This window comes from Trachypithecus francoisi, unplaced genomic scaffold (assembly GCF_009764315.1).
Source record: "Trachypithecus francoisi isolate TF-2019V2 unplaced genomic scaffold, Tfra_2.0 Lachesis_group5, whole genome shotgun sequence".
Classification (NCBI taxonomy): Eukaryota; Metazoa; Chordata; class Mammalia; order Primates; family Cercopithecidae; genus Trachypithecus; species Trachypithecus francoisi.
Genome location: NW_022681470.1, coordinates 931,700 through 1,075,878, shown reverse-complemented (window position 1 = coordinate 1,075,878; position 144,179 = coordinate 931,700). Strand labels below are relative to the sequence as shown.

Genomic DNA, 144,179 nt, shown 5'->3' with positions numbered 1-144,179 from the left:
AAAACTGGGCTAGGCAGGTTGATGAGAGGATGGAGGCCAAAGTCAAGTCCTGGTTGAGGAGAAGATTCTGAGGAGTCCGACTGAAGTTTGGTAAAGGAGGGAATCTTTGTCACAGTTCACTACAACATTAAAGTCTGGACTTTTTTTTTTTCTTTTCTTTTTAATATTCTATCACACTTGGAAATGTCTTGCAATAATATTGTACTTTGAACAACATAGTTACAGGACTATGAAAAAGAATCTTACACATGCTACACTGCAGGGAGCATGGCCTGGACACAGACCTGTGTTTACAGCTGTATGGTAGAAAGAACCTGTGTGAAGGTGAGTTTAAGTATCTGAGTGTGAGAGGCCTTCTGAGGACACAAAGGTGTCCTCACCCACAAGGGTGTCTTGGTGAATGACTTTGAGACTGAGTGAGCATTCATCTAGTCTGAGACTTCTTATTTATTGCATTTTTTTTGGAGAAACAGAGGTCCTACTGTGTAGCCCGGGCTGGTCTTGAACTCTTGGCTTCAAGTTATTCTCCTGCCTCAGCCTCTCAAAGTTCTGGGATTACAGGCATGAGCCACCACGGCCTGGTCTGTCTACTGCATCTTAAAGGAGCAGATGCTTGCTTTTTTTTTTTGAGACAGGGTCTCACACTGTTACCCAGGCTGGAGTGCAGTGGCACAATCATGGCTCACTGTAACCTTAAACTCCTGGGCTCAAGCGATCCTCTCTGGTTGGTTTCTCACAGTGCTGGGATTACAGGTGTGAGCCACCACGTCCAGCCCCATCTTTTTTTTTTTTTTTAAATAAAATCCTTTAACTTTCAACCTACCTGTATCTTTGTATTTGAAATGACTTGCTTGTGGATGGCAGGGGACCCTGAGCATGATGGAAATGCACGGGGGAAGCATGCTCCACTGAAACCTTTTTGACAACATCTGTCCTCAGAGGTTGGGCATTAGGTGAACTGATCTATGGTTTGGGCTTGTTTTCTGTTGGTGTTTGGGTTTTCTGTTTTTGGTTTTTAGGGCATCCTTTCCTTGGTCCTTTGATTAGGGCAAGAAACTTTTTTTTTGTCTGTGTTGTGTTGGCCATTCTGGGTTGGGGGCTTCTGCAGTGCCCTGTCCAGGATACATGGGAGATGAGAAGGGGATCCAGGGACCTCGCCACCTTATAGTTCCTATAGCCATGATGCCCCTGGCATCCACTTTTCCTTTAAATCTGTCAGGGTCTTCCTATGCTTGTTTCATATGTTGCAAGCGAGGACCTGGAAGGATTTGGAATGGAGCTACCTGCTCTATCTAAGTAGACCCAAATATCCCCACCTCAGTTTTTTAAAAAACCTATTAAAGTATAAGTTATTTTATTGTTTTTAACAGGTGTGGAACATTCCATGCTATGGATATAAAAATTTTTTATTTTTATTTGTTTTTTTTGAGACAGGATTTCATTCTTGTTGCCCAGGCTGGAGTGCAATGGCACGATTTTGGCTCACTGCAACCTCCGCCTTCTGGGTTCAAGCAATTCTCTTACCTCAGCCTCCTGAGTAGTTGGGATAACAGGTGCCAGCTACCATGCCCAGCTAATTTTTTGTACTTTTAGTAGAGACAGGGTTTTGCCCTGTTGGCCAGGCTGGTCTCGAACTCCTGATCTGTGATCTGCTCGCCTTGGCCTCCCAAAGTGCTGGGATCACAGGAGTGAGCTACCACACCCAGCCAATAATTCTTTCTTTTAAGTGTTCCTATTTATTGTTTTTAATTATTAAAAATCTTATTTTTATTTGTACATGCACAGGGCCTAAAAATTAAAATGCTATAAATGGAACACAATGAAAAACAATTTTTTTAAAAAAATTCAAATCTCTAGTTTCCCAATTTCTCAGTTCCTCTCTCCAGAGGCAAACACTGTTACTCAAATTCTTATATATCTTTCCAGAAAGATGGTTATGTTACTAAATACCCCTTTCCTTGTATTTGCACAATAAAAGCATCTAAAAACTGAATTTTGGACACACAGACATGTGCTCAATTTTTTTTTTTTTTTTTTTTTTGAGACGGAGTCTCGCTCTGTCACCCAGGCTGGAGTGCCGTGGTGCGATCTTGGCTCACTGCAAGCTCTGCCTCCCGGGTTCACGCCATTCTCCTGCCTCAGCCTCCCGAGTAGCTGGGACTACAGGCGCCCGCCATCTCGCCCGGCTAGTTTTTTGCATTTTTTAGTAGAGACGGGGTTTCACCGTGTAGACCAGGATGGTCTTGATCTCCTGACCTCGTGATCCACCCGTCTTGGCCTCCCAAAGTGCTGGGATTACAGGCTTGAGCCACCGCGCCCGGCCTCAATTTTTTTTTATAAATGTAAAACTAAATAACTTTTTCTCATCCTTTTTCAAAACCAAGTATTTTTTGGTTCTATCAAAATTGATTTATACACTCTCCTGAAAACCCATGTGACTGAAAGTACTAGCACATAAGGAGGCTAATCAAGATGTAAATCAACATATTGCTGTGTACTTTGAGACAGTCTTGAGCCGGGCGCAGTGGCTCATGCCTGTAATCCCAGCACTTTGGGGGACCCAGGTGAGAGGATCGCTTGAGCCCAGGAGTTTGAGACCAGGACAACATAGTGAAACCCCATCTCTACAAAAAACACAAAAAAATTAGCTGGGTGTGGTGGCGTGTGCCTGTAGTCCCAGCTACTCAGGAGGCTGAGGTGGGAGAATTGCTTGAGCCCGGGTGGTCGAGGTTGCAGCCAGCTCTGATAGCACCACTGCAGTCCAGCCTGGGCGACAGAGTGAGACCCTGTCTCAAAAAAAAAACAAAAAAACAAAAAAAAAGACAGACTCTTGTAATGTGCTTGGTAATGTAGTTGACAGAGATGCTGGCACAAGTTCTCATCTTGTCACAAACAGGTTAAAAGGCAGTTCCCAGGCTGGCCCTTGCCTGGGAACCACACCAGATAGCAGATTGTCCCAGTTTTGAGATATCACAAACAGTATTTCAATGAACATCTTTGTATACATACATATTTTCTGTATTTATTACAAATATATCTGTAGGATAAATTCTTTTTTTTTTTTTGAGACAGAGTCTTGCTCTGTTGCCCAGGCTGGAGTGCAGTGGCCGGATCTCAGCTCACTGCAAGCTCCGCCTCCCGGGTTTACGCCATTCTCCTGCCTCAGCCTCCCGAGTAGCTGGGACTACAGGTGCCCGCCACCTCACCCGGCTAGTTTTTGTATTTTTTAGTAGAGACGGGGTTTCACCGTGTTAGCCAGGATGGTCTCAATCTCCTGACCTCGTGATCCGCCTGTCTGGGCCTCCCAAAGTGCTGGGATTACAGGCTTGAGCCACCGCGCCCGGCTGGATAAATTCTTAAGACATAGAACTAGTTCAGTGGATACATTTATTAACAATACTGATGGCTCTTGGTCAAATGGAGAAAATAGTCATGGCAGCATACATTACATTCTAAATGTGCAATGCTGCAAAATTTCCTCATTTTGCCAACATTGTGTTTTACCAAATCTCTCTTTTTTTTTTTTTTTTGAGATGGAGTCTCGCTCTGTCTCCTAGGCTGGAGTGCAGTGGTGCAATCTCGGGTCACTGCAAGCTCCGCCTCCCGGGTTCACGCCATTCTCCTGCCTCAGCCTCCCGAATAGCTGGTACTACAGGTGCCGCCGCCATGCCCGGCTAATTTTTTTGTTTTTGTATTTTTAGTAGAGACGGGGTTTCACCGTGTTAGCCAGGATGGTCTTGATCTCCTGACCTCATGATCTGCCCGCCTCGGCCTCCCAAGTGCTGGGATTACAGGCGTGAGACACCGGGCCTGGTCCCAAATCTCTCTTTTTTTTTTTTTTTTTTTTGTCTCGCTCTGTCACCCAGGCTGGAGTGCAATGGCCGGATCTCAGCTCACTGCAAGCTCCGCCTCCCGGGTTCCCGCCATTCTCCTGCCTCAGCCTCCCGAGTAGCTGGGACTACAGGCGCCGCCACCTCGCCCGGCTAGTTTTTTTTTGTATTTTTTAGTAGAGACGGGGTTTCACCATGTTAGCCAGGATGGTCTTGATCTCCTGACCTCGTGATCCGCCCGCCTCGGCCTCCCAACCAAATCTCTTAATCTTTATTTTATGAAATGGTAATAGATGATGATTATTTTTGAAGATGGGGCCTCGTTGTGTTGCCCGGGCTGGGCTTGAAATGCCGGGTTCAAGTGATCCTCCTGTTTTAACCTCATGAGTAGCTGAGATGACAGGCAGTCCCCACTATGCCTGGCTGATTTATTGTTTTAATTTCTATGTATTTAATTATCAGTATATTAAGCATATTTTAAAGACATTTTATAAGTCCTTTGTGTATTTTTCTTTTCTGTGAACTGCAGGTTTACACTTTTTTTTTTCTTTTTAGTGGAGAAAGGGGTCTCACTATATTGCCCAGGCAGGTCTCAAATTCCTGGGCTTAAGCTATTCCTCTGCCTCTGCCTCCCTAAGAGCTGGAATTCCAGGCATAAACCACCGCAGTCGACGAACTGCGTGTTTTAGTCATTTGCCCATCTTGCTTTCTAACAGAATATTAATCTTTATTGACCTGATGTGTAAAAAACCTTTTGAACATATATAACTGGCCTTTGAGTTGATCTGTAAAAACCGTTTAGATATATAAAACTGGCCATTGAGCTGATCTGTAAAAACCTTTTAGATATATAAAACTGGCCATTGAGCTGATCTGTAAAAACCTTTTAGATATATAAAACTGGCCTGTTGCTGCTAATACCATGCTTCCAATTGAACTTTTTTTTTTTTTTTTTTTTTTTTTTTTTTTTTTTTTTTTTTTTTTGAGACGGAGTCTCCCTCTGTCGCCCGGGCTGGAGTGCAGTGGCCGGATCTCAGCTCACTGCAAGCTCCGCCTCCCGGGTTCACGCCATTCTCCTGCCTCAGCCTCCTGAGTAGCTGGGACTACAGGCACCCGCCACCTCGCCCGGTTAGCTTTTTGTATTTTTTAGTGGAGACGGGGTTTCACCGTGTTAGCCAGGATGGTCCCGATCTCCTGACCTCATGATCCGCCCGTCTCGGCCTCCCAAAGTGCTGGGATTACAGGCTTGAGCCACCGCGCCCGGCCCCAATTGAACTTTTTATTGCCTTAAAAAATGCCTACTTTTACATAGGTACCAGTATCTTATGGATTCTGCATTTCATATCTTAATAGGCATTTACCAATCCGATATTATGAATATCATCCTCCATTGCTTACTTCCACTATCAGTATACAGTTTATTCTTAATAGTGTAGAGGTTAAGGGCATTGACACCCCCAAACACACACACAGAGGTGAAAATCTACATATAAATTCTGACTCCCCCAAAACTTTACTAATAGCCTACAGTTGACAGGAAGACTTACCAATAACACAAGCAGCTGATTAACACATATTTTGAATGTCATACATATTATATACTATATTCTTACAATAAAGTAAGCTAGAGACTAGAAAATGTTATTAAGAAAATCCTAAGGAAGATAAAATACATTTATTATTCATTAAATGGAAGTAGGTTGAATCATAAAAGTCTTTATTCTCATCATCTTCACATTGAGTAAGCTGAGGAAGAGGAGGAGAGGTTGGTCTTGCTGTCTTAGGAATGGTAGAAGCAGAAGAAAATCCACATATAAGTGCACCTGCACAGTTCAAATCCATGTTGTTCAAGGGTGCACTGTATGTACTAAAATGTTCACTCTCTATGATAACGAATTTTATGGAGCAGAAGAAATTACTCTACCCATAGTGTGTGCAGAAGGAGATGAGATTAAGATACTACCTGTAGTGTGTGCAGAGGGAGATGAGATTAAGATTCTGCCTATAGTGTGTGCAGAGAGAGATGAAATTAAGAAGCCAACGTAGGTACAAAAGGGATTAGAAGTCAACCTGCCTGGCTTTGCCTGGTGGCTCACACCTGTAAGCCCAGCACTTTGGGAGGCAAAAATGGGTGAATCTCTTGAGTTCAGGAGTTCAAGGCCATATTGGGCAACATGGCAAAACCCTGTCTCTACGAAACAAAGAAACAAACAACAACAAAAAAACAAAACACACAAAAAATTAGCCAGGTGTGGTGGTGCACGCTTGTAGTCCCAGCTACTCTGGAGGCTGAGGTGGGAGGATCACCTAATCTGGGAGGTCAAGGCCCCAGTGAGCTGTGATTACACCACTGCACTCCAACCTGGGTAATAGCGAGACTCAAAAATAAAAAAAAAAAAGTCCACCTGCCTGATCACAGGACATCAGCAGCCAGAGGCCAATTGCTAAAGAAGGTTAGTAGATTCCTCTCCAGAGAAACTGGCTATATCCAGAGAAAATATCTCCTTATCCTGACATTTGGAGCATCCCCAATAAAATGGGTCGTTTCATCCCCAGCTCTGCAAGAGAAGCTCCTCACTTCAGGTTGTAAGCTTCATCTATATTCTCAGAGCTTTGTTCTTTTAGTGCCTCACTGTTAAATTAATAGGTAAGGATCTAGAGATATTTAAGGAAAATGTGCAAGAGACAAGAAAATAAAGGTGAGAAAACATAATGCAATGGACAAATGAAACCAAAAGAAAAAAGCTAACAGTATACTTAAAGAGATAGATAAGCAACAGCAGGATTCTATCAAGTAAGAGTGGTCTGAAAGCTAGAACTCTTGGAAGTTGAAATTGTGAACCAAAATTAGTAAGAAAATAGTAGAGCTGGAAATTAAAGTAAATAGAATATATCAGAAGATAGATTCAAGTAATAGTGGATTTATCCAAAGATAGATCCAAATGATGAACAGACAAAACAGCCTTGGTGGATCAAGGCAGGGAGATTCATTTCATTGCATTTATTTCATTTCATTTCATTTATTTCATTTCATTTCATATTTCATTTCATTTATTTCCTTTCATATTTCCTTTCATATTTCATTTCATTTCATTTTTTCATTTATTTCATTTCATTTTTTGAGACACAGTCTCGCTCTGTCGCCCAGGCTGGAGTGCAGTGGTGCGATCTCGGCTCACTGCAACCTCCACCTCCCGGGTTCACGCCATTCTCCTGCCTCAGCCTCCTGAGGACTACAGGCGCCCGCCACCGCACCTGGCTAAGTTTTTGTATTTTTAGTAGAGACGGGGTGTTGACCAGGATGGTCTCAATCTCCTGCCCTCATGACTGCTTGCCTCGGTCTCCCAAAGTGCTGGGATTACAGGTGTGAGCCACCACGCCTGGCCAAGGCAGGGAGATTTTTAAAAGTCAATTATTAAGATTTAAAGAAAGAGAGGGAGGAGAAAACAGAGGAGAGGAAATTAACAAAGAAATCATGCAAAAGACTTTCTTAGAACTGGTGACATTTGATCTCAGGTTGAAATGCCTCCTTAAGTGTCAGTACACAAAAGATACACATGGCTCTGAAATTCTAGAACCAAGGAAGGAATGACCGTGTAAGCATCCAAAGAAGAGAAGAAAACTAACAAAAAAAAACACCAAAAAAAGCAACAAGAATCGAATGGCATTGTGTTTCTCAAAAGCGACATTAGATGCCAGAAGAGAAAGGAGCAACGCTTTCAAAATTTAAGAAAAAAAGTATTGTTGTCAGGCACGGTGGCTCACACCTGTAATCCCGGCACTTTGGGAGGCTGAGGCAGGAGGATCTCTTGAGCCCAGGCATTTGAGACCAGCCTGGGCAATATGGGGATACCTCATCTCTACAAAAAAAAAAAAAAAAAAAAAAAAAAGAAAAAGAAAAAAAAGTATTGTCAACCTAAAATTTTCAACCTAGATAAACTGTTACCAAGTGTGAGAAGGAAGCATCAACACTCTCCAGCCTGAAAGGCTCAGAACCTTTGCTGGTGATGCCTTTCTCAGGAAGCTCGTGGAAGATGTGCTTCAGCAGGACAAGAGAGCAAATGAAGAAAGAGAAAGGTACAGAGTCCAGGAAATCTTGGCTCCAACTAAGGTGAGGGGCAAAGAGAAGCTTCAGAAGAGTGACCTCTAGAGGAACCAGTGCAGAAGGTGTCGACAGATTGAGTGCCCCGAGGGTGGTCTGGAGGGAGTAAAAGGAGACCCTCCTAGAATTGATGGCTTAATAGACTGTCACGGTGTATCCAGACATAACAAGAAGATGCAGACAATTATGAAAAAAAAGGATTTATTAACTCATGAAGAAACAAGACAGTGGAAGAAAAAATGTTCAATACTTGGCTTTGCAGTGAAGAACATTAACAATGATACATTTGTAAACATTGAATGGTTTAATGTAAAATAGTAATTATGTTGGGGAAATGGGTGGAAGGGAGTTGAAGGGTAGGTGTAAAATAACTGCATCTGCAATGGTCTTATCAGTCAGTAAACAATGTCTAAAATGGAAAAATCAAGAAATAGCAGTATAAGCTAATTTAAATGTAAAGAGATAAGCAGCAACCCCTCCCACCGCTGCCAAAAGTGCTAAAAGCAGTGCTTCTGAACGTGGGATGGGATGGAGAGGGCAGGTGTTCATTTAGGATTTTCACTTGGCTGCATATGACAAGAAAGCACACATTACAGTGACTTACGCAAGGCTATTGTTGTGTGCTGTCTGTCAAGAGAAACAGCATCAGCTCATGAGGTCACCGTAGTTCCAGACTCTTACTGTTCTTGCGCAGTCATTGACAGTGTGTGGCTTTTGTCCTCACAGGTGCAATATGGCTTTTGTATCCCCAGGTTCTGCAGTAGATGAGGAAAGACAAAGTCTAAAGGGTACATTCCAAGGAAGTCTTCCTCTTTTTTAGGACCTTTTAAAATTAATAGTTTTATTGATATGAGTCACTCTTCATTTCCTCCCAAATCCCCAGCCCTAGGCAAGCATTAACATCCTTTCTGTCTCTATAGATTTGTCTTTCATGGACATTTAATATAAATGGGACCATACAATATGTGATCTTTTGCAAGTACCCTCTTTCTTGTCATATGTGTTTAAAGTTCATCCATGTAATTGAATATATCAGTAATTGTTTACTTTTTATTGCCAAGTAATATGCCACTGTATGGATAGCCACACAATGAATATGCCACATTTTATTTATCCCTTTGGATGTCTGGATTGTTTCCACTTTTCTGCTTTTATGAATAATGCTGATATTAGCATCCATGTGGAAGTTCCTGGCATGGAAGCTCCACCCAGGGGCTGGGGCAAAAGGCCCTTGGGGTTCAAATATTCTCAGCTTGCTGTGCTTAGGGCAAAGCCGGGAATTTACCCTCTGTAACTCAAGAGTTGGAGGGGATGAGGAATACTGGCAGCTTCTGATGAGACTGAGAGGTGAAGGTAGAGGGGCCTCAACTTCTTGGCCCCACTCACCCAGAGTGGAGCTTCTGTCATGCTGAGAAGAGTGGGCGGGGTCAGGTTCAAGGGTAAGACTCTCACAGTTCTTACAGAGGAATTTTGTAGATTTTATGGAATAATGATTTCTTCATTTGTTGCCTGCCTTTTCGACAATTTTCAGGTAAATTAAATGGTTGATATTTTTACAATTATCATGAGTTAGGAATTTTTTTTTTCTTGGAATGGGTACATTGAGCTCCTCACACTGCCATTCTGGAAGTGGAACTCTGTCAGAGGTTCCTTAAAAAAGTGACTCAATGGCTTCTGCCAGTATCTCTCTGGCCAGTTTTGTGACAGATGATCACTCCTGTCTGCAAAGAAGGTCACTCCTGTCTGCAAAGAAGGCTTGGATATGAGCAGTTTAATTAGATACATAAGCACCCCAAGTAGGGATAGTGGAAAATGGAGTTTAACTAGCACATTGCCCACAGAAAGGCTGACTGCTTAGCAGTTTTTTTTGAGACGGAGTCTCGCTCTGTGGCCCAGGCTGGATGGAGTGCAGTGGCAGGATCTCAGCTCACTACAAGCTCCGCCTCCCGGGTTTACGCCATTCTCCTGCCTCAGCCTCCTATGTAGCTGGGACTACAGGCGCCCGCCACCTCGCCCGGCTAGTTTTTTTGTATATTTTAGTAGAGACGGAGTTTCACTGTGTTAGCCAGGATGGTCTCGATCTCCTGACCTCGTGATCCGCCCGTCTCGGCCTCCCAAAGTGCTGGGATTACAGGCTTGAGCCACCGCGCCCGGCCCTTAGCAGTTTTTAAAAGTCATGTACATCCATTAGTTTGATAAAAGTTAATTGTAAAATGTGAAAAAAAAAAATCAGTGCCCACCAACATCATTTTTCAATATCTTCTCCTTTGATTACATAGTTGGCTTAAGGTTATACTCTAACAGGGTTTTTTTTTTTCTTTTCCAAAAAGTAGTCATGAGAATGGTATTTTAAAAGTTCTTATCTGTTTTAAAAACAGCTTTATCACGACCTTTGGCTTGAATGAATGTTGACTGCATATTTAAGTCAAACTTTGCTTTAAGATTTCAAGCAGGCCTGGTGCAGTGGCTCACACCTGTAATCCCAGCACTTTGGGAGACTAAGGCAGGTGGATCACTTGAGCCCAGGAGTTCAAAACTAGTCTGGCCACCATGGGGAAACCCCATCTCTACTAAAAATACAGAAAATAGCTAGGCATGGTGGTGCACACCTGTAGTCCCAGCTACTCGGGAGGCTGAGGCAGGAGAATTGCTTGAACTGGGGAGGTGGAGGTTGCAGTGAACCGAGATATGCCACTGTACTACAGCCTGGGCAACAGAGTGAGACTCTGTCTCAAAAAACAAACAAAAAAATATTTCAATCAAATGACGTTAAGTAGAAATTCATGGGTGGCTTCATTGTTCTCATTTATAGAAGCCTTGATTTGCTGATTTTGTCCACAGAATAATTTCTCAGTCTTTATTCCCAAGTGCTGCACATCCTGAATCACTTCTTGAAGCACATTGTGACTTTTAATTTATTTTTTATTTTATTTAAATTTTTAAAAATATGTATTTAGTGGGTACAAGTGCAGGTTTCTGAAAAGCATGTGTCGTGTAGTTGGGAAGTCAAGGCTCTTAGTGCACCTGTCACCCAATAGTGAACCTCGTACCCAACAGGTAATTCTTTAACCTCCACCTCCCCACCCTTCCACCTTTTGTCTCAATATCTATTCCTCCACTCTGTGTGTCCTTGTGTACACATGGTTTAGCCTCCACTTATACATGGGAACACACAGTATTTGACTTTTTGTTTCTAAATTATCTCAGTCAGGATAATGCCCATCAGTTCCATCCATGTTGCTGCAAAAGACATGATTTCATTCTTTTTTATGACATTGTGCCATTTTATTTGATAGATTGAAGCATACTTTAAGGAAGGTTTTTTGTCTTCTGCTTTGCTTGTTTTTTGAGACAGGGTCTCACTCTTGTTGCCCAGGGTGCAGTGGAGGTTGCTCACTGCAGCCTTGATCTGCTGGACTCAAAGGATCCTCCTGCCTCGAGCTCCCGAGTAGCTGGGACTATAGGTACGTGCCACCACACTTGGCTAAATGTTGTAATTTTTTGTAGAGATCTGGTCTCACTATGTTGCCCAGGCTAGTCTTGAACTCCTGGGCTCAAGTGATCCATCTGCCTTGGCTTCTCGAAATGTTGGGATTACAGGTGTGAGCCACTGTGTCTGGCTGGAGAGTTTTTTCAAGTCCTTGACATTTATTCTCTTACATTTATTCTTGTCTTTTTTGTTTGTTTATTTTTGAGACTGAGTCTTGTTCTGTCACCCAGGCTGGAGTGCAATGGCGTGATCTCGGCTCACTGCAACCTCCGCCTCCTGTGTTTAGGCGCTTCTCCTGCCTCAAGCCTCCTGAGTAGCTGGGAACCACAGGCACATTCCACCATGCCTGGCTAATTTTTATATTTTCAGTAGAGACGGGGTTTTGCCATGTTGGCCAGGCTGGTCTTGAACTCCTGGCCTGAAGTGATCTGCCCGCATTGGCCTCCTAAAGTGTTAGGATTATGGGCGTCAGCCACTGCGCCCGGCCTATTCTTGTCTTTGACTTAGACATCTTTCATTTGGCTTTAAAATGCTCTTAAACATTTTTTCCTTTGCTGTCTCATTTGCTCCGTTTCTCAATCATGTTCTCCACCACACTGAATGACAATGGAGTGGAGTCTGTTTTTCTTTTGTGCTGCTTTTATTGTGATCTTCATTTCTGGAGAATCTCTCCCTTTCTTTTTATCTGAGTTTGTTAGTCCATCATTTTATCTCCTTTGCATCATGTTGCCCTTGTTGTCCAACCCTTATGTTTCTTTTTCAGACCCTTACATGTGATGGACAAGACATTCTTAAATTCTTTCATCTCACAGAGAACTAGTTTTCCCCAATTGTATTAGTTTTCTATGTCTGCCGTAAGAAATTTCTACAAATGTATTGTCTGAAAAACCACAAAAATTATGATCTTATAGTTCTGCAGGTCTGAAGTAAAATATGGGCCTCACTGGGCCAAAATCATGGCACTGGCAGGGCTGCGTTCCTCTCTGGGTTTCAGAGGAGATTCTGTTCCCCTGCTTTTCCAGCTTCCAGAGGCTTCCCTTATTCCTTAGCTCGTGGCCCTTTTCATCTGAGTCCTTCATACGTCACACCTCTCTGACCCTCCTTTTACCTTCCTCTTTCCCTTGTAAAGACCCTTATATTCGGGTCCATAGATTAGGCTTACCTGGATGGTCCCGGATACTCTCGCTACCTTCAGGTCAACTGATTAACAAACTTAATTCCATCTGCTGCCTTAATTCTCCTTAGCTATGTGTCATCTGTTTTATGTGGCTATCACAGAATGGCACAGCCAGGGTTATTTATAATGAACAGAAATGTATTTGGCTCATCGTTCTGGAGGCCCGGGAGACTGAGTGCACAGTGAGCACAGTGCTGGCATCTGGTGAGTGGCTTCATGCTGTGTCATCCCATGACAGAAGGCAGAAGGGGCACAGAGGGCAAGAGTAAGAGCAAGAGAAGCTGAACTTGCTTGTTTTTGTTTTGCTTGTTGTTATTTTAAGAGACAGGGTCTCTCTCTGTCATCCAGGCTGGAGTGCTGTGGCACAATCACAGATCACTGTAGCCTGGAATTCCCAGGCTCAAGTGATCCTCCCACTTCAGTCTCCCACATAGCTGGGATGATAGGTGTGCACCAGGCTGGTCTCGAACTCCTGGCCTTAAGTGATCTGGCTAATTTTTAAATTTTTTGTAGAGAGGGAGTCTCGCTGCATTGCCCAGACTGGTCTTGAACTCCTGGCCTCAAGTGATCTTCCTGCCTCAGCCTTTCAAAGTGGTGGGATTAGAGGCATGAGCCACTGCTTTTATAACAAAACTATTCTTGTAATAACGAACCCATTCCCTGGATAATGACATTAACTCATTAAGAAGCACAGTGTCCTCGTGAACTAATCACCTCTTATGAGGCCCTTACCTTCCAATACCACTCCCTTGGTGACGAGGCTTCCAGCACATGACTTTGTGGGGGCGCATTCAAACCAGAGCGCCGCGTCACGTCATGAGAGCGCCGCGTCACGTCATGAGAGCGCCGCGTCACGTCATGAGAGCGCCGCGTCACGTCATGAGAGCGCCGCACCACGTAGAGCGCCGCCGTACGTCATGAGAGAGCCGCCACACTTCATGAGAGCGCTGCGTCATATCATGTACTTATGGTTTACGGGGTTTAGGCTATGGGCATCTCTGGGAGCCATTATTGTGCCTGCTTTGTGGTATACCATCATCGCTCAGTATTCTCCATTATCTTTTTGTCTGCCATATGCCTTTCCTCTTTTTGTTTTCTCCTCTGACATTTTCTTTTATAGTTTTCATGATGGTTCTTTTAAAAAAATTGGTCACTGTTCTTGAAATAATGGAATTTTTCCTGGAGTAGCGATTTTTTGGAGAGTAGTTGGGAGAAGGCTAGCAAATATCCCCAAGGAGTCTGTGGATATCTTTCAGGGGAGATCTGTGAGTTTGGATGGGAAGAATTTTCTCTTCTTTATTTTCTCTAATGAATGTGAGTGACACAGTCCATTATTATTGGTAGGTCCTATACATTTTTCACATTAGTAATTAGATACTTTCATATTGTTACAGATTTGCTGAAATGTCAGTTGCTGTCACCACAACTTTCAAATTATGCCAGTTATTAGGGCCACTGCTAGATATCATTAATTGCTGCATAAATATTACAAACGTTAAAAATGTTTTACCATTCCCTTTGTCATCTCTGTGTTTTATTTCACTCACTTGAAGTCCTTGTTCTGAGAAAGGATATATCCGCGTCATCGGTCATCAGACTGACAGTGAGTTTCGGGCAGTGCGAGGCCCAGGCCTGGGGACGTGCTGGCAGGGCAGGCAGCGTGAGTCCTGCCTTCCTGCGTTCATCCTGTGCTTTGTGCTCCTCTTTGTGGGGTGTGGTCCTCTCCAGACTAACGGGAAGTCTCCTTGACTCACACCAAAACCTACATGTCACAGATTTGGGGTGATTTAACTTGCACTTCTCAGCGACTGGTGTCAGCATGGCTGAGGCTGGTCTCGACCTGCAGTTTCTCCCACACTGGGAACATACAACCACTTGTTCTGGCAGATACTTGTCCGTGTTTCCTCCCCACTTCCTGCTGTCACTCACAGTGTCCAAAGAGGTTTCGAGGTTTGCCCATGGATTTGACCTTTGCCCATGGACTTGACCTTGTGGCTCCAAAGAGAGCGGGGCTCAGGGTTGACAATTCCACTAGTTTGTGCTTCAGCCCTAGAAAAACCTTGATTCTCTTTGCCTCCCCCAAGTTCTACAGAGGGTCTCCCTCATCCTGTCCCTCCTCTTCCAGGTCCCAGGTGCCAAGCACCTGGGGGTCAGTCCTCTGCTGAGTGGTGACTCCATAGAAGTGGAGATTCCTTTTTTGTTTCTCTTTCTTGTTGTTTTTAGTTGATTTTAGAAATGTCACGGGGGCTAGAGCTATCCCCCCCCCCCCCCCCCCCCCCCCGCTCTCTTTATCAGTAACTCTTTTTAGCTTTTTATGTAACTTTTTAACAAATTGCTGATGTTATTTGCAACAAATAGATGATGCAGAATTGTGTGGAGCAGAAACTTATCCCAACTCAGTCACCTCTTTTAGGGGTGACCTTGGAGGCAAAAATGGTATGTGTTTTCCATTCTTTTCTCTATGCTTATTATATTTCAAGATTTCAGTCCATGTATTATTTATATTGGTATATCTGGCAAAGCGAAATACAGTTTCTTTCTTTTAATACTCATATTGTTGCACAACCCATCTCCAGAATCCTTTCATCTTGCAAAAGTGAAACTCTGTACTCATGAAACACTAATTCCACTTTCCTTTCTCCCCCATCCCGTCCCCCACCCTCCGTTTTTTTTTTTTTGTCCCTGGTTCTATTTTTTGTTTCTGTGAATTTGGTTACTGTAGAAACCTCATATAAATAGAATCGTAGTGTTTGTCCTTTGGTGACTGTCCTGTTGCACTCAGCAAATGTCTTCAAGGTTTGTCCATGTTGCAGTGTGTGTCAGAATTTCCTTTCTCTTTAAACTAGAGTATTCCGTGGTGTATTTATAGTGCTTTTTGTTTTTCTGTTTGTCTGCTGAGGGAAGCTTGGGTTGTCTCTACCTTTTGGCTCTTGGGCATAGCCAGCTGTTATGGACAAGGGGCACTAAAATAACCATTTTTTTTTCCTGCAGATAACTGACTGCTCTCAAATGTCCCTTATCTCTGATGAAGGAACTTGAATTGTTTATTTTTTGATTATTTGTTTAAAGATAAGGCTGAAAGTCAGGAGCTGTGAATTCCAATTCCTAGAGTTTCCGGTGGGCAATATAAATGAGAGGTGTGGACGGAAAGTAGTAGGTAGTAGGGAGTGGTGGGGACTGTGGAAAACTTGAGTCTGTGCTCAGTGGGGCAGCCTGTAGAAGCTCCTGGTGCCACGTTTGTTGAAGGGATGGTGGTTGACTTAGTTCTAGAATTCTAAGTTTTAAACAGAAACCTAAAATCTGACTACTTTATGTAAAAGCCCTGATTTTACATCTTGGCAACAAACTTAGAAATGTAAGTATAGTGTGAGACTGAGATTTTGTGTCTACACCTCACAATAAAGATGAATCAACTAAAAATGTATTCAAAAGGAGACAGGCTTTTTTAAAAGCACCCAAAATTGTGAAAAAGAAAAAAAAATGTAGGTGGGATTGAATTTATTCCCTCATGTGTGAAACTGTTTATATTTCAGCAATAAAATGAAAGTGACTCAGTCACTGGTTTTTAGTCAAGCCATGTACGGCTCACAAAAATCATACTATTGGCTGGGCATGGTAGCTCACGCCTGTAATCCCAGCACTTTGTGAGGCAAAGGTGGGTGGATCACCTGAAGTCAGGAGTTTGAGACCAGCCTGACCAATATGGTGAAACCCCATCTCTACTAAAAATACAAAAATTAGCCGGATGTGGTGGTGGGCGCCTGTAGTCCCAGCTACTCGGGAGGCTGAGGCAAGAGAATTGCTTGAACCCAGGAGCAGAGATTACAGTGAGCCGAGATAACGCCACTGCACTCCAGCATGGGCAATAGAGTGGATTCTGTGTCAAGTAAACAAACAAACAAACAACAAAATCATACTATTACTTTTGTAATGAAGAATTCTTACCTATTTTTCTTCTCTTTGTGAGTTTGCAATAAAGTCTTCTCAATTTGCTTTAACTTGGAATGTGTCTTTCAGAAGTGTTGGAGAGCATTGGGGGGCATTCCTTAAAGGTAGATGAGGCAAAGAACCATGACAAGGGGCGCTGACTCTAACACTCTTGGTGAGTTCTAGAGATCAGATTATGAACACAGGAAAAGGAGAAGATAAATGGGATTAAGAAGCCAATTCCAAGCATATGACATAGCATGCTTGTATTAAGGACTTGGCTCTCATAAAGAACTGACAGCTTTTTTCTTGATGGCCATCCACTTTATAGTCTGTCTCAGAAGGTGTAGAGGTCCAGGAATTGGGGGCCTCTGGAACTCTTGGGTCATAGACACATTAGGAAAACCCATCTCAGCTGGGGAAGCTGACTCAGCACCAGCCCTCCAGGACCCAGAGGAGCAGTCATCCCTGGAAAGAGGGAAGAGCAGTAGTGGCAACAGAAGGTCGCTTCTCCGCACAAGAACTCACAAAGTCTCGGTAATATTATGACTGTACTTTCTGAAACCCAATTTGTCTTTGTTCATAACTTTTCCCTTCCTGCTAATCACATTTTTGCTGGTGAGAGAAAGTGAAATTGCCATTTTTAATATCAGCCAGTCACTTTCAGTTTGAAATGCAGTCTCTTTCTTGATAACCTCAGATCCTTTGGCACTCCCCACCTCCGATCTCTTCTATTCTCTCTGCTAGGGGAGGGTGTCTGGCTTCTGGGCTGATCTCTGCCTTTTCTGAGGCCCCCTGAGGTCACCCCACTTGGGCTTGTGTCTTAGTCTATTTGTACTACGAAACAGCTGAGACTGGGTGATTTCTTTTTTTTTTTTTTTTTTTTTTTGAGACGGAGTCTTGCTCTGTCGCCCAGGCTGGAGTGCAGTGGCCGGATCTCAGCTCACTGCAAGCTCCGCCTCCCAGGTTTACGCCATTCTCCTGCCTCAGCCTCCGGAGTAGCTGGGACTACAGGCGCCCGCCACCTCGCCCGGCTAGTTTTTTCTATTTTTAGGAGAGACGGGGTTTCACCGTGTTAGCCAGGATGGTCTCGATCTCCTGACCTCGTGATCCGCCCGTCTCGGCCTCCCAAAGTGCTGGGATTACAGGCTTGAGCCACCGTGCCCGGCCTAGACTGGGTGATTTCTAAAGAACAGAAATTTATTTCTTAGAGCTCTGGAGGCCATGAGGTCCAGGATCAAGGCACTGGCCTTGGTGCCCGGTGAGAAGTGCTCTCTGCTTCCAGGATGGTGCCTTATTGCCATGTCCTCACATGGCCCATGGCAGATAGGCAAGAGAGAGTACCACTTTGAACCTGGAGCCCTTTTACAAGGGTGTGAATCCCATTCATGAGGGCAAAGCCCTCATGACTCAATTACCCCACAAACACCATACCCCTTAATACTGTTGTTTTGGAGGATTAAGTTATTTTAAAATTTTTATTTATGTATGTATACTTATTTATTTGGAGACAGGATTTGACTCTATCACCCAGGCTAGTGTACAGTGACACAATCTTGGTTCACTGCAAATATTGACTTCCCGGGTTCAGAAGATCCTCCCACCCCAGCCTCTGAAGTAACTGGGGGCCATAGGTGCCCACCACCACACCTGGCTAATTGTATTTTTTGTAGAGACAGGGTTTCACCATATTGCCCAGGCTGGTCTTGAACTCCTGGGCTCAAGAGATCCCCCTGCCTCGGCCTCCCAAAGTCATGGGATTACAGGTGCCCAGCTGGGGATTAACTTCTAACATGAATTTTGGAGGGACACCATTATTCCAGCCATAGCATCTTGGGTACTAGCCTCCTTTCCCACTGCATCTGGCACCACATCCTCACCCTAGCGTCAGGCCTCCTCAGATTCCCAGTCATCCCCCAAACTTCTGTTTCTTCCTTGGGTCTGAGCCATGCAGCGTTTTGTGAATATGTCCTGCCTGCTCACCTGGCACCTGGGTGCCAATTCCTTGTTATTTTCGAAGCGAGGTTTCTTTCTCTGAGAGGCATACGCTTTCTCTGGGCCACATCGGGACCATGAGGTATGTTTTCTTCTGCTAGATCCTAGTAGGTTCTGTCCCTAATGGATGCTGGTGTGATCACCTATGGGGTCTGTTGTACTCCTGTTAAAATACTATGCTGCCTCACAGGGCAGAGCACATGCCTAGCTTTAGGCAATTTATGCCCTGACTTTAGGAAGAATTGGCACCTATTGGGGAAGGAGGACATTTTAAAAAGGGAGCACTGCTACCTGGAGAACTGGTGTGATGATAGGGGTTGAAGAGGCCAGAGAGACCCACAGTCAGTAGCACCAAAGCCACCAAAATCATACCAACTTGATATCTGTTCTAGGAAACACCCCTTTTCTCTTGGTTTATTTATTTATTTAATTTTATTTTTTTTGAGACGGAGTCTTGCTCTGTCACGCAGGCTGGAGTGCAGTGGCATGATCTCGGCTCACTGCAAGCTCCACCTCCCAGGTTCAAGCGATTCTCCTGCCTCAGCCTCCTGAGTAGCTGGGATTACAGGTGCCGGCCACCGAGCCCAGCTAATTTTTGTATTTTTAGTAGAGATGGGGTTTCACCATATTGGTCAGGCTGATCTCCAACTCCTGACTTCATGTGATCCACCCGCCTCCGCTTCCCAAAGTGCTGGGCTTACAGGCATGAACCACCGCGCCCGGCCTCCTTTTCTCTTTTTTTAATCAGAAAGTTATGTATGCTTGTTGGAAAAAAGTCAATCAATACAGAAACGAATAAGGTCTAGAAAATATAAATCCTCTGTGTTTTCCTATTTCCTGTGTCGAGTTTCAAATATAGATCTTCCTGATTTGTCTACACATGTATTAGGCAGTGCAAATGTGTGTTTTGTTTTATCTTTTCTCTTTTTATTATATTTATTTAAGGTGCACAACGTGATGTATTGGTATACATATACATAGTGAAATGATTACTATAGTCAGGCAAGTTAACATATTCATCGCCTCACAGGTTTTTGTTTTTTTTTTTTGTTTTTTTTTAGCATAGTAAGAACACCTAAAATCTCTCTTAGCAAATTTGTAATATACAATCCTATGAACTATGGTTCTCATGCTGCACATTGCATCTCTAGTCTTTTTTTTTTTTTTTTTTTTTTGAGACGGAGTCTTGCTTTGCCACCCAGGCTGGAGTGCAGTGGCCGGATCTCAGCTCACTGCAAGCTCCGCCTCCCGGGTTTATGCCATTCTCCTGCCTCAGCCTCCCGAGTAGCTGGGACTACAGGCGCCCGCCTCGTCGCCCGGCTAGTTTTTTGTATTTTTAAGTAGAGACAGGGTTTCACCGTATTAGCCAGGATGGTCTCAATCTCCTGACCTCGTGATCCGCCCGTCTCGGCCTCCCAAAGTGCTGGGATTACAGGCTTGAGCCACCGCGCCTGGCCGCATCTCTAGTCTTATTCATCCCTCCCATTTCCTCCTTCTGGTCACTACCATTCTACTCTGTTTCTATGTATTTGACCTTTTAAAGATTGCACATGTAAGACTGATCATGCAGTATTTGTTTTTCTATGCCTGGCTTATTTCACTTAGCGTAGTGTCCTGCAAGTTCATCATGTGATACATTTAAAAAATCTCTCGCTCTCTATATATAGCCTTAGCCCAACTTGCCTGATACCTGATAGAATACTATTGCGCCCTTGCAGGTGACAGAGCTGTCAGACCAGGGCTGACAAGCAGAATCCCCTTTGCAGTAGCAGCTCCTCATGTGTGCTTACTAAGCCCTTAAAATGCTACTGTGTGGGGCAGTGTGGGTTTGAGCAAATGAAAAGCAACGCCAGCCTCTGCAGCCTAAGATAATCTCTCCTTCAGGGAAGCAATATGTCTTCTCGTTACTCACTGAGAAGGATAACGACCTCCTCCCTAGGCTGCCAGTGGAGGGATCAGCACATTGCTGGACAGAGAGAGCAGCGGTGAGCAGTGGGAGCTGAGCTCAGGGTTATCTGTAGGGTCAGCGCTGCACTGCAGCGTCATTACTGTTCTGTTTTTTCTCACTATGTTGCCTGGCCTGGACACAAACAATCCTCCTGCCTCAGCTTACTGCTCTGTTTTGGACTTTCCCGTGGAATCTTGACTTTCAACTTTCAGTGTTTTAGGTCTCGTTCCCTCACCTATACTTTCTTCTTCTTTTTTTTTTTTTTTTTTTTGAGACAAGGTCTTGCTCTGTCACCAAGGCTGGAGTACAGTGGTGCACTCATAGCTCACTACAACCTTGAACTCCTGGCCTCAAACGATTCTCCTGTCTCAGCCTCCCAAGTAGCTGAGACTATAGACGCACAACACCACACCTGGCTAATTTTGCTTTTATTTTCTCCTTTGTAGAGATGGACGTCTCACTGTCTTTCCCAGGCTGGTCTTGAACTCCAGGGCTCAAGCAACTCTCCCACCTTGGCCTCCCAAAGTGATGGGATTACGTGCATGAGCCACTGTGCCCAGCCCCACACCTATAGTTCCATGTCTTGTGTCTGGATTTTGGGGTTTAGAAATCTCCTATGACATTTCCTCAGCCTACTTGTACCCATGAAAACGGGGCTTTTCCCAATCTCCATACCAGCCCTGTTTCTTTTCCCCTTACCCTCTGGATCCTACACCAGCTATTCATTGTTCATTCTGGATCCTACACCAGCTATTCATTGCTCAGTCTGGACCTTACACCAGCTATTCATTGTTCATTCTGGATCCCACACCAGCTATTCATTGCTCAGTCTGGACCTTACACCAGCTATTCATTGTTCATTCTGGATCCCACACCAGCTATTCATTGCTCAGTCTGGACCTTACACCAGCTATTCATTGTTCATTCTGGATCCCACACCAGCTATTCATTGCTCAGTCTGGACCTTACACCAGCTATTCATTGTTCATTCTGGATCCTACACCAGCTATTCATTGCTCAGTCTGGACCTTACACCAGCTATTCATTGTTCATTTTGGATCTTGCACCAGCTATTCATTGTTCATTCTGGATCTTGCACCAGTTATTCATTGCTCAGTCTAGATCTTACACCAGCTATTCATTGCTCAGTGTGTATTTACATTTTTGCTTGTTTGTTTCCTCTGCTGTATTCAACTTGAAATCATTCATGCAATTTTAGTTTGGAATTTAGTGCTGTGAATTCCAGTCCATTTAAGTGAGCTTTGGATATTTAATGGAAGTAGTTATTTTTCTTAAATGTACAAGAGTAAATTATTATTAGTTATGTTTTTTTTTTCATGAATGATGCATGGAAAATCACTACGTTTTACTTTTGTGAGTTGACTTATTTATTTGTGTTGATTTTGATATTCCCAGATCTGAAACAAAATTTTTTCAGAATGCATAATAACACACAGAGTATGGTGATCTTTCATTGACAAGTTTTTATATATGATTAGAGTATCTTTTCAAGATTCTTAATCTACCTTTTGTTTTATATAGGGTCTCACACTGTCACCCAGGCTGGAGTGCGGTGGCACAATCCTAGCTCACTGCAGTCTCAATTTCCTGGGCTCAAGTGATTCTCCCACCTCAGCATCCTGAGTAGCTGGTACTACAGGCATGCACTACCACATCTATCTATTTTTTAATTTTTTAAATTTTTTGTGGAGATGGGGTCTCACTATGTTGTCCAGGCTGCTCTTGGCCCCCTGGCTTCAAGTGATCCTCCTGCCTCAGCCTCCCGAAGCATTGGGATTAAAGGTTTGAGCCACTGAAACTGGCCTACAATTTGAATACTACTGTACACTTTGCATTTTGCTGTCAGGTATTATTTTATTTGTTTTTTCCTCTCTACAATAATGTATTGTAGATCAGGTATTGTTTTATTTGAACCTCACAGGGAAGCTGAGGTGAGGGTCGCAGGCAAGGAGTCGGGCCACTGGAGTGGTCACAGCATTCAGTGGAGAGTAAAGCAGCGAAGGCTGGAAACCTCATCCATTTCTCATGAGCTTCCCACTGCCCTGAGTGACTGATGTCCTTACATAATTGGAGCCAGTTCACCAGCTGCATGATTGACAGTGGCTTAATTGACAATTGCCAAAACCTGGAAACAGCCCAAATGTCCTTGGCCTAGGGAATGGAAAACCAAATTGTGGCCTATCCATCCCATGAAATACTTTACTGCAGTAAAAAGGAACGAGCTACTGATCTGAATCTCATATGCATCATATGAAGTGAGCGGACTCGCTCACCAAAGGCTGCACACTGTTTATGTGACACTGTGGAAAAGGCAATGCTTTAGCAGGTGGAGGAAGTGGGGCTGCGGGTGGGGACAGAGGCTGACTATGCGGCAGCACAGTGGATGGGGACAGAGGCTGCACAGGGAACGTGTGCAGCCGATGCAGGTGCTCTGTGTCTTGGTTGTGGTGGTGGGTAGGTAGCTATATGCTTATAAGTGCTCATAGGCCTGTGCATGAAAAAGGTGCGAATATTTATTTTGTTGTGCATATTTAAGGTGTATAACATGGCGGTTTGATATACATAGTGAAATGATTGCTGCAGGCAAGCAAACTAACATGAGTTAACATAGCCACCATCTCACATAATCTTTATTGTGTGTGGTGAAAACGTCTTAAATCTCTCTTAACAAATTTCAGGTTTATAATTTTTTTTTTTTTTTTTTTCAGACAGAGTCTTGCTCTGTCACCGGGGCTAGAGTGCAGTGGCCGGATCTCAGCTCACTGCAAGCTCCGCCTCCCGGGTTTACGCCATTCTCCTGCCTCAGCCTCCTGAGTAGCTGGGACTACAGGCGCCGCCACCACGCCCGGCTAGTTTTTTGTATTTTTTTAGTAGAGACGGGGTTTCACCGTGTTAGCCAGGACGGTCTCGATCTCCTGACCTCGTGATCTGCCTGTCTCCGCCTCCCAAAGTGCTGGGATTACAGGCTTGAGCCACCGAGCCTGGCCTCAGGTTTATAATATTTTTAACTGTCGTTCCCACACTGTTTGTTAGATCTCTCGGCTTATTTATCCTACATAACCGAAATTTTGTACCCTTTGACCAGCACTGTCATTTTATTTCCTTTATCCCTGGTAACTCTCTGTTTCTATATATTCAACTTTATTTTTTTTTGAGACAGGGTCTTGGTCTGTCGCTCAGGCTGGAGTGCAGTGCTGTGATCTCGGCTCACTGCAGCCTCAACCTCCCAGACTCAAGCAATCCTCCCACCTCTGCCTCCCAGCCTCCCAAGTACCTGGGGCGACAGGTGCACACCACTGCACCCAGCTTCTTTCCCTCCCTCCCTCCCTCCCTCCCTTCCTCTTTCTTTCTTTCTTTCTTTCTTTCTTTCTTTTCTTTCTTTCTTTCTTTCTTTCTTTCTCTCTTTCTCTCTTTCCCTTTCTTTCTTTCTTTCTTTTTTTCTTTCTTTCTTTCTTCTTTCTTTCTTTTTCTTTTTCTCTCTTTCTCTTTCTTTCTCTCTCTCTCCTTCCTTCCTTCCTTTCTTTTTCTTTCTTTCTTTCTTTTTCTTTCTCTTTCCTTCTTCCTTCCTTCCTTCCTTCCTTCCTTCCTTCCTTCCTTCCTTCCTCCCTTCCCTTCCCTTCCCTTCCCCTCCCTTCCCCCCCTTCCCCTCCCTTCCCGTCTCCTCCCTCCCCTCCCCTCCCCTCCCCTCCCCTCCCCTCCCCTCCCTTCCCTTCCCTCCTTTCAGAGGAAACCTCACTATGTTGCCCAGGCTGGTCTCTAGCTCTTGGGCTCAACTGATCCACCCAACTCAGTCTCCCAAATTGTTGGGATTACGGGTGTGAGGCACCACTCCTGGCCTAACTTTTTTTTTTTTTAAGATTCCACATATAAATGAGATCATATAGTGTTTGTCTTTCTGTGCCTGGCTTGTTATGCTTTGTGTAGTGTCCACCGGGTTCATTCATGTTGTGGCAAATGGCAGTCTCAATTTTTAATACTAACTAATATTGTATTGTGTATATATGCCCTAAACTCTTTATTTATTAATCTGTCGACAGACACCTGGGTTGTGTGCCTATCTGGACCATGGTGAATAATGCTGCTATGAACATGGATGCACAGATGTCTTTGTGAGGTGGTGATTTTATTTCCTTTGGATATACACTCAGAAGAAGGATTACTGGGTCATATGACAGTTCTATTTTTAATTTCTTTAGGAACCTCCTTATTGTTTTCTGCAATGGCTGCACCAGTCTGCATTCTCAGCAGCAGCGTGCAAGGGTTCCCTGTTCTTCATGCCCGAGTCAACGTTTGTCTCTTGTCGTTTTGATAATAGCTATCCTAACAGGTTTGAGGTGGTACCTCATTGTGGGTTTGGTTTGCATATCCCTGATGATTAGTGATGTTGAGCACTTTTTCGTATACATGTTGGCCATTTTTGTTTCTTTGGAGAAATGTCTATTCAGGTCATTTCTTCATTTTAAAAATCAGATTATTTATTTTATGCTATTGCGTTGTGTGAATTGCTTACATATTTTGGATATTAACTACTTATCTGATATATGGCTTAAAAATATTTTCTTCCAATTTGTTGGCTGCCTTTTCACTCTGTTGATTGTTCCTTTTGCTATACAGGAACTTTTTAGTTTGATGTATTCCCACTTATTTATCTTTACTTTTGTTCCTTTGCTTTTGGTGAGACATTAAAAATATCCATGCCAAGGCTAATATCAAGAAGTTTTTCTCCTCTGTTATCTATTTTTTATTTTTAGTTTTTAATTTGTTTAGAGATTGGCTCTCATTCTGTCACCCAGGCTGGAATGCAGTAGAGTCATTACAGCTCACTGTTACCTCAAATTCCAGGGCTCAAGTGATCTTCTTGCCTTGGCCTCCTGAGTAGCTGGGCTACAGGTGCACACCACCATGCCTGGATAATTTTGTTTTTATTTTGTAGAGACAAAGTCTCACTATGTTGCCCAGGCTGATCGTGAACTTCTGGCCTAAAGTGATCCTCCTGCTTCGGCCTCCAAGAGTGCTGGGATTACAGGCATGAGCCACCATGCCTGGCTTCTTCTGTGTTTTCTTCTAGGAGTTTTACAGTTTTAGATCTTATGTTTAGATCTTTAATCCATTTTGCGTTGGGGTTATAGGCATGAGCCACTGCGCCCAGCCTGAGCTCCTTTCTTTTGGAGCATATTTGGTCTGCTTTCTCTTTAGCTTCAGCACCTGAAGTTTTTGCTGCTGCTGCCCCGGGCCCGGCCCTGAATGACACCTTCGTCTGGTTCACGGAGACTCAGGTCTGCTCTCATGCCCCTGAGCAGGACTAGATGCGTCTCTCATCTTGTAGAGCATTCTCTCTGCAATTCTGTAGAAAGGTGGTGGTCATCAGAACCAACTGCTTATTTTAGCTTCTCTGTGCCAGGCTCTGTTTTAAAGGCCTCACGTTTAGCCATTCACTCAGTGTTTTCTGACAGCCTTCTAGGATTGGTGCCATTATTTGGGTTGATGTAGTGCTTGGTCAAATGCAGCATAATGAAGGGATCAAGGAGGGAAGAATTCCAAGCAAAGCCACTTGTTCACCCATCCTGAGTCTAGGAGATTTGGAAGATCTAAAGAAGTAGCAGGCGATTATTGTCACCATTTTACAGATATAGGCACAGAGAGACCCAGTCATTTGCTGACATCCCTCCACTGAACTGGGCGCTCGTCCTTGTCACTCACCCAGAGGCTGAGCAAGTGCCTCTCACCCACCAAGCTCTGTTGAACTTGTGCCTTTGCCAGGCTGTGACCCTGTGGCTGTCTCATGGAGCTGCAGAGTAGGTCTGTGTGTGGTCTCTCCTCAAGCTACTCAAGGTGAGGCTTTGTGTGCATGCCTGGCACATACCAGCCATTCCATCAGTGTTAGTGGAACAGGTGAGTCAATAAGTCAGGGAGTAAAATTTGTGCTTTAAAAGTAGAACATGACGGAGAGAACTTGTACTGCCTTCCAGCCACCTTGCTGTGAGAGGACAGGGCATGGGCTCTGGAGTTTGAAGGCTGCGTCAGGTCATGCTCTGGATTCTTTACTCGCTCACATGGCATGTCCTTAGTTTCACTTCCCTCGCTGTCATTGGAGCTGTTGCAGCGGGCAGTGTCAGAGGCAACATCCGTTTAGCACTGCCAATTCGACCCCTAGCCCCATGTTATACTGGCCTGCCACCCTGCTTCTGTGGGGTGCCTCAGAGGAGAGCAAGGTGAACCCAACTATGGAACCGAGACACGGCTTTGACAACACTGTTGATCCCGTTTGGAAAATCCAGCTATGTGAGTAACCATTAGTTTCTCTGCCTCTGCTATGATGTAAGTGGGGACCACATCCTTCCTGCCCCTTCTGGGGCTGTGACTGCTATAAATTCATTGCATTTCCTCTCTAGCTGTTCCTGAGGCTGGCATCTGGGTAAGTCCAACTCCGTGGGGCAGGGTAGGCGACAGGACTCGGAGAGCAGTGGGGGAGGTTGTGTTGAGAGGGCAGAACTTGTCTTGGTTAATGCACTAGCAATTTCTTCTGCTAGCTCCAAGTTTGTGCTTCAACAACATTTCTGGAATATTCTTTTATCATCATTTGGGCTTTACGTGTGCAAGTGCATGTGTGTGTATGTGGTGGGGGAAAGGGGAGAGGACGGGGCAGCAAGCATAGTTTACACCCATGACTTCAGCAGATTTGCCCAGTCTCCCTCCCAGGGGAGAAGATGGATGGGATACATAGAAGGAAACAAACCTCCTTGAAAACCAAAGGGCAGCAGATATTGTGCTGGTGTTAGGGTGGAAGGAGCACAGAAGAAAGGCAGAATCCTGATGCGGATTGAAGGACTGATGGGGCAGGAGCTGGGAGGGTATGCAGAGCTCATAGGGCTGTCTGGAGAGCAGTCACCTCAGGATGCACAGGGCTAGGTTTGCGGGGCTCAGGAGGCGAGGAGGAGATAGGCAGGAATGGAGATGGGACGGGAGAGATGAGTGAGTCTGGGGCGTCTTGACATTGAACTACAGTCACAGAAATTCCAGTTTGGAGAGCTCCACTGTTTTCCAGGTTCTCTCCCTCCCTTGAGTGTTATTTATGGCTTTGGGTTGAGGTGCTTTGCCAAATACAGTATAATCAAGGGATCAAGGAGGGAACAATTCCAAACAAAGCCAGCTTGTTTGTCCAGCCAGGCTCTAGGAGATATGGAAGATCTAAAGATACAGCAGGTGATTGCTAGTTTTTGTGGAGCTCAAAGTCTAGTTGGGAAGACTATGTTGGTGAATGCTGCAGTGAAATACCTGTGATAAGTGCTGGGAAAGTGTGTCTTTTAGTCACATCTATTTTGTTGTCTTTGTCTTTGTCTGGCTGAAACAAGTGATAGAAGACATGGTCTCACAGCTCTAGTCAAAGCCCTGGCTCTGCTCCTTCCCGGCTCCAAGCCCCTCGGCGGGCTTCTTAGTCCCCCTAAGACTCAGTTTATGCATCTATAAAATGGGGCTAGGATTAGATGCACCTCATAGAGCTCTGTGCAGGTTAGATGGGGAAAAACAGTGAGCGCCTAGCCTGTGGAAAGCTCTAAATTAATGTGAATTATAATGATAATTGCAGATTTTGCAAGGAGACATTAGATAGATGTATGTTTTTATTTATTTTATTTTATTTTTTGAGACAGAGTTTTGCTCTTAATGCCCAGGCTGGAGTGCAGTGGTGTGATCTTGGCTCATCGCAACCTCAGCCTCCCAGATTCAAGCAATTCTCCTGCCTCAGCCTCCTGAGTAGCTGGGATTATAGGTGCCTGGTACCACGCCCAGCTAATTTTTGTATTTTTAGTAGAGACAGGGTTTCTCTATGTTGGTCAGGCTGATGTCCAACTCCTGACCTCAGGTGATCCACCCACGTCGGCCTCCCAGTGCTGGGACTACAGGGATGCATGTTTTTATTATTCTCCGTTATGCACTCCCAGCTTCATCTTACTTCAATCCACTGGTTGATAGAAGTGCAGTCAAAGACCATCCCCTCCTCTGCAAGCTTTGATGTTCTCTCTCCTCTCTCCCTAGCCATGTCCTGCTCTGCTATGAACACAGTTACTCACCTCCTGGCCTTCTCCTTCTATTGTCTCGCATCCCTCTTCCCTCATGAAAACAGAAGCAAAGAGCTAGAGCCTTCGGTTTGGAGGAACTGAGAACATTCTCTTCTGCTTTCTTATTTTATAGATGAGGAAACTGAAGTGGAGGAATAGTGAAGAGCTTGTCCAACGTTGTAGCCCCGTAATCAACGGGACTAAAAGTTTTCTTGCTGATGTGTCAAGATGGCGTCATGAACTGGTTGTTCACCATAAACTGTAATACAATCCTGTTTATGGACGTGTTTACATATTTTTCCCTGCATAGGGAAGCCTTTCTTCCACAGCTCAGAACACACTCCTAGATCGAGCCAACAGGAGAACTTTCTGGTAAGCATTTGGCTGATTTTTTTTGTTTTTTGAGGTGGAGTCTCCCTGTGTCACACAGGCTGGAGTGCAGTGGTGCGATCTTGGCTTACTGAAACCTCCACTTCCCGGGTTCAATCAGTTGTCGTACCTCAACTTCCTGCGTAGCTGGGATTACAGGCACCCACCACCACACCCAGCTAATTTTTGTATTTTTAGTAGAGACGCAGTTTCGCCATGTTGGCCAGGCTGGTCTTGAACTCCTCAGCTCAGGTGATCTGCCTACCTCAGCCTCCCAAAGTGCTGGGATTACAGGTGTGAGCCACTGTGCCCGGCCTTGGCTAACTTTTCAAAATTAACGATTATGACTTGTTACAGTCATGTGAACTTTTTTTTCTGTCTGTTTGCTGAGTTTTTGATAATTTATCTCTCTCAAAGTAGAGACTTTAAAAAAGACTCATCCGTATGCCGTGTTCACTGCCTGGTATCTTAGTGAGGACCGAAGCCTAAGGACCCTGAGAACAGCTGCAGATGAAGATGGAAAGCACCCGCTGCAAGCTGGCCAGGTACCTGGAGGACCTGGAGGATGTGGACTTGAAGAAATTTAAGATGCACTTAGAGGACTATCCTCCTCAGAAGGGCTGCATCTCCCTCCCGAGGGGTCAGACAGAGAAGGCAGATCACGTGGATCTAGCCACGCTAATGATTGACTTCAATGGGGAGGAGAAGGCGTGGGCCATGGCCGTGTGGATCTTTGCTGCCATCAACAGGAGAGACCTTTATGAGAAAGCAAAAAGAGATGAGCCGAAGTGGGGTGAGTGGAAGGAAGACTTTAAAAAAAATTGTGGCGAAGTGCACATCATGTACAATTTTCCACCTTAATTTTTTTTTTTTTTTGAGACGGAGTTGCTCTTGTTGCCCAGGCTGGAGTGCAGTGGCGCGATCTTGGCTCAATGCAACCTCCACCTCCCGGGTTCAAGCGATTCTCCTGCCTCAGCCTCCCACGTAGCTGGGACTACAGGCGTTGCGCCTCCACGCCCGGTTAATTTTGTATTTTTAATAGAGATGGGGTTTCTCCATGTTGCTCAGGCTGGTCTCAAACTCCCGACCTCAGGTGATCCGCCTGCCTTGGCCTCGCAAAATGTTGGGATTATAGGTGTGAGCCACCGTGCCTGGCCTTAATCATATTTAAATGTACAGTTCAGTAGTGTTAGGTACACTCACATTGTGCAACCAATCTCCAGAACTGTTTTCGTCTTGCAAAACTGAAACTCCTCACCCGTTGGACAGTAACTCCCCCTTGCCTCATTCTCCCAGCCCTGGTAACCACCTTTCTATTTGCCATCTCTGTGAATCTTACTACTCTGGGTACCTCATGTAAGTGGAGAAACATACAGCATTTTTTTCCTTTATGAGTAGTTTATTTCACTCAGCATAATGTCCTCAGGGTTCAACTATGTTGTATCACGTGTCAGAATTCCCTTCCTTTAAAAAAGACTGTATAAATACTCCATGGTACGCATATACCAAATTTTGTTTAGTTATCTGTTGATGGACACCTGGATTACTTCTACCTTTTTGTTATTGTTAATGCTGTTATGAGTGTTGGTGCACAAATATCTCTTCAAGACCCTGCTTTGAATTATTTGGGGTGTATACTCAGAAGTGAAATTTCTGAATCATATGGTAATTCTGTTTGATATTTTGAGGAACTGCTCTACTGTTTTAGATACTATCTGTGCCATTTCCCACCAGTAGCACACAAGGGTTCCAATTTCTTCATATCCTAAGAACACATGTTATTTTTATTTATTTTTCCTTTTTTATAGTAGCCATTCTAATGAGTGTGAGGTGGTATGTCACTGTAGTTTTGATTTCCATTCCCCTAATGATAAGTGGTGCTGAGCACCTTTTCATGTGCTTGTTGGCCATTTATAGAGCTTCTTCAGAGAAAGTTCTGTTCAAGTTCTTTTCTCATTTTCAGATCAGATTTGGTTGTTGTTGTTGCCTTGTAGGAGTTCTTTATATATTCTAGATATTAATCCCATGTCAGATATATGATTTACAAATATTTTCTCCCATTCTGTGGGTTGTCTTTTCATTCTGTTAACTGTGTCCTTTGATGCACAGAAGTTAGTATTTTTTTTTTTTTAATAATTTCCTGGCCGGGCATGGTGGCTCATGCCTGTAATTCCAGCACTTTGTGAGGCTAAAGTGGGTGGATCACCTGAGGTCAGGAGTTCAACACCAGCCTGGCCAACATGGCAAAACCCCATCTCTACTAAAAATACAAAAATGATTAGCCGGGCGTGGTGGTGGGAGCCTGTAATCCCAGCTACTCAGGAGGCTGGCCTGAGGTAGGAGAATCGCTTGAACCCGAGGAGTGGGGGTTGCAGTGAGCTGAGATTGCGCCACTGCACTCCAGCCTGGGCTAAAGAGCAAGACTCCGTTTCAAAAAATAAAAATCTCTTGTATTGTCTTGGTTTCTTCCTCTTTTCCCCTCTCATGGTAGTGCTATGAGAAGGTGGAGGCAAACTGTTTGTTTTCTCTAACTCCTTTAAAAAGCCAATGCAGAGTGTACCTGCCCCCTGGGCACCTGCCATGATTAGTTCCTCTTTATCCGAATCTCAGCAGTGCCTGGACCCGCCTCCAGTCCTCCATCCAGCTCCTCAGATCACATGTTTTGTCCAGTGTCTGCTGTGTGGTCAACAGGTTTGGGCCTCTGCTTCCTATGGAGGGCAGCCTCTCTCCTCGAAGAACCGTGGAGTTTGTGGCAGAAGCCTTTCCTTTCACCATCACTTTGGAAACTGGAATGTGAAAGAAATTCTCTTAATCCCCATGTACACATTGAGGATAAGATTCTTTCTTTTGTCTTGTGTTCTAGGCAAAGGCAGGGCTCAGAGAAGGGCAGGGTATTGCAGGATGATGATGTGGAGCCGGTAGTGATGGGAAGGAGGAATAAAAATGAGTCAGTGGATAGGGAGACACATGTTAAGGCAGGGCAGCAGTGTGGGTGTAATGACACTGGGGAAACAGACAGGTGTGTGCAGCCGGGGGAGATCAGAAACCGACTTCCGCAATGACTCTCACCTGTAGTCCCAGCTACTCAGGAGGCTAAGGCGGGAGGATCGCTTGAGCCCAGGAGTTCAAACCCGGCCTGAGCAACATAGTGAGACCTCATCTCTGAATAAATAAATAAAGCAATTATCATTGCGTCAGTACTTATATACTCACATACCCAAAGGAAAGTGTCATAATCACAACTGTAGAAGTACTTTGCTAAGCAGTTTTTTTTTTTTTTTTTTTTTTTTTTTTTTTTGAGACGGAGTCTCGCTCTGTCGCCCAGGCTGGAGTGCAGTGGCCGGATCTCAGCTCACTGCAAGCTGCGCCTCCCGGGTTCACGCCATTCTCCTGCCTCAGCCTCCAAGTAGCTGGGACTACAGGCGCCTGCCACCTCGCCCGGCTAGTTTTTTTTTTGTATATTTTAGTAGACGGGGTTTCACCGTGTTAGCCAGGATGGTCTCGATCTCCTGACCTCGTGATCCGCCCGTCTCGGCCTCCCAAAGTGCTGGGATTACAGGCTTGAGCCACCGCGCCCGGCCAGCTAAGCAGTTTTTATGAATTTTGTGGCACATTCAAGAACCCCATGAAATAGCTTCTGGTTTTATCCCTCCTGCAAGTGAATGAAGTGAACCTGGAAGAGATTCTGACTGGCCCAGGCCTTCTTTCTAGCCATACCCAGAGCTGGGGTAAAAAGCAGAGCGTGTCTTTGATCAAAGCCCAGCTCTTAACCACTATACCGTCTTAGCTTCCATGTCTGGATTTTGAGGCAGAGAAGTTATAACTAGGGTCAGAAGTTTGTTTGTTTGTTTCCTGGGGTGGGGTTAGGTTTCAGGTAATAGACTTTGGCTAATCTACTGTGATGGCTCCTACCCAAGTCCTAGTTACTCAGGTGCTGAAGTAGGTGGATCACTTGAGCTCAGGAGTTCCAGGCTGGAGTGAGCTGTGACTGTGCCACTGCCTTCCAGCCTAGGGGACAAAGCAAGACTCTGTCTCTTAAAAAAAAATCAATAAAAAGAATAAGGTTTTGGTTTTGGCTTAGATTGTTTGGATTTTGTTTTGTGACATGGTTACCAATACCTTTCTTTACTTTCAGAATAAGTAGGCAGCTGTCAGAGGTCTTTATGGGCTGGGCACAGTAGCTCATGCCTGTAATCCCAGCACTTCAGGAGGCCAAGGTGGGAGGATTGCTTGAGCCCAAGAGTTTGAGACCAGCCTGGGCAACATAGTGAGAACCTGTATCTACAAAAAATGCAAAAATTAATTGGGCGTGGTGGCATGTGTCAATAGTCTCAGCTGTTCCGGAGGCTGAGGTGGGAGGATCACTTGAGCCCAGGAGGTTGAGGCTGCAGTGAGCCGTGATTGTGTCATTGCACTCCAGCCTGGGCAATAGAGTGAGGCCCTGTCTCAAAAAAAAAAAGAAAAAAAAATCATTTATGTTCCTCATAGATTCCTGCCCACCTGAAGTTATCTGTCTTATATATTTCCCCTGGTGACTAACTCTTGTTTTACCTAACCTGAATTTCTCCTATAGAATGCCTTCTTAGGATGTGCTATCTAGTGACTGTGTGGATTTGTGATTCTCAACACAGATGCATGTTGGAATCACCTGGGAGCTTTTAGTATGTAATGGTTCCTGGGCCTCACCTCAGAGGGACTGAAAAAAAGAACCTCTGGGAATGGAGTCCTGGAGTCCGTATTTTTAAAGCTTCCTGGGTGATTCTAAAGTCAGCCAGGTTTCCCAACCACCAGATTAGGCATGAAACAGACTGGTCATTCTCACTCTTGAAGAACCAGACATCTAGACTTGACAATAGAAGATGTGTGTAAATGGATCGCAGGGAACTGGGGTCAGGGAAGGGTGACCTTTCTTAGTCCACGGCCGCGCTGGGGATATAGGAGAGCTTGGAGATGCCCTCACAATCAGACTGCCAGGGTCAGGCAAAAGCAAACGAGAGTAAAAGAAACTTAGCCTGCTTCACATGTTTGCTGATTGATTTTCAGGCCTGAGGAAGAGATTCTGAGACTGGGGACAGTGGGGATGCATGCTTGGCAGGTGGACAGCAGAAGTTGTTTTGAGACTAGGAGTGCAGAAATGCTCCCAACTAGACTTTTGACTGAACGCCTGTCCTCTGCAACTCAGAGCCGTGTTTTGATTTGGGGGATGTTTGGGGTCTCTTCTCTCATGCCAAATATTAGGCCAGGTTTCAGTTGCATCCTCTGTGATAATAGTTCTGGGTTTTGACACCTTTTTTTCCCTTTTAGGTTCAGATAATGCACGTGTTTCTAATTCCACTGTGATATGCCAGGAAGACAGCATTGAAGAGGAGTGGATGGGTTTACTGGAGTACCTTTCGAGAATCTCTATTTGTAAAAAGAAGAAAGGTAAGCACCTGGGGTGGTGCTTCTAGTTGAGCTTTAAGGCCTGGTTCAGGAGGCTCTGCGAAGCTGAGCAGCTGGGTAACTTGGCCACACTATAGGTTCCTGCTCTTTAGGATGCAAAGGCCTGTCTCAGGAAATCCATTGTCAGTTGAAGAAACACATTCATGTTTGTGTGGCTCTTGCAGTCCCAGAGCCAGCAGGGGTGATTAGGCATTTCAAGTTTGATAAGGCGTGGGATGTAGATTATTTAAAGGAATAAGATTGATTCAAAGAATCTTTGGGCTGGTGGCTACACATACAGACAGGCCTTCTGCTCAACTGTGTATCTGAAAAACTTGACAACAGAGATTCTTGGCAGCTTTCCCACCCAGTGGAGAGAAGCTGTACCTTCCATTTCTCTATTCCGGTTGCCACTTGCTTCCGACGACAGGCCCCTGTTGAGAGCGCATCTCAGGTAGATGTGTGTGGCCTTTCCCCCTAACTTCCTGTCTTGGCCGTAGATTACTGTAAGAAGTACAGAAAGTACGTGAGAAGCAGATTCCAGTGCATTGAAGACAGGAATGCCCGTCTGGGTGAAAGTGTGAGCCTCAACAAACGCTACACACCACTGCGCCTCATCAAGGAACACCGGAGCCAGCAGGAGAGGGAGCACGAGCTTCTGGCCATCGGCAAGACCAAGACTTGGGAGAGCCCTGTGAGTCCCATTAAGATGGAGTTGCTGTTTGACCCCGATGATGAGCACTCTGAGCCTGTGCACACCGTGGTGTTCCAGGGAGCGGCAGGGATTGGGAAGACAATCCTGGCCAGGAAGATTATGTTGGACTGGGCGTCGGGAACACTCTACCAAGGCAGGTTTGACTATCTGTTCTATATCCACTGTCGGGAGGTGAGCCTTGTGACACACAGGAGCCTGGGGGACCTGATCATGAGCTGCTGCCCTGACCCAAACCCACCCGTCCGCAAGATCGTGAGCAAGCCCTCCAGAATCCTCTTCCTCATGGACGGCTTCGACGAGCTGCAGGGTGCCTTTGACGAGCACATAGGACCGCTCTGCACTGACTGGCAGAAGGCCGAGCGGGGAGACGTTCTCCTGAGCAGCCTCATCAGAAAGAAGCTCCTTCCCGAGGCCTCTCTGCTCATCACCACGAGACCTGTGGCCCTGGAGAAACTGCAGCACTTGCTGGACCATCCTCGGCATGTGGAGATCCTGGGTTTCTCCGAGGCCAAAAGGAAAGAATACTTCTTCAAGTACTTCTCTGATGAGGCCCAAGCCAGGGCAGCCTTCAGTCTGATTCAGGAGAACGAGGTCCTCTTCACCATGTGCTTCATCCCCCTGGTCTGCTGGATCGTGTGCACTGGACTGAAACAGCAGATGGAGAGTGGCAAGAGCCTTGCCCAGACATCCAAGACCACCACTGCGGTGTATACCTTCTTCCTGTCCAGTTTGCTGCAGCCCCGGGGAGGGAGCCAGGAGCACCGCCTCTGCGCCCACCTCTGGGGGCTCTGCTCTTTGGCTGCAGATGGAATCTGGAACCAGAAAATCCTATTTGAGGAGTCTGACCTCAGGAATCATGGGCTGCAGAAGGCGGATGTGTCTGCTTTCCTGCGGATGAACCTGTTCCAGAAGGAAGTGGACTGCGAGAAGCTCTACAGCTTCATCCACATGACTTTCCAGGAGTTCTTTGCCGCCATGTACTACCTGCTGGAAGAGGAAAAGGAAGGAAGGACCAACGTTCCAGGGAGTCGTTTGAAGCTTCCCAGCCAAGACGTGACAGTCCTTCTGGAAAACTATGGCAAATTCGAAAAGGGGTATTTGATTTTTGTGGTACGTTTCCTCTTTGGCCTGGTAAACCAGGAGAGGACCTGCTACTTGGAGAAGAAATTAAGTTGCAAGATCTCTCAGCAAATCAGGCTGGAGCTGTTGAAATGGATTGAAGTGAAAGCCAAAGCCAAGAAGCTGCAGATCCAGCCCAGCCAGCTGGAATTGTTCTACTGTTTGTACGAGATGCAGGAGGAGGACTTCGTGCAAAGGGCCATGGACTATTTCCCCAAGATTGAGATCAATCTCTCCACCAGAATGGATCACGTGGTTTCTTCCTTTTGCATTGAGAACTGTCATCGGGTGGAGTCACTTTCCCTGGGGTTTCTCCATAACATGCCCAAGGAGGAAGAGGAGGAGGAAAAGGAAGGCCGACACCTTGATATGGTACAGTGTGTCCTCCCAGGCTCTCATGCTGCCTGTTTCCACAGGTGAGGAAACTCGGCTTCCAGCTACTTCCTCCTGCTTCCTTGCCAGCTTCTTCTTGGCGCTTGCCTCCTCTCATCTCTTTTCAACTGTCTTCCAAATACAGTTGCCACGGCTACATAATGCCACCACCATCTGTTTTAGACCCCTTGATGAGCAAAGATTGACGTATGGTAGGTGGATAAATGGGATGAGGAAAAAACAATAAAACAAGGAACAAATGTTTGGGAAATGCCAGTTTAGCACAAGGTAGGATTGCCTACAAATGTTTGTCAACTGAAACTGCTTGTAAGCTACTTGGAGCGCTAGTGCCTAAGAGTCAGTCAATGTCTGTGGGGCAGAACAATGCCAGAGAGCCTGTGTCCCAGGAGCACAGGGGATAGAGGGCCTCAGAGCGGGAGGCTAGGGGGAGGTTTCTTAGAAACGTGCAATCTAAGCCTGCCTTTAAGGAATGGTGGAACCTGGGTGCATAGAGAAGAAATTAAAGGAATTCTGGCACTGAAGACTGGTGTGAGCCAAGTCATGAATGCAGTCTGAGAAAAAGTGTGTGCTAGGTGACAGTGGAGAGAGACACAGTGTCCTTGGGAAAAAACACGATGAACGTAAATCAAGGGAAATAGAGCAGAAACGTCGAGACCCTCCATTGAGGCCCCCATGTTGCTCTGCACTGGGCTGTGGCCAAAAGCCCGTTTTCGGGGCTGTTCACACACTTGCTGGGTGGTTGGAAGCTAGTGGCCAAGTCTGTGCAATGAAGTGGTTGAGTCACCTGACTCCTGAGTCCCTTCTGGGTTTATCATTCAGTGCCTCCTGCAGAAGGACCACCCACAGTGGTTGTAGGAAGGTGGCCACCCTGTAGTGATGTGTGAGTTAAACCTGGATAGAAGATCTAGACATGGGGCACAGTTAAGGGAAACAGGAGGCTCGGCCCTTCCACAGGCAACACTGAGTTTCAGCTTTCTCGATCCCTTGACATTACCACGACCAGGACCACCTTCGTAGTCATGGTTTGGCCATGAAGGACTAACTGCCCACGGGACCCAGTGGTGGCGAAGACCCAGGTCCTGGTCACAGGGACTTGAGGTCCGGCTGTGGGACTGTCTGGAAACAAAGGCAGATGTCGGGGGGACGGGGTCACGGACTCTGACAAGGAAACTTGCAGAGTATCCAAAGCACAAGGGGACGGACCTGTTGACCAGTGGGGCGCGGGTATCCCCGCTCAGCCAGCTTCTGGAGGATGGGCAGTGAGAGAGTGAGAGAAGGCGAGGGGCAGCCAGGCTGGGGGTATACAGTGTTTAGAGAGAGGGCAGGCATGGGAAAACAGGGTACGGTTTCAACAGCAGCAAACAGTTCCAAGTGACTGGAAAAAAGACAGTTGTCTTCACCCATCAGGCTGCCATAGCAAAACACTACAGGCTAGTTGGCTTATAAGTGACAGGAATGTTCACTTGACAGTTCTGGAGGCTGGGAAGTCCATGATCCAGGCTCTGGCAGATCTGGTGTTTGGTGAGGGCCTGTTTCCTGGTCAATGGTGCCTTCTCACTGTGTCCTCAATGGTGAAGGGGCCAAGGCAGCTCTCTGGAGTCCCATTCCTAAGGACAGCAGTCCCACTCCTGAGGGCTCCAGCCTCATAACTTAATCACACCTCAAAGGCCCCATCTCCTAATACGTCACGTTGAGGGTGAGGATTTCAGCATATGGATTTTGGGGCACACAAACATTCAGACCGTAGAAATGGGAGAAGAAGAGTAAGACAGAGAGAAAAGTAGGCAGAGCTACTCATTAAGAGTGAGGTGGAGAGGGCAGGGAGACCTTATGAAGATCACACGCCTGTGAGGAAGGCTTGCACACTCTCACTGAAGCCCCGGTGGGAGGCTGAGCACCCTCTAGATGCCTCCTCTGAGGACAGACTCTGACTGGAGCCCTGGTAGGGGGCTCAGCATCCATCTCTCTAGATGGCAGCTGCCTTCCTCTGAGGGCAGGAGCTTGCTTTGTATGTTCCAGTCCCTTCTGAGAACCAGAAGCCTGAGCATCTGTTAGAAATGCAGGATCGCGGACCCAATCTTAGACCTAGGGAGCTAGACTTTGCATTTGAATGAGAGCTACAGGTGATTCAAAGGTGACTGCCTGTGTGGGTGCAGTAGCTCATGCCTGTAATCCTAGGTTTTTGGGAGGCCAAGATGGGGGGATTGCTTGAAGCCAGGAATTCAAGTCCTTCCTGAGCAGCAAAGTGAGAGCACTTCTTTACAGAAAAACAAAAGCAAAAACGTGACTGCATGTTGGAGTCACCTGGACATTTAAGAAAGGTCCATACAGCTGGACACAGTGACTCATGCCTGTAACCTCAGCTACTCGGGAGGCTGAGGCAAGAGGATTGCTTGAGCCCAGGAGTTTAAGGCTACAGTGAGCTGTGATCATGCCACTGCATTCCAACTTGGGTTACACCTAAAAAAAAAGTTTAAAAAATTCATCTGGTTGCACCTCAGAGATTCTGATTTTATTTCCATGGATGTGGCCTGGGCTTGGGATTTTTTTTTTTTTTTTTTTTGAGATGAAGTCTCGCTCTGTTGCCCGGGCTGGAGTGCAGTGGCACGATCTTGGCTCACTGCAACTTCCACCTCACAGGTTCAAGCGATTATCCTGCCTCAGCCTCCCTAGTAGCTGGGATTACAGGCTCGTGCCACCACACCCAATTAATTTTTGTACTTTTAGTAGAGAGAGGATTTCACCATGTTGGCCAGGCTGGTCTTGAATTCCTGACCTCAAGTGATCCACGCACCTCAGACTCCCAAAATGCTGGGATTACATGTGTGAGCCACCATGCCCAACCAGGCCTGAGGATTTTTGTGAGCACTCCTGATGCTATTGTGTAGCCCGGAGTGAGGACTGCCCTCTGGTCACCCAGCACAGAACGTTCAGGGCCATGTTGGGACAGTGGACTGGTAAGGGCGAGAGAGAAGGACACTGGGGAGCAGGCTGCAGGGTGCCACAGTCAGCCACAGTCACAGGCTCATGCTGTCCATCCGAGAGGAGGCAGAACTGGTTTTTACCAAGGCTCATCCAGCCCTCTTCATTTCTCTGGGAGTAATTTTTGGTTTCATGACCCATTTCTTAATCCCCAGAAGGCATTTCTCTGAACTGGTGCCCCCAGCTCCAGTTAGTTATTATTCAAGGCTGATTTCTTTTCTCTCTGTCTTCCTTCTCATTCCTAGATTGGTGAACAGCCATCTCACTTCCAGTTTTTGCCGGGGCCTCTTTTCAGTCCTCAGCACCAGCCAGAGTCTAACTGAATTGGACCTCAGTGACAATTCTCTGGGGGACTCAGGGATGAGAGTGTTGTGTGAAACGCTCCAGCATCCTGACTGTAACATTCGGAGATTGTGGTGAGTCCCCGTGCGTGTGACCTGTGTGACTGCAAGTTCATATGAGAGAGAGAGAGAGAGAAGGAGAGAGAAACAGACTGGAAAAAGATCTTCAGGACCAGATTGCTGGTGTGGTTTCTTCCTTTTCTTTTTTTTTGAGGTGGAGTTTTGCTCTTATTGCCTAGGCTGGAGTGCGGTGGTGCGATCTTGGTCACTGCAACCTCTGCCTCCTGGATTCAAGTGATTCTCCTGCCTCAGCCTCCTGAGTAGCTGGGATTACAAGCACCTGCCACCATACCCAGCTAATCTTTTGTATTTTTAGTAGAGATGGGGTTTCATCATGTTGTCCATGCTGGTCTCGAACTCCTGACCTCAGGTGATCCGCCCGCCTCGGCCTCCCAAAGTGTTGGGATTACAGGTGTGAGCCACAGCTCCTGGCCTGTGGTGTGGTTTCTGCTGTAACAAAGTGCCATAGACTGAATGGCTTCAACAACATAAGTTATTTTCTTGCAGTTCTGAGGCTGAAAGTCTAAGATCAAGGTGCAGCAGGGTTGGTTTCTTCTGAGGCCACCCTCCTTGGCTTGTAGATGTCCCTTTCTCCCTGTGTACTGACGTCGTCTTCCCTCTGGGGGAAGAGTGGCCTAGTCTCCTCTTCTTACAGGGACAGTCTTGATGGATTAGGGCTCACACGCATGACCTAATGTTAACCTAGTCACCCCTTTTAAGACCCCATTTCCCAAAACAGCCACATTATGAGGTCTTGAGGATTAGGGTTTCAGCACGTAAATTTTGGGGGGGGGGGGGCGCAATTCAGCCCAGAACAAGTGAGAAGGCAAAATGGATTGGAGACCAGCTGGGGAAGTTTTGTGTGGGGAAGAGTGAAGGAGGAACTGAAAAAAATGTCATTTCTTGAAAAGACCATGATGCTCAATATATTCCATTTCCTCATGGACCATGTTCATAGATGAGAATTGGAGAATTTGCCATTTACCACAATGGTAACCTCAGCTAAAAACTATGAAAACACTTTTTTTTTTCTTTGAGACAGGGTCTCCCTCTGTGACCCAGGCTGGAGTGTGGTGGTGTGATCACGGCTCACTGCAGCGTCAACCTCCCAGGCTCAAGCAGTCCTCCCACATCAGCTCCCCCGAGTAGCTGGGACTACAGGCATGTGCCACCACGCCGGCTAATTTGTGTATTTTTTTTTGTGGAGATGTGGTCTCATCACGTTGCCCAGCCTGGTCAGAATGCTTTGTATGGGTTGAAATGTTGCAGGGTGCTTGCTCTCGCCTGTTGTCCCAGCTACTCAGGAGGCTGAGGCAGGAGAATCGCGTGTACCCAGGAGGCAGAGGTGGCAGTGAGCGGAGATCGCATCATTGCACTCCAGCCTGGGTGACAGAGCGAGATTCCATTTCAAAATAATGATAATAATAATAATAATGATGATAATAATGATGTGCTCGCTCCCTCCCACACCATGACTCAGATCCACACGCCCCAGGCGCTGTGCCTGGGCTGTCTCACTGGCTCTGTTTCGTTCCCTGCTCTGTGGATGCATGCAGGCGTCTGCATTTTTGAGAAGCCGCACAGCCAGTGTTAAAGCCCACCACTCTAGGACATTTTCCTACCTCCCTCTCCGGCTCAGCACACTCACCTTGTCACCAGTCTTACCAATTTTTCCTTCTACCCAAGCTTTTTTCCACTTTTCCTCATCCTTACCCCACCAGCCCAGGTCCAGCAACCGTCACCACTTGCCTGGACATGCGGTGACCTCCTAGACCATGGGCTCCCCGGGGATAGGGTTTGCGTTTGCTTGTCTTGCCGTCCTCTTTGCCACTCCTGGACAGGCATCTTAGTCCCTGTCGGTGGTCAGAAATGCACACTGAATGAATGTTGGCTCTTTGGTCTCGCTGTGTCTGCCTTTCTCCCTCACCAGACCATTCTCCACACAAAAGTAAGATGGTCATTTAGAAAATTCTGATTTGATTGTGCTGTTCCGTGGCTTAAATGCTTTCTCTCTGCTCTGCTCCTTATTTTTTACTTTATTTATTTATTTTTGTCGATGTAGGGGGCGCAAGCGCAGCTTTGCTTCATGGATATATTATTGCACAGTGGTAGTGTCTGGGCTTTTACTGTAACCCCCCCCTTTTTTTTTTTTGAGATGGAGTCTCGCCTTGTCGCACAGGCTGGAGTGCAATGGCGTGATCTTGGCTCACTGCAACATCCACCTCCCGGGTTCAAGCGATTCTTCTGCCTCAGCCCCCCGAGTAGTTGGGATTGCAGGCGTGGGCCACCACGCCCAGCTAATTTTTGTATTTTTAGTAGAGACAAAGTTTCACTATATTGGCTAGGCTGGTCTCAAACTCCTGACCTCGTGATCTGCCCGCCTTGGCCTCCCAAAGTGCTGGGATTACAGGCGTGAGCCACCGCACCCAGCCTTTGTGTAACTCTTACCCCAAATAGTGAACATTGTACCCGATAAGTAATTTTCCAGCCCTAACCTGGCTCCCACCCTCCCACCCTTCTGAGGCTCCAGTGTCTATCGTTCCACGCTCTGTGGATGTTACCCTTTGTTTAGCTCCCACTTGTAAGTGAGAGCATGTGGTATTTGACTCTTTGTTTCTGAGGTTTCACTTAAGATGATGGCCTCCAGTTCCATCCATGTGGCTTCGAAGGTGTGACATCCTTCTTTTCTATGGCTGCGCAGTATTCCATTGTGTGTATAGATCACACTCTCTTGATCTTTGCTCTTCTGATAAAATTTCAAATTGTCGTACCATGGAGACTGGCTCTTTGGGACACTTAACCTTATTTCTCCAACTTCATCCCCAAGTTCTCTCCCCACTGCCATTGCCCCTGTATGATTCTGGAGAGGGAGACACAAACAGGAAAGGGTAGGTGACAATGAGATGTTTTGCAGATAAGTAGAGATCCATTTGTCCATTTGCTTGAAGTTGGTGTAAGGATAGGCACAGAAAGGAAGGTGGTCTAACAGGCTCCAGGACCTATGAGCTATTGCCCTGGAAAGAACCTAGAATGTCGTTCTTGCCCCCACGACAGGGATATATTTTTTGTTGCTGGTGGTGGTGGTGACGGTGGTAGTGATGTGCGTGTGTGTGTTTGTGTGCATGTGTGTAACAGTGAAACCAATAAAGAATCAGAGCTGCAGCGGGGTGCGGAACCCTAGCACTTTGAGAGGCTGAGGTGGGCAGATCATAAGCCCAGGAGTTCAAAACCAGCCTGAGCAAGCTGGTGAGACCTTGTCTTTACAAAATAATAAATAAGTAAATAAATAAATAAATAAAATAGCTAAGCATGGTAGCACATGCCTGTATTTGCAGCCACTTGGGAGGCTGAGGCAGGTGGATCCCTTGAGCACAGGAGTTCTAGGTGGCAGTGAGCTATGATCTCACCATTGCACTCTAGCCTGTGCAACAAAGTGAGACCCTGTCTCTAAAAAAAAAGAAAAGAAAAAGAAAGAGAAAAAGAATCAGAGCTGCTTTTCCTTTCAATATAGATGGATGGCTGAGATGAAATCATCAAGCACAATGGGGTGACAATGTTAGTAAAGACAAGAAATAGCTGAGTGCAGCGCTGGCAAGGGCAGTGCCGACTGCAGGCTCATCAACAGTTAGGAACACGAGGGAAGGAGGTGGGGTGCACAGGCCCACACCGCCCGTTTCACTTACAAGCCAGGAGCGCACCATTCACTTGTCTGGGGGGTGACTGCAATGCACCCGGCACTGTTTATGGCCGGGAGTTCACTGACAGGTGCTCCCTCTGCTGTGACTGGGGAGCCTGGGGGCTGACCTCCCAATGTGCCTTGTGCTGTATTCCAGAGCTCTCTGATCAGATGTGTTCTGACGCTTTCTGCCTCTGTTCTTGGCATGAAGGTTGGGGCGCTGCGGCCTCTCGCATGAGTGCTGCTTCGACATCTCCTTGGTCCTCAGCAGCAACCAGAAGCTGGTGGAGCTGGACCTGAGTGACAACGCCCTTGGCGACTTCGGGATCAGACTTCTGTGTGTGGGACTGAAGCACCTGTTGTGCAATCTGAAGAAGCTCTGGTGAGTTGAGCCCATTCCCCGAAGGAAGCCCTGCCAACAAGGTGTGTTTCGCACTCTGGCTTCAGTGAGGCCTGGTGGGCTGGAGTTTGAGTGACAGTGGCCTCGGCGGCTCAGGTGGCTGCCTGTGCTTGTCTCTGGGTGTCTGTAGCATTTCGCTCAGTGAGTGTTTGCTGTGGGGAAAGTCACACACTCAACCCTGACAAGGAGCATAAGTAATAAAAAAAGAAGATGACTGCCTGTAGGGTGCCCACTGCCTAGCTGAGGAAAAGAAAAAAACCAGTGTAATGCATTGCTTCAGAGGAGTTTTAGAATTTCATGACAAGCCCTGGGTCCTCATGTTGTATAAGAAAAATGGTGCTAAAGCAATGCAGACACTCGATGTTGTACGCAGCCCTTCCCTGAATGCTTCTGGGAGACTTGCATTTTGAAGGAGAGAAAAAAACACTTAAAAATGGAAGGGCCAATTCTCACCCATTAGGATGGCTATTATCAAACAAAAGCAAGAAAACTAGAAAACAACAAGTATTGGCGTGGATACGGAGAAATGGAAGCCATTGTGTATTGCTGGTGGGAAAGTAAATGACGCAGCCAGTGTGGAAGACAGCACGGCAATTCCTAAAAAAATATAGAATTACTATTGAAGCCAGCATTTCCACTCCTGGGTATATCCACAAAAGAGTTCAAAGCAGGAACTCAGCCAGGCGCAGTGGCTCACACCTGTAATCCCAGCATTTTGGGAGGCCGAGGCAGGTGGATCACTTGAGGTCAGGAGTTTGAGGCTAGCCTGGCCATCATAGTAAAACCTTGTCTCTACTAAAAATACAAAAATTAGCCAGGTGTGGTGGCACATGCCTGCAATCCCAGTTACTCGGGGTGGAGGCAAGAGAATCGTTTGAACCTGGGAGGCGGAGGTTGCAGTGAGTCAAGATCATGCCACTGCATTCCCACCTGGGTGACAGAGGAAGAGTTAAAAAAAAAAAAAAAAAGAAGGCAGAACTCAAACATGTTATTTGTACACCCATGTCCATAGCAACACTATTAGCAATAGCCAAAAGGTGGAAATAACCCAAACGTCCTTCAACGGATAAAGGGTGTTGAAAAGTGCTACATATGTACATTCAGCTTTAAAAGGAATTCTAGTACACACTACAACATGGATGAGCCTCAGGGACATGGTGCTAAGTAAGATAAGCTAGGATCCAAAGGGCAAATACTCTGTGATTGTCCTTATAGGAGGTGCCTAGAATAGTCAGATTCATAGAGACAGAAAGAAAGGTGGTTGCAGACAACGGGAGAGCGGGGAGTGGGAGGACATTGTTTAGTGGTTATGGAGTTTCAGTTCTGCAAGATGAAAGGAGTTCTGGAGTGGTGATGATAGTTGCACAACAATGTGACTGTGCTTAAGGCCATTAATCGTGTACTTAAAAATGGTTAAAATGGTGAATTTCATTTTACACGTATTTCACCACAATAAAGCTGAATGTAGGGAGCTGGGAAGATGTAGTATTGGTGCGAGCTTGGAGAAGGCTTACTTGTTATTCCGCCAGATGGAAGAGGAAATCAGAAGTGTACGTAGAGCTTGTGTCCACTCCCTTTCCATGTGTAAACTGGAGCAGAGGCAGTGGCAGGTACGGGTGCCTCCTTGTTCGTGGTGGAGCGTGGGTGAGAGACATGACTGACATTCTGCCATCTTTATGGAAGGCTGGTCAGCTGCTGCCTCTCATCAGCGTGTTGTCAGGATCTTGCGTCAGTATTGAGCACCAACCGTTCCCTGACCAGACTCTACGTGGGGGAGAATGCCCTGGGAGACACAGGAGTCGCAATTTTATGTGAAAAAGCCAAGAATCCACAATGTAACCTGCAGAAACTAGGGTAAGTCTTCATGGGTGTCTCAGCAGAAACGTAACTTCTTTTCAGAGGTGAATTATGTGGAGAATGTGGTTGGGGGTTACTCTGGTCAGGCAGAGTTGAAGGTAGAGTAAGGAGGTAAAAACATCAGCAATGGTTGGAAGGACTGGATGCATATAATGTATACTACGGCTGGCCGGGCGCGGTGGCTCAAGCCTGTAATCCCAGCACTTTGGGAGGCCGAGACGGGCAGATCACGAGGTCAGGAGATCGAGACCATCCCGGCTAACACGGTGAAACCCCGTCTCTACTAAAAATACAAAAACTAGCCGGGCGAGGTGGCCGGCGCCTGTAGTCCCAGCTACTCGGGAGGCTGAGGCAGGAGAATGGCGTAAACCCGGGAGGCGGAGCTTGCAGTGAGTTGAGATCTGGCCACTGCACTCCAGTCCGGGCGACAGAGCGAGACTCTGCCTCCAAAAAAAAAAAAAAAAAAAAAAAAAATGTATACTACTGCTAAGGAGATAATTATGCTAATTTATGATTATGGCATTAGAGTTTCTTAGTGTTGGAAGAAACCTTAGAGATGGTGCAGCCCAGTTGCCCATTGAGAGGAAACCTTGCTTCCAAGGCACTCACGTGAATAATCACCCATTTTACGTGTGCATGCTTGCAAGCATGCAAGTTATCGCACAGTGCGTGCAGCCTCTACACTAGGAGGGAGCTCTTACCCTGCAGCCTCTACACTAGGAGGGAGCTCTTACCCTGCAGCCTCTACACTAGGAGGGAGCTCTTACCCTGAAGCCTCTTTATCCTCAACAGTGTCATGGCTCAGCACCTTCACCTGTGTAGCCATGCTCTCCCAGGTACACAGGCTGGTTTGTTAGTGTCTGTCTCTGAAATGTGGTGCCCAGACCTGATGACACGTGGTGGATGTTTTAGCTCCTGTTGCAGAGAACTGTGGTTTCACTGGTGGAGCCTCTGATTTCCTTAAGTTTTTTGGCAGTTACATAAGCCTTTTGGTTCATGTTGGAATTCTGCAGTAAACAGTAGTAGAGAATACCCACTAATAATCATGCACTTTTCCTGTACCACTTTCCTGTATCACCTGCTCTTTCCTGTTCTTACATGGATTTTCTCAGTTGGCGTCAGAAAGATGCTATAAGCTGGGTATCTGTGTCTCCAATTTAAAGAGGAGAAAATGCAACTCAGGGAGCCTCATACCTTTGTCCAAGGACACTCAGAGAGAAGGTTGTGGAACTCAGTGTAGACAAACGTCTGTGATCCCCCCAGCCACTGCCTTAATTCCCAGTGTATTGCCTTAGGAGATGCTGCTAACGGGCTCTCTACGGGGCTTCTTCATCTGGCTCTCAGCCTAAGGGAGGGACCTCCAATTTAGCTTTGTTAAACCTCATCTTACCCGTCTTTTGACCCATTGACTAGGCAGTTTCGAATCTTGATTCTGTCAATGATATCTACAAATACAACAAGCAAATTGTATAGGTCTTCACTCATTCACATTATTAATATATATACCAGCCAGATCAGCATTCAAGACAAAATAGAGCCGGAAAGGTCTTCCCAAAGGAGTAATCCACTAATCCTTAATTAACAACCAATATCTGTCACAAAGCTCTGATCCTTCCTTGGGCCTGTCCCATCAGCCCATCCTCAGATGTGACCATGTCTCTTTCTGTGAAGTCTTCCTGCAGTGCCTTCATTTCCTCGCCTTAGGGCGTTACCCTTCCTTAGCAAACTGCCCTAGAGTATTACCCTTCCTTAGCAATTTGACTTCTGCTTCTCTAGGTTTGTTCAACAGACATGACTGGGTCCTTTTATTTTGCAGGCCCTCTGGGGGCTCTGTGGTGGGCACTGACAGTAGCCGTGAGTAAAACAGACCACAACCCTGTTTTCACAACCATTATTTTAGGGAAACGATAACAGATAATAGACAAGCTAAACAGTAAACAGTGTATATAAGAGCTATAAGAAAAACTAGAGTGACAGCGAGGGGTGCTTCTCTGCTCAGGCTTGGCGAGTGCCTCTCTGAGCAGGTGACATTGGAGAGGTGCTAAGTGAAGTATGGGATGGGCTGTGAAGGAGCCGGAAGAGCCCTCCAGGTAAAGCAGATGGAATCGAAGGGTCCCAGCCATAGGCGCTCAGCTGACTCTCAGTGATCCTGGTTCCAGATTCCAAATGACAAACAAGCCAACTACAAATGTGCCTGTTGCATCTGTAATACACTCTGTGTAGTCAATACCCAACCTGATAGAGCTCCTGTAATAAAGTATCACAAACAGAGCAGCCTAAACAACAAGAGTTTATTCCACTCAGTTCTGGAGGCCAGAGTCTGAGACTGAGGCATCAGCAGGCTGGGTCCTTGTAGGTCGTACAGGTCCTTCCCAGTCCTTACTTCAGTTGACATCTGCTGCCTTTAATTCACTTCTCTCTTCCTCTTTGGAAGCCTTCTTCTCTCTAATGTTTAGGTCACTGCTCTGTCTTACCGCTGTTATAGCTTCCCCCTTCCTGGATCCTGCATTGGCTTCTCTTCCTGTGGTCTGGGGATTTTGCCACTGGTTTAGTTTTGTTGTTTTATTTTTTTTGAAATGGAGTCTTACTCTGTCACCCGGGCTGAAATGTAGTGGCGCGATCTTGGCTCACTGCAACCTCCACCTCCTAGGTTCCAACAATTCTCCTGCCTCAGCCTCCTGAGTAGCTGGGACTACAGGTGTGCACTGCCATGCCCGGCTACTTTTTGTGTTTTTAGTAGATACGGGATTTCACTATGTTTGCTAGGCTGGTCTCAAACTCCTGACCTCAGGTGATCTGCCTGCCTTGGCATCCCGAAGTGCTGGGATTACAGGCGTGAGCCACACACCCTGCCTGGTTTATCTTTTGTTTGTTCGTTTGTTACTAAATGTTTCTACACTCCCTGAGAATTCTCATATACCTCTCAATTTCAACAACAATAGGTCTTAAACCCAGATGTCATTCACAAACTTTTTATTAGAAAAGTAACACATGCTTGGTGTAAACATATCATAGTACAAAGTGGAAAGTGAAAACTCCTTCTCAGCTGTCTTCTGAGAGAGCCATTTACAATAGTCTGATGAGCAACCATCCAGACTTTTAAAAATACAATAGATTGTTATATAATCCATCCATCTGTCCATCCATCCGTCCATCCATCCGTCCGTCCATCCGTCCATCCATCCGTCCGTCCATCCGTCCATCCGTCCATCCATCCATCCATCCATCCATCCATCCAAGGGAGTATCAGAGCTTTGTGAACATATATTGGTTGCTAATTATGGACAAATGGATTTCCTGTATATGCTGATCTGGATGGTATTTATATCAGTAATGTGAATGAAGACCTATGCGATTTTCATGTTGCATTTGTAATACATTGTTACGTAGTATTTTAAATGCCTAGTCTGTTAGAGCTGCTGTAATAAAGTATCACAAACAGAGAAGCTTAAACAACAGAAATTTATTATCCCTCAGTTCTGGAGGCCAGAAGTGTGAGATTAAGATACCAGCAGGCTGGGTCTTTCTGAGGGCTGTGGGGAATCTGTTCGTGCTTCTCTTTGGTGTCTGGTGGAATGTCATCTTGCTGACACATTTTGACATTCCTTGACCTGTCGATGCCTCTCCCACACCATTGCCTTTATGTCTACGTGGCGTCTTGTGTCTCTGTGCATCTTTCTCCATGTCCCATGTTTCCCTGTGAAAGAACACAAGTCATGTTAGATTAGTAACGACCTCATCTTAACTAATTATGTTTTCAGTAACCGTATATCCAAATAATGTCACAATCTGAAGTACTGGGGCCTAGGACTTCCACATATAAAGTCTTGGAGGAAACAATTCAATCCATAACACCATATCTATTGAAACTAGAACCATGATATAAATATTTTTCTGTGATATTCTTTTTTCATTTATCATGGATAAATTTCCACACTGATTTGTGTAGATCTATTGATTGGGGCATAATATCCCATAGTGTCCTTTACCATAATTTATTTAGTCAAATAATGCATTTTTGGATAACTGTTCTTTTCCACTATTACAAACAACTCTGCAAAAAGCACATTTTTATATATAGTTTTATGCATGTGTATAAATGTTATATATAGTTTATGCATTTGATTTTGAGATAGATATCTATAAGTGGCATTAATCAGTCAAAACTTTTATGTACTTTATGTGTTAGGTGTAGCCATACATGTGGCTGTGTGTTAGGTATAGCCACATTTTGTTTTTTCTTTTTTTTTTTTTGAGACAGAGTCTTGCTCTGCCACCCAGGCTGGAGTGCAGTGGCCGGATCTCAGCTCACTGCAAGCTCCGCCTCCCGGGTTCACGCCATTCTCCTGCCTCAGCCTCCCGAGTAGCTGGGACTACAGGCGCCCGCCTCGTCGCCCGGCTAGTTTTTTGTATTTTTAGTAGAGACGGGGTTTCACCGTGTTAGCCAGGATGGTCTCGATCTCCTGACCTCGTGATCCGCCCGTCTCGGCCTCCCAAAGTGCTGGGATGACAGGCTTGAGCCACCGCGCCCGGCCCCCACATTTTGTTTTTTCTTGAACTTTAGGTCCTCATGTCTGGCTGCATATTGTGTGCTGCCTGTCTCAGTATTGCTCAAGATCACACATGCTGAGCCTTTGCAACATTGGTTTAATTATCATACCCCACCTCCCACCCCTGTTCTCTGACCTGCGCCTGCCCTCTTCCTCCTGCCTCGTTGAATGGTGGGGCTTTCCAGGAGGCTGCCAAGTGAGTAAACGGAGGATGGTCCTAAAGCTCTGCTTTCAGTTCCCTCTACCGCTCATCGTTACACCAGAGGGAACTTTTTAAAATGCAAATTTGAAAATATTGACCGTTTGTTCAAAAACTTTCAAAAGTTCTCTGTAGTCAGAGTGACATCTTAGCTTGGCACACAAGGCTGTCCCTGATACTGCCCTCTCTCCTACCACACCTCGCACTCCATTTTGAGTCATGTTGAATAAGTTTTGTTTTGCTGTTTTAGAGATGCGGACTTGGTATGTTGCTCAGGCTGAATTTGAACTCCTCGGTTTGTCTACAGCCATAGCACCCAGAGCCCCCAATCTCATCCGAACTCCTGGGTTCAAGCAATCCTCCCGTCTCAGATGCCCAAGTAGCTGGGACTATAGGTGGACATCACCGTGCCCAGCTATGAATTAGTTTTGAAACATCTTGGTGGTTCTTTTAATCTTCCTTATCCTTGCATACTCTTTTCCTTTTGCCTGGAGGGTTACCCCCACTTCCCACTTTCTACCATCCATGTAAGAAGCTCCTACTTATTTTTTAATTGCTGTGATCCTCATTTTGTCCATGTAAAAGTAGGGATAAAAATAACATTCCCATCTTGAGGTTGTGATCATTCAATGAGATAACCCTATTTGAAGTCATCATCCATTCAAGCACACAATAAATACTCAAAAAATGTTCAATCTTCTTCCTCAGTTTCCTGCTTTCCTTCCTTCCTCTCTCTCTCTCTCTCCCTCTCCCTTTCTTTCTCTCTCTCTTCCCCTCTCCCTTTCTTTCTCTCTCTCTCTTTCTTTCTTTCTTTCCCTTCTTTTTTTAAGACGGGGTTTTTTCTTTGTGGCTCAGGCTGGAGTGCAGTGGTAGGATCATAGCTCACTGTAGCCTTGAACTCCTGGGCTCAAGCAATCTTCCTGCCTCAGCCTTCTGAGTCGCTCGGACTACAGGTGTGTACCACCATGCCTGGGTAATGTTTAAAATGTTTAAAAATTTTTTTGTAGAGCTATGTTGCCCAGGCTTGTCTCAAACTCCTGGCCTCAAGTGGTCCTCCCACCTTGGCCTCCCAAAGCACTGGGATTCAGTTTTCATTATGAGACATTTTTGTGACATAGGCAGGTAGTTAATAAATAAAAATCCCCAACAAATTAACTTAATACAGTACACGGCAAGATATCTAGCTTGGTAAATGTAGAGTTCAGTTAGGTGGATTGGTTCAAATCAAGATGTTATGTCAATCACATTCCTCTAATCCAAGGATTGGTTGGTGGGACATGGTTGTTTGATTCTTTAAACATTTTATTATGTGTTCAGTGTAACCATTGCTTAATAGTTACCAGCATTTTCACAATTTGGGTATGACATGTTCTTAACAAAACTACACTGTCTGTTGCCACTTCTATTACTACTACTACTGTGTAGTGCTCCCCAGACATCTGTTGAATAATCCATTCTACTCCTTTTTGGAAATAGCGGTAAAGCCTGCATAACTTTAACTACATAACTTCAAAAATATTTTCTCTTTTCCTCTTTGAAGACCATCCCCATTCTGCTGGAATGTCCCTGGCCTTTGCCAGGAATCCTACACATCCCTTCTGCATGGTCATTAACAACAACCCTCTGATAGAATTCTTACCTGGGGTGAGAGCTTAGTAGAAGCCACTCCAAACTTGCTTTGTTTTTGTCTGTCTCTCTTGGGTTTCATTTCCCCATTAGTCTTGCTTACTATGTCTTTTCAATTTGATTCTTCCTTAATTGGGAAGCTAGAAACCAGTGGGTGGATAATCGCTTTTTCCTGCTGGTCATCTGCTCACACTTTGCTGTCTGAATAAACTTTTTCTGTATTTCTATTTTTCCTGCCTCTTAGACACCAAAGAGCTTAAAAAACATGCCATTACCAAGGACTCTGGCAGGAAGGAGGCTACTCCTGGCTTTGTGGAAGGGCTGGAGTATGAGGCTTTCTGTGTACTAGACTACCCTCTGAGCATCTGTGCTCCTAGGAATTACACCAATAGTGATTTTAGAGCTCTTATGCCCTTCCTGGGTGATAGAATGGGCTTAATTTGACTCAAGAATAGTACATCAAAACTCTTAATTCCATTGAGATTAATGCATTTCTGGGGTTTTATGCTCTAAGAGGCCCTTTGCTGTGCAGAAGGAAGAGAGAGGTGGACAGAAAGGGCAGTGGGGAGACGATGAGACTAAAACGTGGAAAGTCCAGATCTGGATCCCTCCTTACCACACACCTGCTCTGTGGCCTTGAGAGAAACATGTAATCTTTATAAGCCTTAGATTTCTAATCTGTAAAATGTGTGTAATAGTTTTAGCTGCACTCCTTCCTTGCCGGGTTGATATAATAATCAAATAAGACTGGTCTCTGGGTCAGGCACAGTGGTTCACGCCTGTAATCCCAGCACTTTGGGAGGCCAAGGTGGGTGCATTGTCTGAGCCCAGGAGTTTAAGACTGCAGTGAGTTGTGCACTCGGCCTGGGTGACAGAGCAAGAGCCTTTTTCTTTTATTTATTTGTTTTTGAGACAGAGTCTCACTCTGTCACCCAGGCTGAAGTGCATTGGCAATCTCGGCTCACTGCAACCTCTGCCTCCCGGGTTCAAGCAATTCTCCTGCCTCAGCCTCCCCGAGTAGCTGGGATTACAGGTGCCCACCACCCTGACTAATTTTTATATTTTTAGTAGAGACGGGGTTTCACCATGTTGGCCAGGCTGGTCTTGGAACTCCTGACCTCGTGATCCACCCTCCCAAAGTGCTGGGCCTCCCAAAGTGCTGGGATTACAGGCATAAGCCACTGCACCTGGCCTTATTTATTTATTTAGGCAGGGTCTCACTCTGTCGCCCAGGCTAGAGTGTGGCAGCCCAATCATGGCTCACTGCAGCCTCGACTTCCTGAACTCAAATGATCCTCCCACTTCTCCAATGTGGTTGAGGGCTGGTGAAAGGGGCATTTGGGGGAGCAGGAAGGTGGGAGGTGGCAGTTGCTAAGGGCCCCACAGTGTTCCTGTCCCAGCCCTAGCTACGGCTTAGGTCACAATGGACGTTCACCTGTTGTCTTTGATGTTTAAATCCGCACCGACTTCCCATGAGGAGGATTTTTTTTTCCTGTCTGTCTTCAAAACAAAACAAAAGCAAAACAAAAACAAAACAAAAAAAACAGGTGTCTGCAGTGTTACGGCCACTATTAGTCAAGGATAACCACTGGGATGTGTTTCTGGAAGGAGTGGTGCTGAGGAGCAGTCCTGGCTGGAGGAAAGCTGTGTGAGAAGCAGGAGGAGTATGGTGTAACCGGCTCAGTTTGCCTTGGCTCTCTTTCTGTCGGAGTGATCCCGCAAAACGTCTGCTGAGGCATCATTTGTGTCTCCTGTGGCAGCCACAGACAGCAGGCCATGCTCTCTCCAGATCATATCCGAGATGCTGCTTTCTGCTCTCTGAGCTAAAGGCTGCAGCTGCTGAGAGAGGACAGGGCACTGGGTCGAAGCAGCTGCACAGTGTTGGGGAAGAGCTGGGCACTGAGGACTCTTCTCCCTGTACTTCTACAGGTTGGTGAATTCTGGCCTTACGTCAGTCTGTTGTTCAGCTTTGTCCTCGGTACTCAGCACTAATCAGAATCTCACGCACCTTTACCTGCGAGGCAACACTCTCGGAGACAAGGGGATCAAGCTACTCTGTGAGGGACTCTTGCACCCCGACTGCAAGCTTCAGGTGTTGGAGTAAGTCCTTCCGCTTATTACGGCGATGAGAACACATGGTGGCCAAGGGTGGAGGGAAGTTTAGGCAGAGTGGCCACAAGATAATCTGTATCTTAGAAGTGAGGTGTCTTCTTAGAGTTTGCCTTGTTACAGGATCATGGGACTGGGAGGAGTCCTTCTAGATGATATAAAGGTAGGAACTTGAGTCCTTTCCATCACAGTTTTCTGTACCACAAAACAAGGGCGCAGTATGACACTTATATTTAATGGAAATGTAGGGAAGGGCATTTGGTAAATCAGTGAACAAACCACTGTTACTAATTTGATCTGTGCAGTGCAGTGGATTTGAAAGAGATGCTCCTATCTGAAAAGGAGAGAGAAGAATAATTACTGGCATACAAGGCTGCTTCAAGCTAGTTAGTCCTGTGCTCTCTTTTTTTTTTTGTACCTGAAAGAAGACAGACTAAGATGCTAAGATCTTGGGGAGCCGGGGGGATGGTTAAGGGGACGTTTTCTTTAAATCACCCCCTTTTTGCAGATTAGACAACTGCAGTCTCACGTCACACTGCTGCTGGGATCTTTCCACACTTCTGACCTCCAGCCAGAGCCTGCGAAAGCTGAGCCTAGGCAACAATGACCTGGGCGACCTGGGGGTCATGATGTTCTGTGAAGTGCTGAAACAGCAGAGCTGCCTCCTGCAGAACCTGGGGTGAGTGTGCTCTGCAGAGATGCCTGTGGCGGGACTCTGAGTTCTCAGGAAATGTTGACTGTTATCAAAATCCAGGATGACTCTGGCTTCATTTGCAGTCACTCAGGATTAGGTTGGGCCTGGGTCAGTTGTGTGGATTTTTAAAAATAGAGAATATGGGGCTTAAACTACACATTCCACTTCACTGAGACCATTAGAACAACCAAGGTTAAGCTGGATTTCATCCATATTCCCTAAAGAAACACAAGTCCGAATGCGATCATGGCCAAGGAGGATTCTGTTCTACACAAGGAACCGTACTTTGTAAGACTCGTCTATGGCTCCTCCGAATTGGAAGGGTCTTTACATAGTGGAGATCTTGTTGTTTTGTTTCTGAGGATTTCTAAATGGGAAAAGAGTGCTCCAGGAACAGCAAGATTGGAAATTACACGAAATTCAACAGTGTGTCGGGACATTGCCAACCCACCTCTGTGATACCACTGAGGTAGTCGTCTCCTCTCTAGTAAGAGCTTCTTGGCGAGTCCCACGGTTCTGTCAGCCTTGATGATCGCACTTTTCCCTGAAGACGTTTTCACTGCTTGGCTTTAAGGCCAACATATTCTCCTGGGTTTTCTCCTATTTCATCAGCTCTTTCTACTCAGTCTCCTTTCTGACCTTTTCTTCATCATCCTGACCCCTATGTGTTGAATCCTCAGAGCTCAGTCGCTGGGCTAATTTTTCTTCCCTACACTTTCTCCCTCATTTAAATTACCTGGTCTTCTGGATTCATGATATATGTGCTGTGGCCTCCGGATTATACATCCGTAAATTCTGTGTCTGCATGCTTGTCTGATCTTTCTTCTTGGAGGTTTAATAAACCTGTCAAACGTCACATCCAGATCCACACCCATGCTATTCTCTTCTACCTGAAACCTGATTCTTCCCCATCTCAGTCAATGGTCACTTCCTCCAAGTTGCTCAGGCCAAAACATTTCTGGTTCTGTCGTCACTGTCTCTTTTTTCTTATAACCACGTCCAGTGTGTCAGCACATCCTGTGAGCTCTGCCTTCCCAGCTTGGCCACTCCCTGACCACTTCTGGCCAGCTTCATGGCTTCTTCCCTGGCTCAAGCCACCATCACCTGGTGTCTGGATTGTCATGGTGGCATTCTGACAGGCCACCCTGCATCTGTTATTCTGATTTTAGCAGACAAGGGATTCAGCTAAAATGTAACTCAGATCATATCACTCTTGCCAACATCGTCTGGTGACTTCTTATCACTTTCATAATCAGAGCAACAAACTCATGGTAGATTCCATGCCCCACATAATCCAGCCTCTCCTGCTTCCAAAGATTCCGCTTCTTCCAACCCTTGCTTATTCTACCCCAGTACAGTGGTCTCCTTGCTGTTTTGCAAGAACACTGTCATCTCTGGATTTTTGCACTTGCTTTTCTTCCTGCCTAGAACTCTCGCCCCTTCAGTATCCACATGCATTATTCTCTGTACATTCTTAAATTCTCTCTTAAAGGTCTTCCTCTCTGCGAGGCTGTCTTTGACTATTCTACTGAAAATAGAAGCAAGCGCTTTTTTCTTCTCTTCTCATTCTCCTCTGCAGTGAAGCACATCTTATGTACTACGTTGTTTTCTTGTTTATTTATTATCTATCTCTGCTCCCAAAATATAAATTCCTTTAGTCCAGGGACTTCTGTCCATATTAATGATCTCAAGGCTGAGAACCTGTTGGAATGCAGGTTTGAATAAATACAAGTTTGAATCAGCCTTGCATCCTTGTGCCGACGTAATTGAGCACATTTGCTGCAGGACAAGCCAACATTCCCAGAGCTAAGAGAGATGGGGGAAGAAAAGAAGGATTGGTCAGGTCAAAGCTGGGGACACTGCTACATGTAGAGTCACTGACCTAGCCCTGAGGGACATTCAGGACCCAGGCTGAGGGACAGGCTCAAAATAGATAGAAGAATGCATGAATGCAATCAACCTGTTTTCTCAGGCTGTGATAACAAGCTGTTCTAGACTGTGTGACTCAAACATGGAGATTTATTTTCTCACAATACTGGAGGCTGGAAAGTCCAAAATCAAGTCTCTGATGAATTTGGTTGCTGGCGAGAGTCCTCTTCCTGATTTGCAGATGGCTACCTTCTTGCTGTGTGATTGCATGGAGTGAGGGGAGGCAAGAGAGAGAAGACAGGGGAGAAAGAACAAACTCTCTGGTATCTCTCCTGTAAGGGCACTCACCCCGTCCTGAGGGCCCCACCCTCACCACTTCATCTAACTCTACCTACCTCCCAAGGGCCTCACCTTTAAGTACCATCACATTAGGGGTTTGGGCTTCATCATGGGAATTTTTAAGGAAGACAAGCATTCAGTATATAACACCACCAAACTGAGATGGTTAGAAATGGTGCAGGATAAATGGGCGGATTTATTAGTTAAGTTGCAAGGGAAACTTTATTAAAGAGGAGGAACAACTTAAAGAAAATGTGAGAGGCATCCTGGGCAAATGCAATGTGTAGAATTGGTTGGGTTCATGACTAAATGAACATAAGGTAAAAAAATTTACAAGACAGTTAAGGAAGTGTAAATGCTGACTGGACATACAGTGATACTAAGAAATTATTGTTAAACAGTTTGGATGTGATAGTGATATTGTAATTATATTTTAGTGGCACAAAGTGAATTATTGACAGATGCATTAAATGCAATATTTAAAATAATCCATGGGTGGGAGGAGTGGCTGGGCAATAGAAGAAACAAGTTGACATGACCTGTTTAATAATCGAACTTGGGTAATGGACACAGGGGGTTCATTATACTATTTTCTATACTTTTATGTATGCTTAAAAAGTTCCCAACTAGATAGTTAAAAATATAACAGGAAGCACATTGGGCACTTAGAGCTTTTTTTTTCCCCCCACATTTTTATTGGGAGCTGTGGGAGGGGCCTCCTCTGTCATTGGGGGTGCTCACAGTTTCTTCAGCCACTCCAGGCTGGGGCCCTGGGGGTCTGGGGGTGGCTGGGCACGTCAGGCTGTTCCCATCATCGCGGACGGGCACTGGGTAGTTGTAGGGCGTGGCCTTGTTGATGGTGATGGAGTTCTTGGTGTAGGGGCTGAACGGGGGCAGAATTACAGCCAGGCTCCCGATGACGAAGGACACGACGAGCACTGGCTCCTCGGCCCGGGCATTCTTGAAGAAGGCGCGGAGTCTGGCGGCCATCTTGGTCTCGGCGGCGGCGACGGCGGCGGGGACGCGGAGCCCTCTGGGAGTTGTGGTCCCCCGGTTTTTTTTTTTTTTTTTTTTTATTAACATTTTAGAAGTGTGTGGAGTTTAGGGAAATGGAGAGATGAGACTTCTAAGGTTAACGACTCTGAGAGAGTTATCTGAAGTGGGCAACCCAGGCTTTCTATTTGCTTTTACAGGTTGTCTGAAATGTATTTCAATTATGACACAAAAAGGGCGTTAGAAACGCTTCAAGAAGAAAAGCCGGAGCTGACCGTCATCTTTGAGCCTTCGTGGTAGGGGTGGAAGCAGGGCTGCCAGACGCCAGCGTTCTCGGGGCCCTCCGGCTGCGGGTCCTCAGGTGAAGTGAGCTGTGATCCAGCCAGGCCAAGAGCGCAGCGCTGTGGTCGTTCCGGTGGAGTGTCGGAGCAGAGAGCTTGCCCACCATGCCTTCGTGTGGAGAGCTGGGGCATCTCCTTTGCACCCGGGTGAGGAAGACACCAGGGCAATGACAGCATCGGATGTTGTTCTCATCACAGCGCCTTAGTTAGAGGATGCTCCTCTTGGTGACCTCATGTAATTAGCTCGTTCAATAAAGCACTTTCTTTGTCTTTATTTTTCTCTTCTCACTGTCTAACTTTCTTTTTCCAATCATTTTTTTCTTCTTTGTTCTGTTTACTTTTGCTCATGTCATCATTTCTGCTATCTTTCTATTAACTGACCATAACACAGAACTAGTTGACTATATATTATGTTAAAGTTTTATGGCAGCTATTTATTTATTTAAAATTTTTGTAATACTATTGTTTTCTAATAATAATTCATGCTTTTTGTAGTTAGTTGAAAATTCAGGAATATGTAAAACTTTTTTTTGTATGTATTTAATTAAATTGTTTCCTTTTCTTAATTTTAAAAAAGAGTACCCAGACATTTTTAAAATTATTTCTCTAAAGCACTAAAGGTAAATTAAATTGCTTGGTGCATTTTAAAAGTCACTTTGGCAAATGGTTCTGTTGTAGATAATTTTTAAAAAATTACCTCACTCTAACTGTAATGAGTGGAATTTCATCTTTGCTAGGATAGAATGAAAATCGTGGAGTGAAAGGTTTGAGGGTATCAGAGCCTGCACTCCTAACTAGAAGTATTATGTAGAAGATGCATCTTGCTTTCAGTTGGTAACAGCTTATTTTGGATTTATCCTATCCGAGGAACAGTTCATCTATCATACTTCACAGAACATTAAGTTTTAAGGAAATATTTACTAATTGCTTCTCAACACATGGACAACTCTTAAACCGCATGGAATTGCTCAGGATGAAATACTACTTCCTCTATACAATTAGCCATCAAAGTAGCCACACTTTGCTACTCAAAGTGTGGTCTATGAACTATCAATATAGGAGTTTGTATAAGAATGTAAAGCAATCACATTATTAAACATGCCTTTTAGATGAGCTGACATTTAAAAAAACCCTTAAGACTGTTTTTATAAGAGAAACAGTGTGAGATTCACATTCTATTGCAAACTCTGTCTTGTTAGCATTTCTGAGCAGCACCAACTGGAGATTGGGTTTCTGCATCTTGGTGAACTATTACCAACTGCCTTCCTGCTACAAACACTTTGATACCTGTATAAATAATGTAATCAGAAACACATAGCTGAGCTTGAAAGAGAGAAAGATAACTTTTGGGCATTAGGACTTTAAAACTGGCCAGGTTGCTGAGAATGCCATTATTTCATTCCTTTTTATGACTGAATAGTGTTTTTCCATGGTATATATCTCACATTTTCTTTTTCTTTTTTTTTTTTTTTTGAGATGGAGTCTCACTGTGTTGCCCAGTCTGGAGTGCAGTGGCGTGACCTCAGCTCACTGCAACCTCCGCCTTTCGGGTTCAAGTAATTCTCTGCCTCAGCCTCCTGAGTAGCTGGGATTACAGGCGTGTGCCACCATGCCCAGCTAATTTTTGTATTTTTAGTAGAGACGGGGTGTCACCATCTTGGCCAGGCTGGTCTTGAACTCCTGACCTCATGATTCACCCGCCTTGGCCTCCCAAAGTGCTGGGATTATAGGCATGAGCCACCGCGCCCGGCCTGTCTCACATTTTCTTTATTCACTAGTTGACTGATGGGCATTTGGGCTAGTTCCGTATTTTTCCAATTGCAAATTGTGCTGCTATAAACACGCATGAGCAAGTAACTTTTTCATTTAATGACTTATTTTCCTCTGGGTAGATACCCAGTAGTGGCATTGCTGGATCAAATGGTAGATCTACTTTTAGTTCTTTAAGGAATCTTCACACTGTTTTCCATAGTGGTTGTACTAGTTTTTGTACTAGTTTACATTTCATGGAAAAACTTTCTATAGAAGAAAATGTGAACTACAGAGAAAAAAAAATCCAAAATCACAGGAAAGAGATAGCAATCTACTTAATTCCTGGAATTGTTTGAAAAACTCATGTAAAATTTGTGGAGATTTACGTATCTGGAGAAAAACACATATTCATTATAAGTAAAATAAGATTGTATTTCAGCTTCCTCTTGTGTATACTTAGGAGTAATAGAAAAGAGACAAGTGGGGAGAGAATAAAAGAAATACAGGAAGAGGAAAAGAGAAAAGAATCAGGAAATTGGAAGTTAAATAATTCCACACATACTTATTGAAGTCTATTTAAACAATGCTTAAAAACATATGGCCTCTTAGAATTACACTTTTAAAATGAACTTTGTTGCTATGGGATTTGGGGCATTATGACAGGAAGTGAGATGTTTGAAGATAGGGTTGTTGAGCTCTCTGGGTATTAACTCCTTAAGTGAAAGATGCTGTGAGTTCACATTAGACTTGTGCAGTGTTCTTTAATTGATGGAGACGCTACATCTCACGTCCTCATCGTCCACAGAGCCTCCAGATCCTGGCCAGGAGTCTTCTCAGAGCCTCCTTCACATCTTTATTTCTCAGGGTGTAGATGAAGGGATTGAGAGTGGGGGTGATTATGGAATAGAAGAGAGAAATAAATTTGCCCTGCTCTTGGGAGTAGCTGGAAGGGGGCTGAAGATACATGTAAATGGCAGGTAGGTAGAAGAGGGAGACGACCATCAGGTGGGAGGAACACGTACCAAAGGCCTTGTGTCGTCCCTTGGAGGATTGGATCCTGAGCACTGTGCGGGCAATAAAGCCGTAGGAGAGAAGGATGAGAGCCAGGGGCACCAACACGAAGAAGGCCACCAGCACAGCCAGCGTGGCATCATTCACAGCTGTGTCGGCACACGACAGCTTGATCATGGCCGGGACCTCACAGAAAAAGTTGTTTAGCACCTGCTGCCCGCAGAACGGCAATTGCACAGTCAGGACCACCTGCACAAAGGAGTTGCCGAAGCCACTGAGCCAGGCCAGAGCCACGAGCTGCTGACAGAGAGCACGGTGCATGAGAACGGCGTAGTGCAGGGGGTCGCAGATGGCCACGTAGCGGTCCAAGGCCATGGCGGCCAGGAGGATGCACTCCGTGCATCCCAGCCAGTGGAAGACTGCATACTGCACAGTGCAGCCTCCGTAGCTGATGGTCTTCTGGGAACTGCCCATGTTGACCAGCATCTGAGGGACCGTAGTGGTGGTGTAGCAGAGGTCCAGGAAGGACAGGTGGCTGAGGAAGGTGTACATGGGGCCGTGGAGTTGAGGATCCAGCCGGGATGCCAGGATGATGGCGACGTTCCCCAACATGGCCAGCACGTAGGACAGCAGGAGGACCACAAAGAGAGGGAGTTCCAGCCATGGCCTGTCAGACACACCCAGAAGGATGAAGGCTTTAGGGGAGTCCCCTGAGAAGCTCTGGTTGTCACTTTTCATGTTGTGGCATTTTCTGGCACCTGTGACAAATTGAGAAAATCGGAATGAATAATACCTGAGAAGAGGAACTGATCGCTTTCCTCCCTCTTGCATCCACTCTTCCTTCCCCAGGTGATGGCCTGTTTGATTCTCCTTACCTCTGTGGAGACGCTGGGATGTGGAGGGTTCAGAACAAAGAGCCCCAGCAGCAGCCTCTGTGTCTTTGCTTTCCTTCCTACTCAGTGGCCTCAACTAAAGCCATTTAATCTCCCTGAACTTCTGCATCTGTGAAATGGGGAGAAATACCTGCTTAAATTGCCAAGACTTGGGGACGATAGAGACATTAAGTATGTGAGAAGAATACCTCATGAATGACAGTTGTGTTCCAGGTAGAGTGAAGGCTGCCACAGCTCCCATCACCGTCAGAATGTTCAATTTCTGTCTGCCTCCACATCGACAGGGAATTGTCCACTGTTTTAGGCTTTCCCATTTTGGGAGGTAGTGGTAGGAGGGAGGTGGGCCGTGACATAAAGCAAGCAGAAGGGCTTTGTGAGCAGCTGGGGGCTGTATTGATAGAACCACCCCCCATCACCTGCTCACGCTTGCATCCGGCTCCCCGATTCATGCTAATCTCTGCTTTCAAGACCTCTCACGCACAGGCAGCCCTGTCACTTGCACTGGTGGTAAAAGCAGCACAGTTCTAGGTCCTGTGAGTCTCTGGAGTGGAAGAGCCAAGTCACATGTTACTTCAGCCCCTGAATAGGTTATGGTAGCTAATGAGACCCCAGAGCATGGAATTTTGAGCACAGGGAGAAAGCTCTTGATTGGCGTGAGAAACGTAGTCCCTGGAACTGTCTACTGAAAGGTCAGACTGCCCTCTACGGCTAGGTTTTATCTGATGGCTTGAGTGACGTTCCAATTTCCTGCACCATTTCTTTGCCAAGCAGCTGTCACCGCTCAGTGATAGAAAACAGCCAATTTGATTTCTGAAACCATTGCTGTTAGGAAGCAACCGGGTTGCCACCTGCTGATTCATGGCTCCTTTCGACTGCACCCTTGGCTTCTCACCTCCTACACTTGCTCCAGCATTGCACACCTTCCAGTTCCTGATGGGGATGATATGCTCCATGATAGGATTGAAAAATATTATTAATAAACAATAATTAATAATTTATTAATAATAAATTCTGCAAGCAGACAATTTATGAAGGATTTTTATTCGTGATGTGGTACCTTATGCATAGACTGTAAAACTAACAGGGATCTGCTCAGCTTAGATGTTGCAACAGGTGTTCCCCACTGCCCCAGTTGATATTTTGAAGAACTCTACTGTTACTGGAAAACAACTCAAACTCCAGGGTTTCAGTGGAGGAATAAGTTCAAAATTTCCCTCCTGCTTCTCTAGTTTCAAAACTACACAAGGTTTGTTAGAAAGTTCCCAATATTCTTATGAAACACTCAATTATTGTACTTCCTCCCAGATTCTATCAACAATACTTATGACACAAACTTCACAGAATGTGATCTTATCTCCAATGAGCTCAAGATGCCAGCCAAAACAGTGAGCTGTGGCCGAGCAAAGTCAAGCTAGCACATATTCAAGCCTAATTATTAAGAAGTAAAGGAATTATGACATTTCTCCTTCTGAGACTTCTGATTCCAGAGTTTCTTTTCAGAGCCTAATCTGGGAGAAAAGGGAGAAGTTGTAGGGATAGTGAAGAAAGAAATGAGAGAATGAAGGAAGCAAGAAAGATAGAGGGGTCAATGTAGGCGGCAATTTCTAATAAAGACAAGTGATTTACCACTCACGACGAGCCAGGTACTGTAATAATAACTTGATGTTGCTTTAATATCTCAGCAAAGTCCATGTTTTCACCCCTAATTCACTGAGTGACTTGGGAGGATAGCTGGTCTACCTTAGTTACACGGCAGAAAATGGTAAAGCCAGGACTGAAAGCCAAACTCCTGCTCTTAACTACTATTCTCTCCAGGACTTTCTTTAAAAAAAGAGCAGCTGGTGACATGGGGAGCAGCAAGGGCAGTCGCCTAAACGACTGAGACAAAAGAAGATGCTGGGAAGGGGAGATGAGGGAGAAGAAGGTCGCAGGAGAGAAAGGGGCTGGGATTACAGAGGAGAGGTTTTCTTGTAATTATAATCCACTGTACAAGTGCACACTTAAGTACACACGTGCACACACCTGCATGCGCGTGTACACACACACAGTTTCTCAACAGCAAAGCTGGATACTGCCCAGCCCTGCCCCTCATGCCCTGGATCTGATGCCCTTCTATTCAGGCCTTTCCACATGGAGCTTTCGTAGGTGTCTGGCCTCTGCGTTCCTTGACCTTCTTACATCTTCCCACTACCCAAGTACAGGTGCCCCCCATGGCACAGCCTTGCTTCCCTGGATGGACACAATCATTCCCACAAATGTCGCCGTCGCATTCAAATGGAATCCCTCCAGGCTGTTTCTACATCTGCCAGTTCCTCACTGACCTCTAACCCCCTTTGTGACATTGTGAACTGAGGCATCCCAAATTTCACCTGGCAGCCATCCTCCCAGACTCAAAGCAGCTCCTTCACCTTAATTCTGGCTGACTTCCCTTCAGTCACTGTGACGCCAAGTACTGAGGTTCTTTCTAATCATGTTCTACTCCTCAGTCACTCTAGTTCAACACCAAAGTTAAATAATTCAACACCCGTACAACGCTGTGATCCCACCCATACGATGTTGCATCGTTGCAGGCACGCACCGTCTGTATCCTCACCACTGCCATCCTGGGCAGAAACCCTCACCAGGACCCCTCTTGGAAGTTGCTACCTGCCTCTCTGCAGGCAGCTTCAACCCCTCACTCACCCTCACACGAAGTCGTCTTTCTGAGACTCAGGCCTTAAGAGCAAAGATATCTTTAAGTGTTTCAGTTACCAAAAATATAAGAACCCGTCGCTCAAGGAGCTACCTGCTGATCGTATCGTGTTCACACTGAATTCCTGCAGTTTCTTCTGAGACCCGTCATGTCCCTCTGCGTTGGCAGCCACCACATGGTATTTTAACAGCAGCACTTAGGCCATGGCTGCTGGCAGGCTAGTCTGTGAACCCGCGGGCTGTGATACACCCTTAGATATATATCATTCCCTGGAGGACATATAATCCTTATGATTAATATATCTATATTATCTATCTCTTATCCCCGGCATTTGCTGCTGAAATCTCTGCTGAAGCTTGATGGAATGCATTATTAGCTATTCCACCACACAAGATCTAAAATCAAATTTACAGCAGTGTGTGGAATTCCTAGAAAGCAGCTTACGAGATGGGCAAACAGAATTGTATGGATCATAGATTTTATTGCTTATTAGTCCAAAGGGTGTCTTTCTTCAATCTAGAATGCAGCCTTCCATCCCACAACCGGGATAGCCTGGTCCAGGCCCTGTTCAGCTGCAGAGGCCATCATTGGGATTACACTCAAGAGAGTCTTGGGGACAAGGCTTAATGATAGCAATGTTTTCCTGATAAGTACAATCGAGACATTAGCTGGCACAGGGGTTTGAAAGCACAGAAGCCCAGCCTCAACTCGACCTCTTCATCTTTATTCTCAGTCTCACTCAACAGCCTCTGCAATGTAGTTAGTGTCCCTGTGCATGCACAGTCCTTTCTCATCCTGTGCCAGGATCTGGGAAAGTGCACATCCTCCTGCTGGGAATAGCAGGAATGTCTTGGGAATCTTACCTCCTTCCCTTCCCTTCATGTCCCGCCTCTGGTTTCAGGACAGCCCAGTTTCTTTCCTTTAACTGTCCTCACTAATTTAACACTATTCATCGTCTTCTGTAGCTCCCACAGTACAAGGGGGTTTGAGGACCATGAATATCCCTATTGCCACAGTGGACCTGAGGTCTAATTTATCATAACACTTTAATTTGAAAGATTAAACACATTCCTAGCATTGAGAGGAGAAGGGAAGTAAGTCAGCATTGAATGGGCACCCACCAGCTCTCTGTGCACCAGGCACCGCATATGTGCCCTCCCATATCCTATTTCAATAACTTGAAAACTCAGAGGTTCAGAAAGATTAAGAAGTTCACCTCATTCAGGGACTGGGGTACGAGTCCATGGGGTAAGCTATTTAAACACCCAATGATGGTTCACACGGAGGGGAAGTTACTTTCTCGTAAGCCTCTGGATGTCATAATCTGTCACTCTCAAAAGTAACAAACACTTTCCCTTTAAAAAAATTTATTTTATATTTACTTAAAATAAATAGAGATGGGGGTCTTGCTATTGCTCAGACTAGTCTCGAACTCCTAGACTTAAGTGATCCTCCCACCTTGACCTCCCAAAGTGCTGGGATTACAGGTGTGAGCCACCTCGCCTAGCCCAGTTTCCCTTTTGCATGCACTACTTTGTTAAACACCCTGTAAACCTGAAAAATGTTAAAGACCTCATCTAATGGAAAAATTTTAAATGTGCTGTATCATTTGATAATCATTTCCAATATGTTAATTTTTTACTTTTTAGGGAGATTGCAATTTCTTTTTTTCTTTTCTTTTTTTTTTTTAAAATTATACTTTAAGTTCTGGGATACATGTGCAGAAGGTGCAGGTTTGTTACACAGGTATACACGTGCCATGGTTGTTTGCTGAATCATCAACCCGTCATCTACATTAGGTATTTCTCCCAATGCTCTCCCTCCCCTAGACCCTACCCCCCAACAGACCCGGTGTGTGATGTTCCCCTCCCTGTGTCCATGTGTTCTCATTGATCAGCTCCCACTTATGAGTAAGAACATGAACATGTCTTACATATTATGTCATTCACAGCATAAAGAATGCAATTAATTCACAAAAATGATTATTGATTTTGTTAGCAAATCTAAAAGCCTCATCCCTCAAATAGCTCCTTATTCCGGAGGGTACGTAGAGTCCTCAGCCCCATCAGTTATTCCTTCTAGTGCTGGGAAGAAGGGAAAGAGGAGGAGAAGGAGCTGGGGCCCAGCAGTGATGGCCTATGGGAGGGAGGATACGGCTGCACAGCCCTCAGCACAGGGCTCACGCAGGGTGGGCCCCTCTGCACATGCCTTCCCCCTACCACCGCCACACTTCTTCGCCTTTTTATGTGGTCTGACTTTTTCAGATTTTTCAATTTGAAGCTTGCTTTCTCGGGGACTGATACTATTCAGCTTTGCGTTCTCTTTTTCTCTCTTTCCATGGCCCTGCTCAGCTCAATACTGCCCTTGTGACTGCAATTCAGCATCCTCAAAAATAGGGGGAAGCAGAGGAAGGGGCTCAGGGTCCCCATACACTGTGTGCAACGTCCACTGTTCCGTTGAGTGTCAGAGAGCATGCCTACCTACAGGCAGAGCATCCTGTTCTGCTCCCGGCTCTCTTTTCTAGATAAAACGACACAACACAATTTTACACTTGCTGCTGAATGCGTGGTCCTTGTTCATCGACTCATCCATCCTCCACCTCATGTGCCCGTGGTCTCCAGCAGAGACCAGTGTTAATACTGCCTCAGCCTGCACCTCCACTGCACTGTACAGATTTTAGCTTGACTAGAGTTGAGGATGAATCACTTACCTCCAGGGTACCTGGCTCCTACAGAAGACTTGGTTTAGGACTGAAGGCTATATTGCAGCCTGTACTGGTCTTAGTTGCGGAGGGATATTTAAGGATGGACTTACTAGAAATGCTCTTCATATTCCAGGAAGACACAGTTCATTTCCTCTGATGGGCCACTGTGGCCTTGCCATTTGCTGGAACCCCACCCTCTGAGCAAGTCTGAGAGATTCTTCTCAGTCTAGAAGGAGTCTGCTGTCCATTGCAACAGGCTTGCTGGGGAGACTCAGGCTTTTCTGGACTCTCCCTTGGCAGTGCGTGAGGTCCGTGGATCTGCCCTGACCTTGGTCTCCCAGAGTGCCTATAGACACCTTGACATGCTGGAGGTTACTTCCGAGGATAAAGCTTTCAGGCAATACACCGTGCCCGTGTCACGTTCCCGGTTCATTTCAGAATTATCCCTCAGGTTTAACTTGATCTCATCCTCTCCACTGTTTTCTATAAGGGCCCTGCGCGTTCTCCCCAGACTTGCTCTCCTCTGGCTGTGAAATTATCCCTAACCCTGATGTTTTATTTAATTAGTGTCTAAGGAGTTAGCTGATAATCGTGGTGGTGATAGAGCTTGGAGTTCTTGCAATTAATGGCAAATCCCAGAAGACCAGAAAACCAGAGAAAACGGATCAATAATGGGGAATGAGAACTCTGTGTGTGTGTGTTTGTGTGTGTTGAACTCTTCAGGGCTGGTGCATGGTGGGGCGATCATTGTAACATCAGAGTGGAGTAGTAACTACAGTGTGTGATTCAGTTAAAGCATGAGACCGAACTGGCTTCAGCACCAGGCTCGGTCCTCATGCTGTGTGTCTTTGAGCAGGTTACCTAACCTATCTGTGCCTCACTTGTGTCATCTAAAAAATACAAGAAACATTAGTATTGTTTTGCACAGTCTGTTACAAGGGTGGAATGAATTGGTACTTGTAAAGCACTCAGAACAATGAGTGGCACAGAGTAATACATGTTGAGGGGTTTTTGTTGTTCTTGTTGATATATTGTCTCAGCACTCTATTCTATTTGTCACATGGAGGGGATATAAAAGTTGTAAGAGAGCCCGCAAGAAGTAGAGCAAATTTTATTTATTTTTTTATTTTCTTATTTGTATAAATTTAAGGGCTACTGGTGCAATTTTGTTACACGGATATATTGTGCAGTGATGAAATCTGGGCATTTAGTGTAACTATCACCCGAATAATGTACATTTTACCCCACGTAATTTCTCCTCCCTCACCCCCTGACACCCTCCTACCCTCCGTAGTCTCCAGGGTCTCTTACTCCATCCTCTGCATCCCTGTGGACACATCATTTCGCTCCCACTTGTAACTGAGAACATGTGGTATTTGACTTTCTGTTTCTCCGTGGTTTGGCTCAAGATAGTGGCCTCCAGTTCCATCCACATTGCAGCAAAGACATGACTTCATTTTTTTTATGGCTGAATAGAATTCTTTTTTTTTTTTTATTTTTTTTATTTTTTATTTTTTTTGAGACGGAGTCTTGCTCTGTCGCCCAGGCTGGAGTGCAGTGGCCGCATCTCAGCTCACTGCAAGCTCCGCCTCCCGGGTTTACGCCATTCTCCTGCCTCAGCCTCCGGAGTAGCTGGGACTACAGGCGCCCGCCACCTCGCCCGACTAGTTTTTGTATTTTTAGTAGAGATGGGGTTTCACCGTGTTAGCCAGGATGGTCTCGATCTCCTGACCTCGTGATCCGCCCGTCTCGGTCTCCCAAAGTGCTGGGATTACAGGCTTGAGGGCTGAATAGAATTCTTATAGTGCAAATTTTAATTCATGAGCAATAATTCATGTGATTAAATGCTGCTACAGGAACCACTGTGAATAGCAGCACCTTGGTGCAGTTACCCTCCCTCTCTAGGTTTTGACTTGATCATCTTTTCTCTCTAGCTTTAGATGTCTAAGTGGACACAGGGTGAGTCATGGCCGTGAGTCAGGGCTCTATTTTTACCTACTGGGGATGGAGGGAGGAGAGAGAATATGTACCAGAGGAAGATGGTGCGACTGTGCTTTGGCAATGAAGTGGGAGCTGCCCCTAATTCTAAGCATGCTCTGTTGTACTCTCTCCCACGGAGAGCCAGATGAGGCACCAGGGACGTCTTAGACACTGTCTTTTTTTCTTTTTTTTTGAGACAGAGTTTCACTCTTGTCGCCCAGGCTGGAGTACAGTGGTGCAATCTCGGCTCACTGCAACCTCCACCTCCCAGGTTCAAGTGATTCTCCTGTCTCAGCCTCCCGAGTCTATGGGATTACAGGCACCCGCCACCATGTCCGGCTACTTTTTTGTGTTTTTAGTAGAGACAGGGCTTCACCATGTTGGCCAGGCTGGTCTTGAACTCCTGGCCTCAGGTGATCCGCCTGCCTTGGCCTCCCAAAGTGCTGGGATTACAGGCGTGAGCCACCATGCCCGGCCTTAAACACTGTCTTGTTACCCAGCTGGGATAATTTCCAGAGGTGGAGAGGCTTACATATCTGTGCAGCTGGGGGAAGAAAGGTGGAATAGGCAGTTTTGTGCTGAGAAAACCGAGAGGCAATTGTAGTTGGAAACTCTCATGACTAAGACTGACACAGGGTCCCCCACTGGAATTGTGCTAATTGTCATCTTGATCATCTTTCTTCAAATATCTGTTCTCCCACTCTTATTGTTGGCACCCCCTTTTACTCCATGCAGCAAGGTACTCTGTGATGTGATTATATTTTCCAGGCTTTCTAACAGATAGGGGAAGCTAATGAGATAAAATTACTGGGAAAGCTTGGAAAAATATTAGCCAATCCTCCTTTCTCTATTTTTGTGCATGGAATGTAGTCTTGATGGCTAGAGCCCTAGCAGCCATATTTGATCTTAAAGCTATCTTTTTTTTTTTTTTTTTTGAGACGGAGTCTCGCTCTGTCGCCCAGGCTGGAGTGCGGTGGCCGGATCTCAGCTCACTGCAAGCTCTGCCTCCCAGGTTCATGCCATTCTCCTGCCTCAGCCTCCCGAGTAGCTGGGACTACAGGTGCCCGCCACCTCGCCTGGCTAGTTTTTTGTATTTTTTAGTAGAGACGGGGTTTCACCGTGTTAGCCAGGATGGTCTCGATCTCCTGACCTCGTGATCCGCCCGTCTCGGCCTCCCAAAGTGCTTAAAGCAATCTTAAAGAAGAAAGGCACATACTAAGAATGGTGGAACAGACCAGCCACGGTGGCTCACACCTGTAATCCCAGCACTTTGGGAGGCTGAGGTGGGCGGATCACCTAAGGTTGGGAGTTTGAGACCGGCATCACCAACATGAAGAAACCCTGTCTCTACTAAAAATACAAAAAATTAGCCAAGCGTGGTGGCGCATGCCTGTAACCCCAGCTACTTGGGAGCCTGAGGCAGGAGAATCGCTTGAATCTGGGAGGTAGGAAGGAAGGAAGGAAGGGAAAGAAAGAAAGAAAGGTGTATATCAATGTCACGGATTAACAACTGAAAAACAAACAAATGGATACATTTAATGATCAAATAGATGATGATAAATACTTAATGCAGCTGCAGTCAGAGGAGATTGAAGATGAAGGCAGCCAGGAGTCAAAAACTGTTTTATAATTCCAGGCATTCTACAATGAGAAAAGAGAAGAGTTGCTCTGCTTGGTGTGAACTGGGGGGTTCCCTGTGGAGAGGGCAGGCGTGATGGGGATTGCCTGTATTTCTAGAATCGCATGTTATTTCAGCTGTGGTTAGGATGTGAGTGCACAAAAGAAAGAACCACACTAATATCCACAAGGAATATATTTAGGCTGATACTTATTTAACATGAGTCCAGTAGATGGAATTGGTGACAAATGAGCGTTTGCAGCCAAATGAACTGGATTCAAATCCCGGGCCTCACGTATTAAGCTTGGGACCTTAAAAGAGTTGCATAAGTCTTCTGAGGCTCAGTTTCCTTTACTGGTACAATAGCAATAATAATTTCTGACCACTGCTTTGATATAAGAATAACTGAAATAACATATGCAAATATATTAGTACAGTTCCTGGTACAAAACTTAGTAAGTGGCAGTCCACACTTTCCTTCTTGCTTTCTTTCCTTCCATTCACCCATCGACAAATATTTAAGAAATTCTTTTTTTTTTTTGTTTTTGAAATGGAGTCTTGCTCCGTTTCCCAGGCTGGAGTGCAGTGGCGTGATCTCCGCTCACTGCAACCTCTGCCTCCCAGGTTCAAGCGATTCTCCTGCCTCAGCCTCCCAAGTAGCTAGGACTACAGGCACATGCCACCACGCCTGGCTGATTTCTGTATTTTTAGTAGAAATGGGGTTTCACCATGTTGGTCAGGTTGGATTTGAACCCCTGACCTCATGATCTGCCCTCCTTAGCCTCCCAAAGTGCTTACAGGTGTAAGCCACCGTGTCCGGCCAAGAAATTCTTATGATGTGCCATGTGCTGTGACTAATGGTGAGATGTAGTGTAAATGGAATTATTTGTGCCCTCAAGGAAACTTTGGAGTGATAGAAGTGTTTTACTAATTGTTTGGAATGGTAGTTGCATGACTGCTTACACTTAGCAAAACTCATCAAACTGAGTATTAAAATGAATAAATTTTGTTATATGCAAATTATATCTGAATAGAGCCATAAGAAAGTATTTGGGCCCAGGTGGAGCTACCAGAATGGTGTAGAAAAAGATACATTAGGCCGGGTGCTGTGGCTCAAGCCTTTAATCCCAGCACTTTGGGAGGCTGAGATGGGGGGATCACGAGGTCAGGAGATCGAGACCATCCTGGCTAACACGGTGAAACCCCGTCTCTACTAAAAAAAATACAAAAAACTAGCCCGGCGAGGTGGCGGGCGCCTGTAGTCCCAGCTACTTGGGAGGCTGAGGCAGGAGAATGGCGTGAACCCGGGAGACGGAGCTTGCAGTGAGCCAGGATCCGGCCACTACACTCCAGCCTGGGCGACAGAGCGAGACTCCGTCTCAAAAAAAAAAAAAAAAAAAAAAAAGAAAAAGAGACATTAAGCAAATTGTCACATAACTATGAAGTATAGCTGTGAGAAAGATTAAGAAGGAAAAGAAAGGACAACAAAGAATGCCTCAAAAAGGACCTGTTCCTGGCTGGGAGAGGTGGAGGGCCAAGAACAGTTCCTTCTGGATGGGACGTTCAACCTGATCATCATTATCGTCATCAAGTTTAATGACTTCTGAGATGTGCACTGGTGAATACTAACCAGGATGAAACAGTCACACCTCTGAGCTGTATCCGTGCTAAACCCATGAAGATGTTAGAACTGACCCACCTGCAGTAACAGAGTTTTCTTTTTTTTTTTTTTTTTGAGACGGAGTCTCGCTCTGTCACCCAGGCTGGAGTGCAGTGGCCAGATCTCAGCTCACTGCAAGCTCCGCCTCCTGGGTTCACGCCATTCTCCTGCCTCAGCCTCCCGAGTAGCTGGGACTACAGGCGCCGCCACCTCGCCCGGCTAGTTTTTTGTATTTTTAGTAGAGACGGTGTTTCACCGTGTTAGCCAGGATGGTCTCGATCTCCTGACCTCGTGATCCGCCCCTCTCGGCCTCCCAAAGTGCTGGGATGACAGGCTTAAGCCGCCGCACCTGGCCCAAGTAACAGAGTTTTCTTGCCTTGCAGTATCCTCAGACTGCTCTGATAGACGGCAATGTCCATAGTATCCATGCCACGTAATTTATTGATTGATATAATAATGTCTTCACTAGATTTATGGGCAAGACCTTTGTTCAGAAATAAATAAAGAAGATCAGACCAGAATTAAGTATCATCTATGATTTTTGCCTCTTTGGCATCTAATCAATTAAAATGAAAAATAACCCAGGCGTCTTTCTAAGATCCCACAGTTTGATTTTTGATTTAATAAAAATCACATAAGTAATAAAGTCATCGATGTTGTAACTAGTTTCAGGCTATGTAATGGCAGTCACTCTGGGTGCAAATCAGTGGCTATGACTTCATTTCTGCAAGGTATTGTAAATACAAACATGTGGTTAGCTACAAATGAAAGGAAAATGAAGGACTGCTTCAGCAGGAAAGCACTGCAAAATTAGATTTCATGTATAAGGACTACATTTTCAGATTAACCAGACAGGAAAAACCATGTTGGAAAAAAATAAAGTATTAAAATGTAAGATCTGGGAATTAAGAAATATTAAGTAAAGTAAGATTTAAAAAACAATATTTTTTAAAAAGGAAAAGAAAATGAGAATAGGAGGAATGGTAAAGAAGGAAACAGAAAGATTAAATAGTACCCTTTGTGAGAGACCTAGTGTGACAGATAACTTACCACAACAAATTTTAATTTGCATTTGTGAAACATTATACTTTAAAAAGCATTTCAGGTCATGTGAGGGTATGGCTCTGAATTATAAACTTCAGTAACTCTTCGTATTTGCTGACAGATTATAACTAGTGAGATTTTTCCAAAATAATTAATTTATAATTACTTCCAAATAGTTTCTATAAGTATTAAATAAATCTGACAGAGTCCAGGGCTAATACATGATGTAGAAAGACAGTAAAATGCTTTATGTGAGTCTAGAAGAAAATGCAAATAATAGTCTTCTTACTAGCTTTAGGATGCATTATCACTGTACCACAGTTTGTCACTTTTCATACTTAAAAATGAGTTAAATAAGGTATTAAGTTAAAAGTAAAAATTCTAGTTCGACAAATGGGTGGGAAGAGCTTTACATACAAAGCTTTATTCTTTTTTCAAAAAATAAATTTTGTTGTGCATGCTTAAGGCATACCACATGATACTATGGGATGCATATAGAGGTAGTAAAATGGTTACTATGGTGAAACAATTACCATAGCCATCACCTCATAGTTATCTGTGCCAGCTGATGGCAAGAGGAGAAAAGCAACTGTAATCTACTCAGCAAAAATTCTGAGTCTAATATGCTTTATTAACTCTGGTCCTTAGTTATGCTGTACATTAGATCTTCCAACTTGTCCATTCTGCGTATCTGCTACTTTGTATCCTTTCATCTACCTTTCTCCATTGCCTGAACTCCAACCACTGTTTTATTCTCTCGATCTGTATATTTGACCTTTTTTTCTGATTCCATATGTAAGTGAGATCATGCAATATTTTTCTTTTTCTGTCTGGCTTATTTCACTTAGCATAATATCCTTCAGGTCTATTCAAATTATGGTTAAATGGCAGCATTTCTTTCCTTTTTTGTTTTGGAGGGTGGTGAATACAGAGGATTTTATTGTTGATGAAAGTGGCTTTCAGTGGGAAGGGGAGCTGGAAAGGGTATGGAGTGGGAAAGTGGTCATCCCCTGGACTCTGGCTGTCCCCGGCCAGGCTCTTCTCTGAAGTCCCACTGTCAAGCCGTCCCTCTGACATCAAGCTGCTTCTCTGACATCTGGCTGCTTCTTCTCTTCTCTTCTTTTCTGCTGTTCCTCTGCCAGTGGAGCCTGGGGTTTTTATGGGTACAGAACGGGCGGGCCAGGGGGCTTTGGGAAAAGGCAACATTTGAACAGAAAAATGGGGATGTTCTCACTTTGGGCAATGGTTCTAGGCTTGAGGGTGGGGCTTCACCAGGGACCCCACCCTTTTCTGCCTAGAATTTCTCTGCCTCCTGTCCCTATCAAAACCATAGTGTAAGAGAGCATATCAGTGGTTAATCTGAAGCCAGAAGTGTGGAAAGAGGCATTTCCTTCTTTTTAAGGCAGTGAGATGCTTATGTCTATCTAGCCATCTAGCTGGCCAGCTCACAGTCTATTCCTTCACTGACAGACGCTTAGGTTGTCTTCATTCCTTGGCTATTGTGAACAATGCTGCAATGAACATGGGAGAGCAGAAGTCTTTATGAGGTGGTTACTTAATTTTCTTTAGGTATACACCCACAAGAGGAATTGCTGGATCATATAGGAGTTTTGTTTTTAACTTCTTTAGGAATCTCCAAACTGTGGTCCATAATGGCTGCACCAATCCACATTCCCACCCACAGTGTACAAGCTCCCCCTTTCCACATTCTCATCAACACTTCTTATCCCTTGCCTTTTTGATAATAACAATCCTAACAGATGTGAAGTATTATCTCACAGTAGTTTTGATTTGCATTTCCCTGATGACTAGTGACATTGGGCACCTTTTCATATACCTACTGGTCATTTGTATGTCTTCTTTGGTAAAGTTATCTATTCAGGTCTTTTACCCATTTTTCATTGAGTTATATATTCTCTTAGTTTTGAGTTGTAAGAATTCTTTATAAATGTTGGATGTTTACCCCTTATCAGATATTTTTTTCCAATATAGGTTTTTCCATAGGTTACCTTTTCATTTTGTTAATTGTATCCTTTGCTGTGCAGAATCTTTGTCGTTTGAAGCTCTATTACTATTATACTTTGTTCTATGGTGTTTATGAACTAGGGCTTTGCAGAAATGAAAGAAGTGATAAACCAGTGAAAAATGCTGTCCAAGCATCAAAAGTCCTTTGAACAAAATCAGGGGCTCTCTAGATTTCTAGACTTGCCTTTCTCTCTCTTTGCTCAAGAACTGTTTCTCTGGAACACTCTGTCCTCCTCAGCCCTGAAAAACATATACTAGTGTTCTTCAATACAGTTCTCCATGCTTATAGAATTATATACATATGTGCAAATAAAACACGTGTTCCTTTATATGACAAATTATATCATATAATGTAAACGTAAATTATATGCATAAAAGTTTAACTTTTCTCTATGTCTTACCTCTCTACAGTATTTACTTTAGAATTGTCATTCAGACTTTAGAAAGACATCACAGGAATGCATATTTAACAGTTATTTAATCAAAAAGAAATTCAGTGGATTTTCAGATAAAAAGTAAATTTTATACTTAAATTATATGTTACAAATCAAGGGCCAATAGCAGCTGTGAATACATATTACCTGTTTCACAAAAGAGTTATTTCTTGTGCTGAAAAGCTAGTCAAAGGAGAACGTACTAATACGTAAGTTCGGACCTTATTATTAATACTTTGCCAATTAAGAATGAGATTTACAAACGCTTTTTGTTGAGAAAGAGATTTCTTCCAGGATCCTCAGTATCAGGGTTTATTGAGAAGTACTCTATTGCACAGCAAGGTGTCTATAGTTAAGAATAATATATTGTATATTTCTGATCGGGTGTGGTGGCTCACACCTGTAATCCCAGCACTTTGGGAGGCTGAGGCAGGTGGATTGCTGGAGCTCAGGAGTTCGATACCAGCCTGGGCAACATGGTGAGACCTGCCCTGCAACTCCCATCTCTAGTTAAGAGAGAGAGTAAGAACAATAATATATTGCATATTTCAAAAAAAAAATCTAAAAGAGGGGATTTTAAATGTTCTCATCTCAAGAAATAATAAATCTTTGAGGTGACGGATATGTTAATTGAATCATTCCACAATGTATACACATATATTGAAATATTGCATTGTAATTCATAAATATGTAGTTATTATTTGTCAATTAAAAATAAAACAGAACTTTAAAAAGTTACAGTATTTAGCTTAAAAAATAAGTGATATAAATTATATGCTACATTATGTATTAAATTAATCATAAATATGATTATATTTATTATATATAATGTATATTATATTATGCATTATATTATATATTATATGGCATATATTAGTCAGCATGCAAAGAAATGAGTAATATCATGTAGTTTTCATGTACCTTGCTTTATTACTGTGGGAAATGGAGGGAAATCCCTTTACATGGGCTGGGTAAGATCATACTCATCTTTTTTTTTTTTTTTTTCGGAGTCTTGCTCTGTGGCCCAGACTGGAGTGCAGTGGCCTGATCTCGGCTCACTGCAAGCTCCGCCCCCCAGGTTCAGGCGATTCTCCAGCCTCAGCCTCCCGAGTAGCTGGGATTACAGGCGCCCGCTACCATGCTCAGCTAATTTTTGTATTTTTAGTAGAGATGGGGTTTCACCATGTTGGTCAGGCTGGTCTTGAACCCCTGACCTCAGGTGATCCACCCACCTAGGCCTCCCAAAGTGCTAGGATTACAGGTGTGAGCCACCATGCCCGGGCCGTACTCACCTTTTATAGTGGCAGGATCCTTTCCTCCCCAAGCTATGCAGTGGTGAAATCCTAGTGAATTTTCTTGACATGGCAGTGATTTCAGTGTGAAATGAGCTGCCATTTCATATCTTCATGGTGTTGCTGGTTTTAATCAGGGCTCTTTGGTTACTCTGCAATTCCAATTATGTGATTCTGTTGAAATCTTATGTGTTGCTGCCTCTGCCGCCCCTTCTTCCTCATTCTGCCCTGGGGAATATGTCAGGTATTCAAGGCACGCAGTACTGGCAAGACTTGCTTGCTAAAAACCCATTTCCACCCCCACTCAAGTTTTAAGATCAGAAACGAGGTGGCTACTGTCCTCTGTTATCTTTCATTCTAAAGTAAAATAATTTCTGAAATTCCCAAATGCTGCAGAAGAAGTATTACAAGGAAACCGAGAAATCACGTTTGAGAGATACTGTAGACGATTTGCTTCAACTTTCACGGGTTACTTCTTCCCCACTCCCTCTTCACAATCACTTTTCTTCCACTTCACAGTCAAAAAGTGTTCCTTTAACCCTTCCTGAAGACGACTAAGAAGCATTGCTCTATGGCCCAAAATCCTCACTAAAGGGATACTTAAAAAAAAAAAAGTATCATTTATGGCAGAGAGAAAGCACAGAGAGAGCTTAGGTAGGAACTGCTGAAGGCAGCATCACCTGACGCCCACCAGGGGGCGAGCACGCTGCGGCGCCGGGGCCCCCCATCCATCCCGGGTGTTGGTTTCCTTTTGCCTCCTTCTCATCCCTCTGTTAATACCTATTCTAGAGTTAGAATGCAGGCTTGAAAAAACGTCACGGAGATGCATTTTTTTATTTGTATAAATGTACTAGGGGTGTCAGTGCAGCTTTGAGACGTGGCTAGACTGCTTGTGGTGAATGAGGGCGTTTAGCGTAATCATCACCTGAAGAGTATGCACCACACTCGGCAATTTCCCATCCCTCACCCCTCCCACTCTTACACCCTTCCGAGCTCCGGTGCCTATTATTCCACACTCTGTGTCCATGTGTACACAGGCTTTGGTTCCCACATGGAAGTGTTTAACACGTTTATTTAATTAAGAGTCGACAGAGGCCTTTTCAGGTGAAAAGTAAGTCTGGTTGGCTTGACTGGTTTGAAAATGAGGACTGTGTTTGCTCACGAAGATAAAGGGGAGGAGTTTTCAAAAAATGAAATATACCTTTTAAATGCTCTTTCCTCTCTTGGAATATTCTCCCCACTTCCTCTCTCATCCAGGACATTTCACTGCATTCTATAAAGCTCAGCTCAGTGCTATCTGCTCACACCACTGTGAGACTAAGAATCAGTGAGTGGAAGAATCTGCCTTATAGTCCCATTCTGCTTATTCCATTGTGTGCACCATTAGACTTTGGGGACTTGAAGAAACTGAGAGCTTCACTGGGCTCTCCAAAGCTGGGACCACGTTTTCTCTGTAAGGAGACCTGTCTTTACTCCCATCACTCTGTTTAAGTCCTAGTGTCTTTTGTGCATAATTGGTTTAGGGATCACAGTACTTGCAACAGGAAATTCTAGAGTAATTCTTTCAACCACTGTTTGTGAAACCTTTGGCTTTGTGGTAGATTTTAAGACTGGGGTCAGTGGTGACAGAACTGACCAAGATTAACTAATTAATGATGTTGGATTGCTGTAGAATGACTGTATTAATTTCATGTGGGGGCATTCTAAGAACTCCAAGTGTGTGGAAGTGAAGCTGCAAGTTTCCATAAGGAAGGTATTTCTGTAAAGATTGTAGAAACCTAAAATAACCTAATTTCTTTTAAACACGTATGTATATACACATGCCAAATTGCAGGGCATTGCAGAGCACCTTAGTATCTGTTGTTTTTTATTTTTTAAACTTATAGAGACAGGGTCTCATTTTGTTACCCAGGCTGGAGTGAGGTGGCGTGATCATAGTTCACTGCAGCCTTAAATTCCTGAGCTCAAGAGATTCTCCAACCTCTGCCTCCCAAGCAGCTGGGACTACAGGCACACAGTACGATGTCCAGCTAACCTGTTGGTTATTTACACCCTGGGTGATCTGTTGCACAGGTGCACCTGTTCTCTCACTTATTTCTCGTGGCTTCACAGTATCCTCTAATGTACTGCTCAATTCCCAGAGGTTTATTTTAAGCCTTCATGTATTACCTCTTGAGACTGCCTTTCATTCCCAGTGGTGTTGAATTGCTTCTGTGGATGGGAAGCCAAATGCCCACATCTCAGAATATAGCAGGCTGCAAGTTCCAACCACAGGGAAATGAGGTGTCTTCAGTCCATGTGTAGGGAGTGTCTTAGTCTGCTTGGGCTGTCTTAAAATAAATACTGCACACTGGGTGGCGCAGACACCAGACATTTATTCTCCACAGTTCCAGAGTCCGGGAAATCCAAAATCAAGGTCCTGGAAGATTCAGTTTCTGGTGAGGCTCCTTACAGATGACTGCTTTCTTGTGTGTGTGTGTGTGTGTATGAGAGCGAACGAGAGAGACAGAGAGAGAGAGAGAGAGATCATCTTTCGCATTTCTCTTCTTATAAAGGCCCTAATCCCATCATGAGGACTTCACTTTCGTGACCTAATTACCTCCTAAGAGTCCCACCTCCAAATGCCATCACACTGGGGGTCAAGACTTCAACATATGAATTCTGGGAGAAGCTAAATATTAAATTCATAGCAGGGAGCCACAGCAAGTCTCTCCATCATATTGGAGATAAATGAAGACACACTCTGAGAATCATTTGAGAAAAGTCACTCAATGACTGAGATGAGTCATGAGGATATATGATCTACTTTCATTACTATTTATAAACATGCTTCTGTTATCAAGCCAAGCAAAGTGTCCTTCTTTGTACCTAGAATGTAACCAAGGAAAGCTAGAAAATGAACCGTCAGCTTTTTTTTTTTTTTTTTTTTTTTTTTTACAATGGCAGAATAGCAAACAATGGAATGGATCTAAAGAGTCCAAAGGCAGAGTTTTATCATCCAGGGAAGGGAAGCCCTGCACTCTTATCACATAACAGAAACATTCTCACAGTGGAGATGGATGTAGCTGGATGAATAAAGCTCTCACCGTTGGTGAGACACATCAAGCCACTGCTGCTTTTGGTTTTTGATTCCTTGACCACAGACGTTTAGCATTTTAGGGAGATTTGTTAGGGCAGAGAATGCATTGGCTTGCTGATGGAATGACTGACTACACTCTTATCTTCTATCACCTTTTCCAATCACTTCTCTTCTATAAAGCTGCTTTCTTGTGGGTTTTATAAAGTGTTGCACAGACTCTGAGCATATGGATTAGTGGTTTATACTCAAGATGGACGTGCATTCCTAACAATCTTCTGCCCCAGTCCGAGCGGCCAGTTGGCTCTACTCTTTGATATCTCCCTTTGTAAATCAATGCTCACTGGTTCAAAAAATCTTTTCTCAGAAGTAAACCTCTCTTCTTGTCAGAGATCTTGCTAGTGTACCCTCTGGCACTCTATTGTTCAATTTCTCATGAAGGATCCTGGGCCCTTAATGTTTTCTCTCTCTTTTGGAAAACAAATTAGTGTTAATAATCTGACAATAAAATTGTTTACAGCAAGATTTTTCTGAACCCTTTCCACACAGAAAATTTCAAAAGTTACAGTAGAACATGTCAAATGTTCAAACTTTCTGAGAAAAAGTATACTTGCTTTCTCTTTGAAGTTATAACGATAAGAGAGGAACCTGCCCATCAAATTTAGTCCAAATGAACTATGGAGCTCTGATTTGATACCACCCCCGACTGTCTTCTCTGCCCTAGGAAATGTTAGCGAGGGATCAGATGTTCAGAACCATGCCCACTTTGAAGCAGATGCCTCATTATGAGCAAAGCATTTGTCTTCATCTCAACAATGTTGGGCTGGAAAGTCAATTTCTGTTTAGATACATGGAAAAAGGAAGGCATTTCATTTAGCTGGGCATCATGGTGCCCACTTGTGGTCTCAACTACTTGGGAAACTGAGGCAGGGAGCCTAAAGCAGGAGGATGACTTGAGGCCAGGAGTTCAAGACCAGCTGGGCAACATAGTGAGATCCTGCCTGTGCAAAATAAAAAAGTTAGCCAGGTGTGGTAGCATGCACCTGTAGTCCCAGCTACTTGAGAACCTGAGGTGGGAGGATTGCTTGAACCCTGGAGGTCAAGGCTGCAGCGAACCATGATCCTGCCACTGCACTCCAGCCTGGATGCCAGAGTGAGATCTTGTCTCAAAACAAACAAACAATAAAAAACAAACAAACAAATGCAAAATGCACACACACAAAATAAAAACCAAAAAGGCAAGTCATAGACTATAGAGCATAACCAGCTTTAAACTTAAATTAAATTAAATTTTTTGAGCCCAGGAGGAGTTCAAGGATGCAGTAAGCTATGATTGTGCTACTGTACTCCAGCCTGGGTTACAGAGCCAAATCCTTTCTCCTAAAACACAAACAAAAAAGAGCAAAAGGAGGGCATTTCCTAAAGGAGAGGCTTGGACCTAGTTTTTGATCATATCTACTTTTAAATAATATTATGAGTAGGGAATAAATGGATAGTATACATTTTTTTGCTGTAAGTTTCTGGTTAAATTCCTCTCTATTTGTTATGAGAGATCAAAAGTAGTTATCTTCCAGCCCAGGCACAGTGGCTCATGACTGTAATACTAGTATCTTGGGAGGCCAAGCTGGGAAGACTGCCTGAGTTTGAGACCAGCCTGGGCAATACAGGAGGACCCTGTCTCTATAAAAAAGAATTTAGGCCGGGCTCAGTGGCTCACACCTGTAATCCCAGCACTTTGGGAGGCTGAAGTGGGTGGATCACCTCAGGTCAGGAGTTCAGGACCATTCTGACCAACATGGCAAAATCCCGTCTCTACTAAAAATACAAAAATTAGCCAGGCGTGTTGGTAGGTGCCTGTAATCCCAACTACTCGGGATACTGAGGCAGGAAAATCACTTGAATCCAGGAGGCAGAGGTTGTAGTGAGCCAAGATGGTGCCATTGCACTCCAGCCTGGGCGACAGAGAGAGACCCCGTGTCAAAAAAAAAAAAAAAAAAAAAAAAGATTTTAAAAATACATACTTTAAAAAGTAGGCAACATTCAGAAAAGGGAGTCTCCTATGGCTTTGGCAAGTGGTGAAAACAAATTCGACAAGGACATTATGTGCTTCTGGAGTCCAAATAAATTGGGATCCCCTTTGTACTCTCTTAATCCTTAGTTTAAATCTCTGTTCAATCACTGTTCCATGTCTTATGTCTTAGGCATTTAGAGCTTAATATTTAGTGATCAGTATACAATGGAAAAAGGCTGTCTCTAATCTCTAGAAGCATACAATGAAACAGAGAAATCAGACAAATGCAGATGATGGCTCATAAATATATAAAATAAGACATATCGAATCAAATTTGTCACAAATTAGTTGAAAGAAGTAAATCTGTTATGGTAAGGCTGAAATTATTATCTCATAAATGAATGAGATGGATTGTGAGGGCATGGATGAAGTAAGAATGGAATAAATTGTAGGGTGACAAGGTGTTGGAGGAAGGAGGGAGGGCATAAGTTGCTTGGAAACAGGAGAGGTTAGAATGAGTAGTTGAGTAGGACACATATCAATCCAATAAGTCTTATTTAGAAATCTTCTTGGGGCCTATTCAAGTGTTCTAGCAAATTTACTTGAGAGCATCTGGTAAAAGGGAGAAGTTACAGGAAGGGATTTGAAAAGATGGTGTTGTTCACCCTCCCATAGATGGATGGACCATGCTGCCCATTGTGTCCACTGAAAAGGAAGACATTTGGGAAGGGTCAAGAGAAGCACAATGGCTCTATTTGGGATTTCAGAAGATAGCACTTTCTAGTCAAAAGAGCTTCTGCAGACATCAGGGTAGCTGATGCTGAGAGATGGGAACTCTTTCGTGGAGCTTGTGGACACTCATTTGGAAAGCCGACATGCTATTATTAATGGATGCATGCAGGCAGAGATTATCTGGCTTTTCAAGACCACCCTACCCTAGGATAGTAGGATCCTACTCCATGCCCTCTTCACTTTCTTATTTCTCAGGGTGTAGATGAATGGTTTGAGCAGTGGAGTGACAACAGAGTAGAAGAAAGATATGAACTTGGCTTGAGTATTATTGGCAGAGTGCTGGACGTACATGTAGATTGCTGATCCAAAGTACATGATGACGACCACCAAGTGGGAACTGCAGGTGCTGAGAGCCTTGTGCCTTCCTTTGGCTGAAGATAACTTCAGTACAGCCCTCACAATGAAGGCATAAGAGATGAGCACAAGCAGGGGTGCCACCAGTGCAAAAGGGATAGCACCCATAGTCAGGGACAGGTCATTAGCAGTGGTGTCACCACAGGCCAGCTTGATCAGAACAGGCACCTCACAGAAGTGATCCAGGGTGTGGTGACCGCAGCATTGAAGCTGGAAGGTGAGCATGTCTTGGATCAGGGAATTGGCCAGGTCACTGGAACAGGCTGCAGCTGCCAGCTGCACACACACCCAGGGACGCATAATGAGTGTGTACCCGAGGTGCTGGCAGATAGTCACATGGCGATCAAAAGCCATCACTGCCAGCAGGGCACATTCAGTGCAACCTGTCCAGTGGAACAGGTAGGCCTGCATGATGCAGCCCCAGGAAGCAACTGTCTTCCCTGGTCTCCAGAGGTTGGCCAGCAGCTGTGGTACAATGGTGAAGGTGACACAAAGGTCGAGCACACAGAGATTGTCCAGGAAGAAGTACATGAGTCTGGAGTCTGGCTCCATGAGGGAAAGAAGGATGATGGAGCTGTTTCCCATCAAGGTGAGGATGAAGGAAACCAGAACCACTCCAAAGAGAGGAATCTCTAGCTATGGATGCTCCAAGAAGCCCAACAAGACAAATGTGCTGGAAAAATTCACATTTTCTCCTTGCATGGTATCCACCTTACATACAGCTGGAGGGAAAGAGACAAGATTTTGAGGATAAATGTGATTTTTATTTTTTTATTTTCTTTTCAACTTTGATTTAATGTTTGGGGGTACACGTGCAGGGTATTCAGGCAGTAAATGTGTGCCAAAAATCCAACTTTCATATTTCAACCACTCCATAGGAACCTCCCCAAGTCTTCAGCTCTGTTGGTGGGATAATCTGCATAATTGCTCTGGGAAGTTCTTAAAATATGAGGCAGATTCTGTATAGCACTTCCCTAACAGTTGACATTAAAGTAGGGATGAAGGTGTAGTATTCTAGACATGGCGAGAAACGCTACAGAGCCCAGCCAACTCAACTACATATTTGTTTATATAAAGATTTCTCTCTCTTTTTCTCTCTCCCTCTCCATCTTCCTCTTCTCCACCACTGTTTTCCAGTTCATTCATAAAGCTCACTAAAAGAAAGACATGCAGTCCTTTGCATTTAGCATGTCTCCTTCAGAAAACCGGTTATAGGAAACACTGCTTAATGTTTCCTTTCAGTCAAGTTAGATGGAAGATATTTGGATTCTCAGATAGACAGATTGGAAATTGTGGGTGTTCTTACAGCTGCAAAACAGCACAAACTCTTTCTGCAGTGAAGAGGCCATCCAATGGTAGTTTATTTTAGGCAATCCTCTCTCCTTATCTTTTTCCTCCCAGTTTTAATTATGGTAAAACATACATAACATAAAAATGCACTGTCTCAACCATTTTGAAGTACACGGTTCAGTGGTATTACGTACATTCATATTGTTGGGCTACCATCACTGCCATTCATCTTTAGAATCTTCATCTTGTAAAACACAAACTATACATATTAACCAATAATTCTCTGTTCTCCCCTCCTCTGAGGCCCTGGCAATCACTACTTTACTTTCACCTATCCTCAGCTCACCACCACTTAATTGTGAAAACAGCTCGTTTCCCCTGACTCATTTACTGTGCTTGGGGAAATCACCTTTGTTCCACCCTCCAAAGAATGAAATTATCTCCCAACTAGGCCAGACAGGCAGTTACTGTTGTGGTGTAGTTTTAAAATGCTGAGTACCACACTGATCAAATACATTTCTGTTATTAGTGTGCTCATACTTCTCATTTCATTTTATATTGCAAAATTTTACCAGGATGGGTCATGATGAGGAGCTGTCATATAACTCATAATAACTGCAACTGTCAGTTTTATGGGTGTTTATCAAACTAATGTTATTCAGAAAGACTCACACCTTTTTTTGTGTTTTTTTTTTGTTTGTTTTTTGAAATAGGATGAGTAAGATTGATTGTAAGAGAGAGAGAGAGATTCTGAGACAGATGGGCAGATTGTCTTTCCAGATTTCAAAATCAGAGTGATTGTCGTTAGTTATAACTTGAACTAATCTTTTAATTACAGTTTTAGGCTCAGTACTCCTACACTAGCTTGAAACTTCAATATTTTAAAGAATGTGAAAACTAGCAAAAGCCACTACATAGTTCTTGTACTTCATTCTTCTAGCCATAGGTTTTATTTGGATATAACAAATTTGTATTTTTGCCCTTAAACTGTTAGGTCACACAGTTACGTGTGGATGCCAACCCCATTAAACAAATGTAGAATCCACTCAGTTTTTATATACCTGCAGTATTAATTATAACAAGATTGATGAGACTATTACGAGGTTGTAAGCATTTTCAACTGTTTATGAAAAACATAATGTATAACTTTTAATGAGCAATTTTTCTCAATGTTCTAACAAATACAGCTTCACATTGCTAACACCCAGAGTCTAGTTTTAGGAAATATATATGAAATCCTCTGTATTGTATCAAAAATATATCTAATTTATCATGTAGAGATTACTACAAGATATGAAATTAGAATGAGAGCTAAATAATTCAATAGTTCGATGTAGCCATTCTGTAAATATACCTCTTTTCTTTCTAAACAAAAGGAAATCATTCACCAAATCCTCTTCCTATTCAAAGGCTTTTGTGTTGACAGTTTTCTCAAGATTTGCCATTAAATACGATTCAACTTTGTGGATATGGTTCCAAATAGAATTTTAACTGAGCTGTATAATAATTTTATTCCATATAATTTCACTACCCTTTGGCTTTTAAATTATGTTAAAACAATATATACACACACATATATATGCTTAAATATATGTTTATATATTATTGTAACATAACTATATATTTAAACATATATATGTATATTTAAAAACTGGCTGATTAACTAGTAAATATAACCTTGCCTTTGGGAATTTCCTTACTTCTTAAACTTCTGTGGAGAATAAATGTATTGTGGACCTTAATTGCACAATTTCCTGAAGAATTAACTTTTAAGTTCCATGCTTAGAAGCAAAGCTTGCATGAACAAAAAACATCTGTTGCCAGACATTTTATAACAATGATCAGTGTCACTACTTGACAGCAGCACTGCTATTGTCACTGTTGTATTGTACTCCCCAAACTCCGGCTTTCCATCCAGAAGTCAGTCTGATACAACTAGCAGGTTGATTTTATCTACACACTCCATTATCATATGCTATGGACTGAATTGTGGCTCCCAAAATTCAGATGCTGAAGCGCTAACCCCCAGTGTGACTGCATCTACAGATAGGATCTTTGGGAAGTAATTAATGTTAAATGAGATAATGAAGGTGGCACCCTAATTCAATAGGACTGTGGCCTTATTAGAAGAGGAAGTGCTCTCTCTCACTTGCTCGCACGCTCTGTGTTTGTCTCCCTTTCTCTCTCTTTCATATTCTTTCTCTCTCCCCACCATGTGAGGACACAGAGAAAAGGTGATCTTTCACAAGCCAGGAAGAGAGTCCTTACCAGAAACCAAATCCTGACAGAAACTTCATCCTGGACTTTTCGGTCTCCAGAACTGTGAGAAAGTAAAGATCTACTTTTTACACCGTGTAAATTTGTTATGGCAGCCCAACCAGGCGAATGCATCACCTTCATTATATTGTCTCTCTCTACCTCATTGATTCTTCTATCCTTTTCATTTCATTAAAAAACAAATCATTATGTAACATAAAGTCTGGATACACAGCAAATGTTTTCATTTGTTCCACATTTTGAAGGACTTTTAATCTCAAACATGGGAAGAGTGCATATAAACTAGTTTCAGAAAACAAATAGCATGAATTTGGAAACATAATTTCCTGAAGGCTGGAAAAACTAAAACTATGAGTTAAGTTTTTAGAAAATGCTACAAAATTATATTTTTTTCTTTATGCAGAAATAAAAACACACAAGGAAGACGTAGAATAATTGCTAACTACAATCTTATTTAGAAAAGTGAGTTCTAGAAGAGCATTTCAGCACTATACTGTCAAGCAATTAGGAACAAGCACCTTGCATTGAACATGTGTTTAATTCTTTAGATTCACAGATATTACAGCACAATATCTTCAATTAACTTGTAAATGATTATAGTCATGGAAAATTCCTATCAGAAAAAGTATCGGCCCGGCGCAATGGCTCACGCCTGTAATCCCAGCACTTTGGGAGGCCGAGGCGGGGGAATCACCAGAGGTCAGGAGTTCGAGACCAGCCTGGCCAACATGGTGAAATCCCATCTCTACTAAAAATTAAAAAAAAAAGAAAAAAAAATTAGCTGGGCATGGTGGTGCGTGAAAGCGGAATCCTGGAATTAAACATTGACTAAGTTTGTGATAAACTCTGGGGAGACTTGGAGGAGAAACTAAATACATAATCTTGTAATTTTATAAGCATTTTGAGAAAGTGTGAGCAGTAGTAGCAAATGTAGGCAACTCTAAAGAAACATAAAAAATAGCATGATTTGCAGAATGTGGCTTTGGATGTTGGTTGAGAGTGGGCACCATGGACATGGTTGGGGCATCTGGTTTAGGGGGATAAGCATAGTGTTTGTATCCAGAGTACATATCTCTGGATCTGTGCCACAGACACAGTGACACTACATACTTAGGGCAAGAAGTATCAGCACTTTGAGCCTCAGCCTTCTTGCACAAAAATGCAAGAAATAACGTTGGCCTCCTGGGGTTTGGAGATGATTGAATGCTTTAATGTATGGGAATAGAAGGCATGCTGAAACTGATTATTTCTTCATTCCAAAAATGATTATTTTTTGTAAATAATAAACAAAAACAAGCAAAAGCATAACAGCATGCAAGAATCAGTGTGGGAAGAACAGAAATTATGTTGCCATGTTCCAAATAGTACTGCCTACATTTTAACAGTTGTTGAGCCCTGTGCAATTTAGTTAGCTTCCAGCTGAGCCTCTATTTTCTCACTTCTAGAGCAAGAATTATCACAGTTTATACATTATTTGCACTTTAACTTGGTGCTAAATAAATGGGAAATATATGTAGTCGATGTAGAGGAAACTGAAGCACAGAGAGATCAGGAAAGCTGCAAGAGAAAGCAGAGCTATACCATGACACTGCTGGAGATTACACTCAGGCCAGAAGCCAGGCCCTTTCATTGCACTGCCTCATAAAAGAGATGCAAATCTATGATGATGCGAAGCTGGCAGGGACTGCTCATGCACATCACCCCAACAGTGAAGAAGTTGATTCTGAGTAAAAAAGATAAAACGTAAACAGGATGTTGCTTTAAAATTCAATTGCTCCCTTATAGGCTTCGGGAAAGCTGGTTGGGAAATTGCACGTGCAATAAAATTCTGACAATCTCTCTCTCTCTTTTTCTTCTTTCAGTTTAGAAGGTTCTATGAAAAGTTTTCTTTGATTACACATTTTAAATAAATAAAGCAATAGAGAAATTATGAGAAAACCTAATGAATTGTTTTAATAGTAAAAATACCATTCATATAAAAATCTAGTAAAACTATGCATTCTATACTGTTAAACCACCTGTTTTTTTTTTTGTTGTTGTTGTTTGCTTGTTTTTTGTTTGTTTATGTAACTTATTTTTTCCTTTCCTTTCTTTTTAGTTTTCAACTTTTATTTTAGATTCAGGGGAGGTAATCTTTTCAAATTGAATTTTAAATTGACACACTGGAGTGTTTGGGAGGGGAGTCTGGAGACTTGCTGTAGAACACTCTCTTTGAAGGATTTATTATTGGCAGGGCCAGTGTTACACAGAAATAATATCATTTTCTAAATGAGTTCACACTTGGGAGAGAGGGACATACACCTGAACATTTTTTTCAGTAGGAAACTACATTAAAACACAATGAGAGCCAGGAGTAGTGGCTCACGCTTGTAATCCTAGCAGTTTGGGAGGATGAGGTGGGGGGATCGCTTGAGGTCAGGAGTTTGAGACCAGCCTGGGCAACATGACGAAACCCCATCTCTACTAAAAACACAAAAATTAGCCGAGTGTGGTGGTGTGCACCTGTAGTCCCAGCCACTTCTGTGGCTGAGGCAGGAGAATCACTTGCATCTGGGAGGCAGAGGCTGCAATGAGCTGAGATCGTGCCACCGCACTCCAGCCTAGGTGACAGAATGAGACCTTGTCTCAAGAAACAAAACAAAAATCACCCCCCGCCCCGCTGCAAAAAAAACAAAAAACATTTAGAGGTCAATTTTCGATAAGCAGGAGTAATTTTTTTTTGCAGGGATTTTCTCTGTGCAATACCACTGAAAGTAATTTGCTTTTGGCTGGGCCACCAACTTTTGGGAATAGTGTAAAAAGAAGACTACTTCATGAAATCCAAGAGCAAGTTAAATGGACACCTTTTGCCATCCCCTTGCTGCCATAATGTTAGAATTCTTACCTATCACTGAGATACCTTGTTCCCACAGACACCTAATCTAATCCGTTCTTCACGCTTACCTGCTTGAATAATTTTCAGAAATTGCAATCCTCATTTTATGATTCAATTATTTTAAAGCCCATACGGAGCCTCCAAAGAGCAACATGTGACACCTGGAGCCATCTCTGACTTGTCCTCTATGTCACCCCATGCCTCCTCTCTCACCAACCTCATTCTCTTACCACTTGTTCCAATGTTTAAAAAACACATGCTAGTTTCAGATAGAGAGGAGGAAGAGGCTTTGAGATCTATTGCACAGCAAAATGGCTATAGTAAATAATAGTGTATCATGTATTTCAAAATGACTGAGGGTACATTTCAAATGTCTCACCATAAAAAATGATAGGTAGGTGAGGTGATGGATATCTTATTAGCCTGACTTAATCACGTCACGTTGTATAAATGTATCAAAACATCACATAATTGTACCTCATAAATGTATATTACGATTTCTTAAACCAAACTAATAGTAATAATAAATTTAAAAAAAATGAAAGAATGACCAAAACAAAAAAGGGAGAAGCACACACTCTAGGCTGGTTTCTTCGCATGTGCTCGTTTCTCTGTCTTTCTCTTGCATTAACTGGCTGGAGTCCTACTTATCCTCTAATACTTGGATCAGTCTCATTTCCTTCTATGAAACTTTCTGTGATGTCCCTGTCTTTGTTTCCAAATTCTGCTTTGTTTTCTTGTGTCATTACAGTCCCCTGCTGGCCCTGCTTTCTGCCATGTTTAAATTCCCCTTGCCTCCTCAGGACCTAGTTTTGGTCTGTAGAAGCTATTTACTAAATGCATAAGTAAATAGATTGATTCCGGGGTTACTGATCAAAATATTTGCTTCTGTAATGTCAGTCTAATTCTATTGTCAACTATTGTCTCAAATAAATGCTCATGCTGGCCTGCTCTTGTCTACCTTTTTATAGCTCACTTAGTCATTGTCGCCTCAATTCATCCGCAAATACATTCTTTCACTTGCCATACAAACTTCTTTGTATTTTCTTCCCCAATTCTACTCAACATTCTAGACTTGGTTCAAATTTTTTTCTTTAGCCATTTGTCTTTACTATTGTGTAAGATACAGGATGGTAGAAATTTTTTATTCTATTGTCTTGATTTTTAAATATAATACCTGGTACAATGCTTGATGCCTATTAGAGGCTCAATATGGGCTTGGATAATTATCGTTTTTTGTCTGTTTGGCTGTTGGCTTTTCCTTTGCCACTGGCTTTTAAAAAATGTATACACTCAAAGAGCTTTTGGGGGCGGAGCAAGATGGCCGAATAGGAACAGCTCCAGTCTTCAACTCCCAGCGCGAGCGACACAGAAGACCGGTGATTTCTGCATTTTCAACTGAGGTACTGGGGTCATCTCTCTAGGGAGTGCCGGACAATCGGTGCTGGTCAGCTGCTGCAGCCTGACCAGCGTGAGCTGAAGCAGGGCGAGGCATCGCCTCACCTGGAAGCGCAAGGGGGAAGGAAATCCGTTTTCCTAGCCAGGGGAACTGAGACACACAACACCTGGAAAATCGGGTAACTCCCACCCCAATACTGCGCTTTAAGGAAACAGGCACATCAGGAGAATATATCCCACACCTGGCTGGGAGGGTCCCACGCCCACAGAGCCTCCCTCACTGCTAACACAGCAGTCTGCGGCGATCTATCCGCAAGGCAGCAGCGAGGCTGGGGGAGGGGCGCCCGCCATTGCTGAGGCTTAAGTAGGTAAACAAAGCCGCTGGGAAGCTCGAACTGGGTGGAGCTCACAGCAGCTCAAGGAAGCCTGCCTGTCTCTGTAGACTCCACCTCTGGGGACAGCCCACAGCTGAAGTCTAATAGGGGAAGCAGCGGGGGCCGGTGCAGACGCGAACGACTCTGTCTGACAGCTTTGGGGAGAGCCGGGGATCTCCTAACGCGGAGGTTGAGATCTGAGAACGGACAGACTGCCTGCTCAGGTGGGTCCCTGACCTCTGAGTAGCCTAGCTGGGAGACATCCCCCACTAGGGGCAGTCTGACATCCCACACCTCACAGGGTGGAGTCACCCCTGAGAGGAAACTTCCAAAGGAAGAATCAGACAGGTACACTCGCTGTTCAGCAATATTCTATCTTCGGCAACCTCTGCTGCTGATACCCAGGCAAACAGGGTCTGGAGTGGACCTCAAGCAATCTCCAACAGACCAACAGACAGTCCTTCTGACTGTCAGACGGAAAACTATCAAACAGGAAGGACACCTATACCAAAACTCCATCAGTACGTCACCATCATCAAAGACCAGAGACAGATAAAACCACAAAGATGGGGAAGAAGCAGGGCAGAAAAGCTGGAAATTCAAAAAATAAGAGCGCATCTCCCCCTGCAAAGGAGCGCAGCCCATCGCCAGCAACGGATCAAAGCTGGTCAGAGAATGACTTTGACGAGATGAGAGAAGAAGGCTTCAGTCCATCAAACTTCTCAGAGCTAAAGGAGGAATTACGTACCCAGCGCAAAGAAACTAAAAATCTTGAAAAAAGAGTGGAAGAATTGACAGCTAGACTAATTAATGCAGAGAAGACCATAAACGAAATGACAGAGATGAAAACCATGACACGAGAAATACGTGACAAATGCACAAGCTTCAGTAACCGACTCGATCAACTGGAAGAAAGAGTATCAGCGATTGAGGATCAATGAATGAAATGAAGCGAGAAGAGAAACCAAAAGAAAAAAGAAGAAAAAGAAATGAACAAAGCCTGCAAGAAGTATGGGATTATGTAAAAAGACCAAATCTACGTCTGATTGGGGTGCCTGAAAGTGAGGGGGAAAATGGAACCAAGTTGGAAAACACTCTTCAGGATATCATCCAGGAGAACTTCCCCAACCTAGTAGGGCAGGCCAACATTCAAATTCAGGAAATACAGAGAACGCCACAAAGATACTCCTCCAGAAGAGCAACTCCAAGACACATAATTGCCAGATTCACCAAAGTTGAAATGAAGGAAAAAATCTTAAGGGCAGCCAGAGAGAAAGGTCGGGTTACCCACAAAGGGAAGCCCATCAGACTAACAGCAGATCTCTCGGCAGAAACTCTACAAGCCAGAAGAGAGTGGGGGCCAATATTCAACGTTCTTAAAGAAAAGAATTTTAAACCCAGAATTCATATCCAGCCAAACTAAGCTTCATCAGTGAAGGGGAAAGAAAATCCTTTACAGATAAGCAAATGCTTAGAGATTTTGTCACCACCAGGCCTGCCTTACAAGAGACCCTGAAGGAAGCCCTAAACATGGAAAGGAACAACCGGTACCAGCCATTGCAAAAACATGCCAAAATGTAAAGACCATCGAGGCTAGGAAGAAACTGCATCAACCAACGAGCAAAATAACCAGTTCATATCATAATGACAGGATCAAGTTCACACATAACAATATTAACCTTAAATGTCAATGGACTAAATGCTCCAATTAAAAGACACAGACTGGCAAACTGGATAAAGAGTCAAGACCCATCAGTCTGCTGTATTCAGGAGACCCATCTCACATGCAGAGACATACATAGGCTCAAAATAAAGGGATGGAGGAAGATCTACCAAGCAAATGGAGAACAAAAAAAAGCAAGGGTTGCAATCCTAGTCTCTGATAAAACAGACTTTAAACCATCAAAGATCAAAAGAGACAAAGAAGGCCATTACATAATGGTAAAGGGATCAATTCAACAGGAAGAGCTAACTCTCCTAAATATATATGCACCCAATACAGGAGCACCCAGATTCATAAAGCAAGTCCTTAGAGACCTACAAAGAGACTTAGACTCCCATACAATAATAATGGGAGACTTCAACACTCCACTGTCAACATTAGACAGATCAACGAGACAGAAAGTTAACAAGGATATCCAGGAATTGAACTCATCTCTGCACCAAGCGGACCTAATAGACATCTATAGAACTCTCCACCCCAAATCAACAGAATATACATTCTTCTCAGCACCACATCGCACTTATTCCAAAATTGACCACATAATTGGAAGTAAAGCACTCCTCAGCAAATGTACAAGAACAGAAATTATAACAAACTGTCTCTCAGACCACAGTGCAATCAAACTAGAACTCAGGACTAAGAAACTCAATCAAAACCGCTCAACTACATGGAAACTGAACAACCTGCTCCTGAATGACTACTGGGTACATAACGAAAGGAAAGCAGAAATAAAGATGTTTTTGAAACCAATGAGAACAAAGATACAACATACCAGAATCTCTGGGACACATTTAAAGCAGTGTGTAGAGGGAAATTTATAGCACTAAATGCCCACAAGAGAAAGCAGGAAAGATCTAAAATTGACACTCTAACATCACAATTAAAAGAACTAGAGAGGCAAGAGCAAACACATTCAAAAGCCAGCAGAAGGCAAGAAATAACTAAGATCAGAGCAGAACTGAAGGAGATAGAGACACAAAAAACCCTCCAAAAAATCAATGAATCCAGGAGTTGGTTTTTTGAAAAGATCAACAAAATTGACAGACCGCTAGCTAGACTAATAAAGAAGAAAAGAGAGAGGAATCAAATAGACACAATAAAAAATGATAAAGGGGATATCACCACCGACCCCACAGAAATACAAACAACCATCAGAGAATACTATAAATGCCTCTACGCAAATCAACTAGAAAATCTAGAAGAAATGGATAATTTCCTGGACACTTACACTCTCCCAAGACTAAACCAGGAAGAAGTTGAATCCCTGAATAGACCAATAGCAGGCTCTGAAATTGAGGCAACAATTAATAGCCTACCCACCAAAAAAAGTCCAGGACCAGATGGATTCACAGCTGAATTCTACCAGAGGTACAAGGAGGAGCTGGTACCATTCCTTCTGAAACTATTCCAATCAATAGAAAAAGAGGGAATCCTCCCTAACTCATTTTATGAGGCCAACATCATCCTGATACCAAAGCCTGGCAGAGACACAACAAAAAAAGAGAATTTTAGACCAATATCCCTGATGAACATCGATGCAAAAATTCTCAATAAAATACTGGCAAACCGGATTCAGCAGCACATCAAAAAGCTTATCCACCATGATCAAGTGGGCTTCATCCCTGGGATGCAAGGCTGGTTCAACATTTGCAAATCAATAAACGTAATCCAGCATATAAACAGAACCAAAGACAAGAACCACATGATTATCTCAATAGATGCAGAAAAGGCTTTTGACAAAATTCAACAGCCCTTTATGCTAAAAACGCTCAATAAATTCGGTATTGATGGAACGTACCTCAAAATAATAAGAGCTATTTATGACAAACCCACAGCTAATGTCATGTTGAATGGGCAAAAACTGGAAAAATTCCCTTTGAAAACTGGCACAAGACAGGGATGCCCTCTCTCATCACTCCTATTCAACATAGTGTTGGAAGTTCTGGCTAGGGCAATCAGGCAAGAGAAAGAAATCAAGGGTATCCAGTTAGGAAAAGAAGAAGTCAAATTGTCCCTGTTTGCAGATGACATGATTGTATATTTAGAAAACCCCATCGTCTCAGCCCAAAATCTCCTTAAGCTGATAAGCAACTTCAGCAAAGTCTCAGGATACAAAATTAATGTGCAAAAATCACAAGCATTCTTATACACCAGTAACAGACAAGCAGAGAGCCAAATCAGGAATCAACTTCCATTCACAATTGCTTCAAAGAGAATAAAATACCTAGGAATCCAGCTTACAAGGGATGTAAAGGACCTCTTCAAGGAGAACTACAAACCACTGCTCAGTGAAATCAAAGAGGACACAAACAAATGGAAGAACATACCATGCTCATGGATAGGAAGAATCAATATCGTGAAAATGGCCATACTGCCCAAGGTTATTTATAGATTCAATGCCATCCCCATCAAGCTACCAATGACTTTCTTCACAGAATTGGAAAAAACTGCTTTAAAGTTCATATGGAACCAAAAAAGAGCCCGCATTGCCAAGACAATCCTAAGTCAAAAGGACAAAGCTGGAGGCGTCACGCTACCTGACTTCAAACTATACTACAAGACTACAGTAACCAAAACAGCATGGTACTGGTACCACAACAGAGATATAGACCAATGGAACAGAACAGAGTCCTCAGAAATAATACCACACATCTACAGCCATCTGATCTTTGACAAACCTGAGAGAAACAAGAAATGGGGAAAGGATTCCCTATTTAATAAATGGTGCTGGGAAAATTGGCTAGCCATAAGTAGAAAGCTGAAACTGGATCCTTTCCTTACCCCTTATACGAAAATTAATTCAAGATGGATTAGAGACTTAAATGTTAGACCTAATACCATAAAAACCCTAGAAGAAAATCTAGGTAGTACCATTCAGGACATAGGCATGGGCAAGGACTTCATGTCTAAAACACCAAAAGCAACGGCAGCAAAAGCAAAAATTGACACATGGGATCTAATTAAACTAAAGAGCTTTTGCACAGCTAAAGAAACTACCATCAGAGTGAACAGGCAACCTACAGAATGGGAGAAAATTTTTGCAACCTACTCATCTGACAAAGGGCTAATATCCAGAATCTACAAAGAACTCAAACAAATATACAAGAAAAAAACAAACAACCCCATCAAAAAGTGGGGAAAGGATATGAACAGACATTTCTCAAAAGAAGACATCCATACAGCCAACAGACACATGAAAAAATGCTCATCATCACTCGCCATCAGAGAAATGCAAATCAAAACCACAATGAGATACCATCTCACACCAGTTAGAATGGCAATCATTAAGAAGTCAGGAAACAACAGGTGTTGGAGAGGATGTGGAGAAATAGGAACACTTTTACACTGTTGGTGGGATTGTAAACTAGTTCAACCATTATGGAAAACAGTATGGCGATTCTCAAGGGTCTAGAACTAGATGTACCATATGACCCAGCCATCCCACTACTGGGTATATACCCAAAGGATTATAAATTATTCTACTACAAAGACACATGCACACGTATGTTTATTGCGGCACTATTCACAATAGCAAAGACTTGGAGTCAACCCAAATGTCCATCTGTGACAGACTGGATTAAGAAAATGTGGCACATATACACCATGGAATACTATGCAGCCATCAAAAAGGATGAGTTTGCGTCCTTTGTAGGGACATGGATGCAGCTGGAAACCATCATTCTTAGCAAACTATCACAAGAAGAGAAAACCAAACACCGCATGTTCTCACTCATAGGTGGGAATTGAACAATGAGATCGCTTGGACTCGGGAAGGGGAACATCACACACTGGGGCCTATCATGGGGAGGGGGGAGGAGGGAGGGATTGCATTGGGGAGTTATACATGATATAAACGTTATGCACATGTACCCTAGAACTTAAAGTATAATAAAAAAAAAAAAAATAAATAAATAAAAAAAGGAAAAAAAATGTATACACTCAGTCCTAATCTGTTCCTGGACCTGAAAACTACTGTGATGATTCTGGAAAGGGGGTCATAATTAGGTTTGAGAGGACTGTCTCCTTAATGCTTTTATTTGGGGTCCCATTTTTTTTACCTCCCACTACCTAGAGTAGTCCATGCTCCTTGGGTAAGTGAGAGAATCTCCTTCATCATTCTGGGAATTCAGTAGAACAGAAATGAGTGTTAATTCCTGTGCTCAAACCCAACCTAAACCTAAGTGGCCCTTCCACTCATTTTACCTTGAGGTTGAAGAAGGAGGAGAGGTGAGGAGCCAGCAGTAGGAATGTTCAGACCTAGGTCAGGAGATGCTGATTCTCTTCAGGGGGTCTAGAATTTAATGGTCAGATGGGTGAGACTAACCCAAATTCAGCCAAGAGAGAAGAAACTTGCTGACATTGGAAGGGACCTCCTGAGGTTTATTCTTTTGACTCCTCTGAGACCTGAGCAACTACATGTAGATAATAGTTCAGGGGCTTAGTAGGTAAAAAGGAGGGATTTCTGCTCCTTCTAATTTATTGTCTTTAAAATAATCTTTGCCTTAGGGAATAAACCTGAGTGAGCTGAAGGCAAGACCCTGACACATAAAATTGTTGTACAACAGGACTGAAATAGAGTCTTTGGCCACATCATGTTTTCATAGGCTTCCTATTAAAGAACATGCAGAGGGACAGAATGATGTCCATCATAGGGAAATTTTTGTTTAAAATTTTATAGTTAATTACATGTGAAGCAATAACCTAAAAAGAATAAAATATCTAGGAATACAGTTAACCAAAGAAGTGAAAGAGCTCTACAATGAGAATTACAAAACACCGCTCAAAGAAATCAGAGAAGGCATAAACAAATGAAACAACATTCCATGCTCATTGATAGGAAGAATTAAAACTGCTAAAATGACCACACTGTCCAAAGTAAGTTATAGATTTAATGCTAATTTTATTAAGCCACCAATGACATTCTTCACAGAATTAGAAGAAACTATTTTAAAATTTATATGAAATAAAAAAAGAGCTTGAATAGCAAAGGTAATCCTAAGCAAAAAGAACAAAGCTATAGGCATCACATTACCACACTTGAAACTATATTGTAAGCCTACAGTCATCAAAAAAGCATGGTACTCATTCAAAAACTGATACAAGAAACCAAAGGAACAAAATAGAGAGCCCAGAAATAACATTGCAAATCCACAACCATGTGATTGTTGACAATGCTGACAAAAACAAGCAATGGGGAAATGATTCCCTATTCAATAAATGGTGCTGGGATAACTGGCTAGCCATACACAGAAGACTGAAACTGGACCCCTTCCTTACACCATATACAAAAATCAACTTAAGATGGATTAAAGATGTAAATGTAAAACCTAAAACTATAAAATCCCTGGAAGATAACTCAGAAAATGCCATTCTGGACATAAACCCTGGCAAAAATTTCATGACAAAGATGCCAAAAGACACCAAACAATTATTGCTCTTTTTGCAATAAAAGCAAAATTGACAAATGAGATCTAATTAAATGTAAGAGCTTCTGCACAGCAAAAGAAACTATCAATAGAGTAAACAGCCTACAGAATGCGAGAAAATATTTGCAAACTATGTATATGACGAAAGGTCTAATATGCAGAATCTATAAGGAACTTAAACAAAGTTACAAGCAAAAAAAAAAAACAAAAAACAAAAAAACAAAAACAAAAACAAAACAAAAACAACCCCATTAAAAAGTGGGCAAAAGACATGAGAAGACACTTTTCAAAAGAAGACATACATGTTACCATTGAACATATGAAAAAGTGCTCAACATACATGGAGCACAGTGGCTCACACCTATAATCCCAGCACTTTGGAAGGCTGAGGAGGGAGGATCACTTGAGCCCAAAAGTTCAAGACCAGCCTGGGCAACATAGTGAGATTCCATCCCTATAAAAAATATAAAAATTATCCAGGCGTAGTGGCTACTCAGGAAGCTGAGGCGGGAGGATCACCTGAGCCTGTGGAGGCAGAGGTTGCAGTGAGCCGTGATCAAACCACTGCACTCCAGCCTGGGTGACAGAGTGAGACCCTATCTAAAAAAAAAAAAAAAAAAAGACAAAACAAAAACAAAAACAAAAACAAAACAAAAAACCTCCACATCAGAGAAATGCAAATTAAAACCACAATCTCACACCAGTCAAAATAGCTATTATTAAAATGTCAAAAAATAACAGACTGGCAAGGTTGTGGAGAAAAGAGAACTCATATACGTGACTGGTGGGAATATACATTAGTTCAGCTCTTGTGGAAAGCAGTTTGGTGACTTCTCAAAGAACTCAGAACTACCATTTGACCCAACAACTATTCACAATAGCAAAGACATGGAATCCATTTAAAAGCCCACCAACCGTAGACTGGAGTTTTTAAATGTGGTACATATAGACAATGGAATACTATGTAGCCACAAAAAGAATGAGATCATGTCCTTTGCAGTAACATGGGTGGAGCTGGAGGTCATCATCCTAAGCAAACCAATACAGGAACAGAAAATCAAATACTACATGTTCTCACTTATAAGTGGAAGCTAAACTTTGAGTACATGTGGTCACAAGAAGGTAACAACACTTACCAGGTCTTACCTGAGGGTGAAGGGTAGGAGGAGGGTGAGGATGAAAAAACTACCTGTCAAGCACTACACTTAGTACCTGAAAGACAAAATAATCTGTACACCAAAACCCTGTGAAGTGCAATTTACCTGTATAACAAAGCTGCACATGTACCACTGAACCTAAAACAAAAGTTAAAAAAAAAACGCCAAAAACCATAAATGTTAAGAGAACAAAAAAAGTTTAGAATGATAACATCAGTATACCATTTATGTAAAGTTTTAAAGTGTGCAAAAATATTATATTATTTTTGAATACATGTATGATTAAAATGAATTTGAATACATTTGAAAATGATAAACATAAAATTTATTTTACCTCTGTGGAAAGAGGGAAATAATATGTTCTCAGGATCCTTGAATATACCTATGTTTTATTTCATAAAAGACCTGGAACACGTAATGCAGATGTTAAAATGTCCTAAAGCTGAGTGGTGGTTAGTCTATCCATTGTTATCTTATTTTGTCTGTGTATCTATAAATCCAAAATATTTTATAAGTTTAAAAAATCTACCAACATAATGCCAAATAATCACTTTTACTGACATTTTCTTGAATTGACTGAAATAAACAGGTTTTTTTTTGAAAAAAACAAACAAACATGTGAAGCTGTATACTTTAAACATTAAACACACCACTTCAGTAGAAAATTGGGAAGTTCTTTAGGTGGATAGATATTTATTTTCTTGCCATGGGGGCAACTTTATGGTATCTTTATGAAATACCGTATTTCACAGTACAGTTTTTCTTGAACTGTACTTTTTCTACAATGAAAACCATTATTTTGTTCCAGTCTTCCAATGTTAACTATTATCACCATCATTCAGAGAACTTCAGAGAGGATGAAACTGCTTAGTTTGACTTTTCCCCACCATGGGGGAGCTGGTGATGAGCTTATGCACTCCCAGCTTAGAGAGACAATTGTCACAAACACGTTTTTTATTTGTATAACTGTAAGGGGTACAAATGCAGTTTTGTTGCATGGATATATTGCATAGTGGTAAAGTCTAGGTGTTGGCTGTAACCATCACCCAAATAGAGTACATTGTACCCATTAAGTAATTTCTCATCCCTTATCCCTGATTCACTGTGAACCTAATGGACTTCATTCACTCCTCCAGGAAAGGGAAATACTGAATCTAGGAACAAATTGTAAACATCAATACTATAGAAGGTCAGTTGTGTTAAACTCCAAATGCAAAAATTCTCTTTCATTTTAGCTAAAAATATCCAATTTCAAAGTTCTAGAAATGACAGAATCCCATGCAGTAAAAACACAATTATATATATAAAAAAAAGCTTAAAATGTTAACTTGGAGCCTGAAAAACCATAGTTTGAATCTCTTTACTAATTACCCTCCACCTCAATAGTTTCAGTTGCATTTTGCTTAATGTAATGGGAAGGATAAGAGATAAAATGATTGGTGAGAGGTGATTCCAGTTTGGGCAGCCAGTGGCTACTAGTTATTTGACCTTGAGTAAGTCAGTCACCTCAGTATAGTTGGAAATTAATATTTTCTTATGTAAAATTGGAAATTAAGGTTTTTTTTTTCAAACTGTATGCAAGTTTTTTTAATCAATAAAGGTTAACAGTTGACATTCAAGAAAATTGGAGATATTCTGTTTTCTGCTACTTCTTAATAGATTCCTATTTTGACTTAATACACTAATGCCAGTTCAAAATGCTAAATAAAATTTTCCAAACAAATGATTTTTGGCAGCTGTATGGAAAGCTGCCGTTGCCATCTAGTGTTTCTGTCTGAGGGGTCTCCTGTAGGAGGTGAGATGGGAAAGCCTTGGCAACTGGGAAGACACATGCACAGTGAATGTGGGGAGAGGTAGGGCACAGTAACCTACACAGGACTCTCCTGGGTGAACACCAGCCTCCTGATGTAGACCCGTCCCAGTAGGAGGTAAAGACATATTGAGTGGAATGGAGGGAAGGATTGAAGTTTCCCGTAGCCTCTTAACGTGGCAATAACAGACCCAAGGGTTTCCAGTATCAGTGTCCCCCTTACCTCATTCTTTCTTATACTGGAGGGTGTACATTCTTTGGGGATGCTTGCCTCCCCACATTTTCATGATTTTAATTTTGTGAGTCCAGGACCAAATGAAGAAATTGATCTACTTCTGTTTTGACATAGAACCCAGAAATTAATTCTCTTTTCAAGAATACCTGAGCTCCATGTTTGGGAACTTTCTGTGTTGCCTCCCCGGTAAGTTTTGTGTTTGTGTGTGTGTGTGTTGTGGGGGGTGGGGGGGGCCCGCTGGGCCAATCTCTAGATGACAACACCAGTTCCTGAGGTCTTAGCTCTGTAAACAAGCTGATGTCAGTTTTCCTTATGCTCCTAGATGATTCCAAATCCCCAAGGTGACATGGCATTAAAGTTGTCCTCCTATCGACTTAGTATGAACCAATAAAATGATATCGTCTATATTCTCAAAGCTCTTAGAACTAAGTGTGCTTTCCTTTATCCCTGGGGGTGGTCTGCCATCTCCTTAACCTAGACTACCTGTATATATGGACGTGAGATAAAACATGTTGACCTGAAATGTGGCACTATGCCATACCACTCACTTAGCTTGTCATTCCTGCCCACAGTTTATCATTTCTCTTCCAAGCTCTGCTACTTAAAGGCTTATTAACACTTAAATGGGACAGACGTTATTTTTGTGCTCAATCTCCTTTCAGGGTTTTCACTGGAATTTCCTCTGGAAGATCCGGAAACTAAAAGGGACCAGAATTAGCTGTCTTATCCATGAGAAAATTCCTGGTTGATCTCTGGAATTGAAGTAAGGAGTGTTGACAGAATCATAGGTCATCTACTTTCTGGGAAGAACAAGGGTGAGATTTTAATGCAAGCTTTGTCGTGGCAATGAGATTTATACCTGTATCTTCAGTCTTCTGTATGCAGATACAGAGTTATCTTTGTAATAGTTTTGATTAGAGTTTATATCTGTTAGAACAACAGAGTAACGGGTTTCTCAATGCCAACTCATAATTTGGAACTCAATTTTGGAAAAGAGACATTGTATCCAACTCGGAAACAATCAAATGCACCAAATTCTAACAAAGTGAATCTAAAGTAGATTAGGAGTGATTATGTGATTACTCATTATCCATTTGTCCATTGCTAGCTGAGCCAATCCTAGGGCCTCTTCTGAGCCTACATGCACACACAATAAACCAATCTTTTTAGTCTCTTGATAAAATGATAGCTGATTTGAACAGAAAACCATGTGATTCTGTTTAAATCAAGCATTGCAAATCTCTGGCGATTTTTAGAGTGATCACAAGCTTCTCTCTGGAAACGGCTCATGATGATGGATTTTATTGCTAGGATTGTAATGTGTAGGTTAATGGGAGTGCTCGCCACCTCGCCCGGCTAGTTTTTTTGTATTTTTTAGTAGAGACGGGATTTCACCGTGTTAGCCAGGATGGTCTCGATCTCCTGACCTCGTGATCCGCCCGTCTCGGCCTCCCAAAGTGCTGGGATTACAGGCTTGAGCCACCGCGCCCGGCGAGTGATTGACTTTAAACAACTACAGCATTAAGTGGGTGAGAAATAGATAGGAACAGGGAGGAAGGAAACTTGAGTTAATGCGTAGGGCTGGCACTATAAACCTTGCTCTGATATGAAGCTGTAGTGCAAGCATTGGCTATTCTTTCTTCTTCTCTGTTATTGAGGTTGATAATCTCTAACATGGAGATTCTAATGCCTGTCCTGTCCACCTTTCAGGGCTGCTGTGATGATGGTTTGAAACTAGAGTGTGAAAGTTCTGTAAAAGTCTAATATATAGTAATATGAAAGGGTTGTGATTGTTTATGATGTGCTTTATACCTAAGCCAGGCAAAAAATAGCTCTACTGCTTGGCATTGTTAAATCCTGTTCAGTAAGCACAGAGAACCATTTGGTGGATTCTCCTCTACATGAGTTGGTACAGTTTTGGGCATAACCTTCAACCAGAGAATCAACCTAATTCAGACCTTGGGGCCTAAGTTTTCAAAATTAGTAAGCATTTATAGTATTATGTGTCAACTAAACTACTAAAGGTATTTGGGCATTTCTAAGAGCTGCATTCCTTGCCATTTCATGGTTCTGAACTAAAGATAAGAGCTAAGAAACGTGAGAAGACAGGGTGCATTAATTTATAATTGAATACATGCTAGGTGAAACAGAGAAGAGCCTCTGCATATTTGTCATAAGGGTTAGCAGTGGGACATTTTGGATTCAAAGAATAAAGCATTGTGAAAAAAAGTAGTTTTGAACAGATGACTACAAGGTAAACTTGCAATTTTGGCTAAGGAGTCAGACCCAAAGTGATAAACTTTGCTATGATCACCCAAAGTAATCACAACTTTATCACCCAAAGTGATAAAGTTTTTGAGCAATTTGTGTAGCTTGTCATTGTCACTCTTGGGGTCTTCTGAACCTGGAAGAAAACTTATGATGGGTCTGAGGATACAGAAGTACAAGTTGTTTTTAATAACCAATACCTGTAAAATGTGTGTCTGTGAAAGTCTCTTTTGTGAGTACTCAGGAAGCCTCTGAAAGTCTTCCATTCTTTGATACTTTGCTGGCTACTTCTGATAGACCCTGCCCCCTTTTACCCTTTCATAGGGCTTTGCAGAGGGTCCGGTGCCTGGACCAATGGATGGGAACTACTGAATTCCCAATTGCAGCTCCAACAGGATACAGCTCATAGCATGTCAGTTGTCAGGATGGACAGGTGGTGACAGCGGCTGCATAGACACATGTCCTTCAATGTGTTTCTGTGCCCTCATTCCCACAGCTTCCTTCTTGTGTGTTGCCTAGATGCTGTTTGCTATTATCACAGCAGATACAAGCCTGGGTGGACACTGGCTGTATAAGGCAGAGTTCCCATCAAAGCTCTTGGCTTAGACTGGAAATCGTCAATAGCTGAAAGGGCTCAGGGTATAAACTCAGTGTCACCAGTTACATAGACATGTGAGGTCTGAGTGGGGACTTAGAGAAGATCTAACCTCTTTCCCATGTTGCACAAGAAAATTCAAGTTAGAGAGAGATGAACTGGATAGCAGGCCATACATTTGCAGACCTGTGTTTTACAGAGGCAGAATTAAACCTATCATCTCAGTCCTTTCTTGTAGGGTCAAAAATCACTGTGTTTCTTCTTAATAAAATTACATGCCATTAAGGAGCTGCCTGGTATGTATATTCATGGCTTCCCTAAGCATCATCCATAAATGTGGTCCTTCACGACTTTGCATATACTACCTCCTCTTTGTGAAACATATTTAGCTCAATCTGCCACATGTCAAATTCTTACTTATTATTTGGAACAACCAAAAACAACTCTTAGACTCAGCAGTCTCCCTTAATGCAAACTGTTCACACAGGCCCCCCGGTCACTTGGGAGTGATCTGCATAATACTCAGCCATTTAACAAATCTTTTTTTAGAGAACTTTCTCTTTCTCCCTTCTTTGTCATTATTCATACACATTATTCACCAAGGAGGGAAGCTCCAGAGTCAATTCATCCCATCTTCCTGGGGCATCAGACACACGACTTTGCATGTAACAGGTTTCAATAAGTGTATTCTAAAAAAGCAAAGAAAGGGCAAATGGCCCTCTTAACTCCACAGACCTGTAAATGGAAATTGGAGAGTGCCAGATGATCTGCATGTGCCCCCTTATCTAATTCTTTTGTTGTTTCTCTGTAATAGCTGGTGGATTATGGGAAAGTACAATGCCAGTGACCTACAGGCATTCATCCTGGTGGGCTTTTCTGATTGGCCTGGACTGCAGAAAATTCTCTTTGCTGTTATCTTGATCTTCTACATCCTGACCCTGGTGGGCAACACTGCCATCATCCTCTTGCTGGTCGTGGATGTCAGTCTCCACACACCCATGTACTTCTTTCTTGGGAACCTGTCTTTCTTAGACCTCTGCTTTACAACAAGCATTGCCCCTCAGCTGCTGTGGAACATGTGGGGTCCAGAGAAGACCATCACCTACCACGGCTGTGTGGCCCAACTCTATATCTACATGGTGCTGGGCTCCACCGAGTGCGTCCTCCTGGTTGTCATGTCCTATGACCGCTATGTGGCCATCTGCCGGCCCCTGTACTACACGGCAGTCATGCACCCACGTCTCTGCCTGCAGCTGGTGACCATGGCCTGGTGCTGTGGCTTCCTAAACTCCTTCATCATGTGTCCTCAGACGATGCGGCTCTCACGGTGTGGACATCGCAAGGTGGACCACTTCCTGTGTGAGATGCCTGCTCTCATTGCCATGTCCTGTGAGGAAACCATGCTGATGGAAGCGCTCACCTTTGCCCTGGGGATGGCTCTCCTCCTGGTACCCCTCTCCCTCATCCTCATCTCCTATGGTGTGATTGCGGCCGCGGTGCTGAGGATGAAGTCAGCAGCAGGGCGAAAGAAAGCCTTCCACACCTGCTCTTCTCACCTCACAGTGGTCTCTCTCTTCTATGGAACCATCATCTACGTGTACCTGAAGCCAGCCAACAGCTACTCCCAAGATCAGGGGAAGTTCCTGACTCTCTTCTACACCATTGTCACCCCAGCATCAACCCCCTCATCTACACTCTGAGGAACAAAGATGTGAAGGGGGCCATGAAGAAACTTCTGGGGTGGGAGAAAGGGATTGGTAAGCCTCAGTGAGGGGAACACTCTAGTAATGTAGACAGTTTGCTGGAGTTATTGTCTTAGATGTGTCTGTGGCCATGTGGAGAACTAATATTCAAGCAGTAGAGTGAACGTGGGTGGGAAGATGCTTTTGAGTTTGAACCTGTCCTCTGCCCTCTGGATGTGAAGTGGTTTCCTTCTGTTTGAAGGTGCCTGCTTCAGGATATCTCTGCTGTATCTTGCACTTTCCTTATCTTTTTGATTTATCCACAACCGCTGGGGACTTACTGAACTAATTCAATCAAAGGTACTGGGCAGTCTGCAGATTATGTCATGGATGTCAAATAAAAATTGAGACAACATGAGTGGCCTTTTCTTCAAGCCCTTTTATTTGCTTCTGTGGCAGTTTTTCAAAGAGAGAGGGGTAAACATCAGTAAAGTTATAGTGCCCTGTCCTGGATACAGGTTGGTTCTGTATGAGTAGGGAATATCCTTTGAGTTGCTTTTTGAAAAAGACGAATTTGCTGAGAGTTATTTACATCTTCTCCTTGACCTTTTCTCATAGCCAAAGTACCTACAAAAGAGCTGACTTTAGTCAGGAATGCAAGCCTTTGGGAAGAACAGAGCAAATGATACACACCCAGATAGAATGAATGACTTTGTTCTCCTTAACAGGTTACTTTAAACAGCTGTAAATATTCTACTTCAAAGACAGCTGTCCTATATTCAAATTAATCACTGACCCTCAACCTCCACAAATAACTCTGATGACCAATCTTGTAAAATCAGTGCATGTTGGAATGGGGCGTTACTGAAAGCAGTGTTTCCAAAACTTGATCGTGCATCAGAACGCTTAAGGCACAAATTTCCGAGAACTCTCCAAATTTCCTGAATCAACAATGCCAGGTGTGGGTCTAGGCATCTTTGTTTTTAAAAAGCTCTCTAGGTGTTACCGATGATAGATTTTGAAATAATTGTTTTAGAGATAATAAAAATCCAGCTCCTCACATTACCCAGGACTCTTCCTGTAGCATTCTGAATCCATGGCTGCCTTAACTGGGTATGAATGATTCTGTGCACCAGGCATGGGAAAGACAGTATCATCCATATCTGGATTTGGAACTGATTTATCTTCTCACCAGTTAACTTTCGAAGCCTAGCCTTTTTCATGTGTATTATGGAGGTCATACTCCTCCCCTTACAGGGTTCTAGTAGAGATTAAGTAAGACAAGGTGTGTTAAATATGAGGCGGGTGGTCTCTCAGTAATACTTACTTTTTTTTCCCATGTACTACAGGCATTGGGCAATCTTCTTTTACAGGTCTTATACAATTGTTGTTTAGATCTTGCTTTTAGTAAAATTCTGCTTCAGTATTTTTCCATTTATTATCTGCGAGATGGAAAATATTCTTCTCTTCCATGTGTAGAAAACACCCTTTGCTTGCTTCTTTCACATTAGGTAGATAGTATCCCTCATAAACTCTCAGAGGACTTTGCTTCCTACTTTTGCACCCTAATATAAATGTGGGTTGGGGGGTGAGGTGCCGATTGAGGGTAAGTGTGCAGATTTCACATTATTTGTAGATAATACCAGTTCAGGCTTTTTGAATTACAGGGCAGAGTGTGTCCATAGACTATCACAGAGATTAAATCTATGAGATAACAAAAATCTCCAGACAGAAATGGATAAAACTTCAAAGTTGTTTAAACAGGTGTTTTGGAACTATTGCATGAAATATTTCAAAACCTGTTGCTCCTGTCATCTTCCTGAATAAAGGTGATCATAGGACATGTGAAAAGTAGATATTCTTTACCCTATTTGCAAATAATGTGACTAAAACATAGGGAGGTTAAGGGAGTTGCTTAAATTACAAGGCAAGTGAATACCTAAGATGGCATTCATTATTTGTCAAACATTTCCCATGGAGTTTTTCATTCCATTAACTACTGCTTACACATTTAGGTCCTATGTGGTTAAATTTGGACTACTGGACTATTTAGTAGCCAAATGCTATTTTTTATTGATAAAAAATTTAAGTTTTTCTTTTAAAATCTTTTCTTTTAAAATCATCCAAAGGCATCATCCTAGAGATAAAATATTAAAAAGATTTTGTCTGTTAATCCAAATACCAGTCCTTTTCTTTACTCCAATTCTCCTGGTTGAGTTTCTGTGGCATAAAAACTGCCAGGAAAGCACCCCCATATATCTAATAAGTATATTTTCAGCTGATGTGGAGGAGGGTACTGACCACAGCTGTGAATATCATTTCCCGCGTGGTTTTTTCTTTACATTAATGCTATTTCTGTGATAAATTTTTCAATGGATCAAGTTAAGGAGTATTTATTAAATGCATATAATACTCTGGAAATTCGTAGGAAATCAAAGAAATTGACATGGCTATAGGGGCCTGTCCACTGACAGCTCCTAGGGTACAGTACCACTCAGATCCCTGTCATGTGTCCTAGCACTGACACTGCAACAGTGGATGTTTTCATCCAATAACACCTTTATCTTCGATACAGTTAGTGACGAGTTGGAGTTTCAGGGTATGGGGAGAGGAATCAATCAACCCATCTACAAATTGACCATTGACTTATGTGCTTTAGTTTTGTTAACTTTAAATAATCAGATTCAGAAAATATGATTAAATATAGAATTTATTTGAGGGCAAAGCTTGAGAACTAGCCACCTGAATAACACAGACTCCAAAGAAATCTAGTCAGTACTTCAAAGTGGAAAAGTTAAAGTTCACTGATTCAGGCAGAAGCAGAGGAGTTTAGCAGAGTTACAGTATTTTTCATATAAGGTCAATAAATACATTATGGTGATTTGATTATGTTCAGTTGGCTACATGCCAAGGAAAATTGTTTAACATGAACATTCCACAAGAAGGGGTAATGGTCTTGAGGAGTCTTATCTCTGGTACGATTTAGTCTTTCCTAATCATTTACAGGAAAAAGCAGAAGTTGCAGCTGTATGCTACGACTCAGGCCACATAGTCACATTCCTCTTAAGGCTCAAAATAATTTAAAGTTCCAACAGCTTAAGTTTGAATTACTTATTTCACAGTTTGATAAACTTTGTTAATCTGATTTCTCTATAGGGACTTAGGAAACTGACTCAAAGGTACTCCCCCCAAATTCTCATCAACAGGAAAGAAAATAGAATAAAATACTACTACAATAAAATTGGACAAAGTAATGATATAATACAGAGTAAGGTAGAGATGGAATAGTAAGAAAATATTTGACCAGAGAATTGAACTAGAACATAAAATTGTGAAATTCTGATGCTCTTTAAAAAGTATTTGGGAAATACAGAAAGACAATAATGGTACATAAAAAAAGTATTTCTGTCTGAAAAAAAGTTTGTGTATGGAAGGCAGGTAGAGGAAGATTGATTGTAAATGATGTTGAATCTGGCCGGGCGTGGTGGTTCATGCCTGTAATCCCAGCACTTTGGGAGGCTGATCACTTGAGGTCAGAAGTTTGAGACCACGCTGACCAACATGGTGAAACCCCATTTCTATTAAAGATACAAAAATCAGCCAGTCGTGGTGGTGGGCACCTGTAATCCCAGCTACTTGGGAGGCTGAGGCAGGGAGAATGCCCTGAATCAGGTAGGCAAAGGCTTCCTTCCTTCCTTCCTTCCTTCCTCCCTCCCTCCCTCCCTCCCTCCCTTTCTCCCTTCCTTTTTTCTTCTGTCAGCAAGTATACTATGCTAGGACAATGGAGATATGTATATGAAAGACTTAAAGAAAAAATGCAATCTGATGCTGACAATGTGCTGTGGAATGAATGAGGTGGGTACTTGACTTGATCATTGAAGTTTGGGTGTTTCTATAGGACATGAAGTCTGTTTTGAGTCTTAAAGAGTGAATAAGAAAGGAAAAGAATGAGAAAGAAATGCTATGTGTAAAAAATAAAAAGACTGTGCTAGTCAAAGAGGAGATGAAAGGTATTTTGAGTTCAGTAGTTTGACATGTTTGTTTGTAGGGTTCTTATGGGGAACTGCCATGGGTAAATAATGGAGGCACAGGCAAGAACAAGGTTGAGCACACTCTTCTAACCTAATACCAAGTTGAGGAACTTGGATTTTATTTTCCCTAACATGGAGAGAAAATGAATGCATTTAGGAAAGAGTGGCATAAGTAGGGTGTATTTTAGGCAGATCATTTGCTGCAATGTAAAGTATATCTCAGAAAAGGGAAGAAGAAAAGCATTTTAATAACTCAAGAGAGAAGTTGTAACAATTTAATTAAGAAAACCAGAGTGTGAGTGAAGAATAAGAATTGGATTTTGGAGATGTTAGGGAATAGAATTTTCAGGATTTAGGATTTGACTGGAAGTGAGAAATGAGTAAGAGAGAATCAACACGACTTAGTCTCTGGTATGTGATTAGCTTTTCTGGATGTAGAAAGAGCATATTGGGTGGTGGCTGAAGACTTTAATTTTACATGAGTTGATAGTTAACACAGTTTTCTCCCAAATTAGAAGGAAGCATCTCAAGAATCACTATTTTAAGACTAAGGGGCCAAATCCTGTGAAAATAATGATCTCAGATTCATCAAGTCCTCTGAGCCATCCTGGCACAGAAGGACTTATTAAGCTTTTGCTAACACACTCCAAGCTATGGAACTAAGCCATTAAAAACTGTGGTGTTCTTATGTCTGTTTTGGGCCTCTGAGGTGAAGGTTTCTTGGGGATTGTCTCTGTCGTCCCTACGAGAAGGAGCTCTGAGGCCTGGGTGGATGATGACAACCCCAGTGAGGGATGTGGCTAACAAGTCAATGTGTCTGGAATCTCACTGCCCTGGGCAAAGGCAGAGATAGTTTGATCCTGATCTGCCTGACTTAATTCTGTCTCTGAGCAGTACATCTATAATGGATCAAACCATATAATTCCTTAAAAGTCCAACAGCTGGTGAATTAAGTCAGTAAATGGTCCAGTTCAAACTGACTTTATTTTTATTACCCAGATTATTTGACTGAGCTGATCCATTCTTTTACTTTTGTCATTGCAGATATAATTACACTAACAATCAAAGCACTGTTTCTTCCATCCCACCCAGTGAGAATATAGGTGTTTATCTTTCTGTGCCTGATGTATTTCACTTAATATAATGCCCTCTGGATTTATCTGTGTTGCCGCAAATGACAGGATTTCGAATCTGTATCAGTGAGGAATTTTGTTTGTAATTTCACTTTTGTTCTATGCATTATTATTATTATTATTTTTCAGATGGAGTTTTGCTCTTGTTGCCCAGGCTGGAGTGCAATGGCGCGATCTCGGCTCACTGCAACCTTCGTCTTCTGGGTTCAAGTGATTCTCCAGTCTCAGCCTCCCGAGTAGCTGGTAGGTGACTGACAAATGCTTCAAAATTAGCCAAAACTTAAAATTAAGTTAAAGTTTACCTTCAAGATTCAACCTGAATGAGTTGCTCTGTATTGCTGGTAATAAAAAATAATCTTTAATGGTATAAAAGCAAACCTCAGAGAATGTTTTTTTCCCCAGTTGACATCTAAATGGGAAACTGTAAAACATTTGTATGGCCTTATGCACTTTTTACTTTAGAATTTCAACTTTTTCTAGTTAAATTTTTTCTAAACAGATTCCTGTGTATTTGAAAGACAAATGATTTTTTAATTGAAATGCTTAAGCAGTTTTTAAGAAGTTAAAGCTATTGTGCTTATTCTTTAGTTTATTTAATATAACTACATTTTAAGAGTTTGATTGAATGTTAAGTTCCTCTGAACTTTGGTTAATAAGCAGAAAGCATTACATGCGATTCTTGACATATGCTTTCAAGGAATCTCTTTAAAAAATGTTAAAGGTAGAAGTATTGAAATTTTAATTATGTATTTGCAAAATTTGAAAAATTATGTCTTGCAGCTTTTTAAATGCCAAAGTATGATACATATTTTCCCTTAGTAATATGACGATAATAACTGTAGTTACCATGGGCTAACTATATGCTACACGACATGCTAAATTCTTTATGTATATTTATCTTCTAATCTTTAGAAATGCCTAACAAGTTTGGCAGTTTTATTGTCTTCATTTTTATAACCATTATTCTTGATTCATTATAGTCATTTTTCTGTGCTTCATTCTTTATGTATGTTATGTATGTTTATGTTTGTTCATGCACTTTTATTTCTAATAATGTAATAAACATTTAGAAATTAGAAAACTGAGATTTAAAAGTGGAATAAATTGGCCGGGCGCGGTGGCTCAAGCCTGTAATCCCAGCACTTTGGGAGGCCGAGACGAGCGGATCACGAGGTCAGCAGATCGAGACCATCCTGGCTAACACGGTGAAACCTCGTCTCTACTAAAAAATACAAAAAACTAGCGGGCGAGGCGGGCGCGGTGGCTCAAGCCTGTAATCCCAGCACTTGGGAGGCCGAGACGGGCGGATCACGAGGTCAGGAGATCGAGACCATCCTGGCTAACACGGTGAAACCCCGTCTCTACTAAAAATACAAAAAAAAACTAGCCGGGCGAGGTGGCGGGCGCCTGTAGTCCCAGCTACTCGGGAGGCTGAGGCAGGAGAATGGCGTAAACCCGGGAGGCGGAGCTGCAGTGAGCTGAGATCCGGCCACTGCGCTCCAGCCTGGGCGACAGAGCGAGACTCCGTCTCAAAAAAAAAAAAAAAAAAAAAAAAAAAAAAAAAACTAGCCGGGCGAGATGGCGGGCGCCTGTAGTTCCAGCTACTCGGGAGGCTGAGGCAGGAGAATGGCGTAAACCGGGAGGCGGAGCTTGCAGTGAGCTGAGATCCGGCCACTGCACTCCAGCCGGGCAACACAGCGAGACTCCATCTCAAAAAAAAAAAAAAAAAAGGGGGGGAATAAATTGTCCATGGGACACCCAGCTATAACACACTCAGAGCCAGGATTAAAACTGGCATCTGTCTGATTCTAAAACCTGCGATGGTAACTACCGTGACTGCAGAAATCTTCCTTGATCATTCTACGTCAATGGACTTACCTGTCTCTTTCTCCTCTCAGTCTTATTTTTTTCTTATACTCATTACTATTTGATGTGTGTGTAGATTTTTTAAATAGAGATGGGGTCTTGCTTTGATAATCATACATGTTTATTTTTAATATACTATCTGTCTCTCTTGCTTTTCTGTTCACTGTTCTCCTAAAACAAGTCCAGGCATTTCTATGTGGTTTGTAGGTATTCGTTGATACTTAAATGAATGAATGTAATTAGTGTATTCTGTACACCTTCAGTGCATATATTATTAAAGATGTGATAGATTTCGTGTTTTCCTTTCTTTATATTGTTATTCCTATATTGCAGCCGTCCCCAATCTTTGGCACCAGGGACTGGTTTCGTGGAAGACAACTTTTCCATGGACTGGGCAGGGGGATGGTTTCAGGATGATTCAAGTACATTACATTTATTGCATACTTTATTTCTATTATTATTGCATTGTAATATATAATGAAATATAAAACTCACCATAATGTAGAATCAGCGGGAGCCCTGAGCTTGTTTTCCTGCAACTAGACAGTTCCATCAGAGGGTGATGGGAGACAGTGACACCCGAAATGTGCTGCTTATGTCCAGTCTACTCCGTAATCTTGGCTGCTGTCACTGCAAAAAACAAAGACAGGATGTTGGAAATGGAAGCAGGTGTTTCAGTAATACTATTGACCAGGAAATGTCAGTCTTCCTGTGGAGAACAGCAAAGGCTTTGCTGTCCTTAAATTTTACATAACATTTTGTATTATTGGTCTTTCTCTGTGTTATTTTTTTTTCCTGATATCTCTCCTCTCTTCTTCCTCTTCTTTAATGGTACATCTAATCCTGTTCTTTTATTCTAAATTTTTTAATGCTTTTCAATGCCAGCAGGTCTTTACTGAATACTTCTATAATCATTTAACTCCAATTCTATTTCAATAGCTAGGCTGCCCATCTGGTATTTCTATTGGTTATTATACTTATCACAAACTTGATAAATCTGAAATTCTGTGCAATAGATAATTTTCTTGTGGTAGTTAAAAAATATGTTCAATAATTATTTGAAACTCTTCAAAAAGTATGAGGTATCTTCAAAAAGTTCATGGGAAATGCATATTATGAAGAAACTATGCATAGATTTCAGAAACATTTTGCACCTAAATAAACTTGTACTAACTTGTTATAACACATCTGAATAGGATCTAATTTGAGGAATTATAAGAAAACTAAGACACCAATTTGAAAAGAGGTCCTATTAGAGCAACATGAATTCTGCCAAAATTAACGCAAGAATAAACATCAAATTTATGGCAATTTTGGGTGAAATAGTAAAATCACTGGTTCTTTATGAGAAGTTTATGAGGACAATGCTCTCTAACATTTGCAAGTTTACAAATGAATAACTCATTTGAAGAAGGGATGGTAAGATATTGAAGATAAAGCCTGCAGTGGCAGACAATTCACATTAGTTCACCAGGAAAAAAAAAAAAATCTTGTTCATGTCCTGCTTTAGGAATAACAACAGCATAAACAACAGCCAACACCATAGCCATCCCAATTGGTTAAATTTACACAATTTTGAAAAATTTTCCACTCAATAGTTTCAAAAACTCTTGTTCCCAGATCAACTGCAGCAAGAGCAGAGCTTTCAACTGATATTTTGCATAAGTGGAATCAAGATCCTGAAGCATTTCTTCCAATAATTTTAAGAGGAGGTCAAACACAGCCGTTCCAGTGAAATCCTCAAGACTTTCTAGAGGGCCCAAAACAAAAAAACCCCAATAACACATGCTATTATGAGAGTATTTTGAGAAAATTAGCCAAAGTTTTAGAAGGAAAACTTCCAGGAAATTTCACCAGAGAATTCTTCTCCACCATAACAATATTCCTCCTCATTCCTCTCATCAAAAAAAGACAAATTTGCCAGAGTTTCAATAGAAAATTATTAGGCATCCACCTTATAACCCTGATTTTGCTCCCACTAACTTCCTTTTTCTTTTCTGATTTAAAAAAAACTTGAAAGGACACCCATTTTTCTTCAGTTAATAATGTAAAAAAGACTGTCTTGACATGGTTAAATTCCCAGGACCTTAGTTTTTTGTAGGGATAGACTAAAGGCCAGTATTATTGCTTATAAATGTGTCTTGAACTTGATGAAGCTTGTGTTGAGAAATAAAGTTTCCGTATTTTACTTTTGTGTTTTACTTTCATTTTTTCACAAACTTATTGAAGTCCTTTCATAGACCCTAATTCTCTTCTTCTTGAAGGTATGTCCAGCTTCAGCATCCTTTCTTGTGAATAGAATGTGACAGAAGTGACCATGTGTGACTTCTGAGTCTAGGTCATCAAAGACTTTGCCACTTATGCTTTCCTTTTTCCTAAGCCACTCACGCTGGAAGAAACCAACAACTATTTGGTGAGAATAATCAAGCAGCCAAGCAGCCCTACAAAAACATCCATGTGGAGAGAACCTAAGGCCTTCAATGACAAACACCACCAACTCGTGGGCCGTGAATGTGAGCAAACTTGAAAGTGGATCTTCTACTTTCGGTCAAGCCTTTGGATGCCCTGCCCCAGTTGAAATCTGACTGTAACCACATGAGATATCCAGAGGAACAACCACCATGATAAACTGCTCTTGAATTACTCGTTTACAAAAACTCAATTAGGTAATAAATACTGTGAGTTTATGCCACAAAATTTTGGGGTTATATGTTATGAAACAATAGATAGCAATTTCACTCTTTCAACATCCATTTTATTTTTATACAATAATGTATTTTTAATAATGGGATATGTATTGAGAAATGCACTGTTGTGTAATATCATTGTTGTGTGAGCATGGTAAGATGTACTTACACAAACCTAGGTGGTATAGCCTATCACACACCTAGAGTATATGGTAGAGCCTATTGCTCCTAAACTACAAACCTGTGCAATACATTACTGTGCTGAATACTGTAGGCAACTGTAACACAATGGTCAGCATTTGTGTATATAACATACAAAAGGCAGAGTAAAAATAAGGTATAAAAGATTAAAAAATGGTACACTTGAATAGGGCATTTACCTCAGGTGGTCTGCTAATTTTCATGGTCACATGAAGATTCCACTGAGATATATTTTCCCAAAGGTGACAGCTTTGATTATGTGCACCATTCATGAAGGTCCCCTTTACCTTGCTTTTCCTGACTTGTCAAGTGCATGATGATGTGGCAAGCCAGCGCAAGAACTGAACTCTGTTCTCTTTCTATTGAGTTCTGCAGCTATTTATTCTGAGTTTGGTACCTAGACTTTGTAGACCCCATTTCTTTGACATTCTTGGTAGAATCAGAGCATCTTCATCCCATTGTGCTATCCTTGTGTTACTGTTATGTTTTATGATGCCTAAAGTTATTTTATAGATGAATAATCTGAGGGTAGACCATAGGCATAGAACCTTTGAGCCTATTGTTTGAGCCAGCCTCACAGAGAGGACAGTTAGTGGTTTTCTCGGGATCAGCATCAATTTGGATAAACATTGCTGTCAGTTACTATGAAACTGGTTACATTTTCTATTCGGGTTTTTTTTTTTTTGTCTTAAGAAAACATCTTTAATCCATAGAGCATGTTTTCTATGGTTTTACACCCACTAGGGTCACAGGCTTTTTTCTGCCTTAAGATATGGCCAATGATCACATTGGGGCCTAGACATTAGGTGCACAGAATTACATACAAACTGTACTCTAAATACTCTTCATTTTAGGATAAAACTATTGGTACACATATACTTTTATTACAATTCTTATGCTTACTTTTCTGAATAGCATTACTTCATCAAAGATTATTTGAACCTTTAATGGCCACACTAACGAATGTTGACCAGAGAAACATTGTTCCTTCGAGTGGCATTTTAGGAAAACAAAGATTCCTTGGGTCCAATGGGCAGTATTTTTAGTTGGTAGGCAGAAATGCTGAAATCCTGAATCAAACACTGCTCCACTAAAATATTCTGTGGCTAAAGATGAAAAATTTTCAATCAGAAGCAATAAAAATTAGACACATTTTAAAGTAAATCTTTCCCTTTCTTGTCCTTCACTTGCCTCCTGGCATGCAGCTCTCCCACCTGTCCCTTATGACTCTGTTCTCTCTTCTTCTGCCCCGCCATTGACTTTTCCTTCTTGCTTTTTGTTCTGAAATTATTTTCCCATCATAAATTCTCAAATTGTTTGTTCCATCTAAAGATCCATCTTTACCATGAGCCAGATATGTAAGCAACTGCAGAATTTAAATCTAGTGCATGAGTTCAGAGTCATACATGAACTAAGAAGTTAAAATGAACAATTTTTAAAAACTAGACAAGGAAATCAAATATTAATCAAATGATTTAGAATTCTTTAGGGCACATATGGCCCAGGGTTGCTTGACATATCAACTTGTACACCTGTTAATTGAAACATCAGATGCTAAATCCTGGATGACAAAATGTGATTTGGTCTGACCTGGTGGTCAGCATTGTGCCATACCTTTGGAATTGACAGAGAAAGACAGGAAACATGTAGAATTCCTCTTTCCAAAATAAATATCAGGGTCAAACTCATTCATAAAAACAATAAAATTATTAAACCATGGAAGAATTTGGAGATGGACTATAAAATTTATTGTCACAACTCAGAGTTAAATAAAACAGGTTTTCATTAAAAATCAAATTATGTAAAAGTTGTAAAACTTAAAATCTTAATAACAGGAATAATTATATAATAAAAGCTATCACAAATACTCAACAGGAAACCAGAAATTTTAATTATTTTGCCATTTGTTTTACTATCAACTCTTGACTATTGTGTTTCTTAAAAGAAACAAATATACCATTATGAGGTGATCAGAAGCAGACAAGGAGGTTAGACATTCCCTCATTTATTCACTCAGCAACCCTGCCACAGAACTAAACCTATGCCAAGTGCCCTGGTGGGCCCAGCATGTGGTACTGAGAAATGATTGCATTGCCCTTTCCCCAACTCAGGGAGCCCACAATCTGAGGATGTATGGACAAAAACACTAAAGCAAGTACATGTAAAAGAAGAGTAAATGCTATAATAAAGTAAGATGTTGGGAGGGAGGGCAGGGGAGCCATGGCATTCGAGGGACCCAAATGCCTCACTGAGGTGACATTTATGCCATGACCAGGATAACAACAGAAGTCCAGCCCTACACAAGTCTGGGAACAGTATGTGAGGGAGATGCCACTCCTGGTGCAGAGACATGCAGGCAGAGGATGTGAGAAAGAGGCCGGTGTGGGCTAGAGGGAGCCTGGGGGAGAGAAGAAAAGAGGGAGGATGACTCTGGGGCCTGGAAGAAGATACTGATCTGTTTCTCTCTGACAACATTGTCCCCAGACTTAGCACCTTTAAACAACAAATGCTTACTATCTCGTGATTCATGTGGACCAGAATCTGGACACTGCTTTGCTGGCTGCCTCCACATGGGGCTCCATGAGGCTGGGGCTGTGTTCTCAGCTGAAGCTGGGCTGTGGGAGGATTGGCTTCCAAGTACACTCATGTGGATATTGTCCAGGTTCAGTGTAGACTGAGAGCCTGAGTGTCTCCCGGGGCCTGGGCACTCCCTCATTCTCTGTTGTGTAGGCCTCTGCCTAGGGCAGCTCATAACACTGGAGCTTGCTTTCTGAATTTGAGGAATACAGTAGAAAGACAGGGAGATAATTACATATTGACAGAGAAAGACGAAGACACAGGCAGAGAATGAGGGAGAAAATACTTGACAGAGTAAGTAGATGAGAGAAATAGAGAGACAGAAAGATTGAGAGAGGAAACACAGAGTGACTAGGAGAAAATGACAGCTCTTTTGATAATAACATAATGAGAATTGCAATAGACTGAACATTTCCCCACCAAAAACTGTATACGTTGAAATCGTAGCTCCCAGTGTAACAGTGCTAGGAAGTGGGAGGTAATTAGGTTCTGAATCCTCATGAATGTGATTACCGGCTCTATAAAAGAAACCCCAGAGAGCTCCTTACTCCACTATCTGTCAGGTAAAAATACAATGTAAAGTCTACAGTCTTCAACTCAGAAGACAGAGTTCTCACCAGAGCCCAACCACGCTAGTGTTCTGATCTTCAACTTCTGTCCTCCATAACTGTGAGAAAGAACATTCTGTTGTTGATAAGTGGCTCAGTCTATCTTTGCTATAACAGCCTGACCTAAGACAGAAGTGTTATCCCATTATGTCCGTTGCATTCTGTTGATTAGAAGTGACTCACTAACCCCTTAGTATTGTGTGCCTTCCTGTAAGCCTTGCCCACCACATAGGCCAAAATGAAGGACATGGGTCTGATTCTGAATATAATGAGAAGGCACTGAAAGGAGTAATGTCAGAGGATGACACTCTCTGAATTCCATTTCATCTCAAACTCTTACTGGTGCAGAATGAAAAATGAGGCTGAGAGGGGAAGCGACTTTCCAATATCACACTGCTGGATATAGGCCTGTTTGAGGTGTACTCTATGCTACCTCCCATTCCTTCTTATAGTTCCTTTATCCCTAAGTGTGTGCATTATCTACATGGGATGCCACACTATGAGTTACAAGTTTTATCTCATACACACCTGATGAGTTCCCTAGGAAGAAGATGCTGGCATGTTACCCACTGTACGTGTTGAAAGGCCCCTAAACCCACAATAACTTTTCTAGTGTCACAGAACTGTAAGAAAAAGTAGGTTCTTACCCACATCTGTGACCTCACACCTGAGGCCCTGGCTGTATTCAGGTCTTTCCAGGGAACTGAGGGCTGTGTTTGCATAATTGTACACAGGTAAAGAGTTAACATGCAGGGATAGTGAGCAGTCAGTGGCCCAGCAGGGCCTTGGGGTAGGTCTTATGGAAGCAAGGAGCCCAGAGGATGAAACTTTGAAAAAGTGATCTTACTTCCTTGGTGACAGACCCCAACAGAACTTAGAATTCTGGTAACCGAGCACCCACATCCTAGAGACAGCCCTGTATCCAGGTGGGAAATGCTTGAGAGCACAATGTGCACCTGCTAGATCCCAACTCTCTTAGGCTCTTGCTTCAGGAAGGCCTAAAGTGAAAATCTTTTCGGAGATGCTGACATTGGCTTATTCCTCACCGTAGATGTCTCTGGAGATTTTGCAGGGGTTGCCCAGAGGTAATATGTTAAGTCGAGGGCGGGCTCCTCCAGCCTAGGTCTCATCAATGCTTTCATTGTCCTTTGCTTTAGAATGTAAGGAAAAATCAGGAACTGAAAATAGGAAAAATTGACCAAAACTACATTTTTGTGCGATTCCCTAAGGTTCGTTGTTGTTGTTGTTATTTTGTTTTAGACAGGACCTCACTCTGTCACCCAGGCTGGAGTTCAGTGGCACAATCGCAGCTCACTGCAGCCTAGATCTTCTGAGATCAAGCAATTCTCTCACCTCAGCCTCCAAAGTAGCTGAGGGACTACAGGTGCACACCATCACACCTGGCTAATATATATATTTTTTATTTTTAGCAGAGATGAAGTCTCATTATGTTGCCCAGGCTTGTCTTGAACTCCTGAACTCAAGCAATCCTCAATGTTTGATACACAGCTTTGCTAGGTGTAGGATTCTTAGTTGACAGTTTTTTCTTTTTTTCTGTGAGCACTGGCTAAAGAAAGTTTAAAAAGAAGAAATATAGAAACTTCAAGTAAGGCAATAAAATGAACAAAAATGAACAAATTAAGAGCTAAGAAACAACAAAGACTGAGTACTGAGGTTGTAATTATGGCAGCTAATGATAGAATGGATCCAGTCAGAGAGTTCAGGCAGAACTGTATTTGCAGAGAGTAGAAGTCTGAGGGTGAAGGTGTCCTAAATGAGGCCAATTGGAAGACTTGTTTATTACAGAATCAAAGACAATGCATGGGAACACACCATGCCAAACCCAAACAGGCTGAGGTGGTGCTCTGTGCAAAGGTATATAGGTTTATGGGAAGAAAAGCTACCATTATAACATCGTTTATTTATTTATTTATTTTTAATTAAAAGAATCACAAATGTGGCAGTTATAATCAGGGTTAAGGTTAAAGTTAGAGTTGTATTTCAGGTTTGGTTGGTGGGTGTCACAAAGAAAAAGTATGTCTGCTGCCAAGTGGGTGTTCTAGTTTGTGAAATAAAACATCCCAATGACTAGAAACAGTAGAGGAGAAAAAGGAATGGGATGGCAAACACAGGTTCCTGGAAATTTATATTAAAATAAGGTTTACAAAGGAGGACAGTGTGCATCTCAGTCATCAGTGCTGCCTGCAATGGAGTATTTCTGCCCATGATAAATACACCATAATATGTGAGAGGTGAAAAGCAGCCTACATTATGCTTCCCACGCCACATGCCTTGACTTGGGGCTCTGTTCCCAGGGAAAAAGAGTACATCTTTGAAGTAGTTTTGGAGCAGGAGGTATCTTCCAAATTCCAACAAAGTATCTTATATTTCTAGGTGATCCTGAGACCTCTGGAGAAGAAACAAATGAAGGCCATGAAACTTCCTTGAACTAGTGGAAATCCATAAGAAAATCTGACATTATGTTCTATTCTCTTGGAAGGTAGAAATAATGTTTGACTTCTGTTTTGTTGACAAGAAGTGAGGCCAGACCACCCATCTGAGCAAGGCTATCTGGGGCAATTACCTCACACGTGGAAAACATGGGAGTCCATCTGTTTCCAATCTGCTGTTTTCCAAAAATTAAGGAAGTTCAGTTTTCCCTTTGATATCCTGTTTCTAACAATCCCAGTGCCAGTGCTGTCCTGTTTCTACAAGTGACAATGACAAATATGAGCCTGAAGAAAGATGAGCTGATGGCATTCCCAGCTTATTACGACTCCTTGGGGGGCCTTATCTTACATACATGGATTCAATTCATAGACTTAGCTGGGTGAGTATCTATTATTCAGCTGCATTAGAAGTGACTACTTAAGACTTAGGTGTGTGGTGAAATGAGGCAGGATTTTCTCCTCATAATTGCCATCTCACTATCACTGAATCATAGCTAAAATCAGGAAATTATTCAAGAAGAAATAGAAATGTAATGTTATGAGGACATACATTTAGAGATTGGTGGAAAGGCCTTCATAATTTTGTGGCGTGCTCTTTGAGCTGGAATTATAGTTGACATGATACATGTGCAGAACGTGCAGGTCTGTTACACACGTATACATGTACTATGGTGGTTTGCTACACCCATTAACCCATCATCTACATTAGATATTTCTCCTAATGCTATCCCTCTTCTAGCCCCCAACTCCCTGAAGGCCCCCGGTGTGTGATGTTCCCCTCATTGTGTCCATGTGTTCTCATTGTTCAACTCCCACTTATGAATGAGAATATGTGGTGTTTGGTTTTCTGTTCTTGTGTCAGTATGCTGATAATGATGGTTTCCAGCTTCATCCATGTTCCTGCAAAGGACATGAACTCATCATTTTTTATTGCTTAATAGTATTCCATGGTGTATATGTGCCACATTTTCTTTATCCAGTCTATTGTTGATGGGCATTTGGGTTGGTTCCAAGTCATTGCAGCAGTGAACACTGCTGCAATAAATATATGTGTGCATGTGTCTTTATAGTAGAATAATTTATAATCCTTTGGGTATATACCCAGTAATGGGATGCTGGGTCAAATGGTATTTCTGGTTCTAGATCCTTGAGGAATTGCTACACTGTCTTCCACAATGGTTGAACTAATTTACACTCCAACAGTGTAAAAGCATTCCTATTTCTCCACATCCTCTCCAGTATCTGTTGTTTCCTGACTTTTTAATGATCGCCATTCTAACTGGTGTGAGATGGCATGTCATTGTGGTTTTGATTTGCATTTCTCTAATCACCAGTGATGATGAACTTTTTTCACGTTTGATGGCCACATAAATGTCTTCTTTTGAGAAGTGTCTGTTTATATCCTTTGCCTACTTTTTGATGTTTTTTTTTCCTTGTAAATTTAAGTTCTTTGTAGATTCTGGATATTAGACCTTTGTCAGATGGATAGATTGCGAAAACTTTCTCCCATTCTGTAGGTTGCCTGTTCACTCTGATGATAGTTTCTTTTGCTGTGCCGAAACTCTTGTTTAATTAGATCCCATTTGTCAATTTTGGCTTTTGTTGCCATTGCTTTTGGTGTTTTAGTCATTAAGTCTTTGCCCATGCCTATGTCCTGAATGGTACTGCCTGGATCTTCTTCTGAGGTTTTTATGGTTTTAGGTCTTATGTTTAAGTCTTTAATCCATCTTGAGTTAATTTTTGTTTAAGGTGTAAGGAAGATAGATGTCCAGTTTCAGTTTTCTGCATATGGCTAGCCAGTTTTCCCAACACCATTTATTAAAGAAGGAATCCTTTCCCCATTGCTTGTTTTTGTCAGGTTTGTCAAAGATCAGATGGTTGTATGTGTATGGTCTTATTTCTCAGTTCTCTATTCTATTCCATTGGTCTATGTGTCTGTTTTGGTACCAGTATCATGCTATTTTGGTTACTGTAGCCTTATAGTATAGTTTGAAGTTGGGTAGTGTGGTACCTCCAGCTTTGTTCTTTTTGTTTAGCAATGTCTTGGCTATTTGGGCTCTTTTTTGGTTCCAAATGAATTTTAAAATAGTTTCTTCTAATTCTATGAAGAATGCCAATTGTAGTTTAATGGGAATAGCATTGAATTCTTTTATAAATTACTTTGGGCAGTATGGCTATCTTCATGAACTAATTCTTCCCATCCATGAGCATGGAATGTTTCTTCATTTGTTTGTGTCCTTTCTGATTTCTCTGAGCAGTGGTTTGAACAACGGTTCTCCTTGAAGAAGTCCTTCACATCTCTTGTAAATTGTATTCTTAGGTAATTTATTCTCTTTGTAGCAATTGTGAATGGGAGTTCACTCATGGTTTGACTGTCTATCATTGGTGTACAGAAATGTGTGTGAGTTTTGCCAACTGATTTTGTATCCTGAGACTTTGCTAAGTTACTTATCAGTTTAAGGAGATTTTGGACTGAGACAGTGGGGTTTTCTAAATACATCATCATGTCATCTGCAAACAGAGACAATTTGACTTCCTCTCTTCCTATATGAATACCCTTTATTTCTTTCTCTTGCCTGATTGCCCTGGCCAGAACTTCCAATGCTATGTTGAATAGGAGTGGTGAGAGAGGGCATTCTTGTCTGTTGCCAGTTTTCAAGTATGCTTCCAGATTTTGCCCATTCAGTATGATATTGGCTATGAGTTTGTCATAAATAGCTCTTACTATTTCGAGGTGCGTTCCATCAGTACCTAGTTTATTGAGAGTCTTTTGCATAAAGGGGTGTTGAATTTTATTGAAGGGCTTTTCTGCATCTATTGAGATAATCATGTGGTTTTTGTCATTGGTTTTGTTTATGTAATTGATCATGTTTATTGATTTGTGTATGTTGAACCATCCTTGCAACCCAGGGATGAACCTGACTTGATTGCGGTGGATAAGCTTTTTGATGTGCTGTTGGATTTGGTTTTCCAGTATTTTATTGAGGATTTTTGCATCAATGTTCATGAGGGATACTGGCCTGAAATTTTATTTTTCTGTTGTGTCTCTGCCAGATTATGGTATCAGGATGACGCTAGACTCACAAAATGAGTTAGGGAGGAGTCCCTCTTTTTCCACCTTTTGGAATAGTTTCAGAAGGAATGGTATCAGCTCCTCTTTGTACCTCTGGTAGAATTCGGCTGTGAATCCATCTGGACCTGGGTCTCATTAATTACTGCCTCAATTTGAGAACTTGTTATTGGTCTATAATAACAATCTTCCTATAACAACAGGGATCCAACTTCTTCCTGGTTTAGTCTTGGGAGGATGTATGTGTTCAGGAATTTATCCATTTCTTCTAGATTTTCTAGTTGATTTGCGTAGAGGTGTTTATAGTATTCTCTGATGGTAGTTTGTGGGATTTCTGTGGGATCAGTGGTGATATCTCCTTTATCATTTTTATTGTGTCTATTTGATTCTTCTCTCTTTCCTTCTTTATTAGTCTGGCTTGTGGTCTATCTATTTTGTTAATCTCTTCAAAAACCAGCTCTTGGATTCATTGATTTTTTTGAAGGGTTTTTCGTATATCTATCTCCTTTAGTTCTGCTCTGATCTTAGTTATTTCTTGTCTTCTGCTAGTTTTTGAATTTATTTGCTGTTGCTTCTCTAGTTATTTTTTAATCATGATGTTAGGGTGTCGATTTTAGATATTTCCTCCTTTCTCCTGTGGGCATTCAGTGCTATAAATTTCCCTCTAAACACTGCTTTAGCTGTGTCCCAGAGATTCTGGTATGTTGTGTCTTTGTTCTAATTGGTTTCAAAGAACTTATTACTTCTGCCCTAATTTCATTATTTACCTAGGAGTCATTCAGGAGCAGGTTGTTCAGTTTTCATGTAGTTTCGTGGCTTTGAGTGAGTTTCTTAATCCTGAGCTCTAATTTGATTGCACTATGGTCTGAGAGACTGTTATGATTTCTGTTCTATTGCATTTGCTGAGGAGTGTTTTACTTCCAAGTATGTGGTCAATTTTAGAATAAGTGTGATGAGGCACTGAGAAGAATGTATATACTGTTGATTTGGGGTGGAGAGCTCTGTAGATGTCTATCATGTCTGCTTGGTCCAGAGCTGAGTTCAAGTCCTGAATATCTTTGTTAATTTTCTGTTTCATTCATCTGTGTAATATTGACAGTGAGGTGTTAAAGTCTCCCCAGTTTATTGTGTGGGAATCTAAGTCTCTTACTATTATGATTGAGTGGGAGTCCAAGTCTCTTTGTAGGTCTCTAAGAACTTGCTTTATGAATCTGGGCGCTTCTATATTGGGTGCATATATATTTGGGATACTTAACTCTTCTTGTTGCATTGATCCCTTTTACCATTATGTAATGCCCTTCTTTGTCTTTTTTGATCTTTGTTGGTTTAAAGTGTGCTTTATCAGAGACTAGGATTGCAAAGTCTGCTTTTTTTTGCTTTCCATTTGCTTGGTAAATATTCCTCCATCCCTTTATTTTGAGTGTATGTGTGTCTATGCATGTAGATGGGTCTCCTGAATACAGCACACCAATGGGTCTTGACTCTTTATCTAATTTGCCAGTCTGTGTCTTTCAATTGGGGCATTTAGCTCATTCATATTTAAGGTTAATATTGTTATATGTGAATTTGATCCTGTCATTATGATGCCAGCTGGTTATTCTGCCAGCTATTAGCTGAGCAGTTTCTTTATAGTGTCAATGGACTTTACAATTTGATATGCTCTTGCAGAGGCTGGTACTGGTTTTTCCTTTCCATGCTTCAGGAGCTCTTATAAGGCAGGCCTGGTGGTGACAAAACCTCTCAGCATTTGCTTGTCTGGAAAGGATTTCATTTCTCCTTTGCTTATGAAGCTTTGTTTGGCTGGATATGAAATTCTAGGTTGAAAATGCTTTCCTTTAAGAATGTTGAATATTGCCCCCCTACTCTCTTCTGGCTTGTAGGGTTTCTGCAGAGAGGTCCACTGTTAGTCTGATGGGCTTCCCTTTGCGGGTAACCCGACCTTCCTCTCTGGCTGCCCTTAACATTTTTTCCTCATTTCAACCGTGGTGAATCTGATGATTATGTGTCTTGGGGTTGCTCTTCTCGAGAAGTACCTTAATGGTGTTCTCTGTATTTCCTGAATTTGAATGTTGGCCTGTCTTGCTAGGTTGGGGAAATTCTCCTGGATAATAGTCTGAAAAGTGTTTTTCAACTTGGTTCCATTCTCCCTATCACTTTCAGGTACACCAATCAAATGTAGGTTTGGTCTTTTCACGTAATCCCATATTTCTTGGAGGCTTTGTTCATTCCTTTTCATTCTTTTTTCTCTTTGTCTTCACGATTTCATTACATTGATCTTCAATCTCTGATATCCTTTCTTCTGCTTGATCGATTTGGCTATTGATACTTGTGTATGCTTCAGGAAGTACTCGTGTTGTGTTTTTCAGCTCCATTAGGTCATTTATATTCTTCTCTAAACTGGTTATTCTAGTTAGCAATTCCTGTAATCTTTCTTCAAGGTTCTTAGCTTCCTTGCATTGGGTTAGAACATGCTCCTTTAGCTCGGAGGAGTTTGTTATTACCCACCTTCTGAAGTTTACTTCTGTCAATTTGTCAAACTCATTCTCTGTCCAGTTTTGTTCCCTTGCTGGTGAGGAGGAGAAAAGGCATTCTGGTTTTTGGAATTTTCAGCCTTTTGTACTGGTTTTTCCTCATCTGTGTGGATTTATCTACCTTTGGTCTTTGACGTCGGTGATCTTTGGATGGGGTTTCTGTGTGGACATCCTTTTTGTTGATGTTGATGCTATTCCTTTCTGTTAGTTAGTTTTCCTTCTGACAGTCAGGCAGGTCTGCTGGAGTTTGCTGGAGGCCCGCTCCAGACCCTGTTTGCCTCATTATCACCAGCAGAGGTTGCAAAACAGCAAAGATTGCTGCCTGTTCATTCCTCTGGAAGTGTCATCCAAGAGAAGCACCCACCAGATGCCAGATCGGGCTCTCCTGTATGAGGTGTTTGTCAACCCCTGCTGGGAGGTGTCTCCCAGTCAGAAGGCATGGGTGTCAGGGACCCACTTGAGGAGACAGCCTGTTCCTTAGCAGAGCTTGAGCACTGTGTTGGGAGATCCACTGCACTCTTTGGAGCTGGCAGGCAGAAAGGTTTAAGTCTGCTGAAGCTGCGCCCACCGACACCCCTTCCCCCAGGTGCTCTGTCCCAAGGAGATGGGAGTTTTATCTATAAGCCCCTGACTGGGGCTGTTGCCTTTCTTTCAGAAATGCCCTGCCCAGAGAGGAGCAATCTAGAGAGGCAGTCTGGCTACAGTGGCTTTGCCGAGCTGTGGTGGACTCTGCCTAGTTCAAATTTCCTGGTGGTTTTAACACTGTGAGAGGAAAGCCGCCTACTCAAGCCTCAGTAATGGCAGACACTCCTCCCCCCACCAAGCTCAAGCGTCCCAGGTCACCTTCAGACTGCTGTACTGAGAGTGAGAATTTCAAGTCAGTGTTAGCTTGCTGGGTTCCACAGGGGTGGGATCCACTGAGGTAGACCACTTGGCTTCCTGGCTTCAGCCCCCTTTCCAGGGCAGTGAACAGTTCTGTCTCACTGGCATTCAGGTGCCACTGGGGTACAAAAGAAACCTCCTGCAGTTAGCTTGGTGTCTGCCCAAACGGCCACCCAGTTTTGTGCTTGAAACCCAGGGCCCTGGTGGCACAGGCACCCGAGGGAATCTCCTGGTCTGTGGGTTGCGGAGACAGTGGGAAAAGCGTAGTACCTGGGGCTGCAGTGCACCATCCCTCAGGGCACAGTCTCTTGCGGCTTCCCTTGGCTAGGAGAGGGATTTCCCTGACCCATTGAGCTTCCTGGGTGAGGCAATGCTCCACCCTCTTTCTGCTCACACTCCATGGGCTGCACCCACTTTCTAACCAGTCCCAATGAGATTAGCTGGGTACGTCAGTTGGAAATGCAGAAATCACCCGCCTTCTGCGTTGATGTTGATGGGAGCTGCAGACCAGAACTGTTCCTATTTGGCCATCTTGCCAGTGACCACCCGCCCTCCGCGCACTTTTTTTTTTTTTTTGGATGGAGTCTCCCTCTGTGGCCAGGCTGGAGTGCAGTGGTGTGATCTCGGCTTACTGCAACCTCCACCTCTCGGGTTCAAGCCATTCTCCTGCCTCAGCCTCCCAAGTAGCTGGGATTACAGGTGCATGCCACCATGCCCAGCTAATTTTTGTAGTTTTAGTAGGGACAGGGTTTCACCATGTTGGCCAGGATGGTCTTGATCTCTTGACCTCTTGATCCGCCCAACTTGGCCTCCCAAAGTGCTGGGATTACAGGCATGAGCCACCACTCCCAGACTGGATATCTCCTTTTAAGAATTGTCTATTCATGTCTTTAGCCCACTTTTTTTTTCTCTCACTGGTTTGAGTGCTTTGTAGATTTTAGATATTAGTCCTTTGTCAGATGTATTATATATTGTGAAGACTTTCTCCTACTCTGTCAGTTGTTTGTTAACTCTATTTCTTTTGCTGTGCAGAAGCTTTTTAGTTTACCTAAGTGCCATCTAGTTATCTTTGTTTTTGTTCCATTTGCTTTTAGGTTCTTGGTCATGAAGTCTTTGCCTAAGCCGATGGGTTTTTCCAATGTTACCTCAAAGAATCTTTATGGTTTCAGGTCTTAGATTTAAGTCTTTGATCCATCTTGAGTTTTTTTTTTTTATATAAAGTGAGAGATGAGGATCCAGTTTCATTCTACACGTGACTTGCCAATTATCCCAGCACTATTTGTTGAATAGGGTGTCCTTTCCCACTTTATGTTTTGTTTGCGTTGTCAAAGATCAATTGACTGTAAGTATTTGGCTTTATTTATGGGTTCTCTATTTTGTTCCATTGGTCTATGTCCCTATTTTTTATACCAGTATCATGCTATTTTGGTGACTATTGCCTTATAGTATAGTTTGAAGTCAGGTAACATAATGCCTCCAGATTTGTTCTTTTTGCTTTGTCTTGCTTTGTCTATATGGGCTCTTTTTTGGTTCCATATAAATTTTAGGACTGTTTTTTCTAGTTCTGTGAAGAGAGAAGGTGGTATTTTGATGAGAATTGCATTGAACTTGTAGATTGCTTTTGGCAATATGGTCATTTTCACGATATTGATTCTACCCATCCATGAACATGGGATGTGTTTCCATTTGTTTGTGTCAACGTCATTATTTTTAAAATGCTGCCATTTGACTATCACAGAACCAGAATATGTGGACTATGAACCACATGAAAGCTAAGGAGCCACCAGACAAAGCAGCCAGATAATGAGGTAAGTAATGAGAGCATGGAAAATGAATAAAAGCCTTTCAAATCTCTGACAAAGTAACTGAAGACAAGGACTTTTCCCCTGTGTGAAGTTTGTGGTTGACACATTGTGGCACTGCAACAGTAATTTTAATTTTTAATATGCAAGAATATATTTAGAAATACAGTTTAAAATGTTTAAGAAAAAGGAATGGTAACTGATTAATATAAAATAACTCTGTACCTTGATGAGGTCCTTGTAGGTCCAACAGCTTTCTGTGTTAATAGACGTAGTGTATTATTCCATTCTCACACTACTAGAAAGAACTACCAGAGACAGGGCAATTTATGAAGAAAAGAGGTTTAATTGACTCCCAGTTCTGCAGGCTGTACAGGAATCATGACTAGGAGGTCTTAGGAAACTTACAATCATGGTGGAAGGCGAAGGGGAAGCAAGCACTCTTAACATGATGGAGCAGGAGCAGAAGGAGGTGCCACACACTTTTAAAGAGCCAGATCTTGTGAGAACTCATTCACTATCATGAGAACAGCAAGGAAGCAATCTGCCCCCATGATCCAGTCACCTCTCACTAGGCCCCTCGTCCAATTCAATGTGAGATTTGGGTGGCGACACAAATCCAAGCTGTATCACATAGCAGTGATCAGACTCAGGAAGCACATTTATTATACTGACCACACCTACACTTAGTTAGCTGATAAGACTGCTATCTGTTGGCTGAGAGGGGAGGAGACCCAAAGAAGTACCAGAATATTGTCATTTAGGGTATGATGTTTAGGCTGTTAGGTGGACAGCAAAAATGGCAGAGGAGGGTAGGGTGGTACAATGAGTGATAGATGATCCGATGTGAATCGAAGGCCTGAAAACTACAAGAACAGGTGTGTTTTGCCACCTACAGTAGGAACACTCATGTCAATAAGGCAGGACCACTCCTTCTTGTGTATTTCTGAAAACACAGGAATTCCTAATCTCTCATTCCCTCTTTTCTAAATGTCATAAGACAATTTGTAGTCCTGTGTTGACATTATGGATTTTGGTTTAGAGTTTAGACATTTAAAAGATACTGGACCCTAGGTCTGTGACAGTGCAGTTAGTGAACACAGGTGATGAGTATCGAACAACTTGAGTAAATGATTCCTTGTGTCCATGTTACAACTTTCAAGTTCCAATTCATGCCGACTTAGTTTAGTTCTAGATGTGTATTCTCATGATGATATCTGTAGATACAATATGCTCATAATAGATTGTTTCCAAACTGTCCCTTAAACTGGTTTCTCTGTAACTTTCATGTTGTTTTTTAAAAAAACCCCAGATCTAATTGCACTTTATATACGGCTAGAGATCAGACAGTAACCCTTTTCTGAGTTTAAGGTCTACAGTCCTTTCAGATTAGACCTCAAATGGACACATCCTGTACCTGTACAGCAGAGCTCTGGAAAACCAGAGGGATGTAATTGTAACCCTCTGTTTACACTGCATCCTTACTTCTTCAGCAGCTGAGTCCTTGTCAAGCCAAAAGCAGTGATAGTAGAAAATTATATTTGTACAGCCAACATTTAATTGTTGACATACAGAAAATACTTTTTTTCAGTTAATTTCTTAATTATAGGTGAGATCTACGTTCCCAGCCCAAATACTCGATGAATGTCTATTAAATAATGTGAACATTTAGTTTGCTTTCACTGAAGGAGTGCAGGTCATAAGACACACTTACTGCCAAAATAAACCTCTGCAATGATCCTGATTGTTCTGTTTAACTGATCTCTGGGCACTGTATAATATTGACTGGAAAGGCACAAAAGAACATTCCTTGCTTTTCTGCTCTTTTGTGAGTGGATATGGCAAGGAAGAAAATCCTTTCACCTTTGCACAATCAAAGCTGCTTTTGGTCTTTTGGATAATGCCAGACTAATCACTGAGTAAGAAGACTGGACCAAATCTTTAACAATTCAGAGGAAAATGAATTCAGGGCTCCCTTATTCTCAAGGGCCCCCAGGCTATTTTCCGCAAAATGTACAGGTATTGTGGGTAACTTATTACTAGGTGTCTTGTCTCTTTCCTGTCTAAACCTGCAGTTCACAGTGCAAGGCTGGCACAGAGTGTGAGACAATACTCTTTATGCAGTGGATTTTAAATCATTGGAACACAGAAGTGTAAAATGTGGAAACGTGAGAGCTGATCATATTAATTGAAGCTATTGTTCCACAAATTTTAGGAGATTGTATCCAGTAGCAGAGAAATTGGTTCATGGTTAGTAGATTCTGACAAAACATTGGTTTTTATATTATTTACTTTCTGAAAAGTGTGTTTAAAAAATTTTTATTTTTAAAGGTCTATCCAGTTAACTTGCTTGACTAGATCAGACTGCTGAGAAAAAAGTTTTAGCTTCCTTCTCTTCACAAATATCTTTACTTAAACGTCTTGCCCTTCACTGCTAGATAATCAGCAGGCAAGAGAGACTTGCTAAAAACTGTGGGTGGTGGAAAGGATCCTCCGCACTGAGAGTACAGAACAACACATGCCCTTTTCTAATCATTGTGTGTGCGGAATTGGTGGGTTCTTGGTCTCACTGACTTCAAGAATGAAGCTGCGGACACTCGCGGTGAGTGCTACAGTTCTTAAAGATGGTGTGTCCAGAGTTTGTTCCTTCAGATGTTCAGACATGTCTGGAGCTTCTTCCTTCTGGTGGGTTCATGGTCTCGCTATCAGGAGTGAAGCTGCAGACCTTCCTGATGTTACAGCTCTTAAACGCAGCACGTCTGGAGTTGTTCATTCTTCCCGGTGGGTTCATGGTGTCGTTGGCTTCAGGAGTGAAGCTACAGGCCTTCCCGGTGAGTGTTACAGCTCATAAAGGCAGCATGGACCCAAAGAGTGAGCAGCAGCAAGATTTATGGCAAAAAGCAAAAGCACAAAGCTTCCACAGTCTGGAAGGGGACCCCAGCAGGTTGCCACTCCTCGCTGGGGCAGCCTGCTTTTATTCCCTTATCTGACCCCACCCACATCCTGCTGATTGGTCCATTTTACGGAGAGCTGATTGGTCCCTTTTACAGAGTGCTGATTGGTGCGTTTACAATCCTTGAGCTAGACACTGCTAGACAGAAAAGTTCTCTTAGTCCCCACTAGGTTAGCTAGACACAGAGTTAGCCAGATACAGAGTACCAATTGGTGTATTTATAAACCTTGAGCTAGGCACAGAGGACTGATTGGTGTATTTACAAACCCTGAGCTAGACAGAGTGCTGATTGGTGTATTTAGGATCCTCTAGCTAGACATAAAAGTTCTCCAAGTCCCCACCAGATTAGCTAGATACAGAGTGCTGATTGGTGCACATACAATCCTCTTGCTAGATACAAAAGATACTCCAAGTCCCCATCAGGCTCAGGAGCCCAGCTGGCTTCACCTAGTGGATCCTGCAGGGGGCTGCAGGCAGAGCTGCCCGCCACTCCCGAGGCGGGCCTGCACTCCTCAGCCCTTGGGCTGTCCATGGGACTGGGCGCCACGGAGCAGGGGGCGGCGTCCATCGGGGAGGCTCCGGCGGGATGGAAACCCACCGCAGGCGGGGAGGTCGGACAGGGCAGGCTGCGGGTCCCGACCCCTGCCCTGCGGGTAGGCGGCTGAGGCTCCGTGAGAATTGGACCACAGCGCCGGCGGACAGGCACTGCTGGGGTACCCCGTGCAGCCTGTGCAGCTGCTGGCCCGGGTGCTAAGCCCCTCACTGCCCTGGGCCGGTGGCGCCAGCCGGCCGCTCCGTGTGCGGGCCCGCAGAGCCCGTCAGAACTCACTGGCCCGCGAGCGCCGCGCGCAGCCCCGGTTCCCGCCCGCGCCTCTCCCTCCACACTTCCCGGCAAGCAGAGGGAGGCGGCTCCGGCCTCAGCCGGCCCACAGAGAGGCTCCCACGTGCCGCGGCGGGCTGAAGGGCTCCTCAAGCGCCGCCAGAGTGGAGGCCGAGGCGGCGCTGAGAGTGAGGGCTGCTAGCACATTGTCACCTCTCAATTGCGCCCGTGAACCTCTCTAAATAGGCAAATGAGACCAAGGGTGATGGAGGGTCAATGAGAGCTCGCGGGGAGACGCCATTCTGCTGGGGTTCTGGAGAGGCCAAAGCTGAAGACGGTCCTGTTTGTGGTCGGCACGGCCTTTTACTTTCTGGCCATTACTGGCAACTGCACCAACCTCCTCCTCTCCCTGGCGGAGCCTCCACTAAACACTCCCGCTTCCTCAGCGACCGGGCCCTCCTCCACCTCCTGCCACTGTACTCGCAGCTTCCCCCAAGTGCTGGTTAACCTCGGGGGCTCAAGCAACTCCATGGCCCGCGGGGGTGAGAGGGGCGGCCCTCTGGGGCCTCTGGCTCCGGCTCTGGCCTGGCCGCGCCGGCTCCGGGGGCTGCTGTTTCGCCCTGAGGTCGCCGCGTACACGTACCTGGGGCGGTGCGGTCACCGCCGCTTCAGCCAATTCGTGTGTGTGACGCCGGCCATCACCGCATTTCCGCGTAGACCGGCCGGGTGGAAGGCCGGCTTTCCTCGGCCACCCTCGCCGTCCTACGGCGCCTCTCGCGCGACTTGGCCTGGGCCCCTCGGGGTCGGCACACTGATGCGCATGCGGTCTCAGCGCCCGGCCCTCCCGCGCGGCTGCCACGCTTTCTACAGCACCGCAGTCTGCGCGAGCGCCGCACCCGCTTCAACTGCCTGTAACCGCCGCTGAATTCCCTCATCCACACGCTGAGAGGACTAGAAAGGCGCACTGGGGAAGGCTCGCGGGAAAGCCCGCAGCCGCTGGACGCGGGAGGACATGGAGGTAGGCGGGAGCATTCACCCGGTGATTCCGTGTGGTGCGCGAAGCGTTTTCTCTTCAGGACAGCACTGCACAATGGCATCCATTAATAAAACGGTGGAGAACGGGCGCCGAGGTGCTCGCCTGCAATCCCAGCGCTTTGGGAGGCCAAAGCGGGCGGGTTGATTGAGCTCAACAGTTGCATACCAGCCTGGGCAACACGGCGAGACCCCATGCTACCAGAAATTTTAAAAATTAGCCAGGCGTAGTGGCGCCTACCTTTAGTCCTAGTTACTTGGGAGGCTGAAGCGGGAGGATCGCTTGAGCCCAGGAGTTTGAGGCTTCAGTGAGCTCTAATCACACCGCTGCACTCCAGCCTGGGCAACTGAGCAAAACCCTATCTCTGAAACAAGAAAAAAGTGGCAGGGATGTGAATGTGAATGGAGCAAGGCGTTCTCTCTTTCAGGGGTCTCAGACTTTGTATCTTTGCTTGCAGGTGGACTGACTCTCCCATGTCCTTCAAAGTTAATTGCAAAAGAGTTCGTTGCAAGAGATGATGTGCTGGTGGAAAGAGAGATACTGCTTCCTCTTTCCTTAGTGGCGTTTTACAGGCAGATAATGACTGCTTTGCAGCTCACTTGTGACTCTGATTCCACTGAGCGGTAATGTCAATATTAGATCAGATACAAGAGTAAGGAGACAGCATGGCAGAAACGCACGTGTGTGTCCGTGGGGAGTGTTTTCTGGGGTACACTTTTTACTTCCTACTGGCCCTTTTGTTCTGAATTTTCCAGACCCCTGTGCAGATGACACTGTTACTTCCTCAGGCTGTTGCCTGTCCCCTCAGGCCCTAAGCAGGTAACATGTACCTGCCTAAGAGCAGTGTTTCCTTTATATTTCAGGTTATATGCCACTTACATCAATTTAAAGAATGCGGCAAACATTTGTTATTCTAGGTTAGCATAAAATGGATTAGAAAATTTCACAGAGGACTATGCATGGTAGTGAGTCAGTTGTGTGTATGTGTGTGTGAAATATGTTTCTTACACCGATAGAAAAGTTTGAAAGTCACTGCTTTAGAGCTTTAGAGAGTTTCTGTTGGAACAAGCTTCCAAGCAACCCATACGTCTGTACTAGAGGAAAATCTAGGAATATCACTTTAAGGAAACATAGGGTCGTGTGTAGCAAGATACGGATTCGAAGAGTGTGTAGAGCAAGGAAATCATAGCTGCTTAATATGGGAAGGTTTGCCAGGATAAATGATGATGATACGTTGACAGTGATAATGTTAATCATGCTAATTATGATAAAAATGAAACTATTTTTTCAACTCATGCATTTTCACCTTTTGACAATTATGAAGTAGGAACATTTTAAGATCTAGTGGCAAGTCATAGTTTTTACTTCATATTTTCCTTTAAAATTTACACTAAAAAACAAAGGTGAGCTTCTCTGATTACTCTAAAAATAAATGAAATTGCAAATATTTCCATGAACTACTTATGCTTAGTTCCTGTAATGGCTAGTTTTGTGTCAACGTGACTAGATTGTAGTACTCAGATACTTGGTCAAATACCAGTCTGAGTGTGGCTGTGAAAGTATTTTTTTCAGATGACATTAACATTTAGATCAGTAGACTTTGAGTAAAGTAGATTACCCTCCATGATGTGGATGGGCCTGATCCAATTCAGTAGAAGGCCTTAAGAGAAAACAAACTGAGGTCCTACAAGGAAGGAAGAGTTCTTGCATCTGCTTTCAAGCTATAGCTGTAACATCAACTTTTCTTGGAGTCTCCAGCCTTCCCTGAAGAGTTCTGATTTGCCAACCCCCACAGTTGAGTTAGCCGGTTTCTTCAAATAAGTACCTTCGTCTCTTCACACACACACACACCACACACACACACACACACGCTCCCCTACACCCCTTCTGTTGATTCTGTTTCTCTGGAGAGCCCTCACTAACGCAGTTGTACTACAAACTTCCCAGAAGTTACAGAAAATAAAGCACATCTTGATCAAATTTGGATACGTTTTTGCCTTTTTTAAAAGCCCCTAAACTCTTTAGGTTAATGCATAGTTTTCAGATTTCGTTTCTCATGTTCAAATAGCTGTTTCTTCAAGCAGGACAATCTTTCCTTATATTTTCAGCTCAGATTTCCCCACTGGATTATTAGAGGTTAAAAAAATTATGGACATTGCAAAAGGAAAAGGGGAAACCAACTTATGTCTATACTACTTTATCTTCTGATTTCTGAAAGTGAAAAGAAGTTTGTTGCAATTTTTCTTTTTCTGTGTTTCTTATTAAGCCTCTGAATTTTTCACTACTTTGTCTTATAGTTTTAGTATGCTTAGCCTGGTGTGTGCTAGACATTACCTCTGGCACTACACCACATGCATTTACTGTGGGCCTATATAAACTTAGTCAAGCAACTGTGTTAGAAAAAAAATTTTATTCTGTGGTGAAATAAATCTTTTAGATTTTGAATTTATATTCTTCCTTTTTTTTTTTTTTGCAAGGAGAAAATCCTGTAGGCACCTTTCTAACCATCCACCCAACTAGGAATTGGGAATACAAAAAAATTAAGAATCCACTCAATTTTTATATACCTGCACTATTAATTATAACAGGATTGATGAGACTGTTACAAGGTTGTAAGCATTTTCAACCGTTTAAGAAAAACATAATGTATAACTTTTAATGAGAATTTTTTCTGAGTGCTCTAACAAATACAGCTTCACATTGCTAACACTCAGTCTAGTTTTAGAAAATATATATGAAATCCTCTGTATTGTATCAAAAATGTTTATCGTTTTTAGTAAATAAATGTAGAGATTACTACAAGATACGGAATAAGAATGAGTAGCTGAATATTTCAATAGTTCTATGTAGCCATTCTCTAAGCATACTTCTTTGCTTTCTAAACAAAAGGAAATCATTAAACAAATCTTCCTACTCAAAGGCTTTTGTGTGGACAGTCTTCTCAAGGTTTGCTGTTAAATATGATTCAACTGTGGATATGGTTTCAAACAGAATCGTTTTATTCCATATAACTTCACTACCCTTTGGCTTTGTTTTCTTTTCTTAATATCAGAAACTTGGTCTAAGTAATGATTAATTTGATAACGATGATTTTGGCAAAAATGCCAATGTTGATGATGCTGAGGATGAAGTAACAATCTTTCTATATGCGGAGATTATATATTTTCTTGTTTTCTTTATCCTTTTCCTTTGATAGCCCAAATCTCTTCATTTTCTGGACCTTAAATTAAGGAAACTCATGGGCAATCGGAATAAAAACCCCAAGGGGGGTAGTATTGTCTTGTGGTATTGGTCTTGGTCCTAAGCAAGGACCAAGTGACCTTTCCCAGGGACTAAGAGGAAGCTGATGGTTGTCACATCTCAGTTCATTTTATTTCATATAGAGCAGGAGTTGGCAATTGAAGAAGCTCCATCTACTGTTTGTCAGTAGCTCTTGCTCTGCAGTTTGGGGTTGGCAACCTCCTACAGAACAGATGTCCTGTCAACCTATATACACTTTATCTCCTTTGAACCACTGTAGTTTTGATCTCTGTTACAGCAGTGTAATAAGTAATAATCAAGACCTATATGAAGAAAACTGGAAATCTTTCCTGAAGCAATAAAAGATCTACATATATATATAGACAGGCATAATTCCTAACATTCATTGAGGTTTTACTGTGCTAGTCACTGTATTGAGTACCAATTTCTCGTTACTTAATTCTCTACAGAAACCCTTCAAGACTGGTGTTTTTGCCACCCTTTACAGATAAAGGCAGCAGGGTTCAGAGAGATGGGTTTATTGACCAAGGACTCATAGTCAAGTGAGGCATCAGGACCCATAGCAAGTGCTTACTCAATGACATGATCCCACCCCCGTGCTTCATTATCCACACGGAAGTCTTGGTCCTGCAAACATGGTAAATTTTCCAGACGTTAACTTAAAAATGTGGTTCAATACCAACCACAGTCCCAATAAGATATTGTTTTGGGTTAGGAGGAAACTAGTTGTGACTTTAACCTGGTAGAGCAGAATATAGTGGCAATCATGAAAAGTCTAAATTAGAAAAATAGATAACGATTGATGCCTTGTTCTACTAGATGACAAAATATACTATACATCAACAGCTATTAAAGTGTGTTACAAATGTGAATAAATGAGACAAAATAAATGAATAAATATTAATAGAATTGATATTCCTGAAACAAATTTGCACACATATGAAATTTTGAATATGGTAAAGATATAATTTGAAGCTAATAACAAAAATACAGCTAGTGAAATAAATTGTTTTGGGACTATTGACTGAACATTTGGAAAATAATAACATCTGTCTTACACACACATACACACACACTCTCTCTCTGCAGATACAGCGAATTGAAAACCTAAACATAAAATAGAAACCCGTAAAACGAGAAGATAAATACAATCTGGAAGATCAGAGGCCATTTCTAAGCATAACTCCAGGCATAAAGGCTTATCATGCCCTTTACTTCTTCCAAATAGTCTGAAAATATGAAATTCCATGCGTCTAGGACCTCTTAAGACATTTATTACCTGGGCCTGAGGGATCTCTCAGACCTCACTTGCTGCCATTCTTTCCCTTACTCTTTTTCAGCCACAACAGCCTTTCAACACATGAAGCCCTTCCTCTTCCAAAGCCTTGATACTGGCTACTCCCTCCCCTTGGGATGCCCTCCATACTCATGCTGTGTGACTTCCTCCTTCATTTCAGGGGAGAACTCAAATGGCAGCCCCTAGACCTCATGTCACCTTCTCCAGGCTTACCCTGCATGGCGGTTGATCATATCTCTTCTTAACCGACATTCTCATTTGCTTCCTTTGTTGATGAGTATTCTCTCTTCTTGGAACTTTTGCATCCCATGAAAGCAGGGATATCAGTTATTTATTCCTGCATCTTCAGCCTTCAGTACAGGCCACATACATAAATGATGTTTAAATAATAATTCATGTCTTTGAATGAAATAGCAGTTCCACAACTAGAAGGCATAAAGGCATGATTGATAGAGTTTAATACATATAACATTTAAAACTTTTGTACCACAAAGGAAACAAACAAACAAAACATAGCAAAAGGATAAATGTCCCACTAGAAAAACGATTCAACACTTATATGATGACAAAGATGTGTAGAATTATATGTCAAGTACCACTACAAATCAGTAAGCAAAAGTATAAAACAATGAAAATGTAAGAAAAAACAATTTATTGAAGAAATGCAAATAGCCCCCAAACATACCAGAAGATGTTAAACCTCACTAATGGTTAAATCAATGCCAAATAAAATGATACTGAGGTAAGATTTATAAGTAAAACTAAAGTTACTGACAAAATCAAATGTTAGTGAAATTGTGAGAATATATGCCTTTGTACACATTATTGGCAAAAGTATGAATTTGGTCTCTGAAGGGAAATATAAATATGTCCACATAATGTCAACATATTCTCTCCCATTATTATTGTATGGGAGTCTAAGTCTCTTTGTAAGTCTCTAAGGACTTGCTTTATGAATCTGGGTGCTCCTGTATTGGGTGCATATATATTTAGGATAGTTAGCTCTTCCTGTTGAATTGATCCCTTTACCATTATGTAATGGCCTTCTTTGTCTCTTTTGATCTTTGATGGTTTAAAGTCTGTTTTATCAGAGACTAGTATTGCAACCCCTGCTTTTTTTTTGTTCTCCATTTGCTTGGTAGATCTTCCTCCATCCCTTTATTTTGAGCCTATGTATGTCTCTGCATGTGAGATGGGTCTCCTGAATACAGCAGACTGATGGGTCTTGACTCTATCCAGTTTGCCAGTCTGTGTCTTTTAATTGGAGCATTTAGTCCATTGACATTTAAGGTTAATATTGTTATGTGTGAACTTGATCCTGTCATTATGATATGAACTGGTTATTTTGCTCGTTAGTTGATGCAGTTTCTTCCTAGCCTCGATGGTCTTTACATTTTGGCATGTTTTTGCAATGGCTGGTACCGGTTGCTCCTTTCCATGTTTAGGGCTTCCTTCAGGGTCTCTTGTAAGGCAGGCCTGGTGGTGACAAAATCTCGAAGCATTTGCTTATCTGTGAAGGATTTTCTTTCTCCTTCACTGATGAAGCTTAGTTTGGCTGGATATGAAATTCTGGGTTTAAAATTCTTTTCTTTAAGAACGTTGAATATTGGCCCCCACTCTCTTCTGGCTTGTAGAGTTGCTGCCGAGAGATCTGCTGTTAGTCTGATGGGCTTCCCTTTGTGGGTAACCCGACCTTTCTCTCTGGCTGCCCTTAAGATTTTTTCCTTCATTTCAACTTTGGTGAATCTGGCAATTATGTGTCTTGGAGTTGCTCTTCTGGAGGAGTATTTTTGTGGCGTTCTCTGTAGTTCCTGAATTTGAATGTTGGCCTGCCCTACTAGGTTGGGGAAGTTCTCCTGGATGATATCCTGAAGAGTGTTTTCCAACTTGGTTCCATTTTCCCCCTCACTTTCAGGCACCCCAATCAGACGTAGATTTGGTCTTTTTACATAATCCCATACTTCTTGCAGGCTTTGTTCATTTCTTTTTCTTCTTTTTTCTTTTGGTTTCTCTTCTCGCTTCATTTCATTCATTTGATCCTCAATCGCTGATACTCTTTCTTCCAGTTGATCGAGTCGGTTACTGAAGCTTGTGCATTTGTCACGTATTTCTCGTGTCATGGTTTTCATCTCTGTCATTTCGTTTATGGTCTTCTCTGCATTAATTAGTCTAGCTGTCAATTCTTCCACTCTTTTTTCAAGATTTTTAGTTTCTTTGCGCTGGGTACGTAATTCCTCCTTTAGCTCTGAGAAGTTTGATGGACTGAAGCCTTCTTCTCTCATATCGTCAAAGTCATTCTCTGACCAGCTTTGATCCGTTGCTGGCGATGGGCTGCGCTCCTTTGCAGGGGGAGATGCGCTCTTATTTTTTGAATTTCCAGCTTTTCTGCCCTGTTTTTTCCCCATCTTTGTGGTTTTATCTGTCTCTGGTCTTTGATGATGGTGACGTACTGATGGGGTTTTGGTATAGGTGTCCTTCCTGTTTGATAGTTTTCCTTCTGACAGTCAGGACCCTAAGCTATAGGTCTGTTGGAGATTGCTTGAGGTCCACTCCTGACCCTGTTTGCCTGGGTATCAGCAGCAGAGGTTGCCGAAGATAGAATATTGCTGAACAGCGAGTGTACCTGTCTGATTCTTCCTTTGGAAGCTTCCTCTCAGGGGTGTACTCCACCCTGTGAGGTGTGGGGTGTCAGACTGCCCCTAGTGGGGGATGTCTCCCAGCTAGGCTACTCAGGGGTCAGGGACCCATCTGAGCAGGCAGTCTGTCCGTTCTCAGATCTCAACCTCCGCGTTGGGAGATGCACGGCTCTCCCCAAAGCTGTCAGACAGAGTCGTTCGCGTCTGCACAGGCCCCCGCTGCTTCCCCTGTTGGTCTTCAGCTGTGCGCTGTCCCCAGAGGTGGAGTCTCAGTTGAAAATGCAGAAATCACCAGTCTTCTGTGTCGCTCGCGCTGGGAGTTGGAGACTGGAGCTGTTCATATTCGGCCATCTTGCTCCACCCCCCGGTGTTCCGACTATCTGTCAACATATTCTCTAAGGACAAAACAAACTGAAGTGCTTTTTCTTTTTTTTTTTTTGAGACGGAGTCTCGCTCTGTTGCCCGAGCTGGAGTGCAGTGGCCGGTTCTCAGCTCACTGCAAGCTCTGCCTCCCGGGTTTATGCCATTCTCCTGCCTCAGCCTCCGAGTAGCTGGGACTACAGGCGCCCGCCACCTCGCCCAGCTAGTTTTTTTTTTTTGTATTTTTTAGTAGAGATGGGGTTTCACCGTGTTAGCCAGGATGGTCTCGATCTCCTGACCTCGTGATCCGCCCGTCTCGGCCTCCCAAAGTGCTGGGATTTGAAGTGCTTTTTCTATTCTCTCATTCAACAATCAACACAGAATACTTCTGTGACTAAAGGTGATGAGGTTAAGCCGATATACCAAGCAAACAATCAGTCCTGTGGCAGACACCAGCTGGGTGTCCTTCAATTCAGTTTTGACACTATCCACCTGGAAATAACGCCAGGTCTGCAGGGTGATGGCTAAGTCTCAGAAGACATCTCCCCAGAAGACATCTCCCCATTTCCAATACCAATTATAAGCCTCAAGTTCTTTTTACCTGTGCATCTGACCAGTCAATCAGCTATAAGTCTGTGTTACCACAGCCCCTTTCTTGGGTTTGATTAATTTGCTAGAGCAGCCCACAGAACTCATGGAGGCGTCTACATTTAGCAGTTTATTGTAAAGGATATTGCAAGAGATACAGATGATGAGATGCATAGGGTGAGGTATAGGGAAAGGGTGTAGAACTTCCAAGTTCTTTCCAGGTTCACCACCTTCCAGGAATCTCCATGTGTTCAGCTGTCTGGAAGCCCTCTGAACCCAGTCCTTGAGGGTTTTTATGGAGGCTTCATTCTGTAGGCATGACTGATTAAATCACTGGCCATTGGT

The 144,179-nt window shown here is 43.1% G+C and overlaps 3 protein-coding genes and 1 long non-coding RNA gene across 6 annotated transcripts; 2 read left to right on the top strand and 2 right to left on the bottom strand.

The window, feature by feature from the left end:
• Positions 1–26,558: 26,558 nt before the first annotated feature.
• Positions 26,559–59,176, top strand: NLRP3 (NLR family pyrin domain containing 3). 3 transcript variants are annotated; one of them, XM_033196441.1, is made up of 11 exons: positions 26,559–26,772; positions 28,681–28,919; positions 29,389–29,709; positions 34,221–34,340; positions 34,838–36,587; positions 39,792–39,962; positions 43,835–44,005; positions 45,707–45,877; positions 54,185–54,355; positions 54,873–55,043; positions 58,460–58,882. In XM_033196441.1, exons 3-11 carry the CDS (start codon positions 29,427–29,429, stop codon positions 58,557–58,559), a joined length of 3,108 nt encoding a protein of 1,035 aa, XP_033052332.1. In that variant the 5' UTR covers positions 26,559–26,772; positions 28,681–28,919; positions 29,389–29,426; the 3' UTR covers positions 58,560–58,882. The 3 variants fall into 3 exon arrangements, with proteins under 3 accessions (XP_033052332.1, XP_033052330.1, XP_033052331.1); XM_033196439.1 differs by having other exon boundaries at positions 29,334–29,709; positions 58,460–58,650; XM_033196440.1 differs by lacking the exon at positions 26,559–26,772 and adding an exon at positions 26,885–26,905 and having other exon boundaries at positions 28,681–29,709; positions 58,460–59,176.
• Positions 59,177–61,077: 1,901 nt separating this feature from the next.
• LOC117074714 (olfactory receptor 2B11) lies at positions 61,078–62,361 on the bottom strand. Its single transcript, XM_033196442.1, has 2 exons — positions 62,239–62,361; positions 61,078–62,121 (listed from the first exon to the last, which is right to left on the bottom strand). The coding sequence occupies exon 2, from the start codon at positions 62,099–62,101 to the stop codon at positions 61,145–61,147; it is 957 nt and encodes a 318-aa protein (XP_033052333.1). The 5' UTR covers positions 62,102–62,121; positions 62,239–62,361; the 3' UTR covers positions 61,078–61,144.
• An 8,874-nt stretch (positions 62,362–71,235) lies between these two features.
• LOC117075101 lies at positions 71,236–135,455 on the bottom strand. Its single transcript, XR_004433845.1, has 3 exons — positions 135,303–135,455; positions 114,574–114,708; positions 71,236–71,273 (listed from the first exon to the last, which is right to left on the bottom strand). It is a non-coding gene; the product is annotated as an uncharacterized LOC117075101 (long non-coding RNA).
• Positions 106,191–107,151, top strand: LOC117075100 (putative olfactory receptor 2W5). The gene is given in 3 exon segments (XM_033197161.1): positions 106,191–106,779; positions 106,782–107,033; positions 107,036–107,151. Coding segments are annotated over 3 exon segments (957 nt in total).
• Positions 135,456–144,179: the final 8,724 nt, after the last annotated feature.

Excerpts from the sequence above, each read along its gene's own strand:
- NLRP3 (XM_033196440.1), top strand. The coding sequence starts at position 29,427 with ATGAAGATGGAAAGCACCCGCTGCAAGCTGGCCAGGTACCTGGAGGAC. Across the intron at positions 39,963-43,834 it reads TGTAACATTCGGAGATTGTG|GTTGGGGCGCTGCGGCCTCT; the intron begins GTGAGTCCCCGT and ends CTTGGCATGAAG. Across the intron at positions 54,356-54,872 it reads TGCAAGCTTCAGGTGTTGGA|ATTAGACAACTGCAGTCTCA; the intron begins GTAAGTCCTTCC and ends CCCTTTTTGCAG.
- LOC117074714 (XM_033196442.1), bottom strand. The coding sequence starts at position 62,101 with ATGAAAAGTGACAACCAGAGCTTCTCAGGGGACTCCCCTAAAGCCTTC.